This window comes from Phaethon aethereus (assembly GCF_964289735.1).
Source record: "Phaethon aethereus genome assembly, chromosome: 2".
Taxonomy (NCBI): domain Eukaryota; kingdom Metazoa; phylum Chordata; class Aves; order Phaethontiformes; family Phaethontidae; genus Phaethon; species Phaethon aethereus.
The window spans coordinates 28,580,139-28,719,938 of NC_138582.1; the positions used below are offsets into that span (position 1 = coordinate 28,580,139).

General features: G+C 39.4%; 2 protein-coding genes across 2 annotated transcripts; both read right to left on the minus strand.

The window, feature by feature from the left end:
- Nucleotides 1-14,487: 14,487 nt before the first annotated feature.
- SLC26A7 (solute carrier family 26 member 7) lies at nucleotides 14,488-89,070 on the minus strand (the record flags this gene model as incomplete). Its single annotated transcript, XM_082015076.1, has 18 exons — nucleotides 14,488-14,523; nucleotides 17,199-17,302; nucleotides 17,392-17,446; nucleotides 19,314-19,414; nucleotides 22,090-22,138; nucleotides 23,928-24,044; nucleotides 28,666-28,732; nucleotides 30,990-31,096; nucleotides 38,061-38,156; nucleotides 39,620-39,697; nucleotides 42,987-43,100; nucleotides 45,164-45,311; nucleotides 46,879-46,961; nucleotides 50,316-50,468; nucleotides 61,616-61,776; nucleotides 70,370-70,546; nucleotides 73,512-73,622; nucleotides 88,878-89,070. 18 exons carry the CDS (start codon nucleotides 89,068-89,070, stop codon nucleotides 14,488-14,490), a joined length of 1,950 nt encoding a protein of 649 aa, XP_081871202.1.
- A 27,282-nt stretch (nucleotides 89,071-116,352) lies between these two features.
- Nucleotides 116,353-128,561, minus strand: OTUD6B (OTU deubiquitinase 6B; the record flags this gene model as incomplete). The annotated part of the gene is given in 8 exon segments (XM_081996752.1): nucleotides 116,353-116,440; nucleotides 117,531-117,637; nucleotides 118,325-118,386; nucleotides 121,803-122,115; nucleotides 123,528-123,623; nucleotides 125,607-125,768; nucleotides 125,770-125,828; nucleotides 128,223-128,561. Coding segments are annotated over 8 exon segments (978 nt in total). The 5' UTR covers nucleotides 128,314-128,561.
- Nucleotides 128,562-139,800: the final 11,239 nt, after the last annotated feature.

The window sequence follows — 139,800 nt, forward strand, 5'->3', positions numbered from 1 at the left end:
TTGCATTGTAGGAGAAATCAGGTGACACCACAAATGAAATCATGAGAGAGTGCTCCACAAAGGTTTTAAGGGACAGAAGTATTTTCGATAGTAGGACATCTGTTTAAAGGCTTGTAGAAAAACGTCTCCCCCCTTCTCTTGGTTTTAAGTTTATTTTGAAATATAACATGGCTATTTTGCCCTTCTATCCTTCTAGTGTCACTCTTTTTATCTGGAAATACTTTTCATCAGATAGGAGTGACCTGTACAACAGGGAAAGAATACATTTTTGCTCATTCAAAAAAAAATCCTAAGGTTTCACTGTGGAATGAGAAAGGGTCTGATGACATTTTCTAGCAGCCAGCAAATCATGCTGTCATGCATAGGGAAAAAGCCACTAAAATATCCCCAGCTAAAATATCGCAAAATTATGTAGCGCTCAATCCCAGGGAGCCATCTGCCATGTGAAAGCTCCACTGATTTCTAAAGGCGTTCGTTGCAAGCAGGCTTGCAGGACTGGACGCATAATTTGTCCCTTTTAGAAATTGTAGCTGTCGAAAAGAAGTCTTCATCAAAAACACTTGAGTGGCAGAGGCTGCCTGAAAAAAAGTCTGCAAATTCAATTGGGCAAAACCCCCACCATATACCCTCAAAAGGAGTTTATGAGCTGGCTGAAAATGTACCACAACTACAGGTATAGAAATGAGCTGCCTGTGAAAGGTCTGATCCTGCCATGTGCATGCATGGAAATCTACCTGCTGTCAGGGAGTTTTCTGTTCAGAAAGTGTGCAGATAAGGTTCCTCCCCTGTAATCAACCTTTCCTGAATTATAGGTCCTTTAACACTAAAGGTAAATAATGCCAGACCATATGGAGGAATTTTTTTACATACACTACCCATATACAGAGAGAGATGTATATGTTTAAATGTATAATAATTTAGTAATTATAATATATGTTTTAGTAATTATAATATATTTTGTATATGTATAATAATTTAGTATTTATACATTTGGTAAATGTATAATATTTTCATTTTATTAACAAATACTTGCTGGGAATGGTTTAGTGGGTCCTGCCTTGGGACAGGGAGATGGCCAAACAGCCTACCAGGGTCCTTCTCCCAGCTCTGTGTTTCTGGAAGAATTGAACCTCAATGTGGAGGAAACAATCTGCAGAGAGGTAGAAGGGGATGTGTTTTACAAATTGCAGCCTGATGAGCTCTGCAACAACATTAAACACCTATGGAGAGTTACTATAATACAAATACTAAATGAAAAATCTTCTATGGCAGTAGTAAAAGCAAAGCCTTTGATATATATATAAAATAGATAAAATTCCATTAATTTTCAACTTGGGACAGACGGTATATTTGAATTTACAGACATGCCAAATGGTAATTTTGGCTTCCAGTCTTTGAGATGTGGCTGATCTATTATGGGTGATAACAGCATATGCTACTTTCTGAGTCAGTTTCTGTTATGTCATGAGAAGCACCACCGCTAGCAACGGAAGGCATTTTTACATTAGCTAAATTACTAAATGAGGTTCATAACACAGAATGGGCTCCAAAGGTAAATTCAATATGTCAGATGGATGCTAAATTCAATACCTAGTAAATAAATCAACAAAAGCAAATTTCACATGATAAATCAACATGGCGTGTAGGTTGTTCAGGGTTTTTTTTTTCATGATGTCAAAGGGTTGTGTGTCTTGACAACTTTCTTTAGCTCGTTATGGCTGGTGAATTAATGGAGACATTTGGCCTTTGTGGGTCTGTGTCCGAACTTGTATGTCCTGGGGAAGTAAGTAGCTGCTTGAGATGCCGCGGAGCAGCAGTGAACAGCAGAGGAATGAGAGCATCTGAGTGCAATTTGATGGAGCAGATGTTACATCCCGGCACTCCACAGCTGCCTCAAGGCTTTGTCTGGTGTCAGCCCTTTCCTAAATGAGTTTTCATAATGAATTTATCTGTTAATTGACACATAAAAATCTATGTTAATATAACATTAAGGACTTATCTTAAATTTACAAATACCAGGAAATTGGAGGGAAAAAAAAACGCTTAAGCTTGACTTTCACCAAAAATTACCTGCTGTTTTCCATGGGGAAGAAACCATTGATTTCATTGTGTTTCATTGAAAGACACTTTACATACCACAGAATTAAACTTTTTTTTTCCCTGGTGCTTGCTAAAAGAAATAGTATTTCTGTGTAAAGATTGTTTTTGACAACTGCACAGGCAGAGGCAGCACTCCCAATGCTTGGTAAAGGTTTTGGCAGTTGCCACTGTCTTTGAGGGGTGCCGCAGTATTAGAACATTTTATTTGCTTTTAGATGGTGCCCAGACTTGTGGCTTTGGTGGCAGCAGAGTTCTCCTGCCACTGACCAGGCCAAGCAGCAAGGCATTTCCGTTACTCCTTGCAGAAATATGAAGATGTTCCCCATCGATCTTTCAGTGTTTCCACTGTTTTGACAGCAGAGCGCTACCAAAACATAGTGGTGGCCCTCATTTCAGATGTAAGCTAGGGCACCTCTTTCAATACAATAGCACAGTTTTTTACCATATAAGATGAGAAATCCAGAAACAACCCCCTTCTCAGGCGGATAAGATTCAAGTCTAAACTTTAACCTTCAGGGGAATACCTTTTCCACTGGTGGGTGAGGATACCTTCCACCAAAGCTATACCAAGAAGAGTTTAAGCCTGAACTGGGCAGTCCAGGAAAAGGAGAGACTCTATTTTAGTGTCTGGGAAAGTCATACGCATGGGCAGTTCATGGGCACCAATCCCTCTTCCTAGGACAATTTATATATTTAATGTTAAACCACCATTGCAAAGACATATGCCAGGACCTTTACCTTAGATTGCCAGCTCATGCCCTCTGTTGACTTTGCCCTTGGCCCTAATAAATCTTATTGCCGTTGTTTCCATGCAGCAAGATAACATCCATAGGAAGGAGAAATCATAGAAGGGTTAAGGCACCTTCCTGAGGAAGGAACAGGAAATGCGTAGCTGAAAATACCCAGCCAGAAACACTGATTAAATCTGGACATCTCAGCTCTCGGGAGGTTGTTTGAATCACGGTGACACATAAAAGGGCACAGAAAGCCTAAGCCCTTCTCCAGCTGTGTTTTGAAAAGGTAAGCCCTTTTCACTCTTTTAGCAGAAAAGTGCCTACCTTCATGAAGTAAGGGTTGAGAGATGGGGGCTGTTGCACCATGGCTTCCACAACCCAGGATGTGTTTTATATTTGAGCAATATTTACATAAGACTGTCCAGATCCCATCTGCCTGTGCGCTTGTTTCCATGCTGGCTGATAGCCAGTGTTTAAGACCACGGTATCACCTGCGTCAGCCTTTCCTGCCTGTCTGGTGAGCAGAAAGTGTTGCCACGCAGGTCCCTGTACAAGAGCTGGTGAGAGGCAGGGTGGCAGCCAGCACATGTAGCAGAAAGGCACACTTTAATTGGCCGAAGTCAGTGTGGTCCCCCGGGCACACAGACCCAGAGAGTCGCTGAGGTTGGAAGGTACCTCTTGAGGTCTCTTGTCCAACCTTTATGCTCAAAGCAGGGTCAGCTGCAGCAGGTTGCTCAGGGCCGTGTTCAGTTGGGTTTTGAGTATCTCCAAGCATGGAGACTCCACAGCCTCTCTGAGCAACCTGCTTTAGTGTTTAACTACCCACACAGTAAAAGTATGTTTGAATGGAATTTCCTGTACTTGTTTGTTCCTATTGCCTCTTGTCTTGTTCCTGGGCAACACTGAGAAGGCTCTGACTGTCTATATTACCCAGTCAGGTATATATACACACAGATAAGATCCCCCCGGATGAGGTCTCCAGACTGAACAGCACCAGCTCTGTCAGCCTCTCCTGGTATGTCAGGCTTCATGGCTTTTGCTGGACTCATGTCAATACGGCCATCTCTTCTACTCAGAAGCCCAGACCTGGGCACAGTAGATTTTGGTGGTCTGGCAACAGTCAGTTTAAAAACTCAGGCCACACCTTGGTGCACACAGCCCAGGGAGGTGGGATGTTGCCTTTCTAAGCTGAGGACCATGTAGAAGACAGATTTAGCAGCTGTCCAAACCCACACGGTTGTCTCTCTCCTGATAAATGGTGCAATAATGCCTCTGGCTACACTAACGCCTGGTTGCCCAGGCGTGACACAGTAGTCCTCTGCGCAGTGCCTGCACATCTCCGGGGGCACCCCAGTGCAGCTGTGAGGGTGCACAGAGGGTACTAAAGATGTCTCTTTATTGCACTGCCTGGTTTGGCACTCCACTGCATGAGCAGAGTGGTGGCACACACCCAGGCACAGGATGCCATGTCCCTTTGAAACTCTATCAACATTGTTCATCGCTCACTGTTGACTAGTCCTAACTGACTGGTTATTCTAAGACTATTATCCTAGCTGCGAATTGATGTTTTGACTAAATTAATATTTTTGACTACCTTTCTCTCTTTTGGTTAACACACTTCTAGTCCTATCCTAAATTTTCTTGGATGCATGCCATGAATAGGGCTGCCACTACCTCTGCTGGTTCCTGATGATCTGAGTGGAGACATTGATGGAGAAATGACTGAAGTGTTTTGAGTACAGCGTTTGCAATGACTGTCCATAACATGAAGGTGGTAGTGCTCAGGGTACACCTGTTACTCCTTATGCCTCTCTGAAAAGGTGTAATCTGTGAAGATGAAGAGAGGCAGATGTGAGCTTGCTTATACATATACTTCCTACTTATACGGATGAAACACTTATAAATGCTGCATTTGGACAGAAAAAAGAAGTCTTACTCTAAAAAACCCCACACCCTCTTCTTTTATTGATATGAAGTAATTGAAATGCTGTTAGAACAACATTAGCAGGATGAATGGCAGTGTGGGAAAACTATCCTTGTGTGAGGCAAACTGCACTTCTGAAGAAAATGACCTTGCATGCTGATCAAGGCCCTGCCAATAGCAATTGGTTCAAATTTTTATGGTTTGCCACTCCTTTATCCAGCATCCTCATGCAGCTACACCGTGTGCTCTTCAGCTTTTTCACCCATGCACTGTATCACACAGTCTAATTCCTTTGAGATTTCTTCCCCTGTATACCCTCTTCCCACAGCCCACCGCCCACCGCAGTGCCTTCCTCCTGCTGCACCACAGCCTCACATCCCATCAGCATCTTAGCCCTGGTCTCCAGCTCCGCATCTGCACTACCTCACATGTTGTTTGGCCAGTACTGCACCCACCAGCACTTGTGCCTCGCAGTCTGTAGAGTAGACTATCTCCTGATCAGAGACAGGAAGGAGGGAGGAGCGAAGCAAGCAATCCCCTGGTCTGCAGAGCATCGTGGGTCTCCTACGAGTCACCATTTCTGTTTCATGGTATTGGGAACTGAAGAGAAGAGGTGTACCGGAGACGTGTGAAATGAGGGCAGCAGTGGAACCAGACCAGCACTGAACCTGAGCTATGATTGGCAGATTTAAACACAATTTTACTACTGAAAATAAAACCACGATGATCACAAATTGCAGATTGCAAATGTAATATTCCAAAAATGTAATATTCCAAAACCTGTTTCAAATCTGGAAACATTCCAAGACCAAAAAAAGTGCACTTTTTTCCTTATCAGTTAGGATTGCTCTCCTTTCAAAACATGTCTTCCTTTATGGAGGTACTCTGAATTAAGAATTTGGCTATAGGAACCAAGCTAAAACAGAAAGGAATAAATTACAGAGATTTAAAAACAGTAGTAGAGAGAGCAAAGAGAAAAAGGAAGCAAAATGTATTTGAAATTGAGTGTTTGAAATTATTAGTTTACAGTGGAGTATAAACTAACTACACTGGAATATCAACTAACAATTCCAGTACTGTGACTACTAAACTCTCTTGGATAGGAAACGCCATGATGTTATTTTAAAACGTTTTTTAGAAGGACTTTACTAATAGACATGTAAACACAGCAGGTCCACAGAGGCAGAACAGAAAATCAGCTATAGATATTACAGCAAAATACTCTAATGACCACTGATACCACAGATGAGCTGGATCCTAAGGCAGGCATGATGTTGTGTCTGATGCATGATGTAATAGAAATAGACAGTCCTCCTCATAACAACAGGACTAGCAAGGCACCGCAATTCTTCCTTTGTTGTGGAGAGCATGCAGGATGGGTGTGATCTACCAATTACTTCATTCTCAAGACTGAATTAGCAAATATCATCTGTTCCTTCCTGCTTCTACTCAGGAGAACAAAAGACACGGATCTTGGCCGTTCCCCCAGCCCACAGGCGGATTTACAGTCTGTCCCAGCAGTTTATGGATTGAATAAATTGCGTGAGGAAGATGTTTGTATGAAAGTCAGTCAGGAATAGGGCAGGTAATTTGGAGTGGAGGTGTATGAAGTAATTCAGGGTGGAGATGTACGACTGCTTTTTGGGTCATACTACTTTTCACTCTGAAAACTCTCTCCACCTGTAGACTACCACAAATGAATTGTTCCTGTAATTACTGTAGCCTGTTCAGGCTTCAAATGTTTGACATAGCAGATCATGTCACAAGCAATCATGAATTTAAAGATCATTCTTTGAGATTATAAAGCATGGTTACCAGATCACACAGAAAATGCAACTCAGTGATGGAACAGGTCCTTTCCAGTCCCCTGTGTCTAAAATCATATAATTTTTCTATCAGTTTAATGGTTCAATCATCCCAGAATCTGCAAGTGGTACAAATCTGAAGCAATCCAAGGGATGTTATATATCACTCTGTGACACTCCGGGACTTTGCCTGTGGACTAATAGAGTTCTCATTTCCTGAACTGATGAGCAGCAAGTATTTTTAACTGTACTACCTGGGTCTACAAATGACAGCTTAGGCTTCATATTTGCTGATGACTTTGTTTATATAAAGTCTGTGATTTACTCAACAGAGTCAAAAATGCGCAAAAAGTACCTTCACCAAAAACTTACAACTATTAATTGTAAAGTAATAATTGAGGGATCAAATAAATTTGTCTCTCAAACAGGATATAAGGCAGTATATCCAATTACTGGGACATACTTTGAGGGATTTAAGTGAACGTACATGGTGCAGCTTAATTCAACATTGTGGAGTTTTTAAGAATTCCTAAGATTTGGCTGCATTTTTAAACGGTGACAGCATCACAGTCAAAGCACAGTGGGGAAAAAAAGTATTTACCAACTTCTAGTCAGTCAAAGCGATAGCATGGACTTTTATGACAACCTGTGCAGCCCTATGAGCAACTCCCTCAGTTCTCAGACCTTAATTGCCTGAATGTCTCCAGCAGAAAAGGTCTCTTTATTGTTGGAAAACACGTTAGGAAAAAAAAAACAAACAGCTTCTGCATGCCATGCTGTCCTGAAATGCCGTGGAGCCAGAGGATTACCCTGAGGGAAGGGGTTGCTCCCCAAGCTACTTTTCAAGTCTCTGGTGAGAGCTGATCTTGGATTTCTATGCTCCAGATCTGGGAACAGAAAGAACAAGGTTGCTCAGCCATCTCACTCCAAAGTGGTTTCCTTGCCATTGTGTGAGTGTAATTGAGAAACATAGCTATAGAAAATAGCCTTTATCATCAAGAATATCATTAAGAATATTTAGCTGTATAGCAGTTTGGGGCTGCAATAGTTTTTGGTGCTGCAAATTGTTCATGCTTTTGCAAGCCACTGTAAAATCAAAAATGCAGAGGTTGCATTAACTTTGGTAGAAGCAAATGTTTTCATAAAATACCAGGCTTGAAAAATTAAGCTGCTACTTTCAAAGCCAAATTTTTAAAGGGATGTCAATCTATTTTCCATTAATGCCTTCACAGTTACTGAGGGGGTGGGAGGGTTTACCCATAGTTTCCCCTCTATTGGTGTTAGCCACAGACTGTATACAAGCAATACCATCAGTATGCGCAAATTGGATATGAGGTGCACCATCTGTAGATGCAAATGACAATTAAAAAAGACATATTCAAATTACTGTGCATACATAGAGGCAATATTGGAAAAATTGGCCCAAGATTTCTATATCTCTTACAGAGGTAAAAACGTCTGTTGATAACATACTCCCCTAAGAACTATGAAGAAGCCAAACTTCTGAATGTAATGCAATTTCTCCTCTTTTATTATTAAGTTTTAATACATTTTGAGGTTGGATAAAGCCACATATCTCATTACAGACTGGTTAGTACAGAATGTAAAAAAAAAAATCTGCTAAGTATTGAGATAATGAGGGCATTTTCCTCCCTCCACATGTAAACTGTCTCATCTTCTAATTTATTTCCATATAAATTTATTCCTGCATATGCTAATACACAGGATTGAAACAAGAAAAAAAAATAAATGCATTGGAAAACATATGGAAACATACATATTATGTGATCTTCACTAAAAATTTATCTTAATGATGAAAGCAGCATTTAGCATCCACTCTAGAACTGCACTCGTTCATTTATTTATGAGACACTACTTTCTGTAGACAAAGAAAGTATCTTCCAAAAATAGGAGTGCCATATTTTCAAGGCATACTGTATATTTTATTTTTGTAACTAGTAAATGTCAAACAGTATTCATACACAGTATTGGCGCATTAATGTTTTCATTCAACAGTGAAGATACCTTTCCTTGTTACATTATATATTTATGACATACAGAGCTGTCAAATAAATTATGTCAAAGCAGCTACAGTCAGACCTTGTGACACTTGAATCATAGAATCAGGGCAAATAACCTTCAAAATGAAAGACATATGATGAGAATTAGAAACATTTAATTTGCATAAATATAATGTTAACAGTCTTTTCCTTATTACATATTTTATGCCTAATTTATAATTGTCACGATATTCATTTCTTAACATCAATTTGCACTTTATTTTTTTTCCTCATTGCTCACTTTGTTTTGGAATGTGTGAAACACAAATTCTGTACAAAGCATACGACTGGATACCCACTTAATATACTCTGATTAACACATCTTAAATTTTGCGGAAAACTCTTCATTCACATAATGTACTATCTAACATTTAGAATTAATTCCTAAAAATAGCTAAAAATTCCTAAACACATCAAGAAAATACAACATCTCTGAAAATATTGGGCCATCTCTTGAAAAAAATCTTGTATTGATGTTTTCCTACGAAGTGCAGAAAACACCGAAGCGTGCAAAATTGAAGCATCGATTTTCATAAGCTAGATGATTCATATATTCTGAATTTAGGAATGTAAAATCTGAGCATCTACGTGTACATATAGGAATCAAAATGAATGGTTAGATTTTCAGAATTGTTTACTACTCAGAGTAGTAAACTCGCTGGTTTTATTAGTTGAAACCTGGTAGTAAACGAGACACTTCCTTGGGTCTCTGCTGGAGGGTATGGACTCTCTCTCACACCTTTAGCCATCAATAGGAATGGAGAGAGCTCAGCACTTTGCTATATGCAAGCACAGTTAATAAAACTTTGCGTTACTCTGAAAACTCCCTAGGGATGTTCAGGTAAATAAGGCTGGAAGGTACACACATGAATGTCTGCCTCAGGAGGGCACCACAACTAAAACCCTTACTCTTACCGGCTGTAATTCACCTCTGTGTAGATTGTGAGACCAGAGCCTGCACCGCTGTAAGGAGACAAAGACTTTGTGCAGTCTCTTTAATACAGGGTGAGCTTGGCTCAAGAGTGATTGGCTTCTGAATCAGAATAATAAATATGTTTTATTCTATATTCTAAATATGCCCTATTCTATAATATTATTTTATAATAATGGTAGCTGTAGATCCCTTTCAACAGAACTATGTTATTCTGTTCTGTTCTATTCTATTCTATTCTAGTGAAGCTAATTGGGATGTTTTGGGTTATATTTACATAGTAATTCTTCCTGAGAGCCGGAGGACAGTCAATACAAAGAAGCATTGAGGAAAGGGTTGAAATTGATAGTAAACTCCCAAATTTAATCTAGAAAGTTTAGGGTGTTTCCTTAAATCTTCACCAAAGAAGTGAGCAGTTGTTTGTCAGTTGACTCTGCAAGTGTCAGCCACCAGAGATTTGCAGAGAGCAACCCACACAAGACACTAAGAACACCCAGCCCACCAGCAGAGCGACCAGCGCTTGGTCACCAGTGCATGAGATCTGATGGCATGTCATCCTGGTCACTTGAAGAGAGGCAATGTGCAGTCACCAGTTTCAGTAAATGTCAATAGCTCAGAGGGGTGGTGGTGAAACAGAAACTGCATCAGTAGTGAAGTAACTTGCCCTCCTAGGCCAATGGTAAAAAAAGAAATGACACACACACACTAACTATGGTTCTGTAAAGCAGTTTTAGTCTGACACTGCTTAAACTCAGGATAGGTGTTTTAGAAGCAATTGAAAGGGCAGCTGTGTTCACAGGTCCCTTGAACGTTCTGTTCTGCTGAGAAACAACTATTGTAAGTGGTATCACTTGCCAGAAAGGGAATTTAATTAACAATGTATATTCTCAGAAACAGAAAGAAATTTAGGCTAATTATATAAAGGTAAAAAATATTACAGGAACATTACAAGTATCCCAAAGCCCAGTGTTGGAAGGTTAGGAAATTTAGAATGATGATTAAAGCTTTTAAGGGAAGAAATGTATTTCATCCTTGATTCTGCCCTGAGAGACAATCAAGTGGTAATCACAGCATTAAGACATTTTGAATTTGAAGCCTTACACTGATGAAACACTTCTTTTAATGACACTGAAGGTCTTTGAGCTAATGGGAGATAAACATCCATCTCAAACCAGCCATTTAGTTGTGGAAAAGTTATTCCTATTGAAAGCAGTGGAAAGTGGAAGCCGTTTTGATTAGCACTACAAAATTTTTAATCTGATGCAGAGGATTTCACCAAGGGCTAACACTACAAAGGATTTTAAAAGCATCTCTGTTGTTCCATTTACAAGATCATTCAGAACAAAACCAAAAACCTCCTAGAAGATGCTGTCTTTGCTAAAGAACCTATTTTCAACAATTTTATTCATCAACTTATCTGTAAATTTTCAGGAAAGACATTTAGCCATCAAAGAATGAATACTGAACTTAGTAGAAAAGATACCATTTATTCATTCATCCAGTTTGCAGTTCGGTAGAGATCTCCATTCAGTTGTGATGTACAATTGACGCTTCTACAGTAAAAGTATATTGTAAATAGTTTCTGAAGTGTTAATGAATTACTAAAACTGCTTGAGGAATTTTTATCAAATTACAGCTTGTTACTGACTCGCGGGATGTAATGAGGCATCTGAGATCAACTACAGCATCTGAAATTAATGTGCTTGGGACAATGTAGAGAACTGATTTCTCCTTTATATAACAAGCTTCTCACAGCTGCTAATCAACCCTTTACATAGTATTTATGAAAGTAGTCTCAGCAGAACATGTACAGAACACTTCTGGTGATTACATATACAAGTCTATGGGACCTGACAAGACATATCCGAGAGTCCTGAGGGAATTGGCTGATGTAGTTGCCAAGCCAGTCTCCATCACATTGGAAAAGTCCTGGCAGTCAGGTGAAGTCCTTGGAGACTGGAAACAGGGAAACATTGCACCCATTCTTAAAAAAGGTAGCAAGGAGGACCCTGGGAACTACCGACCTGTCAGCCTCACCTCTGTGCTTGTGAAGACCATGGAACAGATCCTCCTAGAAGCTGGAGGACAGGGAGGTGATTTGAGAGAGCCAGCATGGCTTCACCAAGTGCAAGTCCTGCCTGACCAACCTAGTGGACTTCTAGGATGGAGTAACCACATCAGTGGAAAAGGGGAGAGCTATTGATGTCGTCTATCTGGACTTCTGTAAGGCCTTTAACAAGGTCCCCCACAGCATCCTTCTCTCTAAATTGGAGAGATGGATTTCATGGATGGACTCTTGAGTGGATGAGGAATTGGTTGGATGGTTGCATCCAAAGGGTAGTAGTCAATGGCTCAATGTCCAGTTGGAGATGATTGGTGAGGATTGGTGTCCCTCACCAGGGGTCCATACTGGGATCAGTACTGTTTAATGTCTTCATCAATGACATAGTGGGATCACGTGCACCCTCATCAAGTTTGCAGCTGACACCAAGCTGAGTGGTGCGGTTGACAAGCCTGAGGGATGGGATGCCATCCAGATGGACCTGGACAAGCTCGAGGAATGGGCCCGTGTGAACCTCACAAGGTTCAACAAGGCCAAGTACAGGGTTCTGCACCTGGGTCGGGGCAACCCCTGGTATCAGTACAGGCTGGGGGATGAAGGGATTGAGAGCAGCCCTGCCGAGAAGGACTTGGGGGTACTGGTGGATGAAAAGCTGGACATGAATCGGCAATGGGTACTCACAGCTCAGAAGGCCAAGTGTATCCTGCGCTGCATGAAAAGAAGAGCGGCCAGCAGGTCAAGGAAGGCAATTCTACCCCTCTACTGCACTCTGGTGAGACCCCACCTGGAGTCCTGCATCCAGCTCTGTAGCCCTCAGCGCAGAAAAGACATGGACCTGTTGGAGCAGGTCCAGAGGAGGCCACAAAAATGATCAGAGGGATGGAACACCTGTCCTGTGAGGATAGGCTGAGAGAGTTGTGGTTTTTCAGCCTGGAGAAGAGAAGGCTCCAGGGAGACCTTATTGCAGCCTTCCAGTACTTAAATAAAAGGGGGCCTACAGGAAAGGTGGGGTGGGACTCATTATCAAAACCTGTTGCAATAGGACAAGGGGTAATGGTTTTAAACCAGAAGAGGGCAGATTTAGATATAAGGAGGAAATTTTTTACAGCGAGGGTGGTGAAACAGTGGCACAAGTTGCCCAGAGAGATGGTAGGTGCCCCATCCCTGGAAACATTTCAGGTCAGGTTGGACGGGGCTCTGAGCAACCTGGTGTAGTTGAAGATGTCCCTGCTCATTGCAGAGTCAGAGTAGATGACCTTTAAAGGTCCATTGCAACCCAAAGATTCTCTGATTCTATGATTCTATGATCTGTGGGACGACGTGGGGAATAACTCCAGGAGTCACCTGTAACAGAAAGGGTAAAAAACCCTGTGGCTCTCTGCTGTTGTCTTCTATTAATGTGGAATCACCAAGACCAGAAGAAAAGTCTATCAACACCTCAATACAAGTATGCAGAGAGACGAAAATCACTCTGTGAGCCACCTCATTTACTGCAGGCAGTTTCTTTGGGCAGAGAGAGCAAGGAGGATCCAAGCAAACATATGTATGCATCTGCTGCTGAAAATAGGATGCTTAGCATTAGATTTTGCCTATATACTCCAGCTGCACCCTTGTACTTCTCTCTGTAGTGCTAAGATGGCCATTATGGCTGTACCATATTAATTAATTAATTTACCTTTTAGTTTCCATAGTTTTTTTAAGTCAGTAAGCAAAAACCCTATTCCTCATCCTTTCTTATTTTTTGATTGTTTTTTTCTCCACTCCTACAGTTAGTGTCTTTGTTACCGCTAGCATCCATGCATGGTAACAAAGACAAGATGAAAAAAGTCATACATGTTGCCACATAACATGATACTGATATGGTAGCATAATCTAACGTGATTGATGGCAATATATAATTACAAGCCAAATAATCCATGAATTCCTCCACTCCATTTATGTGCTCGCACACAGTACTGCACACTGGAATTGGGGCTGAAATGTGGCACACATCTTATGTGTCTCTCCACTGTCATCACAGCTGCCACAACTGCAGATTTCAACACCAAAGAGATCACAGCTCAAACTGGAAATGCAGACTACTCTACGCTGGAAACAAGAACAAGTTTTGGAAAAATATTACCAGTTTTTCCTCTTCAGTCTGAGCTAAAGAATACCTGTGGGTTTGAAAATGTAGCAAACCATAATAATAACTCATGACAACTACTAGAGGGGGAGACAATCCAGTGCATTTAGCCAACAGACATCTGCCTTTTCTGAATATACAGTGCTCCCACTGACCTTGGTAGGCATTAAAAAGCATGCAAAACAAAGTACGAAAAATGGAAGAGTATGATTGCTGTGATATCATGCTGTGATTGCAAATGGCAAATGAAATTTTTCCTGAACAGAAAAAAAGGATAAGTAAAGCCATTAGCAACAGTATGCACTGGTATATGGCTTCCTGCATATACCATATCAATTATAACACACTGTTTATACAAATTCATAATGTCTCATTATTCCATGCACAAAACTACAGATGCGTATTACATCTAATATTACAACAGAAGATACCTAAAAGAATATACCTCACTGGTAAAGAGTCAGTATCTCATGTCTGCTTCCTAATAATTTGTACCTAATGATATATAAAAATATTATATAAAACCACTATAGAACAATTGCATGAACACTCTCTGAGTGATGGAAGCTGAAAGATTTTTTTTTTTTTTCTGAATGGCAGATCTGTCATTACTGACTGTAGTAAGTACATATGGCATACAAAAGATCATCTATGAGATCCTCTGGAGAAAAAAGCTAAGGAGAAACTGTAGTGTAGTTCATTCTGAATATGAGCAGATCAAACTAGCCATATTCAAGGAGTCGACATCACACTTCACTCTGTTCACTGAACTTGCTGTAATTCTAAATTGGGAAAAACAGAAAAAATATATATTATAACATTTTCCTAGAATGCCCCATAAAATTAGCAGATGATGCAGTGCTAGTTTGAAAATGGCACCATTATAAAGTCTATAAATCAAAAAGTTTTTTATGATGAGGATGAACTGCATAAAGCAACAGGTGATTCTCTTATCTACTTATAAACATAAAAATTAGAAATACATGCCATTACACTTGAAGGATGTAGATAAGAGCACCTTTACATTTCTGAACAACAGCAGAGATGGAAAGGAACCATGAAGCCCTCTTACCTCTACTTTTCTGTCAGTGAAAGACTATTTCTCTTGGGGCAGGCTGAAATGTAAATAGGAACGAGTCATGTTCCAAAGATCTCCAACTCCTTCCTTCTGTTCTTTTCTATCCTGTCCTGTCCTGTCCTGTCCTGCCATTTTTCCTTCATGTAAACACTCTAAATCGCTGCTGATCTCAGCATCTTAAAAAGGCGCAGGAAGAGTACATAGGCAGACTGTGTTCATTACAGTGCGGTGCTGCTATTGCTGTCACACTGCCTTTTTACTCCTGTCCGTCGTCTCTTATCTTCAGGCATTAAACACAAGGAACACATAAAAAAACCCCAACAAATCACACACTTCGAATACTCCAAAGAGGCATCAGCAGTGTATATACACTGTTTGTAATTACAGTTAAAATTTGAGGCAAGCCTTTGGGACTAATCTGCTAATCCTGTATGCAGAGTTTTGATTCATTTAGCAGCTGTGGTAGAAACATGGAATCAGTTCCTAGAAGAGTGGGCTTCTGAGCTCTTAACTCCCCCTTTTCACTTTGAATATTTGTCCTGGTCTTTCTATAAAGAAAGATGTCTATAAAGACATCTTTCTATATAGACATATTTTATGTCTATAAAGAATGCAGACATTTTATAATGCAACAATCATCCTAATTCATTTAATCAGACCCAGACAAAATACACAATAGTCATCCCTGTGATTTTTGCCCTGCAGTTATCATTTAGTAATTTTTTTTTTTTTTTTTGTAGGGCAACAAAATGAAAAATATTGGAAAGCTCTGAAAAGAACATGTTTTTCTGGTCAATCCACTAGACCAACTGTGCCAACTCACCTTATCTGGACAAATCAATGGAAAGTGATTCTGTTCATAGGCAACTCCAATTTAATTAGTAAAATATAAAGTGGAGGGAAAAAAAAATCACAGACTTTGATGAGCTTAATGTCTCTTGGAGAAGGCTCTGAGCCAAGCTTTAGCCATGTTTGGAATCATAAATAAAACCGTGGGAAAGCACACTACTTGTAATGCACGCTCAGTTACACTGGGATTGCGATGGAAAAGGCTCATATGGTTTATGAGGAAAGCACAGGTTTACAGTCTTTTAACAAGGATGGCAATAATTGTTATTTGAGCGAGTAAATACATGTTCAAGCAAATGCATATTCAAGCCTCAATCCTCAGTTTCTGATCCAAGACTTCCTTCTCCTTCTAGCTCTCTCTTCCACTTCATGCAATTCCTCTCCCTTCTTTCCACCAGTGAGCCAACACAGCACACTACAGTGCAGGGTAGAAATAAGCTTACTAGCTAGAAAAATGATGTGGCCAGCAGGAGTAGGGAAGTGATCGTGCCCCTGTACTCGGCACTGGTGAGGCCGCACCTCAAATCCTGTGTTCAGTTTTGGGCCCCTCACTACAAGAAGGACGTTGAGGTGCTGGAGCGTGTCCAGAGAAGGGCAACGAAGCTGGTGAGGGGTCTGGAGCACAAGTCTTATGAGGAGCAGCTGAGGGAACTGGGGTTGTTCAGTCTGGAGAAGAGGAGGCTGAGAGGAAACCTTATCGCTCTCTACAACGACCTGAAAGGGGGTTGTGGTGAGGTGGGGGTTGGTCTCTTCTCCCATGGACCTAGTGACAGAACGAGAGGAAATGGTCTCAAGTTGCGCCAGGGGAGGTTTAGACTAGATATTAGGAAAAATTTCTTTACTGAGAGAGTGGTCAACTGTTGGAACAGGCTGCCCAGGGAAGTGGTAGAGTCACCATCACTGGAGGTGTTCAAAAAATGTGTGGATGTGGTGCTTCAGGACATGGTTTAGTGGGCACGATGGTGTTGGGTTGATGGTTGTACTTGATAATCTTAAAGGTCTTTTCCAACCTTAATGATTCTGTGATTTCTTGAATAAAATGTGCTAAGGATTCAGAATTGTTTTGGTCAGAACAGTGTGGTGTTGTGTGAAGTAACTTTAAGCAACCCAGGCTGAGGAACAGAGCGTAGCTTGAGTAAAGCAGAGCTGGGTGCAAGTTAATTTGCCTCACCGGGAAGCTACATTAGGTGTTTCTAGATGACAGTATGCTTTTGAGTAGATGGAAAATGGATTTCCATTACGTTTTTCTACGCTCCCCAGATTAATGCACCGCCACACAGTGCCTCTGGATCTAGCATAGAAGACTGAGAAGTTGTTGCTAAAGGAGAGAAGGTGATGGGAAGAGAGTGCTAGCAGGAAAAACTTGATAACTACAGCCAAAGGCTGAGCATTGGTTGTAGCAAATAGACAGATAAAAGCTTTCTGCACAAAAGATTCACTGGGTAACTAAGATCTCCCCAGACCTTAACAAATTTCTGTCAGCATCCAAGAAGCCCTCCAGACTTCACCTACCCCTGGTGTAAGTCTCACCCCGTGAATTTGGATGGCATCGATTGCTGAAGAAATAGACTCAAAGAAGACAGGATTTTCAGATTCAAGATTTCCACCATACTGCATTGCTTTTATCAAGGAAGCTGCAATAAAACAAACATATGAGCACTGATAAGGTAGTGAGGATATATAAACCGTCACGTTAAAAATTTTGCTGTAAGCTGATACTTGCCTTTGCAATGTGCTAGCAACACGTCGATGTGTCTGGTTTTACAGTCCATGTAAATCTGTATGTGTGAAAACATGAAATTAAAAAAAAACTGTTTAAAATACCAACAGAGAATAAAATACGCAAAAAGAACACACTCAAAGCAGACAGAGCGCATGGTGCTGCTGTTGAAGCTATACTGCCAGCAGCCACCAGAGCGAGCCCTTCTCTAATGCAAACACCACAAAACCCACATTAATTTCCTTTCGCCTCCTCAAAGTACCTTAAAATTAAATCCGAATTTGAGTAAGAATTTTGTACTTTCTCTATATAATTTTTTACTATATTTTTTAGGGGTTTTTTTTCCTGTTCTCCTTTTTCAGCAGGTTTCCCCACTTCCTCACCACGTGCTTACCTACCAGCCCACAAAGGCATAAATCGGACCTAGGGAACTTTGAGACTTCCAGCAGTCTATCAGAAAAGCACCAGAATTATCATGCTACATTCTGCAGTAAGCCGTTCTTTATTCTTTCTTTGAGAATGTTCAAGTTTACAGAGACTAAATATTAAATAAGATAGAAAGTTTTAAAAAGTGAAAATAACTCTAGAACCAGAGTAGACCCTTTTTCTAGAAGATGAGGAACAACCAAAGCAGTCCCTGCTTCAGAAAATGTTTAAATATTCCATGTAAAGCGGAACAATTCTGAGAGAAGAAATTCAACGATAACCACATCAGAATACCCTACTTTAAAAAATAAACAAAAAGCCTGGTTCAGTCTAAAAATCCCTCCAGCTCTGGTGATATTTTGGGAAGGATTGTAACAACGAGGACACATTGAGTGTGTTCCTCCACTGGGTAGGTCTGGTTTAGACCAGTCATTCACTCAGAGGCTGCACTACAAACCTGTGTACTTCATAGCCCACAGCGGACATACTCTCACAAATTTGCCAAACACTTCTTTGAAATAATTTTTAGTTCTGATGTCTCTAAGATCTTTTGGAAATTAGTTTCACAATTTTTTTTTAAATTAATGCTTTATTGAATGCCTGTATTTTGAGGGGAGACATAATAAAGAACAACTCCCACTAACATTATTATTCCAGTTTTCTTTTTTACTATATCCCCACCTATATGTGTAGTTTTATTTTAACATTTTCAAGGCAGCATTTACTTCATTGCTTAATCACTGCAGTAAACTGAGAAAATGGTTAGGCTAAGAAAAGGCCTGGGCTGAGTCCCAGGCTCAAATCTAGTCTTCTATCTTAGTCAGAAAAATTATATGAACCAAACCTTGCATATCCACTTAAATCTGTACCCACTACACAACTATTACATGCCAGACCCAATGGAAACATAAGAAATGGCTTTTGAACAAAATTTTTCTTCCACTATATAGAACTGCTCATTATGTGCTTACTGGTTTTAATCTTCTGGGAGCTTCTTGAAGCTCCTGGAATGCCTGAGGAACCCAGCCTGCTAGGTATGTAACCCACAGGAGAAAACATGGAGGTCATTAAGTCCTCTGGCTTAGGAGAAAGCAGGACACACAGATAAAATCACAGAATTAAAAGCTAAAATTTTAAAGGGGTAAATTCCCACATGACTCCACTGCAACTGACATAAATGACATGACAGGGTCAAATATGACCTAAACCAGATTTAAAATGTAAAAAAAAAAGTTCTGAAACTCATCTCCATTACATACAGATGCTTACATTTGCACTGAATGTCACCCAAAATCTTTAGAATTATTTTTAATATTATTTTATATATAAACACAGTGCAGTTTAATACCAAATCTATGTTCATCTTTTCCACGAGCAACAAGTTATCCACGAGCAACAAGTTATCCACTGATATAGGTGAGGTGACTAGTAGCTGTCCCCAATAACTTGTACGTATAATTATATTTCTACGTACAGAATTCATCTGATGTCATGAGTACCTGAAGCAGCACTGAGAGTCCGGTGTAGTCAAAGAAATTCAGTCCACTGCAGTCTAATATCAAAACACGTCGCTCACTGTGACAAGACTGCAATGACTCACCTACACATATGATAAATGAAAACCTTTAATTAAAAGGGAGCATAGTCAAGAAATGTGTATGAGAATAATGATAATTCAACAAAATAATCACAAATTATCACAATAAAAATTTTACTATTACATGCTGGGGTATTACTCAAGCAAATGCACATTTTAGAAGCACAAGTGAAGGACCTTTAGAGCAATGGGATGAAATGATGATGGGCAGAACATATCACTGAGATGTTTTAAACAAGAATAGTCTCTCAAGAATTAAAGAATTGCTTCTTCAGATTTGAATTTCTAAATGAGTCAGGATAATATCTGGGCTTGTTTGGAGGAGTTTACATAGGATACACATATAATATGCCTTTCTTTTAAGTTCTGATATGACATTAATTTCTGTAGTACCTAAATGCCTGCCTATGGCTTAACTAATATCCTCCTGTAAGGAAGAAAAATATGTAAATTGGAGTGTTTCATTTTCCTAAGGTTTTACTATGCTGTTTTTTGTTTGCTTCTTTTTTTATATACTATCACGTACCAATGCTGGAGAAAAAAAGATGTTGGTAATATTTCCATAGATCTTATACTCTTTATTCAACCTCAGGTCATCCTGTGCTTAAACTAAGCTAAATGTGCCCTGAACTATCACACAGTTAAATGATTCCTGGCTTTCATAAAGGGAAAACTATGAAATAATACACATCTTATTTACATTGCTCTGTGAACAAATGTTAGTTATCATAACACACAAAACTAAAAAAAAAAAAAAGATGAAGGAAAAGAATTCTGAATGTGAAGATGGGTTAAGCTAAATGGTTTTGACAGAGCAGAGGAAAAGATTTTAAATTTAGGGGGGAACTTTGAAATATCCCATGGTGTAGATTTATAATGGTGCTAATTCCTTTCTGCCAGTAGTCTGAGAGGCCAGAGCCTTTTGGACTTGCACCTCCAGAGCTTTACTGTCTTTGTACTGTCCAACGTACATTAATAGATACTTACTGAACAAAAATACAGAATTGCAAAGGAAATCTCCTGCCTGACATTACTGTGATGGAAACCAAGAAAGGATTTATGAGACCTGCTAGGCTGCTCACTGTAATCTTTTCTATGCACCTCCTCTGCCTCTGAGACAAAAGAACTTAGTCTTTCTCCCTGTTACTTACTCGTGCTCCCTTCCCACCCGGCTGGCACCCTGCCTTGCAGTAGAGGCTGCCTGGCTTCTGAATGGGGGTAGGTACAGACCTGCTCCTTCTCCAAACCAGTGGGCAAGGGCAACAGCAGCTGTTTAATCTGGTGCTGGCACAGACCAAGGGCAAATCGGTATTCCCCAGAGGGGGAAAGGAAAGATTTTGACAAAGATGTACATTGTTGTGTCCTCCAGGACAACTGCTGTAAGGACAACTTCCTGCTCCACTCCTTTCTAAAATTTTAGCCCCATGTTTTGTTTTCCTTTTTATAGGGATTTTTCTTTTTTCTCTCTGGTTTTATTTCAAAGCTCCCATGAAGAGTCACCATGGACTGGTTGGTGCAAGGAACAACAGAGCATTTAAGTCCTCAAGGCAGCACTTAAGCAATCAGGAAAGAGGTCTTGTGTTGTCCATCACTTCTGTAACATGAGAAACCAGATCATCCAAAAGAAGACTGAAATAGGTACTGCCAAGACCTTCCAAAAATGTCCTTACATATAAAATGCTTTACACTCTTTTAGTATTTTACAGTATAGCCCTGATAGTTTTTGGTAGCCGTTATCATTGTGTTGCTATGTGTTACAGCAAAGTACTCTGTCATCCCCAAGTCAGCTAAACACCGTAGTATCATAAAAATGTCATGAGTCTAGTTAATAAATGTAAACATTCAGAAAACAGCCCCCAAAACAGATTCTCTACTGTGGCCTTAATGCTTATATGTGTTTTAAATAAACACAGCATTTTAATTCTATCCTCAATGAAGTCATCTGTATAAAGTATCTTCTGCAAAAGGTTGCTGCTGCTCTCCCATGGGAATGTATGTGCTCTGGTTTAAGTGTTACAAAATTTGGGAAGAGTGGAATTATACAGCTTAATGCCTAATTGAAAGCAAACTCTTATTTTTTTTTCCTTATTCTATACCGTACTGATATACTGTACTATATTGGTGGCCATTGTGTCACTGATAATTCAGTTGATGTTTTCTGAGATTTTCTCCCAAGCGGCTTTAAAGACCACAAAGATTTAACATGGGTCTGATCTTACCCTATTTTTACTTTTGCATGCTAAGATTCAAGTCCCGCTGTGAATGCAAAAAAATAAGACCAGAGCTTAGCAAAACAGCTTCTTAGGCCTTTGTCTGAAGACCAATCCAGGCAGTAATGCGGGAAGCGGTTCCCACCACTGCGTACCTGTCGCAGCGCGCACACAGTGGTTCATGAGAAATAAGCAGGGACTCCTACAGAAAAGATATTTTAATTGGTTCCCTGCTTTTGAAATCTTAAAAAGTCAGTCAAGAACAGAATAAAAATAAGTCCTGCTAGGCCAGGGTTAACAGAGTTTAACACTGTTTAGCACTCATGCTTCACCAAATGTGTGGCCTAGCTGAAAACATTAGCTTCCAAACAAGTTGAGTTCACCTAGAAATAAATAGAAAAACATGGAGCCATTTTGCACACTTGTATCCATCTTGATTTTAACATCATTTGTAGATAATATACTCACCATGACAACTGCCATTGGAAAATGAAAAGAGCAATGTATTGTGCTCACACTGAAATAAAAACAGCAAAGCATTAACCTCTCAGGGAAAACTAGTCCAATGCATAGTAACCAGAGAAAATCAGTGCAATACATAAGAATTCTGTTTCTCAATATCAAAGTTAACTCTTTCTCTCCAAAATCATGTTGAATGCAGCAGCCTATTAGGTATATAATATTTGCTGAGTATGTCTCTCAGTATTCTTCTGAAGTGATACCAAACTGATACCTTGCATTTCTTTTTAGATGACTCAACCTCTATGAAGTTTGGATCCACTAGAAAGCATATTATGAACACAATGCCTTTGGGGAAGCAGGGGTTGGTTAAGAAGTGGCCAAAAGATTGGAAAGATGTTCTTGAAAAAATAAATTCTAGTCACTGATTTTCTAAGATTAACTTTTGATTCATTTTCTACTTGCTGCAATCTCATCTGCTATGCTAATATTTTAGTAAGAATGTTTGACATGTAAATTTATTAAAGAATTACCTTCATCTGGATATTATTTTTAATAATTATTTCAATATGAATGTTAAGTTCTGAGTAGAAATATGAGTTAAAATCAGAAATACAGCACAGAAACAAGATGCAAAGTGCAATTTTTTTTCACTCCTTTTATGTGCTACAGAGAGACATTTATTCTACAAAAAAAAAATTATGCACAGTATTTCAGGCAGCCGTACTGCCAAGTACCTTACAGGAGAGACAAAGGATAAAATTTCCCTCATAAGTAACTTACAAATTAACTTATTAAATTAACTTATTAACTTATTACACTTATTACATTAACTTGTAATTAATTCCATGCAAATCCTGAGTTATTTCTCTCTGTTTAGGGGTTTGTTATCATACTAATCCAAATCAATTAGACTGGCAGAACCAAGACAAAAAAAGCAGCACAATTTCTGATCTGAATTTCTGAACAATGAGAAGCTACCCATCAAAGTAGGTATGGGTAGCACAGCTCTTAGGCAAGAGACAACAGGGGTGGTAGAGACACATTTCTGAACACTGTCCTAACAACACATCTAAGAAATGGCCGAGATTTTCTCAGCCCAATTTGACAAGCTGGACAAAATTGCCAACAGTAAGCATAGTGTGGTATTGGAAAGTCTTCACTGTAGTAATAGAAAAATAACAAGATTTTTTTTTTCCCTTTCAGGGAGCATAGTAGAAAGTTGCAGTAGTTATGTACTCAAAAAAATACTATACTTCTGGAGATTTTCTCCAAAACCAAGTTATACATAACTTGCATATTGTTTATTTTTCCAATACAATCAGTGCAGAAAATGAAAAAGTAACACTACCTTTGAGAAAAACTTTAGCCAGTTTGTACCTTTTTCCTGATTCTCCTGGAATTATTTATAGTTATAAACAGAAATGAAGTGTCTGTCTCTCATGGACTCATCTTCAGAAAAAAATCACATTTTATTCAAGTAGATTTGTAGTTATTCATTGTCTTTTTAAAACTACAACCTTGTATTAGCTGAGGTTGTGTAAGTTCTGGCAGATATTTTGAAGAGTTTTGGATCAGTGCTCTAATGTCTTTTACAGAATCATATCCAGAAATAATAAACATTTTTTCAAGTAATAATAAGAAAATAATTCCTATTGATTCTGATTAAGATAAGGATTAACTTTCTTCTATTCTGTATTAATAATTTTCAAACTACATTTTATACCTGTTTCAGTATCTGATTGTATTCTCTAAGAAATGCAAGGAAAAGAATAACGATTTTCAACACTATCACCATGATAACTGAAGCATATAGCACATCCTACCTTGTTTACATCTTCACATGCCTGGCTGCTCATGCTATCCTTCTCGATTATCTTTATCAGGTCAGCATGAAATTTCTTGGCATTCAGAAAGACTAATGGGTTGTTTACTGAAACTATCTTTACCTGTTTTAATGATTCCTGTGGAATGAAATAAACATAATGCTGAAAATATTACCTTGGGTTTGGAGACTAAAAAACAAACTAATTTCTTTAAAAATCCTGAAAATTCCTGTAAATCAACCTAGAAGGAACTTTGGGTTGTGAGAATGATTTAACAGATAACTGTCTTGATCAGTCTTCACACTGAAGTAAAAGAGGAAATACAAATAACCTATAAGGAAAATTATCCTTAATTCAACTTAGCATGAAAGAAAAAATCATACTCATTACAATGCATAATACTAAGAACTATTGTCTGGCAAATAATAGTAGCACTGTTTCAGTTGGTATGATCCCCAAACATAGGCAAGACAAGGTTTGCTGATAGGGAATATCTTTTATTAGACAAACACATGTATTGGAAAAAGTACGCAAGGTTTTAAGGCATATACTGCAGGTGGTTTGGGGAACACTGAAAATGTTCATCTTGGTCATCTGAAGATGACTTTAGTACAAAAGGGATATTTTTCCATGGAAATACTTAGTGGATCCAGACCAAGCTTGAGTGACATTTAAAACTTTGCTAGCATGTATCTACAACCAAGACAACAAATAATCCACGCGAAACCATCAGTCGCCCCCAATCCTGTCTCTGCATTTCCTTGAATTAGTTTCAACCAGTCCACCAGGTACCTTCAATGAAACTGTGTAGCCCAAAACACAGACATTACACAGCAAAACCATTTCTGAAGGACATCAGATAAAGGTCAGAAACCCCTAGGTACCAGTGAGGAACTTTTCCCACAAAACAAGCACTATTTCTCTCATTCTCAAGGTGGACTTACAAAACACCTTCAAAAGCCAGTAAAAAAATACTTATATATAAATATATTGGATATCAGCAATCACAAGCTCAGTTGAAATACTGGGTTTGTAGGTAGGTAGAATTAAGCTAATTCCACTTCCCTCAGTTTGTGAACCATGTCTTTCTGTTCCTTAGGAATATTAGGTCTGAGACAGACCAAGTTCAATGCGGAGCACAGCTGCTTTGATTTCTGCAGCTCCTATTTCAGACTTGAGGAAAAGCTGGATGGCCATTAGGGTCTTCTACTTTCTCCACTTGTACTGTTTGATCTAGTAAAAGGTACTACATCTACTTATAAAGTTCTTTATGTACATTCCAGTAGATAACTGTATTAAACATTAATGCATCTAGTGTTGTAAACAGGAATAAGCAGGATCATTTGTGTCCTGTAAAAGTTACCTATACTTTCAGCAGCATTTTCTACATTTTCTACCTGACAAGCATGCATGCAACTAAGAATTTTAAATAGCCACAATAACACTGCCCATAAGTGCCAGTTGTCACAAAAAGTAATAGGATTAATTGGCATTTCAGGCATTTCTCTTATGGAAGCTGGGGATCTCTAGGTTACATGTGGAAGTTCAGACCGTTCTCCTTCCAGGTGAGAGGAAAAGAGGATCCTTGAATGCACCACGTGAACATTGCCCAGCTATTTTCACATGTAAAACACGCTATCGCCAAGTGTCAGTTTCAATAGTCTGACAGAGTACTTTGCTCGCGTTGGAAGAATGAAAGCAGGATGAGACACCCTGTTCTGCTGATTTTAATGGGCAAACGTTGCAGCTGACAACAGCTCAGCAGGTCAGCAGCAGATTGTGAGAGCAGATCAACAGATCAGATTCTGAGAAGTTCTCCAAAAGGATTTCAGTCCACAAAAGTGTTATATGCAATTGAGTATCACTAAGTGCAAAAAGAGGTCTAGATACAGAAAATGTCCATTTACTACTGAAATCAAGTATCTAATTTATGTGAGTATCAGCTCTCAAAAATGAACTACTTGTGGCAATGGGTAACAGGAAGTAAAAAGAATTCACAAGAGAATATAGGGTCAAAAAAATTCTATTCTTCCTAACAAAAGTCAGAGGCATATAACAAGGTCATGCTCAAACACAAGTGGAGCTGACACAGTGACAGTTTTTTAAGTAGCTCAAAAAAGCATGGGATTACATAGAAGATATGTACTTTTCCCAACAGACCTTCAAGCAAAACAGGAATAGAAATCTTCACCACAAACCATACAAACTACCTCCTTACTGTAGACTGTTATTCAGACTTCTGGGAACCAGATGATCTCTCTGACACCACTGCAGCGACCATCATACAGACTAAGGAAGCATTTCAAACATCCAAAATGGAGATAATGAACCCCAGACTATGTATAGGGACTTTGTGCAATTTACCTATGAACGTGATTGCGGTAAATATCACATCACCAACATACCTCAGTCAGCCAAGCAGCAAAGGCTAACTGGCAACTAAAAGGGCTAAGTTTATAAGAAAGAAATCTAAAATAAGGGCAAAACAGGGCAATATATGCTTGAATGGAGAAATACTCCATCCCACAAATTCCCTTAAGAACAGTGCTATACAAGGCTTGGTGTGGAGACAAGTAAGCACTTTGGTGCCATACTGTAATGAGCAAAGTCGAAGATGAAAACTAAGAAAAATGAAGACTGATGTGCAACAATAAAAGCCAGTGATAGCCAACAAGCTAATAAGCTTGCAAAAATAAAAGGTGGAAAATTTGAAAGGCTCAAATCGAAAAGCCAGATGAAGCAGATGTTAGATTTAGGTATAAACTTTTGTCCAGGATGGGCAATGACAACTGTGCCAAATGTGGTTCAGTTGTTCCTGGCTCTGGTTTGGTTCTAGCTCCTTTCTTAACAAGAACCGTTCTGAGAAGAATGGACTTGCTCTTTGTTGTGTCCTTGCCAAGAAAGAAAGAAAATTATCTCAGGTAGCCTATCCCTGCTCTCACTTAGAAGTGTACTGGCAACTGTCCCGTGCACTCTGCACAGTACTGTCTATGCTTGGGTAAGAATTCAATTCAAGGATGGCCTGTGATGTAATGTGTTTCACATAAGCTTCTAAATACCCTCTTGATTTTTTCCACATTAAAGTGTCTTTTATCCTATTGCTGAAATAATCTCTATAAATCCACAGACCTTAATGGCAGGGTAGATCATTAAGCTTACATATTTTCATGTTTGAAAGTCCTGTTGTTTATGTCTAAACTGTTATTTACCAGGAGAACTTGGATCAGTCTAACATTCATACATTAAAAATTGCCCTAAATGTCTGCTGCAACCCAGTGACTCTAAATTCAATTAAAGGCATTTTTTTAAATCTTAAAAATATTTTCCTTCTTTGTTTTGTGTAATAAGCTCTTGAGCAATTTGCTTTCTTAACAAAATGTTATTTTCCCCACTGTCTGCAGACACTGGTTTGTTATTACTTGGTTACTGGCATTAATCTTAATGATTAAGGAAAAAAAGAAGGGGAGCAGTTAGCTTAAAAAAAAAGATGCATAGGGATTTGTATGAAATATTTTATGAACTGATAAGAAAAAAAAAAAGGCAAATGAAATTTGGGTTACCCATCTTTGACAAAGTTACTCCAATATTTTTCTTAAGAATGAAAAGTGATATAATAATTGACAGCTGGGCCAGCCTCAACAACAGCGTTTTTAATTCACATTTCAGAGCCCTCCCTATTCTCACGTACCTTTCACATTCCAGCATTGTTCAGCAAAAGAGTAAACCCCCCTGAGCCAAGTTCAGATTTTGAGCCCAAGATAGCTCTGATGGAAAACATTTGCCAGAAAAAATAAATTCTTCAGAGGAGGGCTTCTTAGTAGTGAGGTAGTAACTGCTGAGCGTGTTGCTTACTGACCCATCATAAGCACTAGGAAACAAAAGAGGACATAGTAGAAACTGCTACAGTGGAGAAGGCAAGATGTCCTCGTGTCAGGTCTCTGTGCTGAAAGGACACATGGTTCTACTTCTCTCTTGGCTGCTGACCTACAATTTCATCTCGGAGGAGGGAGTTCACCTCTCTGGGTCATTACCCTTCTCTTCTTACCATAGGCCTGACCGCAAACAACTTTGATGATAATTGCAATGAAAATAACCAAAAGAATTTAAAATCTCTGACTAGTAGGTTTACGTTTACAAGAAGCCAAATTTTAAAAGCACAGTCTTTCAGAGAGATTCTTCCACCCATTTTTCATGTGAGGGTTTGAGTACTCTTGTTTGAGTACAGGGTGATGACACGTGTGAAGTAGCCTGTGACAACTTCATCTCTTTCCCCAGCCAGACTTGGTGTCCTCTGGGACAGTCTGATCACAAGGGGCTGGTGGCAGAAATGGGGTCAGAAAAGAGATTGTGGATGATGAGAGCATCAAAGGACTTTCAGGAAATGAGGAAATCTCATAAGAATATAGAGAGAGTTATTGTCTGCTCAGATGGCACTTGCCCTTGTTGCCAAGAGATTTCCTTAGATTTAGGAAACTTTTACAAAGAGCAATTTCTAACTTAAAAATAACAAATAAACTAAGATGCGCACATCTAAGAGGACTTGCCTAACTTTTCAGACTAGCAACAGAACCAGGAAAATATTCCAATTTCTGATGCCCAGACTAGTTTTGTATTTACTAAATCATACTGGCTTTGGATTTCAAGTGGTCATTTCATAAAAATGTTCCCTTGACTCACTGATTAAAATCTGGTAACCAACTAGAGAAAATAAACAAATATGAATTAGTCGAAAACACACAAAAAAGATAATTTAACTTACACAGTTATCTTCTGTTTTGTATTTATATTCCACTTCTTTCACATTTTTCAAATTCAATGTCTTTGCTCTGTAATCAATACACAGAAAAAATCTGTAAGGCCAACCATCATTAGTCTTAAACAGAAACAGGAAAAGACACATCCCAAAACTACATGACAAAAGTTTAAAGTTGCAGTGATGCAATCCATATATATTTTTGTGCATATAAAGCTTATTTTTTGTAATAAGGACCCAGTTAAAAGAGTAAAAAGCACATTCTAAAATTACAGTATATAAGTTTGAAAATTTGATATAATTTTTTTATTCAGATATGAATAATGGAAATTTCTGGTAAATAAAATCATAATTTTAAGTTTCATTACTGTTTTATTGCTGCCCAGAGAGCTATCCTCAAGTCAAGGTAGCTAATATACAATCTATAACTTCAAAAGTACAGGGGTTTAGTTAATATTTTTTACCTGCAAAATCATATTGTAAGGAAAGAAAAAAAAAAGATACTGAATAGCTATGGGTCATGAAAACTAAGGATGTTTTGTCATTACATTTGGCAAATCTCTGTATGATGAAGCCGAATGTTGCACTCCAGCTATCAAAGTGGGGAACTTAACTGGAAAAAACAGTATCCCTATGCTCTCCACATGGTCAGTGGGAAGAACGTTTCCTTGAGAAGGCGGCTCAGTGTACGACCTTCTGCTTCGACGCATTGCTTGCAGGAACGCATTTAATTGCAGAGCAATAAGACTATGAAACTGCCTATCACCTGAGCTCTGTGCCTAAAGCTAGGCAATGGAAGTAATCCCAGAATACAAACATTTAATAGATGCATCAATGCGCAGGGAGTATTTGCAGGTACTGGCGTTGGCTAAATGAGGTTGACAAAAGTCAACTGGTTGTTGAGCCTAAACCGAGCCGTAGCTGCTGCTGGTTTTAATACGTCCTGATACCTAATGTGTACCATGTCCAATACTCTGTCATCTGAACAGAAACTTCACCATAAATCATCTACAGTATTTTCCTTGCTTCACTTCTGCTGACACTTCTGCCCGCGGCTGGGTGGCCGACTGCACCTTCTCTGGCCTCCCCCGCCCGGCACCGTGTTTAAGGCTGTTATCTTGTTCGGCGCCTTTAGGTCGCACGGACACTCATGTGCAGCCTGGTCGAAGGGCACAGAAACCGCCGGGAAGGGTCTTATTTTCTTTAACTAACGCGGGTTCAGGCTGAGGTCTGTGTTAGATCAGACGACAGAAGATGGTGCTGTTTTGTGTCAGACACTTCCCCTTTTCTGCTGTGGCAGGACCTCAGACACCCAGGCACACGGTGTAAACAACTCGAAAACTTACCTTTTCCTTTACTAGCACAATTTACCAAAATTTTAGTTTGCTGAGTAGCAGAAGGTTACCGAAAAATTGCCGATTGATTCAAGCAGAAACCATCTTCTGTAATTTGTAATTACCTTGCAATATTGAGCTATTTTTATGCTGGTTCTGCAACTTACTGTATGAGAAGAGAGGTATGCACAAATGGTTAACAGCATTAACTTTAACAAGCATTAAATCAAGCTGTCTATTTTGAACTTAATTTCTGTTGGATTCAACGTTCATGCAAAGAACTGCCTGCAAGCAGCAAGTCATTTGCAGGACTGGTGAGCTATGGATTGACTTTGTAGCACAAAATGACCATGAACCTCAAATGATATTTTCCTTTACTCATGATCCAAAGTAGCAGCTGTAATATATATTAAAAAAAAAAAAAAAAAAGAATATACAAATTTGTGTTAGCTCTAGTTTCTTTGTCCTGGCTTTTCTAATTCATACAAAGAATTTATAATGTACTTTTCACTAGACATTTGAATATTTGAGCAGCTAGCTATGTTTCATTAATATATTATCAGTGCAAATGGCAACTATCCACTCCTGGGCAACATAGTATCTAGGAGTTTATAAAGGCACTTCGTGACTAAGGCTTGCCAGACATACCTTCTCCTTAAGGAGCAAATAATTATCTAATGGAAAAAAAATTATATTATTGCTCTTTCTGTTGATCTTATGCTACCTTCACCTAATGAGTCATAGAGATGTGTAATACTAAGAGAAATCACAAAATAACGCCATAGTGTGAAATGTTTTAGAGATCCTTAGCCTACAGTAAATGCACAGGTGTGACTTTTCTTTATGAATTGTCTTATCTTGTAATTTTCTGCAACTAAAAAACTGATGTTTCATTGAAATTTAGTGTACCGTATGCCTCCCCCGATGGTGAAGCAATGTGCCAGAAAGAAGATGTAACGATGTGCTACTAGAACATTTCAATAAATTCTTTCTCACCTCGGAAAGCGGAAAATCACAATTACTATCGTGCAGACAACGCCATACAACAGTCCCACGTTAGCAGCAAAGCATATTGTAAACACATAGGTACTAACCCATATGCTCTTTAAGGAGGGAAACAGAAAGAGGTGATTAGTTTTAATTTTTGTAACAATGAACAAATTTGTCAAATGAAAGAAAAAAAAAGAAATAAACGTTTTTAAAATGAAGATAGTTTCTCAGAGGTGAACATTCAGGTCTTTGAAATGACAAATATTGAAGACTGAATTAGTGATTAAAATAATGTCTGTGCATGAGAGAACACATATGACATAGCACTACTCGTCCCAATGCTCACAGAGGTTCCTTTCCGAGTTGCTTAAAACAGCATATGTAGTTGCTTTAACAGCATAATTCAGAATGAACTCAGTTTTTCTGTAAAACCTATATTTAATTTTTCACATCGCAAGTTTTTGTCACCTTCTTCACTGCACATGTTTAAAATCCTAATTTCCTTTTACACAATGAGGTACCCTAAAGGTTACGTACAGAGGGCTCTTCTCCCACTAATTGTAGAAGTGGGATTATAATTTGCAAAGAGTAGCGTTTACCGGAGTATAGATGACTAAACTAACTCTATAACAAATAAAAATTATTGAGGAATTAATTTCCTCACATGGAAATAGTGAGATTTCAGATTACTTCACCATCTTTCAATATTTGATTAATATAACTTTGGATTTATTTTAAATACAATTTTAAAAAAATACAAAGAAGCGTATCTGAAACAAAAGTCACCTTGAAAAGGAATTTAGAATATTTAGAATTTAAAAAAAAAAAAAAAAGATTTTAACATTTTTTTTCTTAGCTATCTTCTAAACAGAAGCAATAACTTGTATTTCCATGCTACAATGATGTGTATGTCTGAGAGATATCCAAATTTTACAATTAAAAGGAGAAAAGTAGAAATCACTTGATTTCTTATACCAACCTAATGTCAGCACATATTTCTTTCCTTGAGGGAGCCTTAAGCAGGACTGCCACCTAATCTTTCTATAAAAAGTGTATAAGACGACTGGAAGGTATTTTCATTCCTCTGGATATACTGATCTCCACAAGTGCCTGTTTCAACAATTACAATGTTTCTTGTCAACGTTTGCAGAGGAACAGATAACATTACAACGGCACAATCAGTGTTAAAATTATCCTTTCTGATGCTTTCTCTTCACTCGGGAAAGCCAGAGACAATAGAATACTTTCAGCCTAACCACAGGAATTTTGCTTGAGCAGATTTCAGAACTGTTATTTTACGAATTATAAAATGTAAGTTATACCATACTAATTTCACAGAGCACAGAGTGTTACATGACTCTGTTGAGAAACTTTTCCCTCCCTCATCTTCAAAATTTGAAACTACTGCAAAAGGTTTTGCAGTCTCTTCAACTGCACACCTGCTAAGTAAAGGGGCAGCTCCCTCTTTGAAACAGTGCTCAACCTCCGGTTATATTTTATGACACCTTATAAAAATTGTTGTGTATTTATTTGCAAAGAATACCTTCACAAGCAACAAACATCGTATTCTGATTAATCAGTAAGAAAGTAATTCTAAAATTTACAAATCCAATATATGACAGAGCTCGCTGCACGTGAAAGGGCTAGCAGAAGTACTACAAACCTAAGACTCAGGCGGGATCAAGAATTAGCCCATCCTGAGAAGGCTGAACCCTTGACAATGCCTGAGATCAAGTAATCCACTTCAGCTGCAGACCTGAGCCTCATCACATCTAACTAAATCACTGCTGCAACACTTGCAAAATTCTTCTGTCTCAGAAGAAAATAGCATAAAAAACCCAATATGAAGTCTACATAGGAAGAATCAAAGCCAAAAATGTTTAAGCACTGCTGAGTACTAAGCAGTCTAGTATCTCACATCTTAACCGTAACCAGAGACTGCCATTGTTGTAAAGGATGAGCCAAAACAATCATATTCTCATCTGCCAATCACCCTCTCAGTGCTTTGTATTGGCCTGGAGTCAGTACTTTTTTGGGTAGGGTAGCATCAAACTTGTAGAAAGAAATTATGTTGATACAACAGACATTTTTTTAATTCATGGGTTGTCACAAGGTTCAACAAAGAAGTCATAAAAATACCAAAGTTTTCTTTGGCAACTTACTTCAAGATGGTTATTGTATATTCCAGGACAGAGAGAATCTAATCATTCTTCAAATCATGTGTTATAAGCACATGTTATTCTCAAAAGTCAAAACAAAATCTAACTTCAAAATATACTTATACTGTATTAATTTTAAAAAATTCTAAAGAAGGAGAAAGAAACAAGCAGGAGATATGGATTTATATTGAATTCTACATATATCAGAAAGTATCAGAACTACTGAGAGGTACTGTGACTGTATATGTAGCAGCTGCCTCCAAAACTCTGTGGACAACATGTTTCCATGTAGACCTTTTCTATTTCATAAGGTCTACCCATCCACCATTGAGAGAAGTTTGAAATGGGAACTTGGTGGGGGAAAAAAGCATATAAATAGGTGAAGTGGGAGAATACTCTCTGAGCCAACAGCTAAACAATGCAATGCTAAGATACCTGATATTAAATGTTTCTGAAACCAGATTATAAACCTCCCTTTTTGTTGCAAACTGAGGAGATGATCAGCCATTACCTGTATGGGTAGGGTTCATTTCACTTGACATTAACTACCTACTGCACAGATGTCTATAGCTGGGTGAGCTTTCTAGGTTCACACCATAACCAGTAGAGACCTGGTTATCAGAGTGAGGGGAATTTAGGATGCAGTTCACCTGACTCCTACCTGATTATGCTGCTGCCTACTTCAGGAAGAGATGAACCATACTCTGTTGTGACTTAACTGACCAGCTCTGTACTGTCCATAATGCAAGGCTGTGATGACTTGCTCAGATACAGAGGTCCTTGCTGCAGTCACCAGCATGTAGCCAGAAGAAGAATCCTACTAAAGTCCTGTTCATTCAAGAGGTGCCTTGGCAGAGAAGATGCTGGAGTCCAGGAGGAGGCTCTGGCTCCAGGGAGGCTGTGTAGCTTTCCCATGCTCCCATGTCCTTCTGCAGACAAATGACTGATGCGTGCATATGTTCTCAGGGCACCCTTGACCAAAACTTACGATTCGAGTGTTGAAGTGAAGACTACTACAGTCATAAATCAGGAACTGCTTAATAATAAATTGGTATGGTAGTTCTTTAATATAATTTTTCACAAGTGTTCCATACACAATGATTGAAAAGGTATTTATTTGCACAGAGTGCCCTGGAGACAGATGGACTGATATAAATATTATTCTTTGAAAAGAATTTATATGGCAATCACACTTTCAATGGATTAAGCATTTGTAAATTCCTTCCCACCCCACTGAGACTAACTACAGCAAAAGTAATATAACTCAGGGTAGCATATTCACTAATGCGGGAAGGATAGAAAATCTCACTAGGATGTCAAAAGCTGGAAGCATTTGTGTAAAATTATTATCATAGAAGAGGTGGATTCCTACTCTGTAGAACATTGTTTATGTAGTAAAGCCCTCAATGCTTGCTCATGAATCAGGGCCCCTATGTGATGAATATCTGAACAAATCTAAAAGTTAATCTCCCTCCTGAGGATAGCATGTTAAAAAGTTCTAAAAATACATGAAATTACACCAGTGAGCTCCAAAATTCCATGGAAGACGCTGCCTGGGCCTCCTAGTTCAGTCTATTCTGACAAAATAGATAGACAGGTTGGTGGCTCTGTCTTAGAAACTCAGGTCTTGGAGGACACTTGTTGAAAGTCAGACCCTCCTTGTTGGATCGACTTTCATCACTGAATCAGTAGCATTCTTTACATCCTTATGTATTAATATATGTTCATACACTTACAATTCATACATCTGTAACTACCTCTCCCATCACAGTACCATGCAGGGAATGTGTAATTTTTACCACAAATTTTTGTCATTCTTTCTGCTTTACAAGTCAGGCATACAACTTAGCTCTGCCTCGGCTGTGGTCATTTACTGATTAAGGCATTTGTACAATTTTTAACTTTTGTTTCTCTTTTTACATGTCATTGTATTTCTCTGTTGAATATCCCAAATCTCTGTTATATAATTAACTTGTGAAAATAATCCTTATTCTATTGTCATTTGTCATTTAGAGGGTCACCTTCTGAAACAGTTTTTCCCCATCGTTTCTCACTTTCAAGTCCAGCTGTTAACAGCAAAAAGAACATTTTTCTTCAGCAGTCCATTACCAGGCAGTGGTCTTTGCCTAGTTTAAATGGAGGCAGCTCATCTGGGACGCTCAGCCTTAAAAATAAGAATTAGCAAGAACTTCACTGTCCTTTTTGTTGATACTAGGAAAGTGTATTGTCAAGCTGGAGAATAAAAAAGAGAAGTTAGTCAAGAAGTAGGCCTGTATAAGAAATTACGCTTGCAGGAAGGATATGGAAATCAACTTTTGATCTGAGGACCTGAAAAGTGAGAGACACTTACAGAAGAATTCCAGATCAACTTCCTGGTAGTTCCCCAAAAATAGGCAAAAATTCAAGACATATCGTTCTCAGGTTAATCTACAAAACACAGGTGACACAGGAATCAACACAAGGTGTAGGGCCTGACAGAAGACCTTAACGGAAGCAAGAAACCTTTGATGTTCATATGAGTGCTGTGAATGGCAGGAAAAGGGTCTTTGGATAAAGGGCAGTGGGGTTCTAGCTGGAAAGAAATTCAATGTGATTTGAGAGGTGGGATGTAAAAACAGGACATTCCTGAGGGCTGATAAAAAACAAGTTGAAAGAAAACCGAAACAAGTATATGTAATAATATTCAGCTGATAATATTTGGTATTAGCTACCTAGGTCTGTCAGCCTAGCTGCTCCTTTGAACTCAGCTGCTCCTAAACATTAAATCTTCAAGAAAAAGCAACCTATGGCTGCAAGGAGAGATTTCATAGACTCACAGAATATCTTGATTCGGAAGGGACCCATGAGGAGTTCAACTCCTGAGCTGTACCTTTTACATTTACCAGGATTATGTTTTCTAAAGAACTAAACAACAAATAAATATTATTCATCCCATTTGTATTCAATGAGAAGCTTAACAAAGTGCAAAGGAACAAGGTAACAAAAGACATAATATTCTGTTCCCACACACTCTCGTTTCTGAGACCTATGAGCATAACAAACCTGACTTGTATGTTACATGACACACGCCCTTCAAAGAATCAGTTCCAGAAAGGACGGATGCTAATTATTTCCAAATGTTTTATTAGAGTTTCTATCTTCAAAACACTTTGGATAACCTGGGTAATGGAACTGATTCATTTCCAATGTGCTGTCAATTGCTGAGGTGAATCTTTTCGGTCCAAAGTCAACCCCAGTGTAGTTACTCAAATCACTGGGCTTGGTGGGGCTCCTCAGGCCAGGCAGCAGTGTAAGATCAACATCTAATAGCCTTACTCTAGATTATGCTATTTAAAGCAAGATGATTTACCCTGTCAGGCTAAGGACTCATGGTGCAACTACTTGAAGATAAATCATTGTTCAATTATGTTCAATCAAAAAGATAAAGCCAGCAAACTCTCCCTCTCTATAATCTCTCTTAGAAATAATGACAGACATCAGCAATGTAATAACTAACTACTCACTCATCCTTTTCTGCCAAAACCACAAAAGCAAAAATCAAACATTCTAGTCTATCTGTGAAGATGCATCAAGTCTAGTGAGATACCAGAATATCCTGCTGGAAAACTTAGCTACTTATTATCTCAATGCACTGATAGAGAAGCTATATCTCTCTCCTATAACTTCCAATTTTCATGTCCACTGTCCCCAGAATAATACTTGATCCATGTCATCCACCATTCGGGTCACTGGCAATATGGGTTAAGATGAAGACCAAATACAGTACAAGTGGTAGAAAATATTTTCAGAAATTTTCTGCTTGGGGAACATAAGATTTCATGAAAGATAGAGTTTTTCTTCTGAATGATAAAAAAACCACAAACCAAACCCTACTCTTTTGTTATGAAATGCGAAAAATTTCATATAGCGAAACCTGATGTTGTTTATTCCACTCTGCTTTCCATACTGAAATCCAGTACTCTATTAAAAAAAAGTTTTATTCAGTCTAGACTTACCATTACTACTGTAGAATACTGTCACTGATGAGTTCAACAAAGTCCAATATTACATTCAGTAACCTATATTTCCCACCACAGAGGAGGAAGATATGGGCAAAATACCTTCTTTAATATTTGTTAACTGAAACTGCATAAACAGAAGTTCCAAAAGCTTTATGGGATGTCAGTATGTATTTGTGTAAGCGGTTAGAGATTTTGGTCCCACTAATTGGCAAATACATTCAAAAACTCCCTCAGAAGAGAAATCTAGGAGTCGTCTTAAACATGGACTCATCTTTAATATTTGTTAGGAATTCTGTGCAAATGTATGTCAGACTATTTAGACCTTGCATTAAACTAGATTTTCATAGTATGTCTCTTCCCATCTATCTGTTTTTTCTGATGTATTCCTCCTCTCGTACTGCAGAATCTTTCATTATGATCAAACAATAGACGCTCTGTTTGCAAAATCTGAAAGAGTTAAGGAAATTTACCTACAACACCCTAGGACATTTATCTTTCTGCATCTCTAGTGTTTCCAGTTCTGTTTGTTCTGTATGGTGATTCCATATGCCCAGAGGACAAAGATATTGGGATCTCTTCAATAATACTACAATAGCAAAAACAGTACTAAAAAGCTAGAGGGGCGTACAAAATTAGACATACAGCTGCTCAGATTAACCTGATCTGTCTGTATGCACATCTTCAGAATTAAATTAGGCTTGGTTCCTTATCATTTGCTAAAATTCCTTTTTTTAAATACAACTGACGTTACAGACGCTGTTATTCTGAGATAGAAGATAAGTTGATAGTACAGAAAACCCCTAATAATAATGGCTTGCATTTATATCTTCTAGGACCACAGAACTATTAAAGTTTATTTAGCAGGCATTTGTTAAAGAGTTTCTTACAGAAACCTACTCAGATTAAGTTTCACTTACCCAATCTATTTTATCCATATTCCAATATTTTTTTAAGTCACGGAACTGCATTAGCATCCCCTTTAAGCCCACAACAATAATGCTTGCTAGCACACACTGCAAAGAAATAAAAAACAAAAGCCATTTGCAGAATTGGTAGTGAAAACAAATGCTCTTTCTTTAATTTATCAGTCAATATTATAATGAAATTATCAAAAAAACAGAAGTTAGCGTTTCAAAAATGGGATAAGCACAGGTGTCTCTGTGACACAAACCTAACAGTTTCAAACACAATTTTTCTTTCCTGAAGGCAATTTATAGGCCACCTGATTGTGAGAAAATGACAGGAACTTCAGGATGTCCCAAGATTCTCCATGCACCGCCAGACCAATAACATTCTACCATAGTCTGGGGGACTCGGAAGCAAATTAGCACTCAACTTCTACCCAGTGGAGAATTTTAATTCCCCTTCTTCAACATCTAGAGAAGGCCTCTAGAGAAAAAAAAAAAAAAAAATTAACTTTGAGGCAAACAAAATAATTTATTGTTCTCCAAATCGAAAAGGGGTAAGAGAGGAATAAAGAAATCATCTGGAGCCAAAAAGGATGGAGTACAAAGCAACTGACTTGCAGTGCATGGCTGGAGAGGGCTGAAAAAGCATAGTAGAAAAGAAGTAAAATATCAAGAAAGCAACACATGAAAAGGGTGTGTTCTTTTAAAATATGGAAAAAATAGCCTATAGAAAACAGTCAACATTTATATAATCCACATAAGAAATTAAGGGAGGAAAATGATATAGTAAAAAAAAAGACACACTGTACACCCCTCTTCAAGTGTCCCTACTTTGCATGGTTAAAATGAGCTGTAAAAAGATCTGTGTTTGAAAAGTGAGAACTTTCATGTGACACTGTAAACAATAGCACGGAGTAAATTTAAAATACCATTCATCTAAAAGTTCATACACAAACAGGGAAGAATTATGGATAATTTTGGAGCTGTATTTTCATTCTTTGGCACGCTTCTAGTTAAAATTAACTATTAATTTATAATACCAAAACCTAGGTATAGCTTATGTAAAAACACACCATGTTTCTTTACAGAGTCTTAGTGTAAAAGATGTGTTCCATGACAGAGCTATAAGAATATCTCACAATCTTTCTGTAATTAAGCTTAGATCACTACCTACAATCATTTGTGTCAAATTTATTTGAAAATCAATGTCATACATTGTATGCATACTGGAGAAAAATTGTGGATCTTCATTAATTTCTACCACACTTTGTCAATTTATAAATCCACAGCAATTTGGATGTATATTTTTCATAAATTATCTGCCAGAAGTAAAAAAGAAATGCTTTATCATATACTTATGTGATAGTCTATATATGCAACTATACATGTGTAAAATCTACATGTATTATGTTGTCACCTCTGTATTTTATGATTTTGAGACTTGTTATGCCCTTACTATTCTTTCTCCCATTGAAATTCAATAGAGGTAGTGCTGTCTTTTCCTGAAAGAAATTAAGTCATTAGAAAATGTTTGACATAACCTTTAAAAAAGTAGATAAGTACCATACCATAGGCAGCCAGTACAGCATAGGTCCAATTGCATAGATCACCACAAGAATTAATGCACAAGAGATAAGGCAAGCCATCTAAAACAGATAAATAAGAACAGCAGATCATTCAGTCAACAACAACAACAACAAGTTAAATGGCCTCATTATCATATATTGTAGACAAAGTCAAGAATGGGACGTTGATGATGTTAGCTATTAGCGTATCCAGGGATTGCAGATGCATATAATTTCAATTTTAATCTCTGGTGATTACCTTCAGCCAACTACAGTGAAAACATAGTAAGAGATCCGAGTATCCGTGCTCGACCCTGCTGTCAGCACACAGAGAGACCACGGCATCACTTACACACTCAGTTATTAAGTGTATTAAGTGGAGCATGTGTGTGCAATATCTCATCCCAGAAGTTTCACAGCACCCACTGTCATCCCGTAACATATTTATAACCATCCATCCTATACTGCACTGAATCACAGATCTGTCATAACACTGAGCAAAACTTACATATGAAGAACTGTGTCATCGTTTTTGCACAACAGAAGATCTCTCGTTTTTACTAGGATCAATAGTAAAAGGAAACTATTGTATTAAGTCAGAAACCAACGATGATTTCATGTTAATATCAGTGGGCCTGACTTTAGAAAATGTAGTAACAAATTTTTTTATATATATTAAAAATTATAATTAATGCAGGTGACATGAATCCACACAAATATATGGTTTAAGAATCATAAGGTTTTTTGCAGTATTATATGGTATTAATCTGATGGAAAACTACCCTAAAATTGCAGTCTTCTACTCCACTCTGACTGCTCACAAAATAGAGTACTTCTGGTCTCATTAAGATACAGTCCAGATTCACAGAAGGTTTTTGACGATAAGTAGACAGATGCTCACTTTATTTTTATATTGATAATATGTTTCTTTACTAAAATAATTAGGTTCCATTTTAAGAGACAAGTTGTTAAAAACAAAACCAGACGAGTTGTTAAAACACTAGAAAATTAAAGCCATGGTGTACTTAAAAATATCATCAAGAAGGATAGACAGAGTGTTTACAGAAAAAGGGACACAAAATCTGCTGGTAAAGTCACAAGGAACTTTTCACTCTTTCCTTCTTCCCAAAAGATAAAAAAAAAATGTGTTGATTCTATTTGAAGGACAATTCTAGCCCATGATACAGTCCTTCACTTCTGTTTTCTCCCAGGAAAAGATATCACTGAAGAATAAATGACATCACTGAATCCCAGGTATAGCTGCTGGAGAAGAAAGGGCTGCTCTGAGCCCCTGAAAGGCTCTTCACATTTCTTTCATGACATATGTCAAATTAAACTGATTTATCTTTATGTAGTCAAAGCAACCTCTAACTCTTATTTTAGCCTATGATCAGACCAACATTTATTGGTCTTTTCTCCCAAGTAACTAGCGATAGGACGAGAGGACATGGCCTCAAGTTGCGCCAAGGGAGGTTTAGACTTGACATTAGGAAAAATTTCTTTACTGATAGAGTGATCAAACATTGGAACAGGCTGCCCAGGGAGGTGGTGGAGTCACCATCACTGGAAGTGTTCAAAAAACCTGTGGATGTGTCACTTCAGGGCATGGTTTAGTGGGCATGGTGGTGTTGGATTGATGGTTGGACTTGAAGATCTTAGAGGTCTTTTCCAACCTTAATGATTCTGTAATTCCATTAGTGATGTTCTTCCCATCTCTTCATTCTGTCTAGACATCCCCAAAAGTATAGGGTTGAGTGGATGTGCTGCTTTCCAAAAAGAAGGCAGGAGAAAGAATTTGTTTATTAAAGTACTCTCATAGTGCTAACGCACGGTCACACGCTAACTTTTGGATGCAAGCTCTGCTATACTATGAAACCAATGGATAAAACCAAGCATATACTTGTTATTTTTACCATGTACTTCCTACCTTGACATCAAACCATGGTGGTTTCTTTTTCTCTATCATATATTGAATAAACTTCTATCAGGGCCGTTGCCTACAATGTACCAGACCCAAAGTGCTCAAATACCTTGTATGCCTTCAGGTTTCCCTAAAGCTTCCTTGGAAAAGGCATGATGTAATACAACTGCAAGTTGTACAGACAACACATGAACAAGTAACAGAAGAGGATGTCTGTGAGGGTGAGGGCACATGGTGTGACATTGAATCCAACTCAAAGATATGAAATAGCTAATGGTAAAGTGGTAGCTAAACTATTTGCATATAAATGCTTTTAAAGATGATTAATGGATAAATTATTCATTATGATTAATCGAGTTCAGAGTACTGTGTAGGATAATTAGTAAGTAATTAACATACAGAGTTTTGAAATAAAGCCCTGTATTGTTTCTTAGTATCGTGGTATCTGTGTGAGAAATAATTGCATGATGTGGTCAAGAAGAAACAGCACCTATAGACTGTGCTTAGCCTTGTCAGTTGTACCTCGTTAGCCTTTTCCTTGTAATTAAATACCTTTACACAGGCAAAACCAACAGTTATAAAAAGACAATAGCAACAAACTCCAAAGGACGTAACATTTATATGGCAGGATGCCACCAGTGGACCCTTCAGTTTCAGAGGAAGGAGGGAGAAGCAGTGCTTAGGGGGCTGCCTCAGGGATGTCCCAGCTGCGGTGGCCCACATGGCACCACCATATGCAGAGGTCACAGATGAGCAGTTTGCTACCTCTCTTCACGGGCATCACTTGGACAGGTAACAGCCTTACTCTTTTCCAAGCAACTGCAATAAGAACTTCTAGGGTTGGTTTCCAACAGTAGGAAATAGCCCAAAAAGTCCTCAAAAATCTGAGTGTCATCTCTGTGGTTTCAATGTATACTGAGGGACGGACAAGTACTCCATGTCACGAGGCAGAATTTGGGAGATTGCTTGGGTATTTTAGGAACAGCTCTTAAGGTTACTTTTACTTTATTTTGAAAATGAGATAGAAACACTAAATGAAATCTGATTTTTTTCTAAAATGTCAGCTTAGCCTGTACCGTTAAATCCATTAAACACCATTAGAGGGCACTTTTGTTACAGTGGTAACAAATTCACATAAAACTGAAAGGGCTCATGTGTAAGTTTCCTGCAGTCTGAAAACACAGCTCCTAACCTCCAGTAAGCCATAGACTTCAGAGTTTATATTGAATTAAACAAATAAAAATGAATATGCAGAATCATTAGCTTTTCTAGTAAGACAGTTGCTGATCAGATGCAATTCCATGCAGATTGTTAAAAATGACAGGGCAGAGTCATTTCCCAGGGAAGAGGAAAAGGAAGAATAGAGAAACACAATGGATAAATCAATACAAGTTCAAGGAGCAGAATCAGAGCCTCAATGCTCCTACACACTTCACTCTAACCCATTACCTGTGTTTTGGCGCCCGTACTGTATAAAAGTGCCGTCCGTCCCATCGCTGCAGCACTTGGTATGCAAAAGAAAAATGAAGGAATCACGTTGCTGAGGCCATGAGCCAAAAATTCCTGCAAAGTTGTTAGACAGAATATGTTTTTTTTTTCCTATTGTTCTGTAATTTCAATGCTTCAATTGCCAACACAGGAGTCCCCTATGTAAATATTAACAATGACAAACAATGGCCATATTTTTGAGGGAAAAAAATCACGTATGTACATGACAGAAGATTTCCCAGCGTAATATATCTTCTCACAACTCAGAACTAATTTGAATGGTAGAGCTGCTGAACCAGATTCATCAAAAGAAGGAGGCACATTTCGTTCACAGAATAAATGGCATTGCTACGTTTTGAAGATGAAATTCAGCCAAAATATTTACATCTTGATCCACATCTGCTTTTTAACAGGCCATATTCTCAAGTAGTGGGATCTGGACAGTTTCCAGGTTGTTTCTGGCTTCTGACTCTACCGGAAAAAGCCACTAATTTTTTTTATTTTAGAGCATGCTTTAGTGAAAGTGATGTATGGTAGCAATACTATCTGCATGCTGTCTTTCATTACAAATATAGTTGGTGTTTATTCACAGTCAAAATGCAGACATGTCTGAACAAAGATTTATAGAAGAAAAAGTAGGGAAGCCACTTTGTATCTGCAGCCTGAGCTGAACAGTGTTTTCTAAGAAAGCACCCTGAGCTTTGGCTACCCAGCATCTTTCATCTCCTGAAGGCAACGTATAAGAAAAGACCTTAATACTGCTAGAAGCGCTTAGGACACAAATGGTATTGTATCCAGCCAGGGCAACACCTGATCCTAAGTTTGTCTTCACAGCATGGGACAGCACCACGTTAAAGCTCCCCAGACATCCCTGCACACCCACATGCCACCATGCAGAGCCCTGTGCCTGGCCCCTGAATGCTACACGACCCCACTGCCACTATAGCCTCTGTTCTCATGGAGGTTTTGTTCTTTTTCTCCATTATTCAGTGCAGACTTACACATAGTTTCCAATACCTCAGTAATTAAGCTGTCTAAGCTACAAGTTTTCCAAAGGTGGAGAAAGGCATACAGGTTGCTGTGCTCTTGAGACAAGACAGCATATTGCCCTGAAGCCTGGTTGTATCAAGCTCAAAGCACTTTCCCTCTGCTCCCTAGAAGACATGTCTCTGAAGCATCAACAGAAATTCATGGCAAAATGTATTCATTCTGAAAAAATGTTGAGATACCTGAGTAGACAAGAACACTGAGTTTTCCGATGACACAGAGTGGCAAAAGACATGCACTGATGCAGCAAGACTGACCTCTCTAGGTAGGTTGGTCAAATAGACCTCCAGCTGCAAAACCAACTGTTCTGCTTTCAAATGATGTCATTTATCCCAAACCACATAAGAGAAAGGTGGAGGCAACATTGTTGTCACGCAGCACTATTGCCAGTTATCTAAAATGGAGAGTTTCTTACCACAATGCTTGAATGATTTTCTCCATGGATTTCCAGTTGGCTTGGAGTTACCTACCCACCATGACCAGCAGTGGGGTATTTGAGAAAGTAAACATGCCACTTTTATTTAAGCTTGCCTACTGTAAAGTGGAACTCTGTACAGAAAGCTCCTATGGCTGCAAATTTGGTAGCACTGTCTGAACCCACTCTACTTCTTTTATACAAATAAACCTTTATTTCAGATGAGACTTCTACTTTTTATAAACTTCATTTTATAGTATCAGATATGCCCTGGCATTATAAGTACCAAGTTCATTTTTAGAACTGCTCTGTTTCTTTAATCAGTGGCAGATTCAACATCTTAGCTGGTCTTTAAGAGCTCAGTGGCCAGAGGAGAAGCTCTCTTGCCTTAGAGCGCTGGAAAAATTCATTAACACCCAAGTTGGCTGCTGGTTGCACCAAATACAGTATTATAAGATTATCGTGGAGGACACGTTTCCCCAAAAGCAGCAGCTCAGCCAGCTAGGACTTTCTGCAGAACTGATTTGGACTAGATTTGGGTTTTGCTGTAATCAGTGGAAGGCCTCAGGATACCATATGGAACTCACTCTTCCCTACCGGCCATTCAGCTAGAATACATTTCCAGAATGGTGAAGCAATTTCAAGGCTTACTGACAATAAGGAGAAAAAGCTTTACCTGGTTATCATCCACAGTGTATTTAAACTTTTTAGCAGAGGCTTTGGCAAGAGCTAGTGATGCTACATAACCAACCAGTGCTACTCCAAAAGCTTCAGTGACTACTTCTGGCAGGACGTTCATGGGTGGTGTTTTTGGTGATGGTAACCTATAAAAAATAAAAACAGACTTTTTTGCAAAGCCTGGAACATGACCTAGATACACCTGCAATTCATGAAAATTCAAGAGAAACAATCTTTGCATGCAGAGCTGTTTTTTTAATACTTGTAAGGTGACATTTTTCAATATTTTAGATTAATAAGATATATGAGGGGAATTGCAGGAGAGAATTTGTACAGGAAGATGAAACAGTTCAGATGGAGTAGTCCATTTGCAAAGTTCAATTTGAGAAATTATGAGGGGATCCTTATAAATTAGCTCCCCCACTGACAGATAAAACCATTCCCTAATTTTGTAATGCGCAATAAAAGAAACTCTACTGTAGATTTTTTTCTTCTTTTATAGTTGGCTTTCCTGTGAAATTCAAACCTTTTAAATAATATAGTATTCCTGCAGGTAATGGACAGTATGGACATTTTTTCCATCTAATGGAGACCTGCTAATGGAGACTGCAATGAAATGCCTCAGTTAAGAACCAAATCCCCCCAAATTGTCTCTATACTCCATGAAAACACTTCAGTCTCTCCAGAGCACAAATCACACTACCTAAGAGCCAAACCACACTCTAAAGGTTTCTAATGCTCTCCACTGACAAGGCAGTTAGTTAGATATTTCAGGTAAGTGCCTAAAAACCTCTCCTGCGAGGTTAGACAGAAAATAAGCTCCTGAATAAAGCTGCACCAATACAGTTTAGTTTTTCATAACACGTATCAAAAGGGCACGCTTAGCCACGTTTAATCTAAGGTACATAACATGTAATAGCATGCCTTAAATACCTAAAACAATTTTCTTTCTCCATGACTTCCCTTATTTTACTTCTATCAGTGCAAGCTGCCACACATGTACCCATGCTCTCTTGGACTTGTACTTTGTGAAATTTAGGGAAACCCTGCAATTTCCAAAAGGGAGATGACACAACAGCTGTGCTATTCCTGACCAACTCTTAGAGTTTGAACATTCTCTCTGACATCTAATCTAATTTCTCTTTCCAGCTAATTATACCAAATATTTTTTTCCTTCTCTTGAAGGTAATGTAGAAAAATATATCACTATCTATTGTCAGAATGCTCTTTCCTAGATTAAGCATATCTAAATCTTTTGCATTTCCTCAGAAATTTTCTAAAATTACTATATAAGTGAGTGCAGAAGAATAAAATGTAGTAATCTACAAGCCTTTTCTCATTGCAAATCCTTTCTGCTACGATAACCCAAGGCATCCCTCAAAAAGCAAGTTGCAATAATCTTGTAGAGAGTGCTCTGTCCACCTGTCACACATCCATTAGCTATCATCAGGTGCTTAGTAGCTACTTTTTTTCCCATAAAGTAATGAAAAAGCTACAAAAATGTACAAGAAAGTCTCCATTTTTACGATGATGTCTTTACAGATATACCTTGTTAACATGGGGTTGAATTGTGAGAGAGTATTTGAGGAGGCTGGAAATTAAAACAATAAATTTTTGGCACTTCTTATTTCAGAAAACTACTTTGACCACTTCAGAGACTGTTCTCAGAAGCAAATGTATTTAAAAGCCCCAAGCTAATAAAAACCACGTTACCCTTCAGGAATATGTCCCACGACTTCTATTCCATAGACGTATTCCATATCAGCACAGTAGCAGGCAACGGATGTAGCAATTATCTATTGATTCAACATGGGAAAAGATGTTATGTTTCTATTGCTTTTAGCTTCTCACATGGTTCCTATTATTGCCATACCTAAGCACATGACAGTGTTCATTCATTTATCATTAAATCAATCTATTAAGACAGGGAAGCATCACAAAAATTTTTGCAAATGTGGAAGAGAGTCAAGTGTAACTAAGATCTGGACAAAATAATGCATTTAGAAAAGGTGGCTGAAGGACTATTGTGGAGTTTGGACGTTCTGTGTTAATGAAAGGGATCTGTACAAGTCTCTGCAAAGCCTCAGGACTCTTGCCAATCAATGTCCAAACCGCCTTTATGCAGCACGCACCCCAGACCACTGCCATTCATGTGAGCAGCTTAAAATAATTCATAATTTAGGTGTTCCTTAGTGATTTGATTCAGCTGATGTTCTCTGAGCACATCTAATCCAGACCAGCAGTGTTGACTTCAGTACAAAACACAGTGGAAGATGTGGCTGCCTCTCATATTTATTTTCCTGCAGGTATAAATGTTGCTGAGGGAGTGGAAAGCTTGGCCTTGCGGAGCTTCAAACTTGTTTCCTTTACTTTTTGTGAGATGAACACACAAATCCCAAAAAACCAGGCACAGGTTCCAGTCGGTGGTGCTCAGTTTGCTGGTACATTTTGTCCAGTATTGTTTAAAAGGCAACAGAGAAACAGATCTTAGAGCAGGTACAAGAAACACACTACCTTCTTTTCTAGCATTTTGCTGAACAAAAAGTATTCTTTTGTAAATAACTTTTTCCAGCAAAAGAAGAGGGACTCAGGGAAAAGAGGAGAGTTTATCACCTCTGGAAGAAGGGGCAGGCAACTCACGAAGAGTACAAGGATCTCGTTAGGTCAAGCAGGGGCAAAATTAGAAAGGCAAAAGCCCAGCTAGAGCTCAGTCTGGCTACAGTCGTAAAGGATAATAAAAAATGTTTTTACAAATATATTAACAACAAAAAGAGAGGCAAGGAGAATCTCCATCCCCTACTGGATATGGCGGGGAACGTTGTCTCTAAGGACGAGGACAAGGTTGAGGTACTTAATGCCTTCTTTGCCTCAGTCTTTAATAGCCAGTCCAGGTATCCACAGGGTATTCAGCCCCCTGAGCTGGAAGACGGGGATGGAGAGCACAATGTACTCCTCATAATCCAGGAGGAAGCACTCAAGGACATGTTAAACCACCTGGACACCCACAAGTCTATGGGGCCTGATGGGATCCACCCGAGAGTACTGAGGGAGCTGGTGGAGGATCTTGCCAAGCCACTCTGCATCATTCATCAGCAGTCCTGGTTAACAGGGGAGGTCCCAGAAGACTGGAGGCTTGCCAATGTGACACCCGTCTACAAAAAAGGCCAGAAAGGAGGATCCTGGGAACTACAGGCCTGTCAACCTGACCTCTGTACCGGGGAAGATTATGGAGCGGTTGGTCTTGAGAGTGCTCACAGGGCATCTGCAGGACAACGAAGGGATCAGGTCCAGCCAGCATAGGTTCATGAAAGGCAGGCCCTGCTTGACCAACCTGATCTCCTTCTATGACCAGGTGACCCGCCTAGTGGATGAAGGAAAGGCTGTGGATGTTGTAAAGTAAAGCCTTTGACAGCGTCTCCCACAGCATTCTCCTGGAGAAACTGTCGGCTTGTGGCTTAGACAGGTTTACTCTTCGCTGGGTGAGGAACTGGCTGGATGACCGAGCCCAGAGAGTTGTGGTGAACGGCATTAAATCCGGCTGGCGGCCGGTCACAAGCGGTGTTCCCCAGGGCTCGGTTCTGGGGCCGGTCTTGTTCAATATCTTTATTGATGATCTGGATGAGGGGATCGAGTGCTCCCTCAGTAAGTTTGCAGACGACACCAAGTTGGGTGGGAATGTTGATCTGCTGGAGGGTAGGAGGGCTCTGCAGAGGGATCTGGACAGGCTGGATCGATGGGCAGAGGCCAACTGTATGAGGTTTAATAAGGCCAAGTGCAGGGTCCTGCACTTTGGCCACAACAACCCCATGCAACGCTACAGGCTTGGGGAGGAGTGGCTAGAGAGCAGCCCGGCGGAAAGGGACCTGGGGGTGCTGGTTGACAGCCGGCTGAACATGAGCCGGCAGTGTGCCCAGGTGGCGAAGAAGGCCAACAGCGTCCTGGCCTGTATCAGAAATAGTGTGGCCAGCAGGAGTAAGGAAGTGATCGTGCCCCTGGACTCAGCATTGGTGAGGCCACAGCTTGAATCCTGTGTTCAGTTTTGGGCCCCTCACTACAAGAGGGATGTTGAGATGCTGGATTGTGTCCAGAGAAGGGCAGTGAAGCTGGTGAGAGGTCTGGAACACAAGTCTTATGAGGAGCGGCTGAGGGAACTGGGGTTGTTTAGTCTGGAGAAGAGGAGGCTGAGGGGAGACCTTATCGCTCTCTACAACTACCTGAAAGGGGGTTGTGGCGACGAGGGTGTCGGTCTCTTCTCCCAAGTAACTAGTGATAGGACAAGAGGAAATGGCCTCAAGTTGCGCCAGGGGAGGTTTAGATTGGATATCAGGAAAAATTTCTACACCGAGAGAGTAGTCAGCCATTGGAACAGGCTGCCCAGGGAGGTGGTGGAGTCGCCATCTCTGGAAGTGTTCAAAAAACGTGTGGATGTGGCGCTTCAGGACATGGTTTACGGGACATGGTGGCACTGGATTAATGGTTGGACTTGATGATCTTAAAGGTCCTTTCCAACCTAGTGATTCTGTGATTCTGTGATCCAGTGATCCACTCTGAAAAGCACTTGCCCTTCTTTTTTTTTTTTTTTTATTTTAGATGTCTAGAGGAAAACAGAAATCTTCTGTCCTGGTGCTGGTTATTGAAGTATAGCTTAATCCTTAAAGTAGGGATTTAAAATGCAATAGGTAATTTCAATTTAGCATATGCCATGTGAAAGAAAAACTGTAAGTAAAATTACAGAAAGCAATAGCTTAGGTATTTATGTTGCAGATAAATAACACGGAACATTCAAACCACAACTTCCCAGCACAAGACTTGCCTGGATATATGACGTGCCTGTTACTTTTCATTTTCTATTTCAAACTTCTTACACTTTAGCATTCTAAGCTTCATGTTCTTGTGATTATGTAAAAAATAGTAAACACATGAAAAAAATCATACAAATTGGGAACGTATGTCACTTCTTTCTTAAATTATTTAGCTACACTATTTCCTGTTCTTACATTTAACACACAGCCATGAAAATTATCTATCCATTTAATAAGTGGCAGGTGTGGCTGTGGGTAACTATAGACAACACGGTAAATTTCAGCAGATCAGTTGAACCACTGAAAGCTTTGTAAAGCAAAAAGTCTGATGTTTGATCTTATACTTACCAAAACTAGATCAACGGGAAGAACAACTTTAATGTTTCTCTGAAATTTCTCATTCAATTCTTTAACAAGAACAAGCACCACAATACTCAGCAAGGAGAGAAGTAAAGTCTCCAACTGAACAGATCTGATATTCTCAAATACGTAGGCATAAATCTACAGTAAACGGCAAATAACAAAAATCAAAACATAAACAAATATTTAATTAGGGGTCACATAATATGGCATATTCTGCACAACTTCAGATATCTCAAATAATCTGTGAGAGCTGAATCAATGTTTCAGGAGCTGAGTCACCTGACAAACTGGCCTACAATTTTTTTTTTCCTTGCAAGATTTTGCAAAGAAGAAAATGAGCAATTTACTATTGCTAAAATACTATGGACTTTCGAGAACTCAAAAAATGCATCAAATACTTGTACATATGAACTTACAAATTTCTATTGGTAGAAACAAGCAAGAAAATTCCAGTAAATGCGGTATATACCCTTTTCTTATTCAGTCTCATTAAATTCAGTGAGATAAATGAGTGTTGTACAAAAATGTTGAGAGAAGCCTACACGCACAAAGATTTCTTTTCAATGTCCATAGCTCATAACATCCACCAACTCTAACAGTAAATGTTACTTCTGAGAAAAAAATTTAAAAGACAAAAAGGAGGGGCAAAGAGAAGGAGAGAGAGGAAAATGAAAAAGGAAGGAAAAATGCAATAGTGGCTGGATGGAAAGAGAAGCAACAGGAATCTTCCCAGAAGGTCATCCTATTCAGGGCATCCTCTCCAGTGCACGAGGGGATCCGTCCAAACACTTTTCCAGAGTAACTCTCTTGCTTCAGTGGGGTGCACTCAATCTCCCCACTGGCTGCTCTTACCCGGAGCATAAATGGTGCTCCATGGAGCATGCTTTGATCAGGTCCAGGTGCCGCACACACTGATTAGCTGTCAAGCTTTGTGTATGTATATTATTGGCTAGTTAAATAGCTAATGTTATCAACTAAGACCCGTTTCTTTCCCTAGCATAACTAATAAGTTCAAAGCTGCAAAGGAATTGGGAAAAAAGAGAGTAGGGGAAGAAGGGGTGATTCACACGCAAGAGGCAAGCGCTTTCCAGGGGAAGCTCTCAACAACAAGGTGCAGGAATTGCAGGTGCAAGGGTGCGAGAGGTGGGGCACGCTGGGCCACAAGGTTCAAAGTCCTGCTGCAGCGGGCTCTGGGATGTTGGTGGATGGCTACATCGCTGCACGTGAGAGGCAGACTGCAGTGTTAAAATGGAAAGAGGAGACTGGAGCAGAGCTATAGAGCTGCAGATGGGAGGTCCTCAGCTTTTCACAGGTTAAGGTGTGGCACAACATGCTGTAAAACATGGTTAGAACAATATAGTTGGGTCTGTGATGAAGAAAGGAAATACAGTGCTGAATATGTGGAACATGTGGAACAGAAATAAAGAATAGGGCTTTAAACTAGAATCGAAGGGGCAGGAGGCTAACATCAGGCTTACCCATGACAAGGTGTGGGATGACACACCAGAGTTAGAGGGACAGGGTGGTAGCGAGGCCCCTCAGCCTGTCGCACCAAAGACAGACATCAAAGAAACTAAAGGGTGTTCCTCTAAGAGGGTGACACAGCTGACAGCCCAGCTGAAGTGCCTCTACACCAATGCACACAGTCACGGGCAACAAATAAGAGGAGCTGGAAGCCACCATGCTGTTAGAAAGCTACAACCTAATTACCATTACAGAAACTTGGTGGAATGAATCCCACGACTGGAGTGTGGCTATTGATGGCTACAGGCTGTTCAGAAGGGACAAGTGAGGAAGGAAGTGTAGAGGCATTGCCCACTATGTCAAGAAATGGACAGAGTGTGAAGAGCTGTCTCTGAAAAATAGCCACGAGCAGGTCAAAACCTTATGGGTAAGATTCAGGGGCTGAGGCAAAAAAGGGAACCTTGTGGTTGGTGTCTACTACAGGCTACACAATCAAGGGAAGCCTACTGATGAAGCCTTCCTACTCCAGCTACAGGAGGCATCATGCTCACAGGCTCTTGTCCTGCTGCAGGACTTCAGCCACACTGACATCTGCTGCAAAGTGGCATGGTAAGCTATAGGCAATCCAGGAGACTCCTGGAATGCATTGAGGACAACTTCCTATGCCAGGAAATAGACTGATTTCCCAGAGGGGGTGTGGTACTGGACCTGTTGGTCACCAGTGCAAATGAACTAATTGGTGATGTCAAGATTGGAGGCAGCCTGGGCTGCAGTGATCATGCACTGCTGGAGTTCGCAGTCTGGAGGGATATGGGGCAGGCAAAGAGTAAAGTCAGGACCCTGAATTTTAGGAAAGCAAACTTGCAGCTCTTCACGGAGTTAGTCAGTAGGACACCCTGGGAAACTACCCACAGGGACAAGGGAGCAGAACAGAGCTGGCAAGTCTTTAAGGAGACCTTCCATACAGCACAAGAGCTCTCGATCCCCAGGTGTAAGAAATCAGGAAAGGAAGGAAAGAAACCAGCATGGATGAGTGGAGACTTGCTGGGCAGACTAAAGGGCAGGAAGGAAATGCACAGGCAGTGGAAGCAGGGACAGGTATCCTGAGATGAGTACAGGGATGCTGCCTGGTTGTGTAGGGATGGGGTCAGCAAGGCCAAGGCAGGGCTGGAGCTGAACTTGGCAAGGGACACAAAGAATGAGAAGGGCTTCTATGGGTATGTCAGCTAGAAAAGGAAGGTCAAAGAAAATGTACCCCCCTGATAAGCAAAACTGACAAAATGGTAACAACGGATGAGGAGAAGGCTGAGGTACTCAATGACTTCTTTGCCTCAGTCTTCACTGGCAGTGTCTCTTCCCACACCTCTCGAGGGGATGGGCTGCAAGATAGGGACTAGAGGAGCAAAGTCCTTCCCACTGTAAGAGAAGAACAGGTTCAAGACCACCTGAGGAACCTGAACATGTACAAGTCTATGGGACCTGATGAGATGCATCTGAGAGTCCTGAGGGAATTGGCTGATGTAGTTGCCAAGCCAGTCTCCATCACATTGGAAAAGTCCTGGCAGTCAGGTGAAATTCCTGGAGATTGGAAAAAGGGAAACATTGCACCCGTTCTTAAAAAAGGTAACAAGGAGGACCCTGAAAACTACCCACCCACCAGCCTCCCCTCTGTGCCTGGGTAGATCATGGAACAGATCTTCCTAGAAGTTGTGCTAAAGTACGTAGAGGACAGGGAGGTGATTTGAGAGAGCCAGCATGGCTTCACCAAGGGCAAGTCCTGCTTGACCAACCTAGTGGACTTCTAGGATGGAGTGACTGCATTAGTGGACAAGGGAAGAGCTACTGATATCATCTATTTGGACTTTGGCACGGTAAGACCTTTGACACGATCCCCCACAGCATCCTTCTCTCTAAATTGGAGAGAAAGGGATTTGATGGGTGGACTCTTGGGTGGATGAGGAATTGATTGGAAGGTTGCATCCAAACGGTCAATGGCTCAATGTCCAGATGGAGATCAGTGATGAGTGGTGTCCCTCAGGGGTCCATATCGCTGGGTGAGGAACTGGCTGGATGACCGAGCCCAGAGAGTTGTGGTGAACGGCATTAAATCCGGCTGGTGGCCGGTCACAAGCGGTGTTCCCCAGGGCTTGGTTCTGGGGCCGGTCTTGTTCAATATCTTTATTGATGACCTGGATGAGGGGATCGAGTGCTCCCTCAGTAAGTTTGCAGACGACACCAAGTTGGGTGGGAATGTTGATCTGCTGGAGGGTAGGAGGGCTCTGCAGAGGGATCTGGACAGGCTGGATCGATGGGCAGAGGCCAACTGTATGAGGTTTAATAAGGCCAAGTGCAGGGTCCTGCACTTTGGCCACAACAACCCCATGCAACGCTACAGGCTTGGGGAGGAGTGGCTAGAGAGCAGAAAGGGACCTGGGGGTGCTAGTTGACAGCCGGCTGAACATGAGCCGGCAGTGTGCCCAGGTGGCGAAGAAGGCCAACAGCGTCCTGGCCTGTATCAGAAATAGTGTGGCCAGCAGGAGTATGGAAGTGATTTTGCCCCTGTACTCGGCACTGATGAGGCCGCACCTTGAATACTGTGTTCAGTTTTGGGCCCCTCACTACAAGAGGGATGTTGAGATGCTGGAGCGTGTCCAGAGAAGGGGAACGAAGCTGGTGAGGGGTCTGGAGAACAAGTCTTATGAGGAGTGGCTGACGGAACTGGGGTTGTGTAGTCTGGAGAAGAGGAGGCTGAGGGGAGACCTTATCGCTCTCTACAACTACTTGAAAGGGGGTTGTGGCGACGAGGGTGTTGGCCTCTTCTCCCAAGTAACTAGTGATAGGACAAGAGGAAATGGCCTCAAGTTGCGCCAGGGGAGGTTTAGATTGGATATCAGGAAAAATTTCTTCACTGAGAGAGTGGTCAGGCATTGGAACAGGCTGCCCAGGGAGGTGGTGGAGTCACCATCTCTGGAAGTGTTCAAAAAACGTGTGGATGTGGCGCTTCAGGACATGGTTTAGGGGACATGGTGGCGCTGGACTAATGGTTGGACTTGATGATCTTGAAGGTCCTTTCCAACCTAGTGATTCTGTGATTCTGTGATTCTGTGATTCTGTGATATTGGGACCAGTACTGTTTAATGTCTTCGTCAATGACATAGACAGTGGGATTGAGTGCACCCTCAGCAAGTTTGCAGATGACACCAGGCTGAGTGGTGTAGGTGACATGCCTGAGGGATGGGATGCCATCCAGAGGGACCTGGTCAAGTTTGAGGAATGGGCCTGTGTGAACCTCATGAGGTTCAACAAGGCCAAGCACAGGGTCATGCACCTGGGTTGGGGCAACCCCTGGTATCAATACAGGCTGGGGGATGAAGAGATCGAGAGCAGCCCTGCTGAGAAGGACTTGGAGGTGCTGGTAGATGAAAAGCTGGACATGAGCCAGGAACGTGTGCTTGCAGCCCAGAAGGCCAACCGTATCCTGGGCTGCACCCAAAGCAGTGTGGACAGCAGGTCGAAGGAGGTGATTCTGTGATTCTACTACTCTCTGCTGAGACCCCAGCTGGAGTACTGGAGTAGGGGAGTATTCTGGATTCCTCAGCACAGAAAAGACATGGACCTGTTGGAGCGGGTCCAGAAGAGGGCCACAGAAATTATCAGAGGGATATAAAGAAAGGCTGAGAGAGCTGGGGTTGTTCAGCCTGGAGAAGAGAAGGCTTCAGGAAGAACTTATTGTAGCCTTCCAGTACTTAAAGCGGGCCTACAGGAAAGGTGGGGTGGGACTCATTATCAGGCCCTGTTGCGATAGGACAAGGGGTAATGGTTTTAAACTAAAAGAGGGTAGATTTAGCTTGATATAAGGAAGCAATGTTTCACAATGAGGGTGTTTCACAGTGTTTCATGAACACTGTCACAGGTTGCCCAGAGAGGTGGTAGATTCCCCATCCCTGGAAACATTCCAGGTTAGGTTAGACGGGGCTCTGCTCATTGCAGGGGGTTTGGACTAGATGACCTTTAAAAGTCCCTTCCAACCCAAACTATTCTATGATTCCATGATTCTATGATTCTATGAATAGGAATAGAATGGCCCATGGTGATGAGTAACAGGGGTCTCTGATGAAGAACACATGTTGTAAGTAACACACTCGGAAGAATGCAGTTGCCTTCACACCAGCACAGATGTTACAGTTCCCAGAGAAATTCAGTTCTACTCCGAATTTAAGGGTCCAGAAAATGAGGCATAAATCAGTAACATGACAGATTAACAGAAAGTAATGAAAAAATTCACAAGTTTACTGGACTGGTTAGAAGGGCTCAAGAAAGTTAGAGGGAACTTCTGTCCCGATAAACAAAGAAATTATCAGATCCCTATCACAAGTTATTTTCAGGCCTCATGAATAAAAGCAATATTCTATTGCCTGGAGCTACAGAGGGGCATGAAAATGGGTATAATATACATGCTAACTAGAGCTGCAGGAGTAAAAAACATGGCAGACTCAGTCCTTTGAATTCTGCGTTTATATTCTGGGAATTATTGTGTAGCCTGAAATGTAAACCATATAGACAACAGTAGTTAAAATCTAGGATGTAGTTTTAGACTGCATCACAAGTAACTTCTTTTTAAAGCACAACATTAAGGATAATAAAAACAAGCAACAGAGGCTTGAAATAATAATACTAAAAAAAGGTGTTTTCTCTGGCAACAACTAAGATGACCACTAAAGTAAATGAAAAGTGACACTTGCAGTTTTATCAAAATAAAGATTAATAATTTTCTGCCCCACAGAACCTATTCTCAAATGCATATATAATGCTAATAAGGTTTGACAATTTGGAGCTTAAATACATATATTTATATTGGCCAGGAAAAAACATTAGAAAAATTATGTTAGGAAAGAACCCAGTTCTAGCAGAAAGGTGGTCAGTATGATGATACAATTTTTTTACACTATTCTTATTTTATCAGTCCTTGAAGAGATGACGCTCCTTTTGAAGAATGAGTAAATTACAAATAACTTCCTGATTTTTCTTCTCTCACCCTTTCTAAGAATATTTTCGTAATCTGTAAGGGGAAAAAAAAATTTTAAAACCTCTAAAAACAGCTGCAGAAAAAAAAAGACAAAATGTAATTTTTCTCATAAACAGGAAAATTTAGTCCAATGGTTTTAAATTTAGCCCTTGGACTTTCGGTTAAGGGTGCACAGCATAACCCAGCACAAACTTCTCTCAGAACCCAGGAAAACATTTTTAAATCAACTTGTTTAAATACTATGATCTATACATGTCATAAATCTGAATAATGGTAATGAAATCATTTTTTAACCACATATTGCCCCACTGTAATCAGACAATGTCAGTTGTGCCTTGAGTGGCTTGGGACTAGTCTCTGTACTCATAATTTTCCAAGAATGCATTTTCGAGCGAGCACAGTCCTTGGCAGAGTGCCCAGGCAGAAGCTGTGATTAATTAGGACAAAAGGAGGCAATCTGGAAAACTATATTGCAAACTGTGCCCACAGACTCACCAAAGGCTGAGCTAGATCTAAGGTGAAGTGGTAAGAAAAGGGAAGAAATGGAGTGATTCCTAACTGTCGAAGTCAAAGAGATCTGTGCTTATTTTGAAATGAAAGATGTCTATTCAAGTCTCAGCATTAGCAATCAGTGTTTATGGTGTTGAATTTAATGTTCCTAGACGAAGTGAGACATAAGGTTGGGTGAATAAACATAATTTTTATGAAGGATTACAAAGAAATATGCATAAGCTTTTAGAATTTCTGTCTGTCTTTACAAATTGACTAAGAAGCAGCTTCCATTTAATTTTTGAAATATATAGCCAGATCTTGTAGACCTTTGTCATAGCTTTTTCACAATTTGTAACGAAGACTTTATATGATCTGCTTAGTGCATTCTTTGGTGTTTCTCTTCAAATTGTACCGTTCAGTGTGTAGTCTACATCAGCCAATAAATGAAGAATGGGACTAGCAATGCTCTGTAGCTCATACAAGTCCAGTAGCACCAACAGCCCTATCCCCAAAGTGTCTGCAGTACACTGAAACAATTCCGGCAGTAATACATGAATATTAAATCAATTATTTCATCAGACTAAAGAGCTCCCACTGACTAGTCTGTTCACAGGTAACCATTCTCTGAAAACCTGAAAAAAAACATTTCATGATATGACCAGCCAAGGCAAGAGACCGTTTCACAAACCACCCACAGGCTCTTCAGAAAAAAAGAGCATGTGGCTCTTAACATGAAGGTGGTTAACATACACTATAGCTCTCTATAGTATGCAGTTCACACCTTGTACTGTCCAGTCAGTTACTGTACTCATCCGCGGTGACAGTGTAAATCCTACATGTAAGCACCTAAAGCTCAAGCTCGTAATAACACTGACATCTGATTAAAAAGAAGTATTTCTAAATGTTTTCATCACAAACATCATTATTTTATTGAGTATTGAGAATTCAGTATTTTACATATTTTGATGACGCACTTACAGAAAGGATTTAGAAATTCTGTAGAAGAATTTAGTTTGGTATTGCAGTGTATGAAGCAATTTTTGTGTCATTATATAATTAACAAAATTTTAAAATACAGCAATAACATATTAACTGAGCTGTTTGCCTCTTGTTTTTTATTTTTATTGCTAGTTTTGTGCAAAAAATTTTAATGGAAATGGTCTGGCAATATTATGAGGAATCAGTGAACATTTTGGCAACCGATGTAAATTTGCACATAAGTGAAAAAAACAATATTCTAACTTTGCACACATATATACGGACACTGAATGTCTCTATTCTGATGGGAAATTAGTGGTTTTGCATTTCACTATATTTTCACATACTTTCACAGGGTAATAATGAACATTGTGATGGTTTATATTCTAGAAAGAATGTGTATTCTTATGTAACAATGAAATCCTCTGAGTTCTTTTTATTTAACGTATACATGAAAACCCAAAAGATTAGCTCTAAAATGAGTATAGAGGCTGAAGCACACAAAAGAATGAAAGGAACATATCTGTTAAAAAACTGAATACACTTCAACAGTAGATGATCTCATTGCATTTTCAAAAATATTTCATTCTGATGTTGGTTAGACAAATAAAACACACTGTGCGAAAAATGTACGGGCAACTATTGTGAACTGTATAGGAACAAACTGTAGGAAAAAAAAGGGAAAAAAAGGACTGATAGTGAGAACATGAAGGTTTTTTCAGCTAATTGCAGCACAACCACAAGGATTTTGCAACAAACTTGCAACACAACCACAAAAGACCCCGTTTTGCAAAGTAGGTGTGTTATGTTGAAGGAGTTCATTTTGCAGTGCTTCATTTTCTCAGAAACTTGTGGAAGGATAAATATAACTACACATGGATAAAGAGAAAATATAGATATGTTTTTTATGTTTTCAAATACTAAGTAAAACTCGATGACACTTTTCTTGTCCCTTGTAAAAATTAGATCTCACATGTAGTCTTCCCTCATCGTTTTTCTTATTCACCTTCGTCTTGACTTTCCCATTTGTAAAATACCAATTGATGCTGCAATATGGAGCTATATTGCAGTGTTACAAACCATGTACAGGGGAAATGAAATTTAATAAATTACATAAACTATGTGTAAACACAAAAATCCCATAGACTCAACGCCAGCGTAGTAGATTTGTTCTCTATATACAAAGCTTGTTTTTACATATTTAATCATGATCTCATTTGCTGTAAAAAATCCATTTCATTGGCTTGATTTACTTTCAGCTCTCCTATCACACTTTATTAAACATTCTTATTCTTGCTTTGCCAACCCAAAGGCTGCCTGAGGCAAAGCAATCAGCTTTGTGAGTGGGAGGTGTTTTGGAGTGGAGAAAGAAAAAAAAAATGTAAGCAAAAGTACCACTCTTTGGATTTCAGGAATTTGGAGTAAAGAATATATCCAGAGAGACATGCCAAATTTGCCTTTCACTTTCTTGTTACATGTGCACACCAACATATATGTAATTAGTATAATTTTCATTTAAAACTACCACCACAGAAAAAAATTATTGTTAAAATCTAAATCTGGTGCTTCTGACTGAGATCCTGGACCTTCTTAAAGCAACCCATAAGTCTGAACAGATATCAGAAACCTTTTAAAATAATTGCATAGTAAAATTATCCCTTCTAAATATGGAGACTTTTTAATTATTCTTTTAAGTTGTAGAGATGTTTTTTTGTTTTTTTCATTTGTTTTCACACAGTTTACAGAGAAATTCAGAACCTTAAAAAAATCAGGAAAATTTTTTTTTTTAAATATTCAAAGGGGTTTGATTTCAAAAGTGAAATGAAGGGCAAAGAACTTGTTTCAGATACATTAAAAAATACAAGGGATAAGGGAATAATTTTGTTTCAAAGCATTTGAATGATCTCATTCATAATATCATCAGCACACCAACATGGAAATATTTCTTTGTGTCACTGCTGTTCTTTATTATTGCTCATAATGTATGTTTTGATTATGTCTTGGCTGTGGTACTTAACACCAGTCATCTCTACGAGATTACAATATTCCTATATGTAAGTATAGTCTCCATGGAAACACCATGAAAAAAGGGCTATTCATATTTTATATTAAGAAGTATTTATGAAAAGGTTTTTAAAGAATTAAAAAATATTTTAATATATAATGAATCATTTGTAACAGTCTCACAGACCAACTGACTACTCATAAAAATGGCTATGACACTTTTCATTATGTCCCCACAATTACTTGTGTTTATTACATGCCCCTAATTCTCATTAATAAACTGGTTCTGTAGAAAACTTACCAATGGATTATCCATATGAAATGTTATCAAATTTATAACATTCTAAAAAACAGCATCACAGACTTCATATTAACAAACTTCCCAAAATATTAGGAACAAATAAAGAGCAGAGCAGTGCAAGAAAAGGTAGTCAGCGCTGTTAAACAAGGTGTCCTAATCTAGTGGTTAACTAGATGAAGCCTCACTTCATCTGGTAATCAATTCATTTATTTCTATCAGTGTAATGTAAATATCTCTCAGCAAGTAAATAAAGTTTTATCATGAGCAAAATATAATTTTGACAGATACTATTGTAATACTACTAAATCTTCTGCCAAGAGATTATGCTCAAAGCACCTAAACTCAGGGTTTGCTGGAATAAGTTACCATAAATAATATGTTCTCATACCTTTTATGCAATAAGATTATACAACTTCGCCCTTTAAGCTTTCAGTCAGCAATATCTACTTTCCAAAGGGAGTAATCATGATACTGTGTGAAAGGCTGTATACATTTTATAAATATTACATTAAAGCTGTACACTTGCTGTGTTTATGGCAAAGCATAAAGCAATAAGTAACATATCTAGGGTATTTTTGCACAGGAGATCCACAAATCGTGGATCATTTTCCTTTTACCAGAATGATCGTCAGGTTTCATTCAGCAAAATATGATGAAAATATGTTTAGAATTATATTTTGATATCTCTATCCCACATGTTGATCTAGAAAGAGTTAACCCTCCCTGTAGAAGTGTGTAATTGGTCAAGATAATAAATGGAATTATTGATGCTGTAATAAACATATTCTAAATTTATTACTGTATCCTTTCAAAATAAGACCCATTCCTGCTAATTCTTCATCAACTTTTCCTAAACTGTTCTTACAAACAAACCTAGCAAGATGAAGGTTTTGGTATTACATCTTCTGTTCATTCACATGCACGCATAACAAATTTCTTACACTTACATATAGACAAATAGCATAGTTATTTAAGAAAATGTTAGCTAACGGAATAACCCATCTCTTTTACTGAACTCACATGAAAAAATCCCAGTGGTCCCGATATATATGGCATTTTCATTCCCAGCAGATACTTCACTTGTGAAGTCATAACGTGTGTAGCTGCCCCTGTTGTCATCGCGCTTATCACCGGTTCTGTCAACAAGAAAGTAGCACTGCCCAACTGCAGCATAAACATCGCTACCTAAAAGGCAAAGGCATGAGTATCAGCGTTTATAATAAAATGCAGCTTCCTGGTGACAGGACAATGAAACGGGGTCTATTTAATAAACTGTGAGATAAATGAGATAAAAATAAACAGCAAAACTCCTTTGAAAGACAACTATAGCTGAAAATGGGACCCACTGAAGCTCTGCAGGTTTACCTACGTTATCCTACTTGCATCACTAGTTTACCAGACTCTAACATTAGTTCAGTAACAAAAGCGGACTAAAAGAAACGGTCTTAGAATCATAGAATGATAGAATTGTTTATTTGGAAAAGACCTTTAAGTTCATCAAGTCCAACTGTTAACCTAGCACTGCCAAGTCCACCACTAAACCATGTCCCTAAGCACAACATCCACATGGATTTTAAATACCTCCAGGGATGGTGACTTCACCACTTCCCTTGGGCAGCCTGTTCCAATGCTTGACAACCCTTTTGGTGAAGAAATTTTTCCTAATATCCAATCTAAGCCTCCCCTGGTGCAACATGAGGCCATTTCCTCTCATCCTATCGCTAGTTAGTTGGGAGAAGAGACCAACACCCTCGTCGCCACAGCTCCCTTTCAGGTAGTTGTAGAGAGCGATGAGGTCTCCCCTCAGCTTCCTCTTCTCCAGACTACACAACCCCAGTTCCCTCAGCCGCTCCTCATAAGACTTGTGCTCCAGACCCCTCACCAGCTTCGTTGCCCTTCTCTGGACACGATCCAGCACCTCAACATCCTTCTTGTAGTGAGGGACCCAAAGCTGAACACAGGATTTGAGGTGCGGCCTCATCAATGCTGAGTCCAGGGGCACGATCACTTCCTTACTCCTGCTGGCCACACTATTCCTGATACAGGCCAGGACGCTGTTGGCCTTCTTGGCCACCTGGGCACACTGCTGGCTCATGTTCAGCCGGCTGTCAACCAACACCCCCAGGTCCCTTTCTGCTCGGCAGCTCTCCAGCCACTTTCCAATCTGTAGCATTGCATGGGGTTGTTGAGACCCAAGTGCAGGACCCATCCCTTAGCCTTGTTGAACTTCATACAGTTGACCTCAGCCCATCGATCCAGCCTGTCCAGATCCCTCTGGAGAGCCCTCCTACCCTCCAGCAGATCAACATTCCCACCCAACTTGGTGTCATCTGCAAAGTTACTGAGGGAGCACTTGATGCCCTCATCCAGGTTGTTGATAAAGTTGTTAAACAGAACTGGCCCCAAACCTGAGCCCTGGCGAACACTGCTTGTGACCAGCCACCAACTGGACTTAACTCCATTCACCACAGCTCTTTGGGCCCAGCCATCCAGAGAGTTTTTTGCCCAGCAAAGAGTGAACCCATCCAAGCCATGAGCAGCCAGTTTCTCCAAGAGAATGCTGTGGGAAACAGTGTCAAAGGCTTTACTAAAATGCGGGTAAACAACGTCCACAGCCTTAATGCAACGCTTAGTATTCTATCCCTCTCAAATCTGTGAGCTCAATAAACACTATAAAAAAATCAGTTCAATACAGAAACATGAAGAAAAGCAATTCAAAAGGTGAGGGTGATGCTAAGACTTATTCCTGCCCCACTGCTATTCAGACCATATGAGCAGGCAAAGGTCCGTATTGTGGTCCATCTTACTAATTGCAAACGTGTCAATATCAGGTTTTCCAACTATTGTAGATACTTCATAGGAATATAGAAAAAAATACACAAACTATTATTGTGTACTACCGTGTTTTCTCCTCTTGTTCCAGACTACAATCATTCTTTTCCCTTGAAGAATGAGATTTGACAGCTGTTAATTCTTTGAACAAGGTTGTTACACGCCTACAGATGCTACTGTGCTTAGCACAGCACTTAATGCTTTTCTGATCCATATTAAGTCACATTTAAATTATCTCCCCTTACAATGAGTTCTGCAGGTTCATTAGATAAAGAAGGAGTCTCTTACTTCTATAATCTTTTGCATTTTCTATTCTGCCTGAAAGTTATATGTTCTTGACACAGAGTTGTTTGTTACAACTCTGGATTGTTTTGAGGATTATTTTGCATTTACCATACTAAATATGATCCTTTTGGAATATATCACATCCTCTTTTGCTTCATTTTGTTTTGTTCTGGACCTGAAAGAATAATTTCCAAATATTATCATTCTTCATACCTGAATACCATTTATTTTTTCACCATAAATCTCACCTGTATGCAGTGAGCTATGAGTATAGTAGCAGAAAAGAAACAAAAATACCAAAGTGAGTGACTTTTAATTTAACACAAGAAACTTTAGTGAGCAATTTCCTCTCCCATCTGAGAGATTAAGTCTGAGAATTTTTTTTATTGTTTCCCACTAATAGCATGCGGACTGCTCTGTACTATGAACAATCAGAACATTGATTGTTCTGATTGCCATTCAAGCTTGGACCCCAATAATGACAATTACTATTATTTCCTCAGTGAGTAGTAATTTAGTTAGTCAGGCCTAAAATCGAAAATTACAAAGTTTAGATATTTTGTTTAGCAGTTTGTTCTAACAGTGTGCCTATTCATATATTTAAAACATTGTTCACAGTAGCAAAGTTCAATAAGAATTAAATTCTCCCTTCCCTAGTGAAGTTTTGTTTGTTTTCTAAGATCAGTTTGTAAAGGATGGATGTGAAATTTCTAACTGTGTAATAGCTTAGTTTCCTGAGAATGAGATGGATGCTTATTCAGCTGTGGAATCAAAACCATGGAGACAATTCTGTGAACTACATAATAACACAGAGAAATGTTAGATAATACTAGCATTTCAGAGAAAGTTATTACTACGAATTACAGGGAAATGGTGTCATGATTGCAGAATTTAGCTACTTCAGCATCACTCATATTTACTTTTTTTTTTTTACTTTAATTTTTTTACTTTAAATCTTCAACATTCTAGAGGGATGCTTCACAGGTAGTAACTAAAAGGTCACGTTTCAGACATGCTTTTTATTGTTTGTTTATAACCGTGGATTATGTAAAATACATCCAAACCATGAGTATAGTTTCAGGTAGACAATTTCTGTAGCTACGCAGTTAAACAAGCAGCGGTCTATGCTTGGTCCCCCGTGTCTTACCGCAGAAGGTAGCTCAGGACTTCCAGAAACAAAGGCAATGCTTCATCAGCATGTACATCCTACTCTTTATTTACATTATAGTTAAATAAAAGTAATGTGCATCCACATATCTTCCATGGTGAAGATCTAACAATGAAGCAACCAGAACAGAAAACATCTGGGGAGGAGGTTGTAATTTTCAACATAAGCTCTTATTGTAAACTCCTGCTGTCCTTGCAACATGAGTAATGTATAGAAACTGCTTAGATCAAGAGGGGGCAAAAAGTTGTTTTGAAACAAGCCTCACAAATCTAGTTGAATGTGAGTTTTTTGACAGATATACTTAAAATTTTTAGCATAGGCGCAGATCAACTCACCAGTTAATCCTCTGTGCTGGCAGCAGGCATATAGCTTGGCTGCTTTTTGGATAGGTATCATTTGAAACTAACCTGAGCTGACAGCACACAGTTGCATCACATTGCATTATGTCATAAAATCTTTCACCCACTAAGCAATAACCAAAAAGTAGAAAGTTCAATATTCTTAAAGATATTTCTAATAATGTACTTTATGTTCATTGTGTTCATGATGCTCATTTTTGCAGGTTTCCAGTCTTATTTTCAGATATATTGTATGATTTTTCTTCCTTCTTGATACAGACAAACTACAGGAAAAACTGACAGTGAAGTGTCAAAACAGCAAAAAATTAAATACAAAAAAATGCCAAAGGCAAATAGGTTTCTCTTTTCATTATTTTTACTAATATTGGGTTTTTCTTAAACTGTAAAAGGAACACAGTTTTCACATATTTTAGGATTGTCTCCAGAATTTTTCATTTTTCAAAATTTAGTTCTTAGGGGATCAAGGAATATTTCAGAGAGAACAATCACAGTAACAAAAATGGTTTGAAACGCACATGGCTCTAGTTGATTTGTGCTGCTTTTTCAGTACATCAAACCATGTAAAAAGACTCATTAAGTAACTTTCTTGACATGAATTTTGCTTTCACCATGTATACATTCTTGATTAAGTTCATGTGAATGAAATCAGGAGCTGTCAGACAAAGGAAAAAAAAAACCACAGGAGAAAGTGAGGGAAAACAGCCTTGAGTTAATGCACAGTAAAGGAGAAAAGATCATGGAAACAAGTTATAAAACCAAGTGATTAGACAGAAGAGGTGGAAGGTGGGATTTCTAAAAAAAATTATAGGAAAAAAAGAAAACTAAAGTTCAGAATGGAAGAAAGATAATGCAAAGATATTAGGAAAAATTTCTTTACGGAGAGAGTGGTCAAAGATTGGAACAGGCTGCCCAGGGAGGTGGTGGAGTCACCATCACTGGAAGTGTTCAAAAAGCATGTTGACGTGGCACTTCAGGGCATGGTTTGGTGGGCATGGTGGTGTTGGGTTGAGGGTTGTATTTGGTGATTTTAAAGGTCTTTTCCAACCTTAATGATTCTGTGATTCTGTGAAAAGACAAGCCAGTGGGGAAGAAGACCAACCTGACTGAACAAAGAGCTTTGGCTGGAACTCAGGAAAAAAAGGAGTTTATGACCTTTGGAAGAAGGGGCAGGCAGCTCAGGAGGACTACAAGGATGTCATGAGGTTATGCAGGGTGAAAATTAGAAAGGCCAAAGCCCAACTAGAACTTAATCTGGCTACTTCCGTAAAAGACAATAAAAATGTTTCTATAAACACATTAGCAACAAAAGGAGGACTAAGGAGAATCTCCATCCTTTATCGGATGCAGGGGATAATGCAATGACAAAAGAGGAGGAAAGGGCTGAGGTACTTAATGCGTCTATGCCTCAGTCTTTTACTAGTAAGATCAGATGTTCCTGGGCTACTCATCCCCCTGAGCTGGAAGACAGGGGTGGGAAGCAGAACGAAGCCTCCATTATCCAAGGGGAAATGGTTAGCGACCTGCTACACCACTTAGACACACGCAGGTCTATGGGGCCAGATGGGATCCACCCAAGGGTACTGAGGGAGCTGGCAGAAGTGCTGACCAAGCCACTTTCAATCATTTATGAGCAGTCGTGGCTGCTGAAGGAGGTCCCAGTGGACTGGAAGTTATCAAATGCCTTGAATTGCCTATATAAAATTGCCTATATAAAATTGCCTGTATAAAAAGTTATATGATGCCCATCTACAGAAAGGGCTGGAAGGAGGATCTGGGGAACTACAGGCCTGTCAGCCTGACCTCGGTGCTGGGGAAAGGTATGGAAAGATCATCATCACCCACCCTGCATGTACAGGACAACCAGGTGGTCAGGCCCAGCCAGCATGGATTTATGAAAGTCAGGTCCTGCTTGACCAACCTGATCTCCTTCTAAGACCAGGTGACCCATTTAGTGGAAGGTTGTGGATGCTGTCTACCTGGACTTTAGTAAAGCCTTTGACACTGTTTCCCTCAACATTCTCTTGGAGAAACTGGCTGCTCATGGCTTGGATGGGCACACTCTCTGTCGGGTAAAAAACTGTCTGGATGGCTGGACCCAAAGAGCTGTGGTGAATGGAGTTAAGTCCAGTTGGTGGCTGGTCACAAGTGTTTTTCCCCAGGACTCAGTTTTGGGGCCAGTTCTAATATCTTTATCAACAACCTGGACAAGGGCATCAAGGTCACTCTCAGTAAGTTTGCAGATGACACCAATTTCTAATTGCAAAATTCTTTCATAGGTATCTGTTGTGTTCCATCATTTCCTCTCCTTATCAATACCTCTGAGGTATTTGATATGAGGTAATAATCCCATTAAGTTCATTAGCTTTCCCTGCACTGCTTATCTTTGTAGAGTAACAGTTACACAAACATCAAAAAATACGCGTTATACCTTCCATTCTGCTTTTAAAAATGAAATAGTCTCTTGTGGATGCATTATATTAAATGTTCTTGTTAATTGCAGTTTTTATTTTCTGTTTACTTATTTTCTATTTTAATACTGTTATCTTCATCAGAATGCCTCTTAAGATAATTAAATATCTTGACTCTTTTATGAACACTCCTTCAAACATTAGATTTAAAAAGCAGTTTAGGAATCTGAAGTATTACTTCAAAAACATTTAGGCAGCTAAGCCCAAAGTTTCAAATCTTATAAGCTCCACCTATTCTTGTCTGATGATCAGAAACCATTCTAATTTATTTCATGTCTAGATGGTACTGAGATTCACAAAGACTGCTCAGAGCTTGCCTCACACTCAAATTCACACTCATGGTCTTCACAAAACACAAAGCAGCCAACAGCATTTCATCTTAAAAACACAGCTCTTCCCTTTGCCTTCCCTCCGTGACTCGCTATTTTGTATGTTTTTTTCCTTTTTCTTTCTTTAATGTTATTTGCTGATCAGAGTACTTAGCCAGGATACTGGAAAAATAATATCAAATTGCTTTTCTGGCCAAGGAGGTTCAGGTCTTTACCTACTATTTCTAAGAAGGAACTAGTTGTTTTGGAGAGAGATGTTTCATCCTTCATGTGGAAGCTGCCCAAGGTCTGAATTAGCCATAGCATCAGTCGTTTTTGTGTAATTAGTGGCCAGTTAGAGCACTGCATTTTGACTTTTTCAGTATAAAGAAACAGTCTTATAGCAGACACCGTAACCCAAGTCTGCTCCCTTCCCAGAGAGGTACCATCCCAACTACCAACTACATGGACAATTCCACTTCTTTTTCTATTTCAGGATGCCTTCAATGGAAAACTGTTGCCTCAAAATGCATCATATCATTCTTCTTGTCCCAGAGTACTTCATCTATTCCAAGCTATTCATTAATCTCTAGTTTAATCTGATAAGTAGAAACAGGTCACTGACTTAGCTCTCCAATACCAGCAAGATGTGCCCTGTCACCTTATCAGGGAATTGCAGCAACTGTTAGCCAGAAGACTGGAATCATGATTAGAAAGGTGGATTCCCATGCTTTACAGCACCTGGAATGATGGCAAAGTTTAATGACATCCTTGATCCAGACTTTCACTTGCATATCACGTATCAGTATCTTCGAGGCACTCCTCTAGGAAATAAGTATTTTAATCTGGTCTCTAACCATTAAACTCACATAAAGAACTAGTGTCAGCACTACAAGCACCAGCAGTATTAGTATGACCCTAATGCAAGTGACATTACTGACCTGGGAGAGGAGCCCACGCACGTGGAACAGTTCCCTATCAGACCTGCTTTGATGATGCAGGCAGAGGATTTTTAAGTTCTTCTCATTCCAGTCAGGCTTAAGCAGAACATAGGCTGAGGTGGGTCAGCCGGTGAGGCTGAAGGCATATGAAAAAGCAGAACTTTTCAGAATGAAAGAGTAAGAGGTCTAGACAATTTACACACCTAATGGGATTCTGCATCAGCTAAGCGAAAAATTTCTGCATTGGATTTTGAAGTTAGATCAAATGCAGACACCGACTTCCCGCTTGAGGCATTTTGGCCTCTGTGGGGACGGCGTAGGAGATTGTCAGGCTGTGAGCACAGCACTCCCACGTGAAGAGCCCTGTGCATGCTCAGAGGACTCTGCTGCTACAAGCACCCTGCAGATAATGCTGTGTTGTGTTGCACACACTGGTGCAATGGGACAGCACATGCAGCAGCCAGGCACTATCAGCATCAGCTCTGTTCCGTATGCTGTCTGTTGGGTTTCCCTCAAGCTGCTACCCCAAGTCATAATTCTGTAACCAACAAAAGAATGAGAAAAGTGCAACAGAAATGACCAAGCCTCTTGATATTTCCTGCTGACTAACATAAGCATATGCCCCAGTTCCTGATAAGTGTGTGGGGCACTGGAGATCCCAGTCTGAGCTCCTTCGCTCATCCTCCGCATGGTAGAGGGATTCAAAGCACCAAACACCAAAGTCCAAGTTTCTTTCAGGAGACCAGGTACCCAGGATGTGTTGCAATGTTGAATGCTAGAAATGCATTTTAATATTTACAAGGAAAAGGGGAAGCCTTCTTTGAAGACCTAAGCAACTGGCAATGGATAAAGGAACTCAGCGCTTGTCGTCAGAATAGGAAAAGAGAAAAAATTTAAAAGACCTCTGATGATTTGAATAAGTTTTAGACAATCATTTGAAGACATCTGGTTTACTAATTTATTTCTCTTTAATGATGGGTATGTGAACTCTAAAGAGAATTTAAAGACATTTTCTCTACTGTTTTTAATTATTGAACATTGTATAGTATTTCTTTTCAAGCCAAGAGCAATAGAAAATCTCAGAAATATGTCAGTGCTTACCAGGAGCTAATTCATGTTTTGTCTCTGAAGGAAAAGGAAAGAGAATACCAACAGCAACTGAATATTATATTATAGCTGACTGAATGTGGTTTTATTTCATATTGCAACACCCTAGGAGCATGTACACAGACAATTACTACATTTCAACAAAGAAGCAGCAAATTCTTAAAACACGTATAATTTCATCATTCATGAACATTGGACCAGATCCATGGTCAATTTTTCTCAGAGAAATAAAAAAAAAAAAATTACAAAAGTTATAGCTGTCACAAATGCAATGCATCAGTAACGTACAGAATATGTGTTCGCCACTGACCTGAATGATTCCTCCTAGAAATGAAACTGCTGCTGCAACTCCAATCCTCTGCATTTCAAACTCCGATAGGCCCAAAACTCCTGAATTAGTGTTTGCAGTGAAATTAGTGCTGACTGAAGGAACAAGGCGCTCAACTGCGTTGGCAGATATTAAGGAAGTTAAGGCAAAAGTTCCTATAAGGAAAGCCATGCATTAGTCACCAGTAATTCTGTATCTGTCTGAACTCATGACTCATGGTTTCTTTCTTAAAACATGGACGTTATGAGTGAAAGTGCCATTTTGTGCATTTCTGTCATGCTAAGAACAGGTTTTAAGGTAATATTTTTACGTAATACACATTTTTTCATGTAAAATAGCATTTGTACATGTGAATTAAAGTCAATTTTTTGTGAGCATATTCTTTTAGACATGTTAACAAAAGAGGTTCAAACACAACAATTCACAATGATTTCAAGTTATCAGAAATGCTTTTAACTCACCCTGTGTGTGATGAAACACCTTTTTGTCTGAGGATCCCAAATGTTCACCATTCAGATTTCTAGGACAATTAATTCATGCTGTATACATAGTATCTAGCCCATTATAGTTAGCAGATGTGTATGTTTGAAAACTCAACAATCTGCACTCTAATAAATGGAGGCAGATTATTAGAGAAACATTTATTTACTGAGAGAGGTAAAGTAAGTTTAATGACACACAGATAAATAAGGATGATAATTCAATATTAAAAAGCACAAACACATCATGCAGAGCTCTAAGAGCATAAGAAATGCCCTATCAGTGGTTCATCTTGCACAGTACTCTGCCTCCAGCTGTGGCAATTGGAGGTGTTACCCAGGAAAAGCACACAAGCTTGGCCACTTTCTGCAGGCCATTCCCTTCATAACTCCCCAGCATCCATAGCTCTTGTGTTAGGGAAGCACATCCTTATCTGGCCCTTTTGGATTTTGTTTATGGACCAGCATTCATGAATTTGTCAAATCTCTGAACCTGCTTTTATTTTCTGCCTCCACAATGTCCTCTGGGAGCAGATTCCAAAAATTCACAATCTGCTGTAGTGTTTTCTTTCTACACTTTAAAAATCTTTTAAAGTCTTCTCTCAGCAATTTGATTGTGCTCTCTATTTCTACTGTTGCAGGAACTGTTGAACACAGTTCTGCCTTCACCTTGGCCTTCACAGAGTAAGCCTCCCAGCATGAATTCACTGGGAACCTACCAAGGACACCTCCGCTCTGACAAATGGCCCCTAAGTCCTACTTTTTCTTCTTATCCTTTAACCTGCTGATAATTAATAAAAAAACTTTTCTTCTATCACAAGGGCAAGTTCATTTCTTTAGTAACCTTCAGTGTGGAACTTTATCAGTAGCTGTTCGACCATTCTGATATCTTATTCAAAGTATTTCCTTTTACCATGTGTTTACTGACACTCAAACAGTACTCTAGGGGGTGAGTGAGGTAGGATTTTCCTTTACAGGAGTCACATTAACTCCTCTCCAACAGACTCTGACTATACATATCTTTCATTAATATTATCTTTTATTATAGTCTACAGTAATAAGGGTGCAAGAGAGATCAAATATAGGTTCGTGTTTTAATATATTTAATGAAAAAAAGTTTTAAAAAGTATACTAATCTATCTCTGCTCAAGTATCAAAATTATTTTCCACATTCTAAATTTTCACTTTTTTAAAATGTTTCTCTTTCTTACATGAGCTGAGTACGTGCCATCACTCATCACAGGGTGAAGTCACTAACAGCATCCACAGATCTTTCTCAGACATCAAAAGGCTGAAATATTTTCTGTGCCTTTTGGAAAAAAGTACTTTCAGCTTTGCTTTTGCTGTAAGATGATTTAAAGCTCTTTGGCAATTTTTAATAATGTAACTGAATAGTTTTGAACAAAAATGGTGCTCAAAATATGTGACTAACTTCTTACTAGAATATTTGTCAGTGCATACACTCAAGCAATCAGATTCTACAGAGTTCATTTTGTGTGTGAACACCCAGAACAATCTTTCCTCCTTTCAGGAGTCTTTCTCCTCCACAAGGAAAACATACCTCCTCCCTGTTTAAATCTTCTGATGACCACAGAGGCTGCTTCGCTTTACCCAGTCCTACTGTACTTTACTATTGGGCCTGTCTCATCCTTCCTGCAAACTTCAGAAGCCACCGAGTGCCCACTTCTGCACAGCAAAGAATTTGTTGTTCAATCTCATGAGTATTATTTCCAGCTTTGATGCCAGGGGAGGTTCATACTAGATATTAGGAAAAATTTCTTTACTGAGAGAGTGGTCAAGCATTGGAAGAGTCTGCCCAGGGAGGTGGTGGAGTCACCATCACTGGAAATGTTCAAAAAACCTGTAGACATGGCACTTCAGGGTATGATTTAGTGGGCACGGTGGTATTGGGTTGATGGTTGCCCTTGATGATCTTTCAGGTCTTTTCCAACCTTAATGATTCTGTGATTCTTTGGAATCAGAAACAGAGCATTCAACAACCTATTAGAAGATCAAAGTCATTCAAGTCTTGCAGCTGCTGTTGGCTCTGCTGAGAGTAAACAAGGAACTTGTAACTACTAGCATAGTAGCCAGAGAGCACCTTTCACTGCCTTCCTAATCACTCTGCAAGGGGGCAGGAGTTGTACTGAACTCATTGGGAGAATCTCAAGCTTTAATACTATAGCAGGTAGTAGGCACAGAAAACTTTTTTTCTGAGAAATGCAGGGTTTGTGTTCTAGACAGGTGCGAAGTAATGTGTTCTCCATGGTTTAAGATGCAGTCGAACATTTTTCCTTCCTGTTTGCACATATCTTGTTGGCTGAGCCCTTTGTTACAATCTTAGTCTGAAGCATATTTCTAAAATACAGTTAAAATACAAAAGCCCTTAGTAAACTACACTTACAAAGGAAGTGTCAATGTAATATTAAATCAAAACGTCAGGAGTAACTCCAATAAATTCCTAATGAGAGTCTTTAAAGTACTTAAACTGGCAACAAATAATTGTAAAAAGAAGCACAGAAGCATCCTATTTCTGTTTAGTTTTAGATAATTTTCCTTCTATTGGTCTTATAACAAAAAAAAAAAAGGTTCCATTTCCAATACTTATTTCTGAAAACATTCTTAGCAAACAGACACTTACCTGTTGCAACATGACGTCCCATTCCAAATATGGCATAAATAATGACAGGGAAGAAAGAGCCATATAAACCAAAAACGGGATGGACTGAAGACAGAACCGCAAAGGCCAGCCCTATAGAAAATTAAATGGAATTACTTCACTATATGAAGATAAAACTGTTCTGCATTCAATTTCTTCTAATGAGGAGAAGTCTACAATTTTATTAAGAGCAGGAAAAAAAACACCTTCTTTTAAAAATCCTAGAACATAAGCCAGCTACTGTACAATGAGGATCAGGAAGAATTGTGGAAGGTTTTTCATCTGTTGCCTGTCATCAAAATTCTCACACTTCCTTCTGAGTCTTCGTCACCAGCAGAAACAAATGGGTCACAGGTACAATCTATGGCATCAGCTACCATGTTTCCAGGGTGTTTCCATAAGTGTTTCCAAAGATTTTTTTAATAGACAATCCTCACAGGAGGAGGTAGCACCATTTCACCGCCACCCTCACAGACACAGTTTGAGACTGCCAGGGCTGCAGGTGGTCAGATGGTTATTTCTTACGAAGAGTTCAAAACCTATAATTTGGTTTGGATGGAGCCCCTTCAGTCTTCTTTCTTCTAATTTCTTAAACAAAAAAATATTCCAGAGTTCACTGTCTTTAAGTGTCTGGGTTTTTTAATCCTTTTCATATTAATTCTTTTGTTTTGTTTCGTTTTGCTATGTAAAGCTGTCGGTCCAGAAACAAAAAGTATTTGACTTTCATGTTGAGATGGAGAATGAATTGAATTGGTTAAGATTTAACTTTACAACTTACTAGTTAACTTCATTGTTTAGGTATAGAAGATAGTATCCATCTTTTTCTTAGAAAGTCTCAGAATATGCCAAACGATCATCTTTTAAGAGACATTCCCGCAAAGCAGAGCTTTGGTTGCTGTTCAGCTTTAGATACCTAAGTCTGTATTGACTTCTCACAAGTCAGCAGAAAGAGAGAGTGCCCAGACTGTGCTTCGGACCAGCAGCCTCTACTGCCATATCAGTTTTTTCTCCTAGAAACTGAAAGTAGGAGACATTGCCTGGCAGAGCTGCTCCATAAATCTTGGTGAGTACCTTGTCAAGCGGTAAGGAGTACAGGATTGGCTTGTGTAACACACAAGGTGCCTTTCCAAAGACCACCGTCAACCTGAGTGACCAGACTAAGCTAGTGTATATGTGCGTGTATTGGTAGAACGACCATGCATAGTCTGTGACAGAGGTGATTCAGGTCTATGAAATGGAGTTGTCTTCTGTGTACATTTGAAATCTCTAAAGAAAGTTAAATGTGTAGCACTAATTGTTCTTACCAAACTTTCCTGACTGATCCAGAAAGCATTTTTTACCTGAAACATTAATGTATGGGCTTTTAATAATATACAGTGCCAAAGAGTGTCTTTTCTTATAGGCTTTCAGTGGCAATTCCAAATATTTTGATTCAAGAGCTCTCTTCCTGGATTTGCATTTCAGTCTGTCACAAAGAGCACATGGTGGGGGGAGGCAATAAAATGCCAAAAGGTGGGAAGAGTCAAGTTCCCTGTGAAACAGACGAGGTGTAGCAGTTCACCTGTTCTTAGAAACACATCACAGTGAAGATTTTGCTGAGATGGGTCTTACATGAATCATCTTCATCCACACTGCACTCAGAAAAGAAGCACTGTCAGTTGTGACTTGGAAAGGAGATATTTTAAAACATGTCTGTTTTAAAATTTCGATGCCTTCTTTTGAACAGAAATGAACTTCACTGCTTTTTTGCCTTTTAATTAACGTATCTACTGACCACTTCTGTGTTTTTCTCTTAGCACACCATTATCATGAACTACCAAGACCTTTGAAATTATACTTCTGCATCCCTGTTCACATGATCAATAGATGTAAAAGAAGATTCTGACCTAAGAGCAACACAGGGGATGTACCTGAGGAGAATAGAAAGAGCACAGGAGAAAACTGCATGACCCTGTCCAGACAAAAGTGAGCACTGGGGGAAAAAAAATAGAGAAGGAGAGAGATATTTTTAAGGCTTGTTCAACACTGAAAAGCTCTTCCATTATAACCATTTTATGAATGAAACCAAAAACAAGCAGAAACTTTTTAGTTAATTCATTATTCACTGCATGGATATTCCAGTCTTGCAAAAAAGCGTTATGCAAGGCTAATTTATTTTACTCCCCAAAAAGTAAAGGAACTAGAAAAATCACTATAACTTCAGCCAACTTTAATTATAACAATTGAAATGAAGTGTTCTCTCTTTGAGGACAAACATAAGGGAAATACACAAGATTCAGTACTGAATGCTGAGTCAGGTATGTACCTTACAAGCACTACTGGAGAGAGGTCTATAAATCCTGGTTAAGATGATCTGCAAAATTCTCTGTGTTTAAGATACTCATTAAATGAAAGGAATTCTCTAACACTAAACCAGAGAATTACAAATATTGAACATTTTCATCTGAAAGCATTCCTATTTCCAAAAATTCCTATTCAAACATTGGAGAACAGCTAAACAATGCATAGAGAACTCACAGAAGTGAGTTCCTTTGCATGCTTTCCTCTTTGCATTTTTTCTTCAAACGTTTGAACTCCACCAGTTATTACAAGGGAAGAAAAAAAAACCTTTTTCATTAGGAAAGGTTAACAAATTTGAAATATATGTTTTAAAATACCAAGTTCATTTTGCAGAAAATAGATTATGTTCATATTATTTTTAAGTTTGTGCTTCAGTTGTGTTAATTTTGGACCTTGAAATTTTCCTTATAAAATCTACGCAGTTCACTTTTAACAGGTTTTCACTCTAAGTAACTTTATCACTCAGTTCAAGAGGAGGTTACCTTAGAAGTTGTACAAAACAAAATGGAAGGGTAATATAGCACAGGCTAAGCTAAAACATTTCCAGAAGAGGAACTACTAGCTCTTTTACTATTCAGTATTTTCAGTTAATCCAGGATTAAGAACAGTATAGAATCACAGAATCATTAAGGTTGGAAAGGACCTTCGAGATCATCAAGTCCAACCATCAGCCCAACACCACCATGCCCACTAAACCATGTCCCAAAGCGCCACATCCACAGGGTTTTTAAACACCTCCACCACTTCCCTGGGCAGCCTGTTCCAATGCTTCACCACTCTCTCGGTGAAGAAATTTTTCCTAATATCCAATTTAAATCTCCCCTGGCGCAACTTGAGGCCATTTCCTCCTATCCTATCGCTAGTTAGTTGGGAGAAGAGACCAACACCCACCTCACCACAACCCCCTTTTCAGGTAATTGTAGAGAGCGATAAGGTCTCCCCTCAGCCTCCGCTTCTCCAGACTGAACAACCCCAGTTCCCTCAGCCGCTCCCTGTAAGACTTGTGCTCCAGACCCCTCACCAGCTTTGTTGCCCTTCTCTGGACACGCTCCAGCACCTCAACATCCTTCTTGTAGTGAGGGGCCCAAAACTGAACACAGGATTCAAGGTGCGGCCTCACCAGTGCTGAGTACAGGGGCACGATCACTTCCCTACTGCTGCTGGCCACACTATTTCTGATACAGGCCACGCTGTTGGCCTTCTTGGCCACCTGGGCACAATTGTATACATTGTTCCTTCCTCTCAAAATTTACAAGGAAAACCAGGGTACAGCTACTGCAAAATAGTCAGTTACCATCTGGCTGTAAAAGCCAACTCTTTCTTCTCTACATGTGTTTACACTGGTTTTATGTTTCCTAAAACCTTCTGAGTCTGAAACCTTTGACAATTATGGGCAAGCTGTGTTTGATCCAGCATAAACTGTGCATGTTGTGGATAGAGCACAAGAAGTTCAACACAGCCCTAGATCACACACACAGAAACTATGTCAACATCTCAGATCAGTTCTCTGAACAGGGCTGAGGGGAACAGAGAGGCACAATCTGAAAGAACCTGTATGGCCAGAAGAACTGGCTGACAGAAATCAGGCATGAGTCCTGTTAAACAGTGGAAAAGGGGTTACGTTGCCCAGCAAACTCCCATTATCCCACAGGAATTTTGCTTTACGTACAGACTTGCTGATGGAGAACATCTCTTGTTTACAGGCAGATAACCTAAACATAAATCCGGCCCCTGTTTTTCCCCTTTCATGGTCATATTGTATTAAGTTCCTAGAAGTGGTGTCTTGTTCCTTTCATGCTGAGGTCATTGCAGACAGGACGGAGCTAAAATTACCAGCCTTTGACTCTAGTCCTGGCTCTGTTTGTTAGCTTTTTCTTCCCATGACTAAAGCATGTCAGTCGTGTGCAAGAGCAGAGGAGCATTATAAAACAGAATAAGTAAAAACTTCAGGATTTCTGATTAGCCATATAATGTTCAAAGGTTCAAATACTTTTAAAGATATAATCAGTAGTATATTTCAGCTCACTTCATTAATTTTCATATTAAACTTTGCTACAATGCATTCCATATGCTCAAGAACTAGTCAAAAGACAGGAAACATTATTTTAATTTTTTAAATTCCAAATAGTAATAATACTCAAAAGAAACAGATCATAAAATAAGGATCCCACATAATCTTCACTGGTAATATGGAGAAGCCTCCATGGCAGTGACATCAATGTTTTCAAATAAAAGTATCAATTCTATGGAAAGAAATCCAAACAAAGAATAAACAGTAAGTTTAGATACAATACATTCATATTGTGGTTCTTTGTTTTAACTACCTCCTTACCATAAGATAACATTGTGCAACACAGCATCATTGAAAACCATGCTCTCCAAGCAGCACAAGATGCATAACAATTCTCTGGCACAGCACACTGAAAAGCAAGACATGCCTGCACATTGCACCACTGTTGGTAAATGCCAAATGCAGGTAACTACAAAATAACAAGCTCGATACAAATAGAAACAAGGCAATTTCCTACCGTAGGAGTAAGGTCTCGGTTTGTTAAGTTGGTTGATTTTGCTAACGAGGCTAATGCAAAGACTGCAGCAATAAAAAAATATTTTCCATAGAAAGAGCTATGAATCATCGGAGTATGGGCAACTAGTTAACAATTTTCTGCATCTGGAAATAAGCTTATGGTACCTACATATGTTCTGAGGAAAGCTATACCACGTCTTTTGGGAATGTGATACCCAAACCAGAAGTTTAAATGAAGAAGGAAAGTAAGTATGTAATTGATCTGAGGAGTTTCAAAATTTGTATCATTTATTATTTACTCTGAAAAGCTATAAATTTCAAAGTTTTCTGGAGGCATATACATTCAAATTACTTTTTGTTACTGTAATTTTTTATCTTAAATGTGACTATATTAAGATTGTCAAACCTCAAGTTTAGGGAACCCAAAATGACACTAATACATCTTACCCCACTCAAAATGCTATCTGCAGTTGTGGTCACTCTCTGATGCTTCAGAAAAAGACAATTTCTCCCTTTGTTCACAAATCTGAATTATGTAATAATAAAGGTATTTCCTGTAGATGCCCTAAAATGTAGAATTAACACATATTTAATGAGTATCCTATCAATCCCTCTTGGAGAACCAACAAATCAGACACCCAGTGATTCTTATTGCAGGCTTTAATTTCTAACTAGCAAACTTATTGGGGGGGGGAAAAAAAAAAAAACACCACCAGAGAAAACATTTTAAATACTGTATTTAATAACAATTTTCATATACAAACCTACAGTTCTGGAAGATTCTTTTACAGTGGCTTGTTAAGAGCTATTAACACAAAATGATCCTTTGGAAATAATGTCATTTACCTCTGAAACCTGAAAAGCTCTGTATCAGTTCTCTCAATGGTGCACTCATAAAAACAAATTAAAGAGGCATTTTGAAAGTGGATTATAGGGAAATTCCTCTGCATCTCAGTAAGAATAAACATAGAATTAAACCTGTAAGAAGTTCCTGGCAAGCAGGTAACTATGAGGTAGTCTTTTGAGAAGCATCAATGCTGTGGAGAAACAATGACCAATCATGACTGATGACAGGCCTTAAAATCAAGATGAACTGGACTTTTTGAAAACCATGAAAAGGGCATCCATTTTGACAAACTGATGGCCGAGGATCTCAACACTAAGAGTTTTCCTGATCTCTCTGACCTGGAAGATTATAGGTGATTTCATCTGCTTCCTTCAGGGAACCATTTCCTGGGTTTGCCAGTCTCTGTCCATGGTGCTCAGGCACCTCCCCGGCGCAGGCGTCGGGCATCTAAGCAGCTTATCTGATCATTCTAAGACAAGTGTACTGGGACATTAGGCTCCAAAGGATTCAGAGGTCATTCGGAAAATTAATTCACATTTCTAGTAGTCTGTCAGACAGGTCTGTATTAGCTCATGTGTAACTTGCCTATTTTAATAGACATTAGAAATGAAATATTGCATGTACAGCAGCACCAGTGCCTTTCTCCTCTGCTGGAAAGTTGTATAAATATGAAACATTGCCCTACATTTACTTACTAATATGATACATTTCATGATCAGCTTACATCATTATTCTTTGTATGGGAGAACTATAACAGAGTTCAGCTGGACACTCTCTTCCACAAATCATTTATGAACTGCATGGATTCTCCAATGCATTCTCTATGAGATTTTTCTGGCTCTGTTTCCAAATGTGCTTGTTCAGTTTCATCTACACATGCTATTTGTACACCAGATGTATATTTACAAGACAGATCTTCCCCTTAATAAAATTATTAGCTCCAGTTAGTCTGCTTAGGGTATATTTATGTCTACATTTATGGTCAAAGCCTGAAAAAAAACCCCAGTAACCATCACCCTTGAGAAGACACAGCTGGGATTCCTCCATTAAAAGCTAAAAAAATATATATAAGTTTTTGGCATCATGCCTTCCAAAACACTGGGTACCAGCTCTGGAATGCATGAAGGCAACATAGTTCATTTTTTTAACGGCAAGATCTCCAGCCAGTGTTAAGGAATTAGTTGTTCAGCAATAAATCCAGCTAGAGATTAAATTAACTTTAATTAAAACATACAAAACACACCAATCCTCAGTGAGTTGTTATTGGGCTTGCAGAATGAAAAAAGAAATTGGCAGGAATAACAATACTGATTTCATCAAATGCCATCTACATATTTCACTTTGAGAGGAAATATGTCTCAAGGGCACTCCACCCCCAGAAAAACAGCCCTCCAAAACCCATCTGAGCCAAAGAATTTCTTGTTCAGTCAGCAAACATATAACACTACATATAAGTTCTATATGAAGTATATTCAAGTGCTAGCTGACTAAAAAAAAAAAGAAAATTAAAAAAAAATTACAAACACTGCCATAGTCCTAAATTTGATAAATTTGAAAGTCCAAATCTTATACCCACATGCTTCCACATGAGCAACTTTTGAGTATATGCAGTATAGCACATGGACAGATGTTTATTTCAAAACAAGTAGCATAATGTTTTTGAATCCAGGCAAATACAAGGAACTTAGCAAGATAAAGACTGAATCCAGAAATACAGTGACAGTATTTTAGTGGAAAAAAATCCCACATTTATCTTAGCTTATTAATAGATACACCTCAGTTTAAAACTTCCCTTTTTTTTTTTTTGGACCAGCAGCAGAATTTGAAAGAAAGTATAAATTTATGAAGGAACCTCCTTGTGCCCTGTGTTCTGTTCCCTTGTATGACAGAAAAACGTATAATTTAGTACATCTATGTGGATGTATGGAATGGAATAGAATTATGTGATAAGGAGATACATCTTCTTATCCCAATATTTTAATGGAATATTTTTAGAACTACTTCCAATTTTAAGTCTAAATATATTCATGCTACTTTATACTCATTTGTCCATGTGCTGCAACTGTCTTTTACTTTAAATACCTTTCCTGATAAGGAACAATCATCTACCTTCTCAGGTTTTATATAATCTGTCCAGGCTACTTAAGTTTTCTCCCAAATATAATCTTTGTTTTTCTGATCCTTATTCTAGCCTTTTCTTCTTCCACTGAAGTTTGAAATCATCTTCCATGAACAGAGGCAAGCAAAATTACACACTATATTTCAAGTAATGGATCAACAGTCAGTATTACCTGTGGTCATCAGCTTATTTGCAGCTCCTAACCCACCTAACAACCCATTTTTTTCAAATAGGCTAATTATTTTCCAGCAGATTATTAAAACTACCACTACTGAAAGCATCAGCAGAGCTGTCTTTAGAATGCATGTATAAATCTGAAGCAAAACCCTAGCTGACCTAGAGCCTTGCTTCAGAATCGGGTAACAGAATCAATTGCTCTGGTATCCTTTATTGCTATACATGCAAATACTATTTCATTATCTTTAAAGGGAAATACATCTTTTTTTCTTGCATCTGGTCCAGCCCCTCATTTGCAATGCAGACTTGTAACTTGGATACAACACTATACCCACTATGATCCAATCATAGAAAATCATTCCAAATTTGACAGAATTGTAAAAGGTACTTGCTACGGGATTTGCAATGTCACTTATCTATTCTTTCGAATTCTGAGATAACAATTATCCACCTCAGCCCTTGATCTGAGTGTGTTTCATTTTCTGTGTTTAATCAGTTACAGATCCATGTGCTTGACAGTCTCTCACATGGGCAAAGTCGTCATCCTTCAGGAAAACTGAGACAAAGTACTAACTTTGAATTGAGGCTTCAGTTTTGACCAAATACTTAAGCAGAAAGTACCATGTCTTTGTTTTGTCCTCTTTTTTTTCTAAGGCTGAAAAAACATTTGTGGGTTTCGGGTTTTTTTGGAAGGGTCTAACTCAGTTGTGACGTTCAATATTCATATTAGTAGCAAACAACTGAAACTTGTATTCTTTGCACCATAAATTGTCAATACAGAAATGAATTAGTCATTTCTGTGTTTCAAGCAAAAACATTTTGGTGTTTATAATTTCCCTCCCCATATACTTTTCTATTACTGGGCAGTGTAAAGAGCTCCAAGATCCTATACTGAAAAGTGCAGGGTGAAAGTGTTATCATCACCCAGTGAATGACAAAACAGAAATTAAGTTATTCATCTGTCTAAGCAGGAGCCTCTCTGGTCATTAATGGATTTCTGAAGAGGGCTATAATTATCAAAACCTCAAGTGAGGTTTTGGAAGAAGCTTGGGGGGAACAACTGACATTGTCTGAAGTTAGGTACCTATATGAGGAATTTACATCCAGAAAGAGTAAGGCAATTTCAGGTGTTAATCAGGGCACTTAATTTTCACATTGTATCTTGTCCTAACCAAAGTACTTCAGATACATTTGTGTCCCCTAACTATATAGAGAACTGACATACATAAATAATGTACAGTAATATACATATTCAAGCAGACTAACTTAGGGGATAATTTTACTGGCAATGAACTCAGTTGCATGACAGAGGGTAAATTTGCATAGATTTTTTCAGACAAACTTAGATTTACTTTTTTTACTGTCCATGACAGTCAGAGAAGCTTACTGATGGTTGCAGCATTACCTACATGGCTTCTAGATGCCAGTCTATGTAGCCAGTATCCACAGTTCTGCCCAGGAAAAAAAAAACAAACAAAAAACACAAAAAATACCAACCAAACAAACAAACAAAAACACCCCAAAACACAAAAAACACATTCTAAATTACAATCCAAAAGCAAATACTGAGATGTGATATACTAACCAGCACACATTGCATAATTTAAATCCCAAGAGAAGGCACAAAGCTATTTGTTTGAAAAGTCAAGACTGGATGAAGGTGGCTAGCAGAATGAATTAATGAGAGAAGAATCAACAGCTTGGTAATGAATAAATGATGCCAGAAAGATCACTTATGAAAGGCCTTGAAAGTAAAGATGAATAATTTGTTTGGTGCAATAAAAAGTTACAACAGACTGTGAAAATGAGCTAAGCAGCTGCATTCTGAACAGATACGAAGGGACTACAGCACATGTTCAAAAGGCTACAGAAAAAACACAACAGCAGCTTTATGAGATTTAGCTCCATGTAAAGACTGCATCATAATGCATCAATATTACCATGCAAGGAAGCTCAGAAAAATTCAGACACAGCTTGATCAAAGTATGCTTTTCATACAAGTAGGTGGTGTCCAGGTCACATGAACAAGCCACAAAAAGAATTCTGGCATTATTGTGACACGTCAATGGATGAGTTACAGGAAAGAAAACAGTAAGACCAGCCTTTAGACACGTTTTATTACCCACAATGCCACAGAGATAATGGCTGGGACACATCACACCTAAATTCTTCTGTCTACATCATCAGTGTCTACACCTGAGCCAGTCCCCTGCTACAGTCAGTGGAAATCTTACCAACATAATCAATCAACCTTAACAAAGTAGGTGATTAGATTTAGTCAGGAGAATCACACCTGTGGTGCAGCTAAGCACCCACCCAGCAACTCACTCACTCCCCTTCAAAGGATGGGGGAGAGAATCAGAAAAGCAAAAGTGAGAAAACTTGTGGGTCAAGATTAAGACAGTTTAATAAGTGAACGAAAGAAATAAAAAAGGTTGCGTGAAGGCAGTCATTCACCACCTCCCGCAAGCAGATGGAACACCATACATTTCACTAATTCTTATCAACTAGATCTCCATTGACTAGTAAGGAACGCAAGAGCAGCTTGCCGAGAGCTAGATACCTACACTGCAGAACCTTTGTTTTGTTAGCACAATTTCAATTTGGAGAGAAAAAAACAGATTAGGCACTTATGAGACATCTACATGGACCTAGTAATTGAATTTGTGTGTATGGGTGAGGAACAGAATGAAACAGGAAGAAAAAACTTCTATGATGATTGAAGATCATGTATTAATAAATTTTAAAGGGAAAGGGGAGAGAGGAATGAAGTGCTCGTCTAAGAAGCAAATTAAAGATTTATTTGTTAATATAGAGACATCTTGCTTTACTCTATAAAAAACAGAATTTTGAGAAACACAGACAAATTAGGTAAAGACTACCAAAAACATGAAAGCTCAAATTTCTTAACTGTCTGTGAAGGTATATAGCAAACTTCAAGACTGGATAACAAACTTCATTCTATATTCAAAGGTTATTTTTCAACTGTAAGTATCAGAGTAAGAATAAGGATTCTACATCTGAAAAATAAGGTGTTGAGCTCTATATTATTAAATGATAATTTGCTGTGCTGGAACTGAGGAAGTCTTGTTTCTTTTACTGGTTTTGACTTGCGGCAGACTCACTTTTCAGTCTGAGACAGTGCAAGCTCCAGTTGAATCTTTCCAGCAATTGGTACCTTTGAAAGGGTGTTGTTTTTTTTTTTTTGGGGGAGGGGGGGTTGCTACACAGATTATTTAATGCCTAATAATGTATGAGTTTCTATTATCACTTTTTAGAACTTTTAGGGTCTGTTTCAACTGGCCGTTTTCATACAACTGTGGTGGGTTGACCTTGGCCGGGTGCCAGGTGCCCACCAAGCTGCTCTGTCACTCCCCTCCTCAGTAGGACAGGGGTGGGGGAAAGAATAAGATGGAAAAAACTCGTGGGTCAAGATAAAGGCAATTTAATAAAGTAAACGCAAAGGCTGCATGCGGAAGGAAAGGAAAACAAAAAGATTTATTCTCTACTTCTCATCAGCAGGTGATGTCCAGCCACTTCCCAGGAAGAAGGGCTTCAGTATGTGTAGTGGTTGCTCCAGAAGGCAAATGTCATAATAACAAATGCCCCCCTCCTCCTCTCTCTTAGCTTTTATTGCTGAGCTGATGTCATATGGCATGGAATATCCCTTGGCCAGTTTGGGTCAGCTGTCCTGGCTGTGTCCCTTCCCAAGATCTTGCCCATCCCCAGCCTACTGGTGAGGGGGGAATATTGAAGAGACAGCCTTGATGCTGTGCCAGCACTGCTCAGCTGTAGCCAAAACATTGGTGTGTTATCAACACCTTTCTAGCTACCCATACAAAGCAGAGCATTATGAGGACTGCCATGGGGAAAATTAACTCCATTTCAGCAGAACTCAGTACAACAATCTGTAGAAACATAATGATCTTTGACACTTCTTTCTCCATCTTCTGTGGAATTAGCTAAAGGACTCTAAAATTAGAGGACATACAGACACCATTTAAGTATTGTTTCAATAGATGAATTGGACAGAAGAGTTCAGCAGTGAATTTTGGGACTCATGAATTAAGATTAATTTGGCATTTTTAGCAGACAATGAAACTATTGGAACACCTTGAGAATGACTGTTTTCAGCAATGAGTCTTTCATCACAAATACCAAGCAACACAACATGACAATCCCATGCCCTTCCTTCCCATCTCCCTACAGTTCTTCGTCTCCTCTCCCCACCCCAGTACCAGATCCGTTAGTTGCACTGAATGCTATCAATCAATGCATTCCCTCTGAATGGTCAAATATGAGTTGGGCATGTTTAAAACAGGTTTCAAAAACATTTGAAAAGCAACATGAGAAGATTCAATCTCTGCAGAAATTATTACACAACTTCTTACGGATTCTTTGATAATTATTATATTCTTTATTGGATAACATTGTGAGACGGTAAGGATAATACCTTAGACACAGAGGCATATGGTTTAACCTTAGCTCAGTCTTAGGCAAGGTAACATCTTACCTTCTAAAGATCCATTCCTTCCACACTGTACACAGAAGTAAAGACAATTAAATACTCAGGTAGCATGTCTTTCTTGTACACCATTCCTAGATTCTGTCACCACAGAACATAGTTTCTAGTTTATGTGTGTCATGATGGAAGATATTTAAACCTAAACCAATATATGAGCTCAAGTGTTTCAGTTTTCAAATAGCTGACCTGAAGGTATCTTACTGGAGTTTGAAGGCTTAAGTCACATTTAGAAACTAACAGTTTTTGACCCTGAACATCAGAAGATGAATTCTAATATCTATTTAAAACTTTGTCCAAACTAAAAGATGTCATAAGAACAGCTATTCTGAAATACCCTATAGTTTTATAAAAGACTTTTTGGGAGCAAACATTATCTGCATACATTGATTGCCAGTATTTCTATTAATTTGCTCTTTTGTTTTTCTCCCTTGTAAGGCAGACACCAAAACCTGCTGTTGCATAGGAATTCTCCAGAAACAATTTCTGAAAATCCTGTGAGGAGCAGTTATGAGCATTATCTTTGTTGCAGTCACTATGACACACTAAGGACAGTGACTTTCCTCTTTCCTTCCTTCCTTCACAAAGGGAAGGAGCTGTATCATCAGAAAGTTAGATTAGAAGTTGGAATACAGACATATTACACCAGATCAGAGCAGTTGCCAACCTGAAAAGTCTGAACATGGCCAATGCCAGATGAGTAAGTAATCCCACAGTAGCAAATTGTGAAAAACACAGCTCACTTGGAAGGTCTGTCTTAATTATGCTTAAACTACTGGACTGCTCTCTACCTTGGAGTATGCAGCTTTCATCACTCAGAAAACTGTTGCATACGAACACGAGCCCAGATTTTTCCATATACTTCCATAACTCAAATGTATTTCCATATACTTGAATTTACTTAAACCTGTTGCTGCAATACCAGATGACACTGTGCACTGCATGTCAGTTATCACTAGTTACTAATTTTTTCCTACCATTGTTCAAATTTCTGCTTTTCATTCTGTTACAAAACTTCTTGTTTTATTTTGTGGGTGGCAGGAAACAGACACAATAAGACCTCTCAGAATTTGGGGTCTTCTCCCTTCATGCTATATAATAAATGTGACTCTTAATTTTCTTGTACAACCCTCTCTGTGAAAACACTAAAGGATATTCCCAGTAACTGGAAAGCTTACAACACTAGCAAAAAAGCTAATGCAAGCAGGGTCTAAATAAATATGTTGTATTCAAGTTAAAGTACCACAAACATGATAAAATGCTTTGGTATCTAACTCTCCTCCTTTCCCATCCCCTAAAATCATTCTGAAATCTTGAGAAGCAGTGAAAAGAGAGAAAGGAAAAGCAGGTCAGCAGGAGGGAAGAGTTTCAATGTATTTGTTTTTTAATAGCATAAAATAAAGATAAAATTATTTCTGGAGTACTTAGTGATAATATAGAAAAACAAAACCAATATTTTCTGTCTTCTCTAGATCTTCTTAAATTTATCTGTTACATTAAATTACTTCTTGGTACAAGGAAAAAAACCAAGAAAATCCTGGCTAAAGCTACCAGCAGTGCAGAACTGTTGTATAACTTAGTATTTTTTATGCATTTCAACATACTGTTATTAGCAGCATTTTAACTGCAATTGTAGTATACACACATACCAGTGAAATTAGATACTTTACAGTGTTATGGTATTAAGGTTCTTAAAGTTAAATCATGCCAATGCAGATGTTCCTAATTACTTTAAAAGCACAAATACTTACACAAACCGGTTGTTTCCAGCTCCAGCATAATTAAATTAAAGGAGTACTTATAAATTAACAACAAGAATGATAGCTAAGTGTAACTAATGCGGGAAATTGTTAAGAAACAATGCATAGTTTACATAAGGGAAGGAGTTAAAGTCCATCTGACGCACATAAGAAGTTGTGATTTGCCTGAGATAAATATAAAATACTGCCAGAAGAAGGTGACACTATCAAAGACGCATCAAAAACTGACAAAATCATTTATTTCTCAGTAGCAATCACTTTACAAACACAAATTACTGGGACTTTAGGTTTCTGCAGGTCATTGTTCAGGCTTTTGGTTTTGGAAGTTTTTCCTTTTCCGTTTTTTTTTTAAGCTGCCAAATGCAGTCTGGCTCCACCCCTACTTTGTATTGCTGCTTGAAAAGAGACGTGGTAGGTAGTGTAATGCAGCAGTAAATCATCACAGAAGTTGAAGTACGCAAGCCACAGATGCAGGCAGATCCTCTCCGTGGGTAACGTGCCAGAAGCACCCATTATACACAGAAAATTGTTAATTTTTCCTGCTTCACTTGGGCTGCCACAGGTAACAGTACGATGCCAATGTTTACTCCAGAACATTGTCTTACAATGCAATTATCATGGAGATAAATTTTGTTTACCTTTTGAAATATGGAAAGGTGGTCATTTAACTGATAAAACATTGTATGTAACCATATGCTGTGTGACTAGAGTTACTGCTCTCTTATCATCTATATTAAGTCTTTGAAAAATTGTCAGGGGGATGGGATATGTAGTAAAGTTCCAGCTCACAGAAATTAGCTACAATAACACAAGGCATTTCTATCCACATTTGCACATACACTATACACACATAAGAGTTAAGGCTATACATTTTTTCCCAATGATGTTGATTTAATCTAAATAAAATGAGATATATAAGCATGTCTTTTTTTTTAATCAAAGCTTTAAGATAATACTAAACAAGAAAGGGAAAAAAAAAGAAAAAAGTAAAAGAAGACCAGACCAGTTGAGCATGACCAGATTTCAAAATATGAATCTGAAATGAGTTAACTGTACCTTGAGTCACCTGTTGGACGGCTAGCATCATCCCAGAAACCGTATCAGGAATCAAATTTTCCTTCCAATTGTAGACAGGCACCCATTTCAAGATGGGAAGCCTTCTCATACACCAGACTTTGACATCCTCAAAGCGAACAGCCTGGATCTTCCTCCCGACTGCACTTCTTTTCCTTTTTGCCCCTGTCATCATTCCCACTCCCCAAAAGCAGTTTCTCTTTCAGAAGAGCGAACACTTGAGGAATCACCCTGACCTGTGTTAGTCTCCAGTTTTCTTCTGAGATTTTGCAGTTCCAAAACTACAAAGAAAAAAAAAATGAACAGAAGCACTTAATATTTCTGCAGCTGCTCTCTAACTATACTCAATAAAAACACTTATTAAATGCCTCAATCATCTATACAGCTACATGGAATGCAAGTACAGTTTATAGCAAAGATCACATTTTCTGCTCTTTGCAAAAATTTGGTCCAGTCGCACGTTGGTTTGTGATTCTTTCCAGTAACCTCCTGCTTTATATTCCCTGTAACGCTTGTGCTTTTGGCCTCAGTCCAGTGGCAAAATGAGGTACGACTGGGTGTGCGCACAATACAGGCTGGGCTATGCTAACACGAGCGGGAAGTGCCCAGCGGAGCAGGCATCTCTCTGCCAAGCCCAGGAGAGCAGCCTTGGCTCCCCTGGGGGGAGCTTTGGCTGCCGTCGGGGGCCATGAAGTCCTCAGAAACCCTGGTGCTAGCAAATTTGTTTTACTCCATCCGTATTTTGTCTTCTAAATGACAGTAAAAAGCTTATTTATGTAGAAAATTCAGAACACCAGGTAGCGATAAATCCTGCTGAAAACATACAGATTCTCTCTGGAGGCTGAAGCCTCAGACTAGAGTGTACCAAGCTCAAAGTGCAGTGAAGGACTGCAAGCTTCCAGCTCCACATGGGAAGTGATGAAAACACTTGTGATGATCATTATTCTCCAAAGCAACTGCTTCCTGCTCTTAGTCCACTCAGCAAAGGTTCTCTCGGTGAAGACAGTTCACCAAGTAACATCTCATCTTGTAATAATTTCATGCACCTTGCGCATGACACAAAGTGCTCAGAAACAAAGCAGTAAGAGCATGAAGAGGGTTACATGTCAAGACATTTAAATGCCTTGTCCAATATGGAGCAAAGACATGGTGGCATTCCTCTAAGTTTTTTGTAACTTTGGATGGCACAGAAATTTTTTAAAGTGTAAGATCCATCACATGGGTGAAGTGTCTTCCCAATTACTATTCTGCAGTAGGCAATAAAAATAAATATATTTTTTAAATATTTCAATTTCCTTTATATGAATTAATTTACCTTTTATTGTTTAGATTGAGAAGAACAAAACTGAAGCATTGTCCACTCAAAACAACTTTAGAAAAATGAGACTTTGTTTCCAAATGCAATAGCAAGGTCAAGGGCAAATGTACCCCAGTTCATTCTAGTGAGTGACATTCAGGTTGCGTCCACTGTTCTGTCCCTCAGAAGTGCAAAGGCAAAAAAGAAAAAAGAAATATCCGGAAAAGATTGCTTGAGACAGACCTTCACTTTTAACTATTCTTTATTATTATTCCATACTAATACTTTGCCCTGCCCATCCTTTAACCATGTACACCTCCTAAAGAACAGAAGAAACACAAGACATGTTTACCTTACTTCTCTTCTCTGGAATAAACCTCTAAGAATTGATTTGGGGGAGGGGGTGCGGGGGGGGGAGTTTGTGTGTGTGTCCCTGCTTTTAGCTTGAAAGTGCAGCTCAAGGACCTCATAATCAAGGCTTTTATGCTTGCCAAGTGTTTCACAACACAGATCTTTCAGTGATCAAAACAGGACAGGAATCCTTCGAGCTGCAGTGAGTTACTCAGCTGTCAGGGGCTGCTTAGTTTCAGTAAAATGTTCAGTATCTCTAACTTTAACAGAATTTACTGGAGGAGAAAAAATCAAAATACAGTTCTACATGTAGATATGTATGTATAAATGTATCTAAATTTGGGCACTTGTGCAATAGACATTAATCCAATTAAAAAAAAAAATCAAGGTTCCCTAGAAACTCTGAATATTCTGAAACATTCAAAAAAAAACCCCACGTTATGAATCCAAAGAAGCATCACTAAACACACAAGAACATACTCTCCATTCTTCAAACTTCTCGCATCAAAGTGCTGAAGCTGTTTGAAAAAGTCTGTAATTGAGATTTTCCCACCTCATATTTGCAGAGTCAGTAAATTTGGACAGTTTTTATCAATCCTAGATTAGTATCTAACTCCTAAGATTAGCCGTATCAACAGACTTTTGTCCACTGAGCATGCATGAGTGCAAACATCTTACAACTAACACTTGAAAATAAGCCCTGCTAGTTAGACACAGCCAGAACTGCACATGCAAAGTCTTTGGGATGTCCATGCTGATGTGGAATTTGTGCAGAAGTTTTACTCCAACAATTAACTTCAGTAAAAAAATTGCATCATCATTAAACCTGGAGTTAATAAACATCATCACTAGTCTTGAAAAACAGTGTTCCTTGTTGTAACTTTGAAATTCATAAAGGACTCTTCGTTAACAATGACACAAAGTGGTATATCATTTACAACTCCCCACACAAAGGAATCAAAATTTTTAAGAGAAAACAGATGTATAGGTATGCATAACAGCAATCCTACTTCTCATTACACAGTAGTCCAACCTTTGAATCTTAAAGAAACATCAAAAGCCACTTTCCTAAAACACATTAATATCCTAACTGAAACACCTACTGTATCACACACATGATGTTGAAACTTTCCCATCAGGTGGCTTTCATTAACCTATAAACCTACAATCTATAAACACCCCAAACTATGCAGACTTGTCATACTTCAAACTGTATCACAATATACATTAGCTACCAGGCCTGTCAGGCCGTCTCCTTTCCTGAAACAGGTATGTAAAACGTAGTTGTCTGGAACAACAACAGATAAGTGTGAGGAACCTCTGGTTTTACGCATTTGAGTCAATGTGTTCACACACACATAGTTAGTTCATCTGTAAAGTTAGATCACTTACAGTTAGCTCTTTTGATGAGCTTATGTAAGTAAAGCTTATGTGTTTTTTTCTGGAAAATACCCAATAGTATGACTCTAATAGTGTACATATCTACAATGCTAAGAAGATAACTACCGTAAGTCAAAATTTAGAATACAGATAGCATACAAAAGGAAAGAATTATTGCATCATAGGTCAGATCTGGTGGGCTTTTCAAACTTGGTTTATAATAGCTTCACAGGAAAATAAGGTAACCTCTGTGAGGGACAATCTATATTTTCATCAGCTCTTCTAACAGTAACTTTACACTACACTTTTACGTTATTGGATATTTGCATACAAGGTGGATACATGGAGTTAGGAGTTTTGATTCTCTGGCTCTGGCCTCAAAGGATAAAAAAAAATCTAACACCTTACTCCAACCTAGACCTCAAAGAGAAAAATTTCTGGCAAACTCTGAGATAGCAGTCCTAATCCCTGCTTCATACAGAAGTAATTTTACAGAAAATCACTGGACTCTTGCACAAGAACTCCTTTTAGTCTTCACATAAAAAGACAGGAAAGTTCAAGAACAATCATTGTGTTTACATATGCTCACAGTTACAGTTAAATTATTTGTACCTTAGGCGGACATAGATGCCATGATGGAAATAATGTGGCTTGCTTTTTGTAAGTTTTCTCAGAAAGAAAGATCACTTATTGAATATCTGCAAACATCCAATATTAAACCAATTTGGACTAACTAAACCTGTATTCATATTCATAGAATCACAGAATCACAGAATGTTTTGGGTTGGAAGGGATATTTAAAGGTCATCTAGTTTCACCCCCCCTGCTATGGGCAGGGACACCTTCCACTAGATCAGGTGGCTCAGAGCCCCATCCAACCTGACCTTGAACACTTCCAGTGATGGGGCATCCACAACATCTCTGGGCAACTTCTTCCAGTGTTTCAGCACACTCACAGTAAAGAATTTCTTCCTAATATGTGATCTAAATCTACTCCTTTTCAGTTTAAAACCATTACCCCTTGTCCTATTGCTGCACTGCCTGATAATGAGCCCCACCCCACTTTTTCTGTAGGCCCCCTTTAAGCACTGGAAGGCTGCAATAAGGTCTCCTTGGAGCCTTCTCTTCTCCAGGCTGAGCAACCCCAACTCTCTCAGACTGTCCTCACAGGAGAGGTGTTCCAGCCCTCTGATCATTTTGGTGGCCTCCTCTGGACCCTCTCTAACAGGTCCATGTCTTTCCTGTGCTGAGGGCTCCAAAGCTGGAAGCAGGACTCCAGGTGGGGTCTCAGCAGAGCGCAGTAGAGGGGCAGAATCCCCTCCCTCCACCTGCTGGCCATGCTTTTCATCCATGTCCAGCTCATGTCCAGCTTTTCATCCACCAGTAACCCCAAGTCCTTCTCAGTAGGACTGCTCTCAATCCACTCATCATCTAGCCTGTATCAATGTTTGGGATTGCCTGCACCCAGGTGCAGGACCTTGCACTTTGCCTTATTGAACTTCACATTTGCATGGGCCCACCTCTCTAGCCTGTCGTGCTCCCTCTGGATGGCATATCTTCCCTCAGCCACACCACTCAGCTTGGTGTCATGCTCCTGTGTTCCTGCTGATTTGCATAATTTGTTCCCCAAGAACATCCAGTTCATCCAACTCACTTCCCCGTGTTCTCTCATCTACCCTCACTGAGCAAGGGAAAGTACATGCTATTGTTAATCCAAAGCTACGTGCATCTTGCTGGCTGGCTGACCAGCCACTGCCCAGCTGAATATACAATGATTTAGGTCTCAACTTTTCTTCAGTGGTGTAACAAATTTCCATTCATCCTTGTCCTCTATCCTGACCAATGATTTCTATGAACTCAGTTTTGATACTGCTATCTTTCTGCCGAATGCAGATAAAAATGTCTGAAGGATTCAGAGGATACTAGATGAAAGACTTGAGAAAAAAAGACAGGCAAAAGCCTGGATTTTGGCCTTTAGGAAAGATGGTTAAAATTCCAAGAGAAATCATATGAAAAATTCCAAGTATGTTTGACAAAGTACAGCTGGATGGGAATGAAAGTCAGATTGAACTAGGTACTACTACAAACAGACCAATCTGTGCAGTCCACACATCGCAGAACCCAGCACATGAATATTATGCAAGCTACTGGAATGATAAGAGGGTAAGAAAAAATGCAACAACACAAAAACAGTGACAAAAATCCATACCTTCAACAAAACATTTCTGAATTTTGAGAATTTGTAAAGAAATAAGTTATTGATCACATGTATTACATAAAGTATTAAACTAGGCCACAGAAGTGGCATACGTTTAAGTATGCAAGTTATTTACTACTGAAATGGAAGGAAATTCCCCCTCTGAAATTCTGGTGCATCAAAACCAAACATAACTCCCAAACTCTGAAGTTTTCCAATACATCTTCCAAAGTTGGATGCAATGCGTTTATTTTTAGTAACACCTAACTTTAAAAATACTCCTGATTTTAACCATCACATACTTAAATGTGGACCTAAGTTGAAAAAGATACAATTTTGGCCCTTCACAAAACAGATTAAGCTAAAATCTCCACCCCTTCATAATATGAGACGTTTAGGAGCCACTGTGGCTTGACACGAATACCTTCTTTGCCACAAAATAATCAGAATTATCACAAGACAAAGGTGAAAAGCCAGGCAACGCAGAAGTCAGACCCTGACTCAGATGGCTTGGGCTCGACTTAAACATCTCTGTAAATGGAGTTTTCAGCACCGCTGCTGTTGTTGAGCTGCACAAAACTGTGTGAAGCAGCACTGACATCCCGTGGCTTTGCGTGGTATTTTTCTTCGGTTATTGCAGGGTCCAAGAGTGTTGGTTAGATCTGATACTGCCCTCAGGACTTGACGGTTTTTGAACTGGATAATGTTGATTCCATAGTTTAGTAACACAGTATATTAAAAATCAAAGATCTGTAGCATCAATAAAGGGTTTATTGCTACATTTCAAATGTATTTACTGGTCAGAATTTCAAGACAGGAGGTCGACTGATAGATTAGCCAGGTACTGAACCATGGGAGCTGCTAATGCTCAGGTACAGTCTGCTCTCAGCTAATCTAGTGAATGAGAAATACAAGTGCAGAACAGAAAAAAAACCCCTGATAAAGCATCCATCCTCTTAAACTCCGTTCCTGTTTTGATACTTACAGCTGTCTGCTAATAAATGGCCAACAGTTGCTAATGCATTAAAAAAATAAATAAAATTATTGGGAAATTATATTAAATTACTTTAGCACACCTAAAATGAGCATGAGAAACCCAACAGTGTCCATCTCTTAGGGGAAACATCTGTAAAGAAAAATTCATTTTTTCGTTCTCTTTTAAGATTGTTTCTAGCAGCTGTTTGAAGGTCAGCTTACCTTCAAATTAGAAATAAAAGGTTAATTTTTTTCTTTTTAAGCAAGGCATAAGTGTCACAGAATGGGCTGGAAAGTGAGATTTATGAACTCGTACATCTGAGAATGCATCTTCATAGGCAAAATACATAAATATCTATACACGTACACTGACATGAAATGCAGAAATATTTTGTGACAACCCTTAGCCTTGACACAGACTCATCTGTCCAAGAGAGATGCTGTTTAAGGTCTCAACATCAAAAATGTATGTTGAAAAAATGTCTAAATCACAAGCATCAATTTCTTCGAATTATTTTGCTTATCCAAATGTTAAGGTAGAGTGCATAAACCAGATTTTCTGATTACTGAGTGCAGAAACCAACCTATAAGACAGGCATCGAAAGGAGACCATTTTAACTTTGGAAACCAACAGATCCAAGCTCAAGACATGCCCTTCCCTTGCGTACCTTATGGGCTGGTGGGTGCTCGGCAGCCTGTGGAGCAGTTGCACTGCAGAAGCAGGTCTTTGCCGGTTTTGATTCCAGCCTCGACCCCTGGAAAACGAGTTTCAAAACTTTTGCTCTCTCCAAATCTCCACCATTTCAAATCAGTGGGTACCCAGCATTTAAACACACCTTGAGGTATCCATCCTCACATCTGAGACCTAATCTGTAACCAACGGTGATGAGACTTGGCCCACCAAAGGCTGTGGAACACTGAGGAACTGATGCAGATGTGAAGACCAGTCCTGAACTCCCATGATAGGGCTCCATTTTTCCTGGAATTCAGGTGCAACTTCCTTGCAAGTTAGACAAACAGCAGATAAGCCTCATGTAATTATGTTCAAAAAGTGCAACCCACGGTTCCCAAGCCACCAAAGGGTTCATACATGTAGTTACTTTTTACCTGAATTAACACAATGTTCTCATTAACCACAGAGAATTTTGTTCACTGATTATGGTTTGTCTAATGAGAGAAGTATTTGCGAACAACTATCATGCCACAAGCATTCCTGAAAAATTTTATCTCCAGATATCCTTAGAATCATAGAATAATTTAAGAGGGGAGGGACCTCTGACGGTCATCTCATCCAAACACTTCCTCAAAGAAAGGATAACTTCAAAGACAGATCAAGTTGCTCAGGACCTTGCTCAGGAGCGTTTTGCAGATCTCCAAGGATGGATATTCCACAAGCCCTGGGGACAAACTATTTTTGTGCTTGCCTCCCCTCACTGCATTTTTTTGTCCCCTACATATTCAATCAGAATTTCCCTTGCTACTGCTCGTGAGCATTGCCTCTTGTCCTTCTGCTACACAACTCTGACAACAGGCTGGTTCTGTTTTCTCTATTACTTACTTTACTTCTTCCTGCAGACGTGAGAGTCCCCTGCTTCTGTTAACTTCACTTTCAAGAGGACTTAAAAAATAAGGCAGTTCTATTAGAAAAATGACCACACATGAAGCTAATCAAAATGGTAATTGTCTTTTTTATCAATAAAGATAATAAGTTGATTCCAAGCCTTCAGACACAAAAAGTTTATTAAAGGCAAGTGCAACAAACTTCCCTTTAGTGGAGCAGTAGCAATGTGTGACTGAAAAAGCCACTGTGCCACAGTAACTCTACTTCCTGTGAGTATGTTGAAAACAGGAAAGCCTTAGCTATCACCAGGATCATGAAAAAGAATAGTTTTAATAGTCATAAAATACATCAGTAAAAGAAATTTCAAGTAAGAGGAAAAGAATACTGAAATGTGATATCACTGTCCTTTTGCTTTGAAAGTGGTACAGAAAGAATCACTTTCCTGTAGCATCTTCTGGGTTACCATTTCTTTCCAAAAACATACACTACATTAAATACTGTGGGCAATGTAGAAAGTTTTTCACATTCTCTCTCCTGAGTGTTACATCATCTTATGGCAAAGGAATTGTTATTAAATCGAAGATTATCCCAATTTACATAGCCGTCCTTCAATAATAAGTTTTTGTTCCGACACTCTTACAGAGAGAAGATATCACTATCTGAATAATCAGCAATAACTTGCCTTGCCTCCAGACCTTTCAGCAGATACAAAATCCCTTCTTTTGCATCCCAAGATAATCTTATCCCACTCTTCTTCCTCTGTGTGAAAACCTCGAACTGCCTTGTTTCTACCCACTCTTACTACGAACTGTGCTGCTGCTATTTTACAGAAGCACATCATTCAGTGCAAGTATTCGTTAGAAAACCCTCCAATTTTAGAGTGTCCATATACTTTATTCATTGGCTTAATTTCAGCTGAACTGGATACTTAATCACCTCACTGAGGAAACTAAGTTAACAGTGTATTTATAAGGCAGCGTATCAATCCAGATCTGTAGGCTGTCATAATATAAATCACAGTGGTAATAGATTTTATAACATATGACAGAAAATATAGCTATTCAAAAAGGAACGCCTATGAAATGTAGTAATTAAAAATTAGTATTTAGATAGCTAGTATCTTGCTGCCCTCAGCGACAGCAAACCGATGGAATTCCAGGGCCACAGCTAAGCAAATTCCATGAAGCTTGTGGGACAGCTAAAACAGTTCTTGAAAAACCTGTTCTAAAATCATTAGCAAATTCACATAGTCCTTTGTTTCCTCATTTTAATTTAAAATATCTGAAAAGGCAGTTTTTGAGACTACTACCTTGTGGTCTGCATAGCCTGCATACTTTACGGACAGTTTCACATGAAGAATGCAGAGTGTGTACTAAATAAAAAAGGGGTTACTTCTCAAACATGAGCCCAAAAAGACTCTAAATGCTTTCCCTCTCCAAAACTGTTGTTTGCCAAACTGACTTAATAATCATCAGCAGGTACACATGAAAATCCAGTGTACTGTACACAATGCTACCCTCGTGGCTAAGAAGTTCAAGAGAAGACAAAAACTTCTGTGCTAATAATAATTTGAACTGTAACATTAACTTTTACTGATTCCAGAAATAAGCCTGAAAGATATACAGAGGCATAAGAACATTATTTTTCTAAACAATTTTACTACTAAAAAAGGATAGTAACCTCAGAAAACTCACACAACGAACAGTTGTACTGAACTGTCTTGCTTACTTCACTAAAAAGTCTCAGCCTTGCTTGGGACTTAGTGAACTAGACACACAGAAAATACTTAAGTTTGAAAGAAAGTATTTTAAACTACACCATATGTACATCCACAGCTTATAAAAAAAAAAATTCATTCCAAATTTCAGCTGTTTAGAAATAAGGCAAACTAAATCCCCCGGTATACTTGCCAAACTGCTCTGAAACCAGGAACCTTGTTGTTACTTCTCCAGCAATTTCTTCCAAAGTGTTAGGAACAGAAACAACTCAGTCTACGTACAGTAACTGAGAACACAGTGACTCAGCATGCCAGGTCCTTAAGAAGCCATGAAAACATATAAAAAAAGGTGATGGCTCATTCAAAGACGCCATCCAAGCAAGTCCATATATTTTATTCGAAGTTCCCACTACAAAGATACAACTCCCTGATTTCCAAGTCATAGTCCATTTTTTAATTTGCTTTAAAAATACAGAAAATGTGAGATAAGAACCCAACCAAATGCAGCTATTTGCACATTTTATGTAACTGTGTACATTTGACACCACTGATTATAGAAGAAAGTAATTCCATGTATGATCAGACTTGCATGGCCTAGATGTTATCATTTGGGTGGTTTTGCCCTAATTGTTACTGGTCTATAATTACTGCAGAAAAATCTGTTCGAGGTGATCTTGAGCAATGCATTCTGTCTTTATACCTCTGATTCACATGCTAATTAAGATATACTCCTGTTCTCTTCTTATGTGATTGCTAATGACCTCATTGTTCAAGAAAAGTCTGACGTTTTGCTGCTTGCCTAAGTATCGTCTGTTACTCAGATTAGACAATTTAGAATTAGATAGTAGTAGATGACTTAGTGTCCGTAAATGCCTTATGGCTTTGAAACATGATCCCTTTCCTGGGGTTCTAGGGAAACTATCTACATTGCACAACACAGTATATCTTTTTCCTAGGAATGTGAAAATGGCACCAACCAGAAGGTGGAGAACTGCTCATAAAGATGGGATGATGTGCTTGGCGTGGCTGCGGTGTACAGCATTCTGTACATCAGAATGAGGTGTACGGAATGCTTGAGGGAGCAGATAGAAAGGAGAAGACCTTTGGCCATGGTCCACTGAAAAGAAGTAGTTAATTCATTATCATGACTGAATTGTGCAAACTTTAATTAAATCACACCTTTAAGATGTTTGAAACGTGCTCATCAGAGCAAGAGAAATACACCGCTGCTACTGGTCAGCTGTTGAAGAACTTCAGTTGTTTTCCAAAACAATCACCATCTGCCCTAGACAGCTCCAACTCTTATGGAATCGTCACCCTACTTTGACACGGTGAGGGAGCACAGACAACTGAGGTCACTCTGTGCCAGTGTTTTCTCCTAAATACTTTTAAACCTGTATTTTTAAGATGTATGGCCAAAACAGAAAACTATCGATTGTTTATATGAAAATGTTTCAGATACATTTGGGAAAGGAGTCAGGAAGACTGTGCTTTTCATTGTATATGCATTTAAAATTTTACATATAAACTTTAAAAAAATCTTTTAATCATTTTCTCAGACTCATTTTCTTTAATCCCATAAACAATGGGAACACAAAACCTACGTCTTACTGAATTAAAACCAAAAATTCTAAGTGATTAAACTAATTCTCATAGCACTTATGGAAAGATTTCTCCTGACCCCAGTGATTGCTTAATTGACTGTGGAGTGCTCTGTTAAATAAAAATGCACTTGAGCATATGGCTGGGTAGTTTGCTGATTCAGGTGCTTAGCAGTTGCCTTGGTTTAGTTCCTTATTTTCCCAAATGACACAAACCATTTTCTTTTGCCTTTTCCCTTCATAGTTCCTTTTCTATTGCTACTTTTGAAGTTTAGACTTTTAGCTCTAGTGTTGATCTTGCCTTCTCTTCCACTGGTTTACAATTCATTTTCCTTCTCTTATACAAGATTTCTACATTCTGACTCTCATACTCCATACAGGCATTTCCCTGCCACCCTGTTAAAACCTGTCCCGTGTGCTCAAATGTGCTGATGCAATTATTTTATTTTTTTCTATCACAGATCAGTTTTGCACTTTCCCAGTTTAGAATTACTTCCCTCAAATGAATCCTTCGTTCAGAAATTTCCAGTATTTCTAAGTTAGACATTAGTCAGAACACTGCTTAAAATAAGGCATATATAGCACAGAGTTATTGTTTCAAACTGTAATTACTTTGAGTTAATTTTGCCAAAGCTGAAATTGTAATAGGATTTCACTGGAGAGAGGGGAAGCTTTCTCCAAGATATAATAATTTAAAAAAAAAATCTTGCTTTAAGACATGTCTTGGGATAATTTCTACAGAAAACCTAGTTACCAGAATAGGAGAGAAAATCTTAGATTAATTCAGAGAGGGCCTTTTCAGACTTCAAAGGAATATGGTTTGCTCTACTTCTACATTTTGAATGCGAAACAAGACTAATTCCACCTACACGTGCTGACACCAATTTGTCACATTCAACCACCATTTCAAGTCTCCATGGACAGAAGAGCTCTGCGCATCCTCCCCTCTTACATTTCAGATGCCCTCCAGCTACCCATAAAGGGAAGGAGGACATGTTTATGGGAAGGGAAAGCAGTGAGAAGTCTGATGACCTTCCTTCACACAGGCTAGAAAGAACTCAAAAGAAGTAGAGGGAACCTACAGTAGGAGACCAAAGGTTTGGGCAGCTGTTAGAGCCAGTACCCTCTTGGCCACACCGTCACTTCATTCTCCAGCTGTTCTTTTACCTCCTGCTGCCTCGAGCCATCTTAGACCCCGGTGGTTGATAAATGAGGTCCCTGTCTGCCATAAAAGACTTATTTTATCTGCATGTATAATTAATATCTACCTTTTTGATGTTGTCTTATTTGCATTTGCATGCTTATTTGTAAAGTGTGTTACTTAGAGAGGAAAAAACTTAATGTCAATACAACGTCATACAGCAAACACTGTGAAACCTGATGCTGTAACGAAGCTGGTTTTGAAGAAGAAAACGGGACAAACATTTCAGTGTGAATTAGAATATCTACGTTTAACAGCAAAGCCTGTACCAGGCAGGAATTATTTTTTGTATACAAATTACAGAGAATTTGAAAAGTTCTACAAAATTCTATATGTTTACATATTTTCCCAAGGTTTCTATATGATAAACCTGTATGTGTGGATGTCTTCCTACATATGGACAAAGTTTGTACAAGTGCCCACATGGAAATTTGCTCTGTGACAGCACTTGTGTAAACTTCAGTAATGTATTTTTCTCCTTGTCATAAATGGATTTTGATTTATGTCCTACCCAAAGGAAAAGCATTATATAAATCACATAATTTAGTTGAATGTAAAAACAAAAATCCCCATAGTTTTTCTTTAAACTTTTGAAATAACTGATTTTTATATCATGCATAATGTTTTCTTTTAGACTAGTAAGATATAAAAGTAGTATGACTCTGGTCTTCTTGTATTTGGAAACACAATCTGACTGCACATAAAACATTGCTCTTTAAAGACCTTAAGGAGAAAGCGCAACTAAGGTACCCTGATGAACTTTGGTTTTGCCATTTCCATACATTTGGGCATGTCCCATAGCCTTCTTAACATCCTTAATGTGATAAGGATACGAATTTAGTATGCCTGTGTACACTTTTATTCTACCTCAAAATCCGAAAAGAACAAAGAACCACTTTTAAACCACCAACCTCTTGCAGAAATGTTCAGATTCAGAAAGATGTCCGAGTATTTGGAGCATTACCAAGATACCCCTCACAGTTTGCACAGCACTGGAAAAGAAATTTATTGTCTCTCAGCCATTTTCATTGTTCAAAGTGAAAAGATCATGCCAAAAGTCTCTGCTGGCTCCATCATGAAGCCAAAGGTCTCCAGAAATGTTTGCATTCTAACAGAAAACCTGTAGAAAAAAAAACCTTATTCTAACAGAAAACCTGTAGAAAAAAAAAATTCTTAATGGAACTTTTATGTACTTATTCTTAAGCCTTACAAGTATCTACTATAGAGCTAGTAAATTTAGTAGAATTATTTCAAAAGAAGTAACTTTGGACCACTGGAAGAAGCTTACTAAGCACATCCTTAAATTCAAGCACATGAGAATCTCACTGAAATTACAGACTAATTATGTACTTACGTTTAGGAATACGTTGCCTGAACTTGCTTTGTCTTTGTAACATCATGATCATTTCAAAAGGGTGAGAAATAACAAACCACTGTAATTTCAGGGGAGAGAGAAATGCCATGAATAATGAGATTCTTAGCATAAAAGAAAGTAACAATAATATTGCTTCCACATGAAATCGTCCACAGGAACATAAACAAAGGCAGAGTATACATACAGAATTTCTAAAGATAAAGTAATTCATGCTTTCTCAATGTTTTCCATGAGGTATAAGAGCCTCTTCAAGTTTAAAGTTGTTCCAGAGAAAAACAAAGCCCTCCAAACATTTCAAACCTGACCTTTTTTCTTCATTTTTATGAATGTATCTGTTTCTATATTAAGACATCTATACACCAAATTTTAAAAGCCAATTTCAAAACTTAGGAGAAGTAAGACTTATAATGAAAATGCTAAAATATATTAGAAGTAACACTTTATGCACATCCAAACATTTTCTGCAACTGTAAAATCTGAACTCAAATTCTCTAAACAAAAAAAGTGTTAGTCACAATATCACATTACAACACATGGAAGAAGCCAGTTCAAAAAGCAATCATATATCCATTGTTTATGGTTTACCCAATAAAGCCCCGAATAATGTTTAAGCAATGTCATCTGCTTGATCTATCTGTTGCTGGAGTTTAAACAGCCAAAACCACCACCATTACAGAGTTACAAGAAATAATTACGTATACGAATAGATTACTACTTCGGAATTAATTTTCTCTCCATCTGGTGTACATTTTATTTTGACCACAAATGAGGTACTAACCTAGGAAACTAATTAACAGTTATTGTAAACAATACCAAAGAGAGCAATCTAATTGATCTACTGAGTGCATTTCTTGCTTGCTCCATGGCACAGCAACACCAACAGTCTGCAGCCACTCTGGGTAGGAGCACAGCACCGTCCCTATAGGTAGCAGGTGTACATTTCAGCTTATTTTCATTTTCTTCTGAAAATAAAAGACATTGCACATACTTTTAGAAGAAAAGCTGTAACACCAATATTTCAAAATCACTTTCCATAAATTCGTATCACAAATACTGCTGAATTCTTATTCTGTCAAACATCCTGTAAAGTGTTAGCTTTTTTCAAATGGTTTAGAAGGCACAAAGGCTTCCAAGGGCACAATTTTAACTCAAATTTTGTCTTCAAGACTAATATTTAAATTTAAAGATCCTTAGGATGGGGACCACTGTTGTATTCTGTGCCTGTGTGAGGAGTGGACAGTAATGTTGCTGCAGAAAACAGACATTTTCTGAGACCACAAAAGCGACGTAGATTATTTTTCATTTAGGAGGAAGGAATTAATTTATTACTGGTACAGCAGTAGAGTATTAGCTGGGGTTGGACTTCATGGAAAAGATCCACACCAATAAACAACTAAAGGCCAGAAAATGAACTTATATATCAGATGCTCCAGTGTCCATACTGCTTCATTTTTCACTCACTCCCTGGATCTTCTGGGCTGCTCCAAGAAACTGAGCACAGTTCAGAGGAGAATTAACTCCAAAATGACATGGCCAACAGGCAGTATGGATAAGCTTACATCAGTTCCGTCTTTTTCTTCATACTCTGTCCTTCAATACTATATTCAAGAAGTTTTTCCATCCTCACAAACCCCTCAAAAGCCTCATGCTGTACTCTAAAACACACGTGCATACCTTCACTTCCATCCTATAAAAACATAACCCTGGTGACCTGGACAAACTGCCCTCAATTTATTTCAGAAACTACAAAATGAGAGCAGCCCACAAAGAATCCTGGCTATTTCCTAGAGCCACAGGCAGACCACACAGGGTCCAGTGGAGAGCCAAAGCCAACTGCTGTGCCACGCAGCACCGGACAGGCTGCTGTGAAGAGCAACATGGACACCAGCCAGCCTGTGCCACTTGGCTTCATGGCCAGGGGCTGATTACCCACACAGCCAGAGGCACTCTCGATGCGGAACAGCCTAAGGCTAAAGAAACAGGACAGACAGACAAACAGCCAGAGTGGCAACAGAGGAAGACCGCACTGACTGCTGGCAGTGGGCTGCAGCAGCCTTCTGCACTCTTTTCCCATCAAGGTCGAGCTGTGTGATGCATCAAGCAGGTTAGTAACCCAGCTAGAGCTCAGTCTGGCCACAGCTGCAAAGGATAATAAAAAATGCTTCTACAAATATATTAACAACAAAATGAGAGGCAAGGAGAATCTCCATCCCCTACTGGATATGGCGGGGAACATTGTCTCCAAGGACGAGGACAAGGCTGAGGTACTTAATGCCTTCTTTGCCTCAGTCTTTAATAGCCAGACCAGGTATCCGCAGGGTATTCAGCCCCCTGAGCTGGAAGACGGGGATGGAGAGCACAATAACCCATCCATAATCCAGGAGGAAGCAGTTAAGGACCTGTTAAGCCACCTGGACACCCACAAGTCTATGGGGCCTGATGGGATCCACCCGAGAGTACTGAGGGAGCTGGCGGAGGAGCTTGCCAAGCCACTCTCCATCATTTATCAGCAGTCCTGGTTAACAGGGGAGGTCCCAGAAGACTGGAGGCTTGCCAATGTGACGCCCGTCTACAAGAAAGGCTGGAAGGAGGATCCTGGGAACTACAGGCCTGTCAGCCTGACCTCTGTACCAGAGAAGATTATGGAGCGGTTGGTCTTGAGAGTGCTCACAGGGCACCTGCAGGACAACCAAGGTATCAGGCCCAGCCAGCATGGGTTCATGAAAGGCAGGTCCTGCTTGACCAACCTGATCTCCTTCTATGACCAGGTGACTCGCCTAGTGGATGAGGGAAAGGCTGTGGATGTTGTCTACCTGGACTTTAGTAAAGCCTTTGACAGCGTCTCCCACAGCATTCTCCTGGAGAAACTGGCGGCTCGTGGCTTGGACGGGTTTACTCTTCGCTGGGTAAAGAACTGGCTGGATGGCCGAGCCCAGAGAGTCGTGGTGAATGGCGTTAAATCCAGCTGGCGGCCAGTCACAAGCGGTGTTCCCCAGGGCTCGGTTCTGGGGCCGGTCTTGTTCAATATCTTTATTGATGATGTGGATGAGGGGATCGAGTGCTCCCTCAGTAAGTTTGCAGATGACACCAAGCTGGGTGGGAGTGTTGATCTGCTGGAGGGTAGGAGGGCTCTGCAGAGGGATCTGGACAGGCTGGATCGATGGGCAGAGGTCAGCTGTATGAGGTTTAATAAGGCCAAGTGCTGGGTCCTGCACTTCGGCCACAACAACCCCATGCAACGCTACAGGCTTGGGGAGGAGTGGCTGGAGAGCTGCCTGGCGGAAAAGGACCTAGGGGTGCTGGTTGACAGCCGGCTGAACATGAGCCGGCAGTGTGCCCAGGTGGCCAAGAAGGCAAACAGCGTCCTGGCCTGTATCAGCAATAGTGTGGCCAGTAGGACTAGGGAAGTGATCATGCCCCTGTACTCAGCACTGGTGAGACCGCACCTTGAATCCTGTGTTCAGTTTTGGGCCCCTGACTACAAGAAGGATGCTGAGGTGCTGGATCGTGTCCAGAGAAGGGCAATGAAGCTGGTGAGGGGTCTGGAGAACAAGTCTTATGGGGAGCAGCTGAGGGAACTGGGGTTGTTTAGTCTGGAGAAGAGGAGGCTGAGGGGAGACCTTATCGCTCTCTACAACTACCTGAAAGGGGGTTGTGGCCACGAGGGTGTTGGTCTCTTCTCCCAAGTAACCATTGACAGGACGAGAGGAAATGGCCTCAAGTTGCACCAGGGGAGGTTTACATTGGATATTAGGAAAAATTTCTTCACCAAAAGGGTTGTCAAGCATTGGAACAGGCTGCCCAAGGGAAGTGGTGAAGTCGCCATCTCCGGAAGTGTTCAAAAAACGTGTGGATGTGTCGCTTCAGGACATGATTTAGGGGACACAGTGGCGCTGGATTAATGGTTGGACTTGATGATCTTGAAGGTCCTTTCCAAGCTTAGTGATTCTGTGATTCTGTGATTCCTCACTTCAAAATTCAAGATGCTCTTAATATTATTCCCTTTCCAACACTCATTTTAACATTTTTAAAAACGTAACTCCCTTTCCATTCGTAGGTAACTTAACCAAGAGATTTCCATTTCCTGAGCAGGAGGTTACACTGGATGACCTTGGGAGATCACTTCTAACTGAGAGGGTGCTGTGATTCTCTGGCTGTGTGAAACGGATGACTTGCTGGGAATAACGAGGTAAGCTCTATGCAGATGCTGTAAACTGATCCTCAAATTTTCCACTCTTTTTAATTAACGTTACCTGTGTCTACAGAAATGGGAGCAGAAGTAACATCCAGCTGGGAAGTTGTTTAAGCTGTTGTGAAATCCAGCTGTCACTGTTGGCTGCGACCAGTTCCGCTTTCAAATGGCTATTAAGAGATTTGGTTTTCCAATGTGTTGACCGTCTTCAACCCTCATTTCCGTCACTTACAATGGGACCCAAAATGCATTCATATTTGGCATCTTAAAAATCTGTTACAAACCTATCAATTATAAAACAGATTAAGGCCTTTGATTAGGCAGCTGTATAAGAAACCAACCAAATATTAAGTCCTTCAGTGAAAAGCTCTGTAAGCCCTCCTATCTAGAATCATCCAGAACCAGATAAACAACAGAGCTTTAAAATCCAAATGCTTCGGACACTTCAAAATCCATTTACTTCCAAAGAAATGTATGCTTATACTGAATAGTACATGCTCAGGATTTCCTGTTTCTCAAGAATGCTTCCTAGAGATATACAATTCCACCTCAATTTCTCATCCACGTGTAACCCAATTCTCTTTCTTGTTGTACGATTCATCATATTACAGACAAACCCCTTAACCTCTATGACCTTATCTACCATCGCAAATCGATGGCCTGTATAAAGAGCACAAAGATGCACCTGTGTTCAACTGATAGCATAGAAAGAACAACCAATAATTCGCAACACCTCATAAAAATTAGGCTTGCATAAGAGCACAACCTTTACAACTTGGTCATAAATAAAAACTAGGAGGAACTGCAAATAGGTTCTTAGATCAGGCCTTTGTTTTGAAGAGATTTATCTTTTCCTGTATGCACCAGCATACAGAACACAAGTGCTAGTGCCCTGAAGTGACTGTGTAGCCATGACTAAAAAGCCACTTGTGTTCTGCTTGAAATCTTGCGTTATTGCTCCGAGTTGTTACAGAATGTCAAACAACAATGACAAAGAAAAATTTTAAAACATATGGATTTTCTTTTCCTCCAAATTTTAGATTTGAATTACTGCTTCTGTTTTTTTTAAATTAAATTGCTCATCTGATTTCCATTATGGAATGCTTAAAGAAAATTAACAAACTGACAAGCCCATCTTGCATAATGATGCTATAAAAACTGTCCTGAAGGCCAAATTGAAAACAAAGATATTGTTGGTGGATGAAATATAATTATCTCATTTTATGTTAAAGTGCTTGAAAATATCCTGATAAGTATAAATGCTGTACATTTCATCTAAATAATAATTATAATAATTATCTTCAAATTGAAAAGGTACACAATTTGATTTTTGTGTTCTTACAAAGGTTCCCAGTTCCTGTCACCACCACGCTGACTTCCCTCAGATGAGAAAAGATAGCAAGAAAAACACCTAAAAAGTATGTCCTCTCCCAAGCACTACAGACAGAAATGTATTTAAAAAACCCTGAGAAACAGTGAAGTGCCCTTGTTTGTTGCTTTGCTTCCATGAGTTATCAGAAGAATTTCAAGGCTGAAGTTATTTCTTAACGTAAAATCTTAGCACATTCCAATGCAGCTCTCCAAATGAAATAAACCCCTGTGTATTTACTGTTATGAAATATGTGAAATATCTGTTTTGTTTGAACACATCCAGAGCAGGACCATAGCTAAAAGAAAGGAATTTCATGTTGTCTTTTAGTACTTAAATAAATTACAGTAACATATATTAAGCAGTAAAAAACCTATGTGCCACATTGTTTAGCTTAATTATCAAGCTTAGCTGCTTTTCACTGACTTCATTCTACCTAACCTGGTGAGGTAATTTTAGCTTGCATGGTATAAATCATTGGCAAGATTAACAATATATATTAAGATGATGTATGTTTTATTGCTGCTCAGCTAAACATGTCAGCTGAAGTAATTATGGCTATGAAACTGCATTTATTTTTCCGTAATGGGATCCTTTAAGTCACCAACATTTGGAATGAGGCATACCCACCTCAGTCTCTTTCAAGAGCAGTTTTTAACTGCATTACATCATTTAATATGGGGTTGAAAGTTCATTATCCAACACGCAAATCATTTACTCCCCAAACTCCCTAACTTTAAGAGGATCTAGGGAAAAGCTAGGATTATCAGTGCTACAGAAAGTAAATGTATATGAAAGAGTGTCTTGAGGACTGGACGGCTGAGGGAGATGGCAACAGAATTTAGGACCTTCCACTTCCAAGTCACTCTTTTCATTACTGTATGAGTAATAATCGAGAGTTGTTACTACAAACTATATGATATTAACTCCCTGGCCTGAATCCAGATACTCATGGATGAAGTCCAGATTTTTAAAAAATCATCATATGGTTGAGACTTTTACTGGCAGTCGCAGCAGAGGCAGTAAGAACATGTGCAGAGAAATCATTACCTACTCTGAGATAGAGAAGGCCTTTCAAAAGGGGTGAAAGGCTTATGAAATTAATGATTTCTGTGTAATAATTGGTGTAGTTCGGGTCCAAATAGACAGCAAGGTATTTGATACCACTTAACAAGATCTGTCAGAAGCAGCCCATGTCTGCTGGGACCGGCGCCCCGTGACATAGACAGACTCAAGGTGAATTACAAACAGACAAGGTACCTGCTAAGTGAGACAGCTAATGCTGTGTGACAAAGTACATTACTCCTGTCCACTCCAGTCCTACATAAGCCTTCATTTAATGAGGTGCAAGAAGTAGAAAATGCTTTAATGAGATGTGCAGCGGCTGCTAAATTGGAGGAAGGTGCAGTCCCAAAAAGATCATTGGAAATCGAGACAAAAACCAGCAAACTGAAATTCAAGTGGAAAACGAAGGGTGTGTTGCTCACTGTCTGCCCAAATGTGGTAAGCAGACCTCTTTGCATGGGATGTGTTCACAGCCTCCATGGTATAGAGATGAGAGCTCCAGGAGTCTCAAGCAAGGACTGAGGTCAATGGATGAAGTTCTTCAGTAACAACTTCAACAGTGCCCAGCCCCAGCAGAAAGAGACTACAGTCTGGCACTGCAGTGCTCAACTATTTTCCAGTAAGATGATTAATCTGAAGAGTCCTAAGTGTAAGCTCATAGGAGAAATGCACGGCTAAGGATAAGAATGGAATGGAAGACATGTCTAAAGGAATAAGCATCAGGTGAGTTAATCCTACTGAACACAACACACCAGCACCGCAAATAGGCTGAATAACCAGAAATACCCTTAAAGCTGTTCTAGTCTGCCAGCTGGCTCAATCAAAGACAAAGTGAGCAGAAAACCCCAAACATCTCCCTTGCTGTGGTCTAGAAGGCTGAACCTGAAGAAGCTGTAATGCTCAGCTCAAACTGAGGAAAGCCTCAGCTAAAGAATTTCTGAGAAGCATGGTCCCTTTGACCAGCCCAGCCACAGGAACAAGGGACCTGCAGCCTGAAGCGACCACACAGGACAAGTGTTTCTCTTCTGTCCACATCTGCAGAGTTCACAGTAGCCTTTCCTCCCCTTTTTCACATACAGAAGGATGGTGCTCATAAAGTGAAGGACAGAATAATCCGCTCTATCTGAAGTTAGTGCTGCTTTGAGCTGGATGTCAGTCTGGAGGACCACCAGAGACCCCTTCAAAACTAAATATTCTGCTAAAATCTTGCTTCATGTTTACTCATCTGTTTCGCACTGCATTTTAGAAAAGTGTGATCAAATTTTGACATTTTGCAAACCAACTGTTGGAAGCTACTTGCTCAGTTTCGTAATAAGTGATTATGCATAAGAAATTCTGCTGAAAAATTAACCTTACACATTTACCAGATATCCCGTTTGTTCTATTCTCAGCCTGTTGACTTAGCTTCTATTATGATAGTAGTCAGCATTTCTCATCTCTTTTTACGGTGCACCATACAGGGTTGGATTTCTCCCCTTACTAAAATGTATATTTGATGATAGTCCTTGAAATTATCTTCTATAAGTGCTCTGATCTGGAAAATGTTACATACCAATGCAGCTGAAACTTATAATGACTATCTCAAGACTCTTAAATTATGTAACCTTTATTAACAGTTTTAGAAAACCCAGTCTTTGAAGGTAATAGCTTAGTTTGTGCATCTGACAAACTTTGATGTTACATGCATCCCTGTGATATGTACCATAGATTGTGTGAAATAAGCAAGAATACAAGAAAGCCTCTACCAAAGCCTGGTTTCACCTGTTGTACAAATAGGCTATCTTGTGTGTTCTTAAAATACATAAATAAACCTTGCAGGAAAAAGACACTGAGTTTCATACACAGGATTTAATGGAGACATCATAATCAAATGCATATACTAAGCAATAGTTTTCAGACTTAGCCTGCATTGTCTTAATTTTAGATTAAGGTTCTGGGGTTGGCCAGGGAACTCAAACTGTGCAAAAAACCCACTATTATTAAAATTAGTAAAAATATGTTGGTTGGTGTATAGCAGGAACCCACCACAACATTCCCCACATAGGCCACCCCTCTGATCCTGACCCATAAGCTATGAACAGACCTGTCACCTGTCCCAGAGCCGAGCGCTAAGCTAAACCTCTTCTTCCCAGCCTGTCCTTCCTCAAGAGCCTGTACGCATCCAATGCACCACTCGAGTCATGCAAGCTATTCCACATTTCTTTTTATTCCCAGTGATGTCTCAGATCTGCAAGTCCACAGCCTTCCAGCTCCAGTGCCAAAACTATGTAGTTAAGAAGTTTCTTCTGAAGGGGCTATCATGGGGACGAGTCAGCACATAACCTACAATGTAGAAGATATATTGGTGTACAGATTTTAAATACACAGTTTTCTCAATATGCCCACATAGTGCCCAAGTGTCTCAGTTCATTTATTACCTAATTCTAGAAAGCAACTCTGTGTCCTTCCTGTCCTCCCTCAAGACCCCCACCATTAAAGACACTTTTTTAAATTAAAAAAAATAACAGCTCTACTCCTACACACAGCATCAAGGATGTTTCACAAAAAATGTTAGAAGTTCAAAATGGTCTAACTAGACAGAGACCCTTATCATAATCTTTGTAATGTATCCTTGCAGTAGAGGGGGAATATTGTGTTATGTCAGGGAAAGTTAGCATTCTTTTAGAAATTACAGAATCTGCAAAACTTGAGAGCACTATGAGAGGTATGACATCCAGTTTCTGCTCTATTAAAAACAAAAAACCAAAACTTTTACTTGGTTGCCACAACTAAAACATAAAAACTAAAATTTAAAGGTTTGGAATTATCAGGAGGGTAATTTTCTTTAAGAATTTTTTCATTATTGTTTTTACTGAACAGCACAGTTTTTCAGGTTGGATTTAAAGGGTTCTTTCATTACATTCTCCAGCTTCCTGTCCCATGTAGGTTTTCTCAAAGATCTCCATGTTGACTTCCAGCCTGCAGTTGTCTGCAAAAATTGTGAAAAAATGTTCCGAAGCAAATGAGTGACATACTCAAGCAGTAGATCAAGCAGACAGCAAACACTGCAACTAAATCATGAGATAAAGCCCAGCATGCCAAATACCAATAAACGTATTTTATCAGAGATTAAAATAAATTAAAGTTTTTAAAATCCATTGAAGTAATCTGCAGTTCTACCGACCAGTGAAGAAGGGGCAATGAAAGCTGCCAGTGAAGCCACTGGGGAGCTCTCGTCTCTCGGGGAGCTCACCAAACCCCGCAGGTTTGAGGCTGCTGGTTATACAGCGCAATTCTTCAGAAGCACATGAGGTATAAATACACACACGAGTCAGATCTATACAAAGATGTATATTGACATTTTTCATGTTATTAAGTAAATGACGAGCTAGAAAAAGCAGTAAAAGCTGCAAACACCTACCTTCATTTCTTTCCATCTTTAGAAACATTTTTTAGCATGGGAAGGGATCCTGTGGATAACACACAACCCACCTGTGCAGCTCATGTTTCCTTTCCGGAAAACAGACTACTAGCTTCATTTGCCATCTCTCTGCTTGGCTAGTCCTGTAGCTATGCTAGCCCTCACGTTCATATTCTCTCTCGCCTCGCCGTTCTTGGCCTGGATACTTTATTCAGGTATCCCCAGTGGGCAACAGCTTTCGCTGTTCTGCTTTTGGCTTTTTGTCCTCCAACATTCTGCACAAAGCTAAGAGAAAAATGGTTCTTTAGTTGATATGCCATCTTTTCCCCTTGCTTTTTCCCAACTCAGGGGAGCCTTCTTGGGATTTAACAACAAACTATTACCTATTTATACTGCTGAGATTTTGAGCTTTATAGGATCATGTATGTATTTAAGGAAGAATTACTCATTTAAAATTCCCACATCCATAGCTTCCTCAAAAAAGTATTCAAACATCATCCAGAATGCAATTATTAAAGTGCATTTTCATGATTTGTGTAATCATTTCCAAAAAGATACAGTGCTCAAACATTTTCATAAGACTTTATTATTAAAAAAACACCCTTAAAAAATCCACAACTGGATAGTCTAAGTTTTTTTCTGGACAAACACAGCATCTTCAGACTCTTCATGCATCTAATCCCTTCACATATCATGACAAAACATCTGCAGGACTGAAAAAGTTCAGGAAGCTTTTGCAGAAAACTTCGCTCCCTAGGAATAATTTATCTTGTTACTATTTAAGCTGATGCACTCCATTTTTTCTAGTTTGTAAAAGGGATAAAGTTTTTCAATCAACACCTTGATGTATTTATTTAATCTGGAACATAGAGATTACATAAGTTTATTTAGAATGTTAATGAAGATTTTTTTGTATGTGAACAATTCTTTTAATGATATACCTGTTTGTAACATACAGAGGCAATTGCTCAGGATTTTAGTTGTACTCAAAAGTACATATACCATCTGCCTCTAGTGACTAATCATAATCCATCTGCTGCTTTTATTAGTCTCTCAACACACAGGAATTGGTGGGTTACTGCTGTTATTGGAGACAAGAAAAGCCCAGAAACTGCCTTCCAAGGGGAGGCTGATGGGGACAGGTTCTTCCCTGTAAGAATACTGTACACAAATTATTGCAGATCACCAGACAGCTTCCCTCCCCTTCACTGAGTGTTCCTATTGGAAATGAATCTCAGCTAATATTGAAAAAACACCTCACAACCCTTAAAAGAAAGAGTGGCTGAAAAAAACTGATGTCAGTGAATTGCAGATAAAAGCAGAAAAAGCTACTTACATACATATAAGCTCAAAATAAGTACTGCTATTTCACAAAGAGAATATCATCCAACAAAGAAGTTAAAAGCTAAATTCTGGAAAAAAACCCTCTGTTTCACTTGATCATTTTTATGTATGGAGAAGTTCAAGCGTATTTTCAAATACAGCATTTTAGAAGAGTTCAATTTAACCACTGAAATGCTGAGGATAAAATTAATTTAGAAACAACCTTCATTTCATAGAAAGTAAAGCTTTCTCTGCTTGAATAGGAATAGTCAGTCACTGGATAATTCATACTACAGTAGGATCCTAAAAGCATAAAAATTAAATGAGTGAACTTATTAATAATATGAATTAAGTGAACAACATTAAAAGTGACGACAACAAAATCTGCCACAAATAAACTGATTTATTACTTTTTGGCAAGTCCCATACAGCATGAGCAAGGATCTTTCAGTCACTATATTAAAACTTTATTTCATTTTATACAAAGTGTAAACATCTTCAACAGGACAAAATGTTGGTACAGGCGTTTCAGGATTCTGGCACCTTTTCTCTGTCAGTTAGTCAAACCAGAATGAAAACCCAAAAAACTTTTTTCACAGGATTATCTACAGAAAGCAGCATGTGCATTTCATATCACACCATTCTAAGCAACACAGACTATGTCTGATTAATATTTTTAGTGAAATTCATAGTGGTATTATGAATAAGAGTCGCTTTTTCCCATACTATTGTATCCAATTTTTGGTTTGAAATTAAAAACATTGTTTTATACAATCAAGGTAGTAAACCAAATTCTACAGTAAACCAGCTGCTATAAATACAGCTATGTTTGCTATACTGTATCAGATAAATAAGTATGTAAAAACTCCTGATCTCATTAATACTGTGTTTTCCTGGCAGGCACCAGTCTAAAGAAGTCATAATTCAAGTTCTGCTTGTCCAAAACCCCCTGCTATAATTGTCTGATTTTCTTACCCTCCCTCTGAAAGTGCTTTAAATCAGACATAATCTGATCCATAAAGTGAACACTTATCACCTTCTTCTTAAATAAAAGCAGATTTTCCTTTCTAAATTATCAGTCCCGGAAACGTCAATCTGCTGGCTAGCTTTACTGAAGGACTACAAGATGCATGCTGTTAGCTCATAATCCTCAACTCAGGGCAAAGGTGTTTAAACTTGACATGAACCGCTTTTCTCCAAGCCAACTCATCAGCACTAAAATGCAGACAATTATCATGTTACTGACTAAGGCTTTTAAAAAAAAACCAATAACTTTGGTTTCAGTATGCTGCTAATTTTGGAGTCACATTTACAGTGACTTAAAGACAAAAATCTACATCTGCTAATGTAAAAAAAGTCAAATCATATTAAAAAAACTCCCCACCTTTCAAGTCTCTGTGCATCATAAGGAGCAATAAAAAAAAAAAAAAATCAATTATTCTGCAGATCACCTTTCAAGTTATTGACAAAACCCAAGGTGGTTATTTTTAGACCTGTATACAGCCAGCTGTTTTAAGCATTATGAAATACAGCACTTTAGATGAGAAAGTGCTTAGATCAGCAGATCCATAAATTGTAAGTTCAGATTAATTTCACTACCTGACCGATGACACTGAGGAGCTTTTTGTTTGTATGATTTCTGTGTCATCAAAATGCACAGATGAAAGACCATGAAGGATGAACTGCACAGTTAACTTGCATCAATGTTATGATGTATAGTCATAAACAACAATGCTCTTCTACAGATTCAGTACTAGGAACATCAAGCACTCAATTCCCACTGCAAAAAAAAAAAAAATAATAACAAAGTCCCCAAACCTTGATAAAGCTCTTAGGTGAAAGTCTTTCAGATAAAAAGATTGTGCGATTCCTTCAGCCAAGCAAGATATTCTGCTACTGGATTTGTCTCCAGCTCTTCCATGCCCAAATAAAGAAGGGGATTCCTACTACGGCATTAAAGCTAAATCCTGACAGAACTAAAGAATCACTGTAGAAGACATTCCATCAATCTAAATAAAATCAATGATTTTAAATGCCTCAACTCTTCCATGATCATCAAAATCTGCCAGAAATAATGTAACAGGAACCTCCAGGTAACCTTAATTCTTCGGCAGAAATGCAGATGAATCAAAACATTTACCAGTTGGTATTTTCATTGCAGCATGGGATGAAGCTCTATTAAAAAAAAAACAAATCTGACTACGCAGCCGCCATTTTAGAGAAGATTTTCTAAACATGATTCATACCAACAAGTTCAAAATACTGTTGTGTTGTTTTGGTTTGGTTTTGTTTTAAATCAAGAGCTATTTCTGATTTATCGCAAACCTTCTATGTCTTTTTTTCATTTTTAATCCGTCCCATTTAGTTTTACTTTCCAGTCTGCCGGGGAACTGTCTGGAGCCCAACACATCAAGATGCAACTGTTATCCGTGTGGATTTATGACTTTCGTGTGCTAGCTGCCATTTTCTGCCATAGCAGTGTCTGTTAGAAGTTTTACAGAATTGTAATGTTCTCCTAACCCATAGGCATGTCTCATATACCTAAAAAAAAAGTTACAGAATTAGTGTACAGTTTAACTAGGAGTATACATCATGCCAAACATTAACAGCACTGGAAGAGAGCGTAAATAAATCCAAGCTTTAGCACAGAAAATATATCAAAGATCATTACATAGGAGAGTATGAATAAAAGACAGTTTTTAATTCTGGTGATTTCCAGGCACAGATTGACATAAACTTTGAAGAGGGGGGAAAAAAGTTTCCTGCTGCATCTTACATCAGTTTAACTATTATTTTGTGATTATCTGACAAGTAAAATGACCTTGCAGCTTTCTATAAAGCAGTGACTGAATCACACTTCAGACCAACTGTCAGCATTTTAAGAATTTTTACCCCTGTACCCGGCACCGGTGAGGCTGCACCTTGAATATTGTGTTCAGTTTTGGGCCCCTGACTACAAGAAGGATGTTGAGGTGCTTGAGCGTGTCCAGAAAAGGGCAGTGAAGCTGGTGAGGGGTCTGGAGAACAAGTCTTACAGGGAGCGGCTGAGGGAACTGGGGTTGTTTAGTCTGGAGAAGAGGAGGCTGAGGGGAGACCTTATCGCTCTCTACAACTACCTGAAAGGGGGTTGTGGTGAGGTGGGTGTTGGTCTCTCCTCCCAAGTAACTAGTGTTAGAACGAGAGTAAATGGCCTCAAGTTGCACCAGGGGAGGTTTACATTGGATACTAGGAAAAATTTCTTCACCAAGAGGGTGGTCAAGCATTGGAACAGGCTGCCCAGGGAAGTGGTGGAGTCACTATTGCTGGAGGTGTTCAAAAAACATGTAGGCATGACACTTTGGGCCATGGTTTAGTGGGCATGGTGGTGTTGGGTTGATGGTTGGACTTGATGATCTTAAAGGTCCTTTCCAACCTTAATGATTCCAATTCTGTGATTCTATGAACTCTAATTGCAAAATCTTTAAACTAAGTGTGTCAATCACAAACATAATTTCTGACCTGCAAGATTCAAGCAGCATTTCAACGTCAGATACTTACCAGAACATAAAAGAGCAGGTGGGAATCAAAGCTGAGCCCTCTGCTATAGAAATAAGTGCACTAATTTTAAGAAGGGATAAAATTACATACTTACACAAGTATTATTGGTTTGCCTGAATATTCTTCACCAACAATAATGGGAGGGGAATCCATTTGCACCACTTCAATAGGTGTTTGCAAAACGTGCGACAAAGCCCTTAGCTTTAAGGCATAAAAACAATTCAATAATAGGATTAAATCCAATGTAGGGAGGAGAAAAGACAACAAGGCATTTAGTTTTAGCAGACAAGAGTTTGGGCATAACATTTCAAATATTGTTAAACAATAAATGTTATTAAAAAAAGCAAAATTATTTTAACTTTTAAAACTTCAGTTGAAAACAGGTTGCCTTAAATTCATCATTGTTTTCATGATACACCACAGGTAACATTGGGCTAGTTTCAGTAATTTGGTAACTACTCTTTCATAAAGCAATAAATAACACAAACTAAAATAAAGACGTATTTTCTCAAGCTCAAGTTCTGGTTTACATTACAAAAATCCAACACTGCTCTGCTATAGTCAGCTTTGCTACTATCTAAAGCCTGCATTAAAAAACGCTTTCTCCTTAGAAAATCTTCCCCCACTCATACTGTCAGTCTTTCTAATGATATTTAGAACTAACAAATTTGTTAACTTGCATGTCGTCAAATACATCAGAACAACGGCGCACCATCAGAAAAGCTACTAATTTGGGAAAGTAATTTATAACCATGGGAGAACGTTCTTGATAAACTGCTTATGACTATGTTCCCTTAAGAAAGTATCCTTTCTTAAGAAGCCCTTTTTTGAAGGTATATTCACCCACTTCAGAATTTCACAAATAAAAATTATCAATACAATACTTACTTCCAGCTGACCACCCCATGCAGCTGTATTTGCTATATCATCACAGTATTTTTCAAATTCCTCTGCAGAGAAAGAAAAAGATAACTTTTAGTACTTCTCTTATTTGAGACCAAGCAACTGAGGAAAAATACTCGTTGTGCAATGATTAACTAGAACCTGAAAAGTCTGAACATTATATAGGAAAATATGGATGTTTACTGAAGAGAAGGAAAGGAAAAGAAAAACAACAGAGGCCAAAGAAAACCCCCTAACTTTTAGAAAGAAAAATTAAGACTGAAGACATGAATAAAAACAAGTATGGGAATAAAAAGAAGTACAAGTTTTTATTTTAAACCTTTTTATTCAGAGAACTGTTAACAAGTGTGAAACTGTATACAGTTTTCTTCCTGTTAAGTTTCAGAGGGTGTTGTTTTGAGACTCTAGAAAAGAATGTGATAGCAAGTAGTATGCTTAGTTCTTGCATTAGATAGATGTCAGGTATGTTTTTAAAATCTTATAACCGTATGTAGTTCAATTGTTGGCTGTTCTTTTAAATTTCCAAATTAGCTGCCTTGTTTTTAACCTCTGCAGTACTTATTCCCAATAGTTTCTTTGTGAGTAGCTGAATAAACCTTTTGCAGATCATGTTCTACAGAAACCAAGCTTTCAAATTTATAAATTAAAACCCTTCAGGCTTTGAGCCCTATGAACAGATTCTGATATAGAACGAACAGATTTTCTGAAGACAGCTCAGAATTGTTTTTCATACATTCCCCTTATAACAGACTTAAGAGACATAAGAAAACCACAACTCCCTGCTGCTTTGCAGAAACTCTATCAGTCTTCTCTTGGGGCACATTTATCCTGTGACAATTATCTCTGTCAACATGGCAAAGACGTCGCCTAATTTGCAACAGCCCCCATTCACCACAAGAAATCTACAGCAATAGCTATTAAATGACTGTAACAGCAAGTTAAATAAAAAAAGGTATGACATCATTTGCATGGTGTTACAGGCATGCATTAAGAAATTAATAAACTGTGTTGTTCAACTAAGAAGTACGTAAACTGCACTTACACAGCCTACACCATTGCTCTGTACTAAACACCTTTGTATTTTTTAGTTAAGTCTGTTTATAAGAAAGGGCTCCAAAAGACCTAGTGTAAACAGTGAAAATAAAGGGTAAAATAACAAAAAGCATCTATGCAAGCTATTGTAACATAGATTTGCCTGAATTTCATGCTCATTTTTTAACAGGTTTCCTATGTAAACTGAAAACACCAATATAAAAGCTGACAAATCATCCCTAACCTGGTCGACAAGCTGTTTATAATACAACTTAAATCACATGCCAGAACATGATTACAACCTAGTAACAAGCAAGTTCTGATTTTTTCTTTAAATGGGGAATAATGTTTGCTAGATTTCTTAGAAAAAAAAAATTAAATTACAAAGACTCAGGTGTACCAAGTTTCATAGTGGATCATAATTCTGTGTTTGTATCAGGTTTGCGTGGCAAGGTTTTGGTAGTGTGGGCATTGCAGAGGTGGCTTCTGTGAGAAGCTGCTAGAAGCTTCCCCTGCGTCCAATAGAGTCAATGCCAGATGGCTCCAAGGCAGATCCACTACTGGCCAAGGCTGAGCCCATGAGCGACAGTGGTAGTGCCTCTGGGATAACAGATTTAAGAAGGGGAAAAAACCCAGGAGGCAGCATTTGCAGCCAGAGACAGGAGTGAGAATGTGTGAAAGGAACAACTGTGCAGACAGCAAGGTCAGTGAAGGAGCGGGAGGAGGTGCTCCAGGCACCAGAGTAGAGATTCCCCTACAGCCTGTGGTGAAGACCATGGTGAGGCCAGCTGTGCCACTGCAGCCCATGGAGCTCCATGGTGGAGCAGACCTCCACCTGCAGCCCAGGGAGGACCTCCCACTGGATCAGGTGGATGTGCCTGAAGGAGGCTGTGACCCTGTGGGGGCCCACACTGGAGCAAGCTCCTAAGAGGGCCTGTGGACCTGTGGAGAGTGAAGCCCATGTTGGAACAGGTTTGCCGGCAGGACTTAAAATCATTACGGTTGGAAAGGACCTCTAAGATCAAGTCCAACTGTCAACCCGACACCACCATGCCCACTAAACCATGGCCCAAAGTGTCACGCCTACATGTTTTTTTGAACACCTCCAGCGACAGTGACTCTACCACTTCCCTGGGCAGCCTGTTCCAATGCTTGACCACCCTCTCAGTCAAGAAATTTTTCCTAATATCTAGTCTAAACCTCCCCTAGTGCAATCTGAAGCCATTTCCTCTCGTCTTATTGCTAGTTACTTGGGAGAAGAGACCAACACCCACCTCACCACAACCCCCTTTTCAGGTAATTGTAGAGAGCGATAAGGTCTCCCCTCAGCCTCCTCTTCTCCAGACTGAACAACCCCAGTTCCCTCAGCCGCTCCTCCTAACACTTGCGTTCGAGACCCCTCATCAGCTTCGTTGCCATTCTCTGGACACGCTCCAGCAATTCAATCTCCTCCTTGTAGTGAGGGGCCCAAAACTGAACACAGGATTCGAGGTGTGGCCTCACCAGTGGCGAGTACAGGGGCACCATCACTTCCCTACTCCTGCTGGCTACACTATTTCTGATACAGGCCAGGCCACTGTTGGCCTTGGCCACCTGGGCACACTGCCAACTCATGTTCAGCTGGCTATCATCCAGCACCCTTAGGTCCTTTTCTGCCAGCTTTCCAGCTACTCTTCCCCAAGCCTGTAGAGAAACTTGCGACCCTGTGGGAGACCCATGCTGCAGCAGTCTGTTCCTGAAAGGACTGCACCCTGTGGAAGTGACACAGGCTGGAGCAGTTTGTGAAGAACTGCAGCCTGTGGGAAGGACTCACGTTGGAGAAGTTCGTGGAGAGCTGTCTCCTGTGGGAGGAACCCCACACTGGAGTAAGGGAAGAGTGTGAGTCCTTCCCTTGAGGAGGAAGGAGTGGCAGAAAATGATGTGTGATGAACTAACCACAGCCCCCATTCCCCATCCCCCTGCACCGCTGATGGGGAGGTGGTAGAGAAATCAGGCGTGAAGTTGAGCCTGGGAAGAAAGGAGGGGTGGAGGGAAGGTGTTTGAAGATTTGGTTTTATTTCTCATTATCCTACCCTAATTTTGATTGGCAATAAATTAAACTAGTTTCCCCAAGTCAAGTCTGTTTTGCCCGTGACAGTAATTGCTGACTGATCTCTCCCTGTTCTTATCTTGACCCACAAGCTTCTTGTTGTATTTTCTCTCCCCTGTCCCACTGAGGAGGGGGAGTGACAGAGCGGCTTTGGTGGGCACCTGGCATCCAGACAGTGTCAACCCACCACAGTGTTCCGTAGAACACACCCGAACCAAGAGAGTAACAAAGTTCAGGAACAAACACCATAATGGGTTAGTCCCAATTCAGCTGTAACCAAAATGGAGAATTATCAGAAAGAGTTGTAACAGTTCTTAAAATCTCTTGTACCACAAGTCTTACCTCTGCTATACATGTCTCCAGTACTAGGGTTTGTAAGAAATGGCAGGAAGTCATCAAAGTGACTTTGCATATACTTTGCTGTTTGGTTCCTCAGAGTTGCAACAGTCCAGGAATTTTGGTGATCCTTGAGCTGATCTTCAATAGCTCTGTACATGCAATGGCCATCTGATGGGATCTGTTTAATCTCTAAGTGCCTTGCTGCCAACAGGAAGGCAAGTTTTTGACTTTCAAGATGTCTAGCACCTGTTAAATTTTCTATCTCAGCTTCAGCTATCCTTTCTTCTCTTTCTTTCTCCAAGGCAGCTTTTTTTTCCTTAGATTAAAAACACATAAAAATTACATCAAATATTGAAATTTAGAAGCTGCCCATACAATTCTTGTCTTAGTGCTTGCTTTTAACTCTTCAAATATTTTCTCAGTACATTCATATCTGTGAAACGTTCTCTGCAATCAGTAGTACAAATCTTAGAGACCTCCTAAACTCAAACTTTAGCAAATGGTAAGTGACCAATATATCCTAACTGCCTCTGACACCACACCCAAAATTATGTGACAGGAAAAATCTTAGTTACATCAACATGCAAAATAACACTTTGCAACACACATACAAAGGCTATTGATAGTAATAATTTCTTCAGAATCATCTATTTCACCATACTAGTAAACAACTCAAGTATGGGAATTCTAATTAAACAACAGAAAACATTGCTCTTCCATAATAAGTGTGAGATCTACCACTTACGCATATAATTGCATAGTGAAACTCCCTCAGCATAGGTACTACACATCATAAAAGACTGCTCCTAACCTAAAACATGGATAAGAATGCATACAGAGAGTAACAGAGAGGATGTAATCATACATAACAAAATTGACTTTTATAGAACACTTCGTAAGTTTACACTTAAGTTAACAAGGGAATAAGAGTCAAAGTAAACAAGGAAATAAAGTAAGCAGTACAGAGAATGATCTTTTCACTTTCACACTTAAAATTCACCACAAATCAAGAACAGACTGGTTTAGGTGACCACAATATAGGAAAACTAGACTACAGAGTTTCTAGTTTGCCTAGACATGGTGTGATGAATTAAGAACATCCTTTTATCATGTTTATTACAAGGCAGCTCTGTAGTAGTGATCATGTAACAGGGGATGGACTCTGCAATAAAGCAAGTGCTCTTCTGGCCCTGAACCTACATTCATGCAGGTACAATCTGTTGCAATTTATCATCTGAATCTCAACAAGATTTAACCCTAATGGCCGAGACACCAGGTAGTGTTCCTTAACAACTCAAAAATTTACCAGAATTTCAGTATTAATTTTTTTTGTTAAATGTGTAAAGTTCTAATACTTGCATATTTTCAATGTAGTATTTTACATTATTTTAATTCAATTTCTTTATTTCTTTATTAATGATTTTAGTGGAATTCTTTTAAAATAATTTGCTTTACATCACTTGTTTTTTCTGGCTCCCATCTCCTGACCTATTCTGATTCCCAGCTCATGGCTGAGGGTAAAAAGAAGTACAACTATTTATAAAATGCTTACATATCTCTAGGTAGCAGCTTTACAGATTTTCAAGGCACCCAGTAGGTACAGCATCAATACTGAATTAGCCAGGTAATGTCCCCTGCAAAATTGTTTAACTTTGGTTATTACAGTTAAGTTTAAGTGAATGTAACTTCAATCAAACATTTGTAAAATTTTTAAATGTTAAGTCATACCCGCCTCTTCTGTGCTTTTGATATTCGAGGATGCTGAATCTGTTGCTCTACTCCTTCAAGCTCTAAATTTGCAACTCCATCAGCTACAGAATCTGTCTAAAAAGAAAGTTAAATATTCTTATTAGCACAAATAACTACTGAGGTATGCACCTCCTAAAACAGTTTTAATTTCTGTTCCTAGGTAATTCTAGAGTATAATTATGAAGTTTAAACACAAAGACCTGTGTATAGCACAGAATACATTAAAGCCAAAAGTAAAGCATTTCACATCCCAAAACACTCTCATGCATTTTATTACTTTTTCTGTAGTCTCAACAAAGAGGCAGTTATGAAGTGCGCATCTCAAATTTAATCTAGATGTTCTCTCACAAGCTTTCACACTGAAGCGTGAACACAGCTTACTGGCTGAAAGAGAAAGTCTTCCTCACCATACCAGCCAACTGAAGTACCCAAACAGCCATTATCAACTTCTGTGACAATTAAAGCAGGAGAAGGCTCCTCCCTCCATACCAAAGCATAACCAGCAATTGTAAAGACAGGAAGTTCACACTTCTCAAGAAAAATGACAAAGCTAATCCCGTAACAGTACAAACTAGGTGGCACCCTTGGAAGCATGGGCATATTTCAACGTAAATAAAAAAGCTAAGTGAAAGAAACTATACATCTGCAAACAAAATTCTCTCAGCAAAGCTACACCAAAGGCAAGGATTTTAGCTTGAAACGTCCTCCATAGCAAAGGTTTGAAAGCTCAAGTTTTGACAGGGAACTGGGGCTGTTCAGCCTGGAGGAGGCTGAGGGGAGACCTCATCGCTCTCTACAACTACCTGAAAAGGGGGTTGTGGTGAGGTGGGTGTTGGTCTCTTCTCCCAAGTAACTAGTGACAGAACGAGAGGAAATGGCCTCAAGTTGCACCAGGGGAGGTTTAGACTTGATATTAGGATAAATTTTGTTACTGAGAGAGTGGTCAAACATTGGAAGAGGCTGCCCAGGGAGGCGGTGGAGTCACCATAACTGGAAGTGTTCAAAAAACGTGTGGACGTGGCACTTCAGGACATGGTTTAGTGGGCATGGTGGTGTCGCGTTGATAGTTGGACTTGATGTTAAAGCTATTTTCCAACCTCAATGACTCTGTGATTTCGCAATGTAAAACAAACTCTTGAAACTAATCTAAGGTACAGGTAAACAGAATCATAATGTTTAATGCTTATGCGTTCATCATCTGTTTAAGCATCTGATTAAAAACTACTACAGAAGATTGTTACAGGGTAATAACTCTCACCAACTGAAAATTTTTTTTCACAAGCAGATGCTTCTCAAAGTCTGTTTCCTAAAAGTCATTCAGAAACGTTTTTACTCTCATTTTCAAACACAAGTACATTCTGCTTAACTCTTTGTTAGGTCACTATTCAGAAAACACCTAGTCCAGAAAGTGTCAGACAGACAGGTTTCTGTTTGTTTCTTTACAAGATTTACACAGCCTAAAGACACTCACTGTGAGGGAAACACCTAAGGAGATGTATGAGCACAGAGCATTAGCAGCATTCACAGATAACTGTATTACAGCAATATAGCCATAAGCTCTATTCCTGTTTAGGTAGGAGAAAGCATATGAACAGGCCTACTTGCACAAATGGTCCTTAAGTTCAGGCACATGATAGAAATAGAGTTCTTTTCAGTACTGGATATACAGAATTAAGTCTATGAATTGTCAATTCACTACGATAGGTGTTTCCAACATTCAAACATCCAGCATACAAAGCTGGGAGAAGAAGAAGGAAGGGGAGGACATTGAGAGTGATGATGTTTGTCTCCCCAAGTAACGGTTACGTGTGATGGAGCCCTGCTTTCCTGGAGATGGCTGAACACCTGCCTGCCAATGGGAAATGGTGAATGAATTTCTTGTTTTACTTCGCTTGCATGCACGGCTTTTGCTTTAGCTATTAAACTGTCTTTACCTCAACCCACAAGTTTTCTCACTTTTACTCTTCAGTTCTCTCCCCCATCCCACCAGGGGGAAGTGAGAGAGCGGCTGTGTGGTGCTTAGTTGCTGGCTGGGGTTAAACCACAACAGGCACCTACCTTATTCTGCTCAGGTGAAGCTTCTTTCAGCTGCCTTAACTCCTCCTTGTGCTTCTGTTCAAGTTCTGCTTCTAGTTTGGCAACTTCATCAACCAGCTGTTTTCGTCTCTTTTTATCATTCTTGGGAACAGCATTTTTCATGCCTTGAATTTTTGCTGTTAAAAGAAGTAGTGTAATAAAACATTACTTCTAGACACTCCACAGTCACTGCAGAAAACAGAACTGCAAGTCATACAGAAAGGAATTTACAAATTTCAACATATCAGCATGTTTCAACAGTTTAGCTATGAGACTGTCCGTTATGATCATCACGTTTTAAAGCATCTATATTTTTCTTAAAACATGTAAACGTTCTATCTGAAGAAGATAAAAACTTGTGCCAGCTTACTACTATAAATACTTATGAACTTCCTCAACAGAGCAGACCTCACTCAGCCTGTTACCTTCAAAAAGATTATTTGGGCACTGAGATCTCAACTCCTGTCACAGGAAAGATGTGTACATTTTTAAACAGAGGTAGGAGATGAAAAGGCATATCAGAGTTTACCTGTCCTTAAAATAAAGTTTCTAAAAGTACAATGGGTATTCAAGAAGGAAAAAAAAAAAAATTCAACTTGCTTAAATTCCTTAAGTATTTTTAGGCTGCAAGTCAACGCTCCATTTCTCAAATCACAGAATAGTTTGGTTTGAAAGGATGTCCAGAGATTATCTAGTTCAACCTCCTGCTCAAAGCAGAGCTCAATTTAAAGCTACACCAAGTTACGTTAATTCACATTGATCTGAAATGATTGGAATTTATTCAGACAACTGTGCAAAGTCTCCAGGGGTGGACATTCTCCAACTTTTCTGGGCAGTTTTTCCCCCATTTTTAACTATTCTCATTATGAAAGTACTTTCCTTTTTCCCACCATGAGGATTTTTCTTGTTACCACTTTTAGCCATCGTCTCTAGTCCATTCTCTGTGCTTTACTTTGAAGAGTCTGGCTCCATCCATTAGGCAGCTGAAAGTACAACCAGATCCCCCATGGGCTTCTCTTCTTCTCCAGGGTGAACAAACACAGCCTGTGCCCTTACATGACACTTTTTTGCTTTACATGACATTAACATACATGACATGAAATGTACATTACTGTACATTTTCCTATCCTTCACCCTTGACTGACACAATTGAGCTGAGGATGATGGCGATGATAATGAAACTTTTCAAGAGGAGACAGCAAGGATGCTCACACTTGAAAGATTTACGTTAGGCATTCAGCCTCACAGATGAGTCAGCTGAGTTTGTCAAACAGAAAATCAGTTTTGTTCATAAAAATTAACATAATGGGAAAGAAGGAAATCCACGACTTAAGAGGCAAACACAAATATACAAAGAAAGTATATAGGGGGGTGGAGAAAAGGATCAACAGCTAGAGAAGATGCTGGATTTTCAGAGGCTGAGATGCACCTGACATTAATTCTTATTAACAAACTCTTTTGCTATCTGTCAAACAGTTAATCATTGCACTTCTCAGGAATGTATTTCAAGTGGGAAAATGTGTGCCTACAGGTCACCTGCCCTTCCTAACTGGGAAGACTGGGGCTCTGCCTTATGTACTACCCTCCCACCTTCAGGCAGTGGAGGACTGCAATTACATACTCCCTTATCACCTTCTCTAGGTGAAAAAACCTTCTGTTCCTCGGCCTCTCCCAACCCATGTGCTCCAGCCACCTAACTACAATGCATGATTCCTAACCCTCTTTTAAATTCCAACTGAATTTGAGGGAGGAAAAGGCATCAGTAAGTTCCTGTAGATTTAATAACAATATGCAGCCCAATGCATATTGGGTATCATACTCTTCTTTAACAGTCTAACTGATAAAAAGGCTGCACATTGGCCTATTTCATTACATGCCAAAAAAGCCAAATAATGAAAAGGCTGTATCAACACACCAGCAATGAGAAAAGCTTACCAAAAAGATTATAATCAACTATAAAACTCAAGTCAACAGAATCCAGCTACCAGAACTACTTAATTATATTAATCTACTGTAATAGGGTAGGTAAAATGTGGGTCATGAACAGTTCATATGTAGCACTGTAAGACCACAGAGGTCTTCTACTATGGATACTTTACTGTGGCCGGACAGAACGTGAAAGTTCACTTCAGATCAACAGCGCTTTTAACGAAGAAACACAGCCGACCCTTCTGCAGGCTTTTCAATCTAGAACGCCTTACAAAAACACACCTTCTTTAACTTAAAAACAAAGCAGCAAAACGTTAACATAACGTTAATGGTCTAGCATTACGATACGGCTCCCAAGCAGTGTGGGGCTCCCAAGGTTACAATCAGGCGAACTCAGCGGGCCGCCTGCCTGACAGGAACCGCGCCCAGCAGCAAGCGGGCATTCACACCTCTGCCAAGACGCAACACTTTGATTACCGACGTCCTCTTCCCCTTGCGAAGGCGGCGCAAGGGCCGCTCCCCCCTCTTCCGAAGGGAGAGGCTGAGAGCGGAAGGCCGACGCCGAGGCCGAGCCCGCGGCGAGGCGGGCGCCCGAGGGAGTCGGTCTCCCCTCCCCCACACCGAGCCCTCTCCCCCGCCCGCCGTTCGCCGGGCCGCGGCGCCCCTCACCCTGGAGCTCCCGCTTCTCCTTGCGCTGCCGCTTCACCAGCTGCTGCAGCGGCGCATCGGCCCCCGGCTCCTCGTCCCCGGAGCCCTCCATGGGCGCCCGGAGGCCCGCGCCCGCCGGACGCCCTCACCCCGCGGCGGTGGCGCGCGTGACCCCCGACCCCGACGCGAGGCGGGAGCTCGCCGCGCTTCCGGCAGCACCGCCCCGCCTGGCCCCGCCCGGCCCCGCCCCCCGCGCCGGTCGCTCGGCCGCCGCCTCAGCTGTGAGGCGATCGAGCGGCCGGGCCCGGACATCCCGCGCCCCCTGCGACTTCCCCTCCCGGTGGGGCTCCGCCGTGTGCTGTCTGCTGCCCTGCGGGACCGGTTTGTCTCCTGGGGCCGCCCAGTGCGCCTCGCCGGCGGAAAAGACGGCCTCTGCCCCCTCGCTGCTGAGCTCGCAGGTTCCGGGCCGGGAGCTCGGGTCGTGGTGGGAAAGGGAAGCATTTCTTTTGCTCTCGGGTTGTGAGAGCGGGAGAACAGCGCGAGGGAAAGGCTGTTTTTACGGGGAAAGCGCCCCCCCCCCATTTCTGTCCTCTTGACAGAACCGCCGAGCTACTGCTTGTATCCCCTCCCCCATAAAGGACTTCTGTGGACATGTCTTCCCTAAGAACAAGTGTTATCTTGAGCTCAACTGGAGGTAAATCCTATTAAAGGCGAAGGCTAGAGGTGAGAAAAGAGTTGGTTAGAGTTTTTACATGATTTATCACGTTGAGGAAAAAAAATATTTAACCTATTCACTTATGTGCAAAATACACAGTGCCCTGTGTGCTAGTTTTTTACCTGAAGTTACTTAAAGCTAAAGAATGGCCATAAAGACTTCCATTTTCCAGGTTGTGATGTTCATGATTTGGGTCTCCTCACCACTGTGAAATTATGTCTCATAAAGTGTTACATTTTTATTACAATAAAATCCAAACTTCCTGGTTGGGGTCAACTCCCTACCTCGAAGTAGGAACTACAAATTCTTGTTGAGCGCTAATGTGGGCTGAGGTGCTTTGTTCTTCAGTGCAGTCACCAACATTATGTGGAACGTTTGGTTAATCTGGGCAAAACATAATTGATAAATTTAATATTTTAATTGGTTTTCAAATTATTCAAATTGAGTAAAAACCTTGGTAATGGAAACAGTAAGTTTGTGCTTAAGTGTTACTACATGGCTATTATTCTAGATTTTTATCGACAGAACTTCTACAAGAATACCTCCCTAGAGATATTTAAAAGACATGTAGGTGTGGTGCTTAGGGACATGGTTTAGTGGTGGACTTGGCAGTGCTACATTAGTGGTTGGACTTGATGATCTTAGAGGTCTTTTGTACCTAAATGATTCTATGATTCTGTGAAGCACACTTCTGCATGTCAAGTGCAAAGAAAGGAAACTGATCTAAAGCAGAATTGTTAAGATGATGGGTCAAACTCTCTTGCTGTATAGAAGCACCCAGTTTTTAGATGTACTCTACAATTTTGTTGAAATGTAAATAATTTTCAGATTTTTATATCAATACCTGGAAATCTATTTTTAGAATATCTTATTCTGCTAGAATAAAACAGATCACAGACCAGCTAGGGGAAAAAAAGTCTCATCCAAAAAGAATGGGAGAGGAACAGTTGGCTTTTATCTAAGAGAATAGGTTAGCACTAGAAATTACTAGAGTGGCCCTATAAATATTTCTGTATACTACCAGCGTATCCAGAATAAGGACAAATCAGGGTTAGATTTGCCTTGACTAAAGTATATATGTGCTCTATATCAGTTTGTCAATGACATGTATTTGTCCACATACATATGTATATATGAATATGCTGATATTTAATACATGTTCTTAAAATTTTTCTATATTTGAAAATAATAAATTCTGTTTTATACCTTCTGCATTTTAGTTTCTTTTAGGACTTTATAATGTTAGAATTATTAAGAAAGAAAAAAATTGTCTTTTTCCCATAACAAGACACTGTAATTAGATGTTCTGACATGTGACCCAACCCCATCCTTCAAGCAGGCTGAGCTCTCCAATGTTTTGGGGGACTACAGGCTTAAAACTTTCAGAAAAAAAAAGGTAAGGGAAGTTCCTTCCTTCCAGTGCAACTATCCCCAGTCAAAGGGCATACATCCAGCGAGGTACCTGTAGTGACTACTGGCTTTAGTCCAGAGATCTGCCGTATCTTTAGCAGTAACGCGAAAGAGAATATAGAATAAATACCAATTACCAAACAAATAAATACCTCAGGTGACCCAATGTGAAATGCTAAGTGATGATGAAGGTAGGTTCATTAAAGTGATCTCATGATACACCAGCCTTATTTGAACAACACATACCTTAATACAGCTGAACTCAAAGTTGTGCAGGAATGGAGATTTTAGGGGACACTAAGTATGAGGAAGTACATTTTAGAGAACAGTGGTACAGTAAATGCTGGAGAGGTCACGCTGCACAGCCAGCTAAAGATGAGTTTCCTCTGCTGTCGTCAAACCTAGAATAACTGAAAACTATGAAGAAAAGGGTCCAGAGGAGGGCCACCAAAACGATCAGAGGGATGGAACACCTCTCCTATGAGGACAGGCTGAGAGAGGTGGGGTTGTTCAGCCTGGACAAGAGAAGGCTCCGGGGAGACCTTACTGTAGCCTTCCAGCACTTAAAGGGGGCTTGTAAGAAAGATGAGGACAGACTTTTAGCAGGTGACAGTAGTGACAGGACAAGGGGCAATGGTTTTAAACTAAAAGAGGGTAGATTTAGACTAGATAGAAGGACGAAATTTTTCACAGTGAGAGTGGTGAACCACTGGCACAGGTTGCCCAGAGAGGTAGTGGATGGCCCATTCCTTGGAAACATTCCAGGTCAGGTTGGACAGGGCTCTGAGCAACCTGATCTAGTGGAAGATGTCCCTGCTCACTGCAGGGGGTTGGACTGGATGACTTTTAAAGGTCCCTTCCAACTCAAACTATTCTATGATTCTAAGAGCACTACCCTTGCTAGCAGCAGGCCACAGGCCACCACAGCTGCCCTAGTCCTGGCCTGTGGGGCTTGTTATCAACCTGTGGTGAGAACCTGCCCTGTGAACAAGAGTTTTGTGCCAGACAGTTGTTATGAACTGGAGTTTAACATGGGATAGCAGCAAAGGCCTTGAAAGTATCATTGAAAATAGAGGAGACAACATTATAAACAACTAACTGATGGACAATTACTGGTTGAAAAAAACTACAACATTGCAAGTTATGAAGACAACTGCTTTGAGCATGCCAGAGGAAAGCAGCAGCTGAGCAAGAGAAAAACCACAAAGCAACGGGAGGAGGCATTTGCTGAGACCTGAGAAAGTAATGCTGCCCAGCACCACAAGGTGCTTGGGGGTGGAGATCAAAGGCTGTCTAGAAAGCATCTTATAAAAGGAAAAAAATCTGAACTGGGGGAAACTGTCATCGTGGGGGATCTGCAGTCATGACGTGGGATTGCCAGGGCTGCCAGCGTGCCACCTGCTCTCCCTGCCTGTGCCGAGGGCCACGAGGCTCCCTCCTGCGCTGCCTGCTCCAGGGGCTCTGCCTCACCCTGCCTGCTTGCCCCAGGATCCCTGACCCCTCAAGGACCTCTTGACCTGCCAGCTCATCAGGACTGTGTATGTCAGGATCATGTATATGTGTTTCCCCACCCAAATTCTGTGTGTTCTTCCTCTCTGATGCTCTTATAATGAAATGCTTAAATAGAGCCTTGCTGCATGTAAGTTCAGCTTGGCTGATTATGATTCCTGGGTAGAAAGGGTGGTTTAACAGATAAGGTCATAGTGAAATATAATGCTTAGAAGCTGAAATGAAAGAAAAAAAAAAAAGAAAGAGAAAACTGAAATCTGAGATAACTAACTGTGAAGCACTTTATCTAGGATGTGACAGGTTCATCGTCATTTTCATTTTTAAATCAAGACTGAAAGCCTTCCTATGGATATGTGTTAGCTCAGCTGTAAGTTATAGGCTCCATGCAAGCAACATTTACTGACAGACTCTCAGAATTCAAAGATGTCCAACTGGATTACCATAACGGCCCTCTCTGGTATTAAAATTTATAACTTCATTAGTCTATTTTGTAGAAACTTGACCCTCCCATTGAAATCAATGATAGCTGTAAGATGCTCTGTACTAAGCACAGTCTGGCTCTTAGACATTGTCAAAATTGAAACTTTTAGAATTAAGGGGCACTTTTGAAATGTGACTGAATTATTCTCAGATTAGTCACTGAAGTCACTGACTGAGGGTAACCTTTGATAACAGCTGACTCAGTGAGTTAACCAGGTGTTGTGTTCTCTTTGTTTCATATTTATTTTCTGAGGAGGAAAGCATGCATGGCTATTTAAATTACTACACTTCGACATCCTTTCTAGTATCTTTCTCCCAGTTGTTTTCCAATGTTTAGTAAGCATGCTGAAAATCAGGGAGGTCATTTGTTTGTTGGTATTTTATAAGTAAGTTGGGGCAGGACCCCTGGTACTTCTGTAACTCTCTAAAAATCTTGATTTTGTTTCTTTGGTTGCAAAGCTGATAAGCTAAGGCTGTCTAGCAGACAGTTTCCATGACAGCAGTAAAGAATATCCAAATCTTACTCCAGCTAAATGATATAAAACACTGGTCAAGCAAAGGAGCTGTCCTACTACTTTTAGGTAAGCATATATCTCATTTCCCTCCGTTATCTCCAAGATCTTTCTTGCTGAGCATTAAAGTGAATTATAGACCAGTCGTAGCCATACACAGATTTTAAAGTGGCTCTGTTGTTTCACTGAGGTTTTGTTGAGAGTTTTCTGATTTATGTACTACATGACCAGTCAACCTGGGTCACTTGATCACAGATGTTGAAGCAAAAGTAGCTAAACTTTTCTTTGCTCTATGCCATAAAATTGGCTGGTAGTTAAGATTTGCTATTATTGTGGATGAATTAAGGAGTATACATGACCTTGCAACGAAGCCTCTGCAGAACATGAAGATCAATTCTATCTGGCACCTAAAATGTCCTAGCATGTTACATGTGCTATATATTGTTGTCTGAAAGTTCAGTTCTATCTGTAAGTGAACAAGCTGAGTTTTTCCTGTTGTTAGTTTATATTTGCTGAAAACAGCGCTAACAGGTTTTCATAGCAGGACATCTGCAGCTAAGATCCCTCATCTGTGAAACTGATTTCTAATAATTTTTCAACACAAATCTGACAAGCATGAGGACCTAGTGCAAATCCAATCACTTAAGAAAATCTGTAATGAGTCACATTTATCAGTTAAACAAAATAGGGGGATTTATTTCTGGATTTGACATTTGGAGCTCACAAAGCCCCTTGTATTTGTAGCACTAGTAGGTGTGAAAAGAATGCCAGGTCTCCGTTAATGCAAACAGGTTCAGGGTCACTCATTATTCACAGTTATCTTACAAATGCTGGGATGCAGAGAAAATGTGCCTGTTACCTGGAAAAGTCCTTGATTTCTATGAATGTGTGTGTTAGTGGTAGCACAATTTTGCCAACCTCTGCAGATGTATCGTGAGCTTTGCAGTGTTTTGCTTTTTTAAATCTCAGCAGTTGGAATGGAGAGATTTCATGAAAACTCATGAGTCCAGATTTTTAAGCAGTTTTCTTGGATATATGACTGAGACATGTGACCTACGTTTGACAAGAGGTGACTTGAATGCATCCTAAATGCTCAGAAACAATAAGCAAAAAGAAAAAAAGCCCAGCTCCAGCTCTTCACACTGCTTTTCAGCAGAAAAAAAATTTAAAAATTGGACACTTGGGATTTCCACTACTTAAGTACAGTCACTTAATGCATTCAGCAGAGACTGTCAATCAGGTTTCACAGGGTTATCCCTGAATGTCATCACATTTTGCTGGTGAATCTTGGCAAGAGTCTTGGCCAATAATCCACACTCTGCTAAACCCCTTGAAGCTACTGTCATTTTCACTATGGTCTTTATTTGTTTTCTAGACTGTGGAGTAGCCAACTGTAGCTCGTGGTGGTGTTATAAAACAATGAACGCAAGTGTCACATGTAAGCAGATTTTTTTTTGCCAGGTAATCTTCCTAGATCTCATGATAATGAAAGAGAAGAAAAGAGGGACCCTAGGTACTCCTAAAATATACTGCTAAAAAGTATAAATGGACAGTTACTATAATCTCTGAGACTCTCAAAGTAGCATTCAGGAGTAAACATTCAAGCTAGAATTGCATTTTACTTGTACATAGACTTCAAGACAAATATATGACTAAAAATTTGTACTGTGATTCATGCAATATAATTTGTTATATCAATAAAATACAACTACACCTTAGTCCAGACGACTACTGTCCAGCATACAGACCACTGGTTAATTCTCTCCATCATTGTCACAACTCAACCAAAAATACTTGTCTGTGTCAGACAAACTGCTCATGTACTTGAGCAGAGAACCTACACATGCATGCACACTCAACAGCAATGGGTGGGCCATAGAGGAGCTCAAGAATAAACCTGCTGGGTGACAATACTAAATGCTGGTGGTCTGTGAATAGTTTCAAATCCCACCTAGTGTACAAACCCCTAAATATTTAGATCTGTAAGTAAGCAGGACCTTCATCTACAATGCCATGAAAAGAACTCGTAGCTAGGAGTAAGTTTTTGCCCTACTAATTGAATATTTGGGCACAAGAATGAGGAAGCTGCCAAAACAGATCCTTAATTAGCTATGATATCAGAAATACCTTTAGGGTGAACATGGCAGATAGTACATTTAGCAGAAAATTTTTGTTCTCAGATTCATTTTTTTCTATATTGTTTGTCAGCATGTGAGATTGCGTCAGCAGCCCTGGCGCAGTCTGGCCAGGGATGAAGCACCAGGCAAGATCCCTCCTCTAACCCCAACACTGGGCTGCCATTACCCTCCACAGGGCTGAGTGCTGGAGCCCACCTCTAGTGCTCTCATCTGCTGGGTACCCGGGGAAGGATGAAAGGAATCTGCCTAACTTAAATGCTCTAATGACAAGCAAAATGCAAGCAGAAGATTCGGAAAAGGAGTCTGGAGACCCGGATGTGGGGAAGGGAAAGGGAAATCTCTGACTGAGAGCTGTGAAAGGAACATTGGCCTAGAGAGGTGATAGTTGGAGAGAGAGACCATGGCTGTGACAAGAGGAAGGAAGGTCTATAGCTAGTAGAGAAAATGGAAGAGGGAATTGGAAAAGGCATGTTTGACAAAGGGAAGGGAATTTGCGGGACAGACTTTTAGCAGGGCCTGTTGCAATAGGACAGGGGGTAATGGTTTTAAACTAAAAGAGGGTAGACTTAGATTAGATATAAGGAAGAAATTTTTCCCAATGAGGGTGGTGAAACACTGGCACAGGTTGCCCAGAGAGGTGGTAGATGCCCCATCCCTGGAAGCATTCCAGGTCAGGTTGGACAGGGCTCTGAGTAACCTGATCTAGTAGCAGATGTCCCTGCTGATTGCGGGGGGGGGGGGGTGTGGAACAAGAAGACCTTTAGAGGTCCCTTCCAACCCAAACTATTCTATGATTCTATGAATTTTAAAATGGGGGATGAACAATGGGACTAGGACTAGTCAGAGAGGAGACAAGGAATCACTGATCCCTATCACAGATAGGTGGAGTTGGGAGATAGCTCTGGCAAGAAGCAAGGCTGCAAGACAAAATTGGGATAAACTAAGTGGGGAGCCAGAGAGAATCAAGGAATCATGCATGTGGAGGACAAAAGCAAGAGGATTTTAAATCAGGGTAAGGACCTGGAGTATAAAAACATGAGTACTGGGGCAAGGAAATGGTTAAAAGAGAATAACAAAACAGACAACCTCCAAAATCTGCAGTGCAATCCTAAAGTGAGTGGGCTGCGCAAATATTCTGATTGACATGCAGAGACATTGCTGCACACACCCCAGAGAAAACTATCACATTATATTCAACATTTACAAACAGAGAGATGGTTAAGTAGTTGATGAGTTTGGCAACAGACTTTTGCTTGCTCTTGCAGCATGTTGGAGTGAACACCCTCTACATGGAATGATTTATGACTGAATTGTGGAGAGGGATGAGATGGAGTAAGACAACAAAAGATTAGACAACAGGCACAATTGAATTACTTGAAAAGGTGCAGGACATATGGAAGATATAGCACTTGGTAAATGAAGATAACAGGTCACAGGACTCATAAAATTGTACATTATAACTATGGGCTTTTAAGTACAAAAGCACTACTGCAAACATTTCAAACCAGTGTCAGTACGTAACATCAGACATCTTTTAATCCTTGAACTGCTTCATGAAGTTTTATCTCTAGATTTATAGAACCTATTAATAAGCACCTGCAACACCTTTGCTGTGAATCATGTGGGAGAAAAAAGAAAATTCAGCAGCTTCCCCAAAACCAAAGCAATAAATAAACAAAGATGAGGTGTATTTCCATTCATCTTATTAAACATTTCACAAAAATCCTTTTCCATACTTACAAGAAAGTGATACTTACAGTAAAAAAATTACCTTATTCTGTCTGCTGGGTTTTTTTGGGGGAGGTGGTTGGTTAGTTGGGTTTTGAGGGGTTTTTTTGGAGGAAAGCTGCCTTTAGGGCTTGAATCTGTGGCAGAACTAAATCTTCCATGTCCTTGGAAATCCTAAATCAGTGCCTTTGAACTCCAAACTCCTCAACTTCCAATAGTATGCTCTAGAAAATATGTTGGAGAATTGTATTCATTCTTGCTCTGTCATCTGTTCTAGTAATGTGCCCAGAGACGATGACATATCTGATCACTGTTAGACGCTAAGGACATATCAGAGAGCATAGATATTATAAAATTCTTATAAAAGGTTGTTGGGGTTTTTTGTGATCTGTACTAGATAGTGTAGATCTATATATATATATAGATGTGCACTTTGGCCACAACAACCCCATGCAACACTACAGGCTTGGGGAGGAGTGGCTGGAGAGCTGCCTGGCGGAAAAGGACCTAGGGGTGCTGGTTGACAGCCGGCTGAACATGAGCCGGCAGTGTGCCCAGGTGGCCAAGAAGGCAAACAGCGTCCTGGCCTGTATCAGCAATAGTGTGGCCAGCAGGAGTAGGGAAGTGATTGTGCCCCTGGACTCGGCACTGGTGCGGCCGCAGCTTAAATCCTGTGTTCAATTTTGGGCCCCTCACTACAAGAAGGATGTTGAGGTTCTGGAGCATGTCCAGAGAAGGGCAACGAAGCTGGTGAGGAGTCTGGAGCACAAGTCTTATGGGGAGTGGCTGACGGAACTGGGGTTGTTCAGTCTGGAGAAGAGGAGGCTGAGGGAGACCTTATCGCTCTCTACAACTACCTGAAAGGGGGTTGTGGTGAGGTGGGTGTTGGTCTCTTCTCCCAAGTAACTAGTGACAGAATGAGAGGAAATGGCCTCAAGTTGCGCCAGGGGAGGTTTACATTGGATATTAGGAAAAATTTCTTCACCGAGAGGGTGGTCAAGCATTGGAACAGGCTGCCCAGGGAGGTGGTGGAGTCATCTCTGGAAGTGTTCAAAAAACGTGTGGATGCGGCGTTTCAGGACATGGTTCAGGGGACACAGTGGCGCTGGATTAATGGTTGGACTTGATGATCTTGAAGGTCCTTTCCAACCTTAGTGATTCTGTGATTCTATTAGAGACCTCAAATAATATAGCAGGTCATCTGGGAGGGGTTATGGAAGGAAGGCAGAGCTGGAATTGCAATAGCTGCCTGCAGGAAACAAGGGAAGTGGAAGCTATCCATAGTGCTATATGCACATTAAATAGGAGCACGATGCAAGGTCTTCCAGCTCTACAGGGAGAGAGCAAAGTATTATAACTTGAGTAACCTGATAGCAAGATCACAAGAAAATTGTGTCATTGGCTCCCAAAGCTGACGCACATCAAAATAGCTTTTGCAGAGATACACTGGAGCAACTAAGTCTGGGGTTTTTTTCCCCTCAGATAAAAAAATCACAAGAATCATGTTTCATGCATTATGTGCTGAGCAACAATGTGCAAAGACTCCATATTTATTAGCTCTTCATTAGGAGAACTACTTATAAAGATGCTGCAATGACATTAAATACACCCATTTTATTGCACCTTTTTCAATTGTATGGATCTTGAAACTCATTGTAGTACCAGTAAAGGGATTTTTTTTCTATTCAGTTGTTACCTTAATTGCACCATTTTGCATTCTTTCTCCTTGATATACATCCTGCATCCTTTCCTGACAATCTCAAGACTGGTCAATTGATAAGGAGCTCCCAGCTCTGTTTTGACCTTTCCAGGAGGATATTGGGGTTTGTATCAAAAACCTGTAAATTATTCTTCTGCTGAAGATCACAACAGTATTGGCAGGCTTCTCGCATCTTTTCCATCAATGGGAGAATAATGTATGTTTCCACTTTTCCATTTTCAGCCTGTACTGATAAGATCTAGATACAGACACACAAAAAAAAAATTATTTCTGTTATTTTTATTCTTAACATGGGAAATTCAGCTTTTTAGTAGCTGGAGTCCCTCCAGGCTTCTAATTTGTCTGGTTTGTCATTGCTACTATGTTTTGCGGTTAATTACAATTTCCTCTTTATTAGTGGCTGTGATTAGACTAGCTGTTGCCACCCTTGCATCACATGCTGAGAGACACACAATAGGACTCCGTATCTGTAAAACTAAATTATTTCTTTATGAAAAGAACCAGTTAAAGAGGTTCTGCAAGTGCAGCTAATATTTATATGCAAACAGTTTAATTTATGGATATCTACAGTAAACTCATCCCCCCTCAATTTCTTTTCTTTCCCATCCAGTTATGGGGAGGGTTCCTAACTCACAGAAGTCTTCCAGAACCCCGAGCCATAGTGGAGCCAAGCTCAAGGCACTTGATGCTCTTTAGGAATTTCATTCAATCATATTTCCAACATCTGCACATTCCTTCAGTAGCAACATCTCTTTTGGCAGCTCCCAGTAGTAAAGCCTATCTTCGAGACAGGCCATCACCAGCATTTTTACCCCCCCAGTCTGATTTAAAATGTTTACTACCAAAGTGCTGGTGATTCAAAGATCACCAGTTAAATATGACTAGTCTTGACCACATTTGAGCACTACGTTAACAAATGCAGTTAAGTTTAAAAAGCAGGACCATGCCACTTCACACAATCCGTATCTATGTGGAACAGTCTTTGCATTACAATTTGGAATATTGTCATGAATCATCAGCAAAACTGCTACTTATCTGAAATAGAGATTGATGCTCACATAAAAACTATTACGAGTAACAGGCCTTGTTACTCTTTTTTATTCGCCTTGACAAATCATGGAATTCTTTATGATAATCACTTCTTCCACTCCTGAAATGGAGCAACACTTTAACTAATGTATTGCATCAAACAAGTTCTGGTTGAAAATGAAGGCGGCTGGTCATTGAGACTAAAATGGCAAAGGGAATTCAAGTCAGACCAGTAATCATCCGAACTGGAGTTGGACCAAGATGCTGCTATTCTTGTGACATGAGTCATGGGATAGCTCATGATCAAAAGCTGTCATAACCTTGACTTTAGTCTTAAGCTTGCTTCTTTATACTTAGT